Source organism: Pelodiscus sinensis, chromosome 5, assembly GCF_052426305.1.
Source record: "Pelodiscus sinensis isolate ZL-2025 chromosome 5, ASM5242630v1, whole genome shotgun sequence".
Classification (NCBI taxonomy): domain Eukaryota; kingdom Metazoa; phylum Chordata; order Testudines; family Trionychidae; genus Pelodiscus; species Pelodiscus sinensis.
Window position 1 is genome coordinate 125630947 of NC_143056.1, and position 142199 is coordinate 125773145.

General features: G+C 46.1%; 3 protein-coding genes and 1 long non-coding RNA gene across 10 annotated transcripts; 3 read left to right on the forward strand and 1 right to left on the reverse strand.

Annotated features, from left to right (window-relative positions):
- The first annotated feature begins 3233 nt into the window (after positions 1-3233).
- LOC102460779 (acyl-CoA (8-3)-desaturase) lies at positions 3234-32336 on the forward strand. Of its 4 annotated transcripts, XM_075928379.2 has the most exons (13): positions 3234-3966; positions 5239-5415; positions 18144-18254; positions 18777-18974; positions 20033-20134; positions 20332-20460; positions 25415-25475; positions 25568-25644; positions 27007-27104; positions 27437-27533; positions 28077-28156; positions 29175-29300; positions 30035-32336. In XM_075928379.2, the coding sequence occupies exons 1-13, from the start codon at positions 3829-3831 to the stop codon at positions 30084-30086; spliced, it is 1446 nt and encodes a 481-aa protein (XP_075784494.2). In that variant the 5' UTR covers positions 3234-3828; the 3' UTR covers positions 30087-32336. The 4 variants fall into 4 exon arrangements, with proteins under 4 accessions (XP_075784494.2, XP_075784495.1, XP_075784497.1 ...); XM_075928380.2 differs by lacking the exons at positions 3234-3966; positions 5239-5415 and adding an exon at positions 8731-9032; XM_075928382.2 differs by lacking the exons at positions 3234-3966; positions 5239-5415 and adding an exon at positions 12822-12957.
- Positions 32337-59967: 27631 nt separating this feature from the next.
- On the reverse strand, positions 59968-64333 carry LOC112546341 (uncharacterized). Its single transcript, XR_003090020.3, has 3 exons — positions 64120-64333; positions 62344-62443; positions 59968-60042 (listed from the first exon to the last, which is right to left on the reverse strand). It is a non-coding gene; the product is annotated as an uncharacterized LOC112546341 (long non-coding RNA).
- Positions 64334-78244: 13911 nt separating this feature from the next.
- On the forward strand, positions 78245-107074 carry LOC102461025 (acyl-CoA (8-3)-desaturase-like). 2 transcript variants are annotated; one of them, XM_075928384.2, is made up of 12 exons: positions 78248-78607; positions 88247-88357; positions 90581-90778; positions 93076-93177; positions 93410-93538; positions 96825-96885; positions 98406-98479; positions 99025-99122; positions 99673-99769; positions 100955-101034; positions 101244-101369; positions 104505-107074. In XM_075928384.2, the coding sequence occupies exons 1-12, from the start codon at positions 78383-78385 to the stop codon at positions 104554-104556; spliced, it is 1353 nt and encodes a 450-aa protein (XP_075784499.2). In that variant the 5' UTR covers positions 78248-78382; the 3' UTR covers positions 104557-107074. The 2 variants fall into 2 exon arrangements, with proteins under 2 accessions (XP_075784500.2, XP_075784499.2); XM_075928385.2 differs by lacking the exons at positions 100955-101034; positions 101244-101369; positions 104505-107074 and adding an exon at positions 100350-100929 and having other exon boundaries at positions 78245-78607.
- Positions 107075-117838: 10764 nt separating this feature from the next.
- LOC102461259 (membrane-spanning 4-domains subfamily A member 15-like) lies at positions 117839-141482 on the forward strand. Of its 3 annotated transcripts, XM_075928386.2 has the most exons (8): positions 117839-118134; positions 121947-122019; positions 124327-124609; positions 128979-129098; positions 131058-131114; positions 135481-135594; positions 137991-138104; positions 141079-141482. In XM_075928386.2, exons 3-8 carry the CDS (start codon positions 124340-124342, stop codon positions 141220-141222), a joined length of 819 nt encoding a protein of 272 aa, XP_075784501.1. In that variant the 5' UTR covers positions 117839-118134; positions 121947-122019; positions 124327-124339; the 3' UTR covers positions 141223-141482. The 3 variants fall into 3 exon arrangements, with proteins under 3 accessions (XP_075784501.1, XP_075784502.1, XP_006111810.2); XM_075928387.2 differs by lacking the exon at positions 121947-122019; XM_006111748.5 differs by lacking the exon at positions 117839-118134 and having other exon boundaries at positions 120006-122019.
- Positions 141483-142199: the final 717 nt, after the last annotated feature.

The window sequence follows — 142199 nt, forward strand, 5'->3', positions numbered from 1 at the left end:
AATCTCACAATGTCCAAATTATCCTGAAAGGAGAAGATTGGACATATTGACAGAGTTGTGCAAAGGCCACATGGGTGGAATAGCAAGAGATGCTACAGGACAGAATCAACGTTGATTGGCAGAGCGAGAGAGGCATGAGACACGGGCTGGTGATGAGGGCAGCCACTCAGGGTGATGTGCTGAGGGGAGCACATATGAATACTCTCACATGACCTTATGTAGGGCCAGTCAGCTAACCCAGGGGGGAAACACAGCAGCCAGCTCAGCCAAGGTCAGGGAGGAAAGAGACACTCACTCATTTTTTAACGAACGTAGAAGTTGAGATTCAAAGAGTTCAAGCTGTAAAGCTGTTAAAATACAAACAGAGGGACAAGGTGAGTAAGGTAATGTCTTTTTTCATTTTGGACCAACTTTGCTTGGTGAGAAATTAGCCATTTTGAGCTCCACAGACCTGCAGAAGAGCTCTCAGGAGTTCCAAAGGTTGTCTCTTTCACTAATCATATTTGGTCCAATTAAAGATACTCCTCCACTCACCTTGTGACTCTTATCTGGGTACCAATATGACTCCAACAAAACAGCAAAATCACTAAATGTCAATATTACATGTCAAGATCCACCTCATGACTGGCAATCAGACAAATAATTCTATGCAAATGGTGATTCAAATACAAAGGAAATGTGTATGCATTTGGATAGCCTCCTTGTCATGGCTACATTTATTCAGATGCATCTTGATAGCTTAACTATTGCAAAAAAAAAAAAAAAATTACTCAGGTTAGATTTTTGAGTTTGTTCAAGTTGAGAAGCCTGGGGTGAGGGCAGTGTAGGGCCTATAAAATATGCCAAGTTTTCATAACCAATGACACTAAAAATGTTGGAAAGGATATTCAACTTTGGACTTCAGGGTTGATACAATCTAATTATTTGCCAGTGGGAGAGCAGATTATCCAGCATCTGCCTATTGTTGCGTTCTCACACAATTCTCTGCCGCATCTGGATCTGGCTATTACTGGAGACAGGCTATTAGAGGAGATGCCCCTTTGTTCTGATAGGTATGGCAATCCCTGTAACAGACAGAGCTGAATCCATGATCTTTCTTTGTATTTTTCTGGTTTGCAGCATTTCCGTTTTTTGTATTTCCTTTCCTCTGACGATGTTTTAGAGGACATGTATGGACACTCTCAGGTAGCTCATTTGAGTGGGTCTTATCAGACTATTTAGAGCTGGATCAACCCCCTCTAATGGTGGGAGTGTCGAGAACCCAGATCTAGTGCCTCTTCCTCCAGTGCTATACACTGCACCACCTTCCCACAATGCCACAGAAGCCTCGCTGTTCTAAGCTACGTAGATCAAGTTCTCTCTTTCTGTAGGGACAGGCTAAGTGTGAGGGGATGGCCACTCCCACAACTTTATCCCGCTTTAGTGGGTGATCTGCTGAAATGGTTTGAGTGTTATTTCTTCCAGCTAGTGGACTTGGTGTTGGGGGGACGGCTGAAGGGGAATCACATTTCTACTGGTGAAAGCCTCATAGTTCAAACCTGCTGACAGCCCAGTTACATAACTAAACTCTGAGCCTCAGGCCTCTTCTGTGTGAACAAATCCTTTCTTGAAAGAAACACTCTGATGAGGAAGCAGGTGGGTTTGCATGGTCATTGACCTTTTGCTGCACATACCTGTCCATCTGTCATGCTAAATGGGTTTCCATCTGAGCTATTTAATTAGAAATAAATAACAGATACCTAGTTGCCTGGCAGTAACTGCCAGAAGAATAGCATTGTCACCATTTTACAGCTCCACCCTCTGAAACTGTCAGGAACCATTTGCATCCCTCTTCACCATCAAGGCTATGACATGTTGGTTTATTTCATCCAGCATAAAGGAATCAGAGGAGACGTGTAAATGAACTATTGATTCTGACGACAGTTTCAGCAGCCAAGTAGGTGAAAGGCTACTCTCATTGTTGCACAAGCTTGGGAACTGGGCACAGTTAACTGCACAAAAGCTCCTGTGTAATGCAGGGCAGGAGAAAGACAGAGAGATGGGGGAGGAGGGAAGACAACAGGAAGGACCTAGAGGGGAAAAAGGAAGAACTAGGGAGAGAGGTAAAAGAGGCAGCTGAAGAGGCTATTCGAGGGAGAGAGAGAGTAGGGTTGTATGTGTGAGAGAGATCCCGATGGAAAAGTCTTGTCAAATTTAATAGAAAACCTACATTCCCACAGGTTATGTTTACACCTTCTATAGAATTTTATATTCCTACTTTAGCATTTGCTAAGATTGTTTTAAAAATATCAGAAAGATTTCACTCTCTATTAAGGTTGGTAGGAGAATTTCTGCAGAATCCTATTCCATGTCAATAAAACCCCATTGATTTCATTCCTGTGAAATTGGATACAACTTTTTCAGATGTGTGAAAATGAAAGTGAGGAAGATTCAGAGATGATTCTCTGGGCTTCAAGATCACACCTTCTTGTGACTTCTCACTCAGCATGTCAGATTCGTAGACTTGTCCGTATGTAGGTGTCTTTTAGGCAATCCTACACATCACCTGTGAATATGGCTCAGGGAGTCTAGAGTAGTCTAAATTGGTGCATCACACATGCCACAGGGTCAGAAGAATGTGGCAAAACCACAACTGACAGGAGGAAGTAATCAGGTGTAAATTAAACAAGGGGTTGGGAAGGAAGTCCTATAGTCCTGGAGTGAAATATATCTAATGTTCCTCCTGCTGCCTCAGAGAATGTAAATGTGCTGTGCCCAAGAAGCGTGGGTTGGGGTCAGCAGGTGTGTGACATAAGTCTAACTGGACCAACTGGTGTTTCCTACAGAGCTGCGAAATAAGCAGCCCAGCTCAGAAAAGTTGGACTAGAGGAGCAATTATGCACATAGCCTGTGCATGTATCCATGGTTACTGGCTTTATTAAATCACATTCCTCACAGTCCATTACACCAAGGTGAAATCGCACACAGTATGTGTGTGAGAGTGTGAGATGTCCCCTTCCTCCAGCCTCTCAAACAGGTGGTGGCTTGTTCTGGGTGGTGCCCCATTAGCTGATGGTGGGGCAGAAGGTCGGGGCCAGATTCCATGGCAGTTGGGCCTGGCAGTTGGAGGGGGGAGGACTGGGGAGAGAGTGAAGGGAGAGCAGCAGGATGGAGAGCTGGAAATAGGCAGAGATATTGTGGGGGAGGGAGGGAGTGGCGGGGGTATAAGGAGATGGGGAGTGTAGACATGTGGGGGGACAGGGACGTGAATGAGGAGAAAGAACAAGAGAATCCACCAGCCCTAGGATGAAAAACAGGTTGAGGGCTAGATTTGTAAAGGTGTTTAGATGCCTGCAGATGCAGAGAGGCACCTGGTGGGATTTTCTCAATGCCAAGGTGCCTATTAGCCTCTTCAGCCCCCCTCCACCCCCAAACTCCAATCTAGCCTCAGGAAACCTGCCTGAGAAAGAAGTGATGCTGGGTTATTGCCCCTTTCCCTGAAATTGGAGGGGAGGAACTTTGAAAGGCTGATAACCCTGGGGCTATGAGGGGTTGAAGTGGTTAATTGGGCCAGGTTTGAGGTGGCTGGAATGGCTGCCTAACCTAGTAAGATTCAGGAGCAGGAATGGGCCTGATTCTGCATTGAGGTGGCTGGAATAGCTACATAAGCCAGAGGGGTTGAGGGCCAGAATGACGGCCCATTCCTGGGTGGAGGGGTTTTGAATGTTCGCCAAATCTGTCTTTGTGTTTTTTACCAGCATGTATATTATAAATGAAATGCAATATTCGCCTTCCCATGAATAAATTCCTGTCTCTCAGGCAGTGACTAGTGACTTGTGCTGAGGGGAAATGAGCTTGAGAGTCCATAATATACAGGGATATTGTATAGCATGGTGTGGGGGAATTCAGAGCCAGGGAGACATCAGGCTGTGTCACCCAGAAAAGCACCCAAGGTATTTGGGTGCAGGTGAGCGGTTTGTCCTGAAGGTAGGCAGTATCTACCATGCATTTTTCTTGTTTGCACCGGGTCATTGTTTCACTTGGGCTGCCAGAAATGATTTTTTTTTGTAGCCCAAGGAAAGGAAAATAATAATCTATGCTGGGATGATACTAGAACCTTTCAAAAAGGCAAGGGCAAGGCTTCACCTTCCAGGACTATTTTGTAACTGTATACAGAGCCAAAGGAGAGGTCCAGTTCTTCTTTGTCACCACAAGTACCACTGCTTGTACAGATAGAGGTTATGAAAACCAATCTCATAAAATAAAAAGGTTCTTCTGATCCCAACGGACCACCCACATTCCCAGGTCAATTTATAACTTAGAATCCTATCCTGAAAAGCATGCAATTGCCTGTCCTTTAGAGTCTACAATCTAAAGCTTTATTGAAAGAAAGAAAGAAAGAAAGAAAGAAAGAAAGAAAGAAAGAAAGAAAGAAAGAAAGAAAGAAAGAAAGAAAGAAAGAAAGAAAGAAAGAAAGAAAGAAAGAAAGAAAGAAAGAACTAGAACTGGTTAAAGGCATTAAATATATACAACAATTGCAAGTTCTTGATTCAGACTTGTAGCAGTCCTTTGTTTAGAGCAGGGGTGGGATTGGGGAACCTACAGCCTATAGGCCAGATCCAGCCTCTGGCTTACTTGGATGTGACCCATGGCAAATCTCCAGGTTTCAGCATTTCTCCTCCCACCTTATGGGGCTGGTGTGTGAGTGGCATCTCTGGCATGACAAGGCAACTCTATGTTACTATCAGATCAGACCAATGGTCCATCCCATCCAGTATCCTCTCTCTGACAGTTGCTAGTTTCAAAGTCTTCTTACAAAACTTGAATCCCTTCAAATTAGGAAATAATGTGCTAACAGTTCAAGGAGGAAGATTCTTCCTGCCCACAGGGATTTAATGGATGGGATTGAATGGCTAGACACATGAGGGTTAATAGCTAATCTTCATCCCAGCTAGAGGCTCAGACTGGGCAGTGGTAGTGCTTGGGAATGATATGGACTGATAATATACATAGCCCTCATCTGGATACTAGCTCTGATAGGATAGCTTACCTAGTGTACTGTCTCTGTATTGTTACCTAGCACTTACCTAGGTATCAGGCCTGACTCATCATTGGTCTCTGAAACAAAATATTGTTATATTTTTGTGTTGTTTGATTTGAAGACAAAACTAAATCCAATTTATGTGTGATGCCACCTAGTGAAATGTATCAGCCCTTGGAAGGCATTTAAAGCTGTTGAATTGACATTGCTTTCTGTAGCCATGGGATACTCGGCTGGAACTGAGCTGCTACACAAGCCCAACAAACAGAAGACAGAAAGTCCCTTTGTGTTTCCACTTCTGGCCTGAGTATTACATTCCAGAATGGGCACTGGATAAGCCATGTGGCTTAAGCAGCGTCGAAGTGCAGGCTGGCCTGGATGCCAAGGGAACAGAGGTTAGTTGCCTATTTCCCACACATCTATTTTATGCTTCTTTGTGCAGTATCTTTCCCCTCTTTGACCTTTAGAAGAGAGTCTGGGAATTGGGGTTTTATTTTGTTTTCCTGGATCCTTAATTGAATATTTAGAAGATGGAAACTAAAGGATGCACCAGATAAATATTTCACTGTAGAACTGTTATTGAAAATGACAGAAAATGTTTGTCCTGCCAACCCAAAACATAGATATTTTACAAAGCTGGGATCCCATTTTGTAACTACAGGATTTCCAAGCTCTGTGATAACCCAGCTTAGTCTGGTGAGACCAACCTTTGCTAAAATGTTGATACCAAAACATTCTAAACCCCAGTAAGGACAAAAGGTCTGACTGGAAATAGTCAACATAGCAAGAGCTCAGGAATCTTAAAAGATGGGTGGGATAAAAAACATCAATAAAATCCTCTTCTGTGTGGATCTTTAATGTGAACACCTGCTCCCTCTATTTTGTCTCAGATGAAAGCAAAATACTGAAGACTGCTGGGAAGTTTATGCATAGTATAAGACAAGTGCTACAAAGTGGTAAAGCTCTGATACAGGTTGAACCTCTCTAGTCTGGCATCCTGGAGACCTGACTGGTGCTGAACCAGAGAATTTGCTGGACCATGGGAGGTCAACACTGTCTAGCAGCATTGCTAATACTTCCACTACTTATTGGGGTCTGAGAAGACAGTTAGGGGTAAATTAGAGCTGAATTTCAGCACAGAGCACTGAGAGCCAGGACTGGTGGCTATAAACAAACTTGGCCACACCCATGATAATTGGACATACAGCTAACTAAAACCATGCCAGTTCAGGGATTGCTGGACCAGAGAGGTTCAACCTGTATTAATTTTTCAAAGATCAGGGAATGAATACTTACTATTTGAAGAGCCAAGGAAACTGGTCCAGTCACTAAGGAAGGACACTGTGTCCCAAACACTTTACTATCCTAGGGACTTCTCCCTCAGTTCAGTTGCATGACTAATACAGGCTAACCTCTGATCTCTCCAACTTTTTCTGTGTGGTTGTATCACTAGTCAGGAATGACCACTCTCTCTGAAGCCTGGGGAATGTATTCTTGCTGTTTAAAAAATTCTGACATTGAGATTATTTGGATTATTTTCCTTGGTAATGGAATTATGGACTATGTCATGATGATTTCTGTGACGAGAGGCCACAGTTACTGGCTATTGCAACAGATAAAGGTCAGTGCTGATGTAATTATAGAGTAATTTATTAATGAGAACTTCATCTTCCTTATGTTCTGTGAGCTTGAACAAATGGAACAGGTTTGCCTCTCATCTTTCAAACTTTGTTTTGAAATATGAAAGAAAAAAAAAAAAGCAAAATGGCTCCTGGCTGCTCAACTTGACAAAGTGTTAACATGGCACTTCAGGTTAACCCTTAGAACCCGTAAGGACATAAAGCACAGTGAAATATGATGCCCATCTTCCAAACTCTTTATCCCTCTCCCCCCCCCAACCTGTAGGATGGCTGCTTCTTGGCAGATGGTCCACTCCTCTTCTGTTCAAAGGACCTGACTCCCTCCAAACTCACTAACTTTCCCAAATATCCCACTCTCTAGGGCTTCGTCTACACTGCAGAGTTTTTGTGCAAGAAGCCTTTTGCGGAAGAGTTCTTACACAAAAACTTCTTGTGCAAAAGCGTGTCCAGATCTGTACTCTTGTGCAAGAGAGCGTCCTTACTGCATGGGCACTCTTGCGCAAGAATGCTCTGATGGCCATTTACAGAATGGCCATCAGAGCACCTGTGCTTTTTCGGATAGGGATTACATGCGCAAAAACCCCTGCTGAGCATCCACACTTGCCTTTTTGCATGAGAGCTCTTGCGCAAAAAGGACTTATTCCTCGTGGGGGAGAGGAATAACTGTACCGCCAAAAGCCTTCTCGTCTGCCGATTGACTTGCACAAAAGTGCGCTTGATGTGTGGATGCTCCGCCGGTTTTTGCGGTTTCAAAATTCATTTTGAAATAGCAGTTTGCCTGGGTAGACAAAAATGATTAGGGGGTTGGATCACATGATTTATGAGGCGAGACTGAGGAATTTGGGCTAATATAGTCTACAGAAGAGAAGAATGAGGGGGGATTTGATAGAAGCCCTGAACTACGTGAAGGGGGGGGTCCAAAGAGGATGGAGAGAAGCTGGTCTCTTTGGTGACAGATGACAGAATGAGGAGCAATGTACTCAAGTTGCAGTGGGGGAGGTCTAGGTTGGATACTAGGGAAAACTATTTCACTGGAGGGTGGTGAAGCACTGGAATGGGTTACCTGGGGAGGGGGGGATGGAATCTCTATCCTTAGAGGTTTTTAAGACCAGGCTTGACAAAGCTCTGGTTGGGATGATTTAGTTGGGATTAGTCCTGCTTTGAGCAGGGGTTTGGAATTGATGATCTCCTGAGGTCTCTTCCAAATTCCAGCCCTATGAACCGCAGCCTAGTGGAAAGCTCTCTGCTGCAGCACCAGGAGCCATCTCTATCTGAGAACCCTCAAGGGAACACCTGGAAAGATTGGGCACCGTCTACCTCATCACTCACAGGGAGAACTGGTGGACTGTGGGGTGTATTAAAGATATTCAGCCAAAAGCTGAGCAAATGCGTTCTTGCATCTGTAAATATAAATGGCTGGGATATGCTAAGGTTGCTCGCCTTACGTTATAGTGGTATACAGGCCGTGATAATATATATTCATGGTTACATTTAGTAACGAGATCTAGACCAGGTATTATCGTAGAGGTGCCAAGTACCCAGGTGACTACTATGGTGGGAGCAGCGTTCAGTTTTGGAATTCCCTGACTTTGGGGAACTCGAAAGCCAACCCGTGGGGGGCTGGAACTAACGCTGGGCTGATGCTTTCACGTTCCCTGGTTTTTAAAGGGGGCAGGAGAGAGGCGCGGGAGGGATGAAAAAGAGGAATCCCCAGAGCTGCGGGGGCTGGAACACTGCAGGAGCCAGAGAGAAGCCTGTAGAACAGGCAGACACGTTGCTCCCTGCTGGGGCTGGAAGCTCCCGCTTGCCCAGCCCCGGAGGAACATTGAAACCCGGGGCGCTCTCCAGCGCAGCGACTAGGCCAATCAAAGGGCAAGGACCCGCGGTGGCCGCCGAATGACTCAAGAACCAATGACATTCTGGGTCTCTGTAAGCGAGGGACGCAAAGTGCCGGGATTGAGCCAATGAGTTGTTGATGGACGGCTGAGGGGGCGGGATTAAGTAAGGCACCGCCCAATGCGCTCTTGAATGGGGGGGCGGCTAGCCAATGAACTCCGAGGGGCGTGTTCAGAGTCGGGAGCTCGCGCTCCGCCGGGCAGAGGGTGCTGAATGGGCAGAGCCGGCTGCCGCGCGCGCCGGTGGAGCGGGGCTGAGCGCGGAGGCAGCGGCGAGCGGGGATGGGGGAGCCGGAGCCGGGCGCCTCCCCGCGGCGCTTCACCTGGGAGGAGATCGGGCTGCGCACGGGCCGGGGGCAGCCGCAGCAGGAGCGGTGGCTGGTGATCAACAGGAAGGTCTATGACATCAGCCAGTTCTACCGGCGGCACCCGGGGGGCGCCCGAGTCATCAGCCACTACGCGGGGCAGGACGCCACGGTGAGGGGCCGAGGCTGGGGGAGCCCTTTGTCCCCTCCATGCGGAGCTGAGCCCCGCACTGAGGCGGGGGCAGGGGGCGCTGATCGAGTCCAGCCTCCTGCTCAAAGCAGGGCCAACCCCAACTCAATCATCCCAGCCAGGGCTTTGTCAGCCCCGGTGCACTGTGGCTGCGCCCGCTTTGGGGTGCGGGTGGCTTGGTGTGGCCCCAGAGGCAGGGTGGGAGGGTCGGTGTGCCAGGATGCTGGGAGCTTCGTGTGTGGCAGGAGTTGAAGGGTTGGGGAGATAAGCAGGGCCCTGGGGTGGGAAAGGATAGCGCTTGGGGGTGAGTTAAAGTGAGGCGCCTACGTGTTCTGTAAAGGGGAGAGGGCAAGAAGGGATTCAGTGGCAGGGATTTTATTCTCTCAAGAGGGGTGCAGAACTGTATGTTGGAGACGGGAAAGGGCTCATCTAGAAGCAAGTGCCAGGAAAGGAGAGGAATGGAGGGAGTAAATCAGGGGAGGAAGGAGCAGCATGGAGTGTATATGAGGCGCAGGAATGCCCGAGTTCGCCCTGGGTATCAGCAGCTAACCTCAAGGCCAGGTCTGTTTGCATGCCCTGGGCATTGCTTTTTAGTCCATTCCAAATATCTTGTGATTCGGCCAGTTCCAAATGGCCACCTGCTCTTCGAAGCATGTGATGATGATGATACCTCCACAGTTCAGTGAGCAGCACTAGTCTCCACACAGAAATGCCAGTAAAGACCAGCAGCATGACTGTATGGCCCAAGTTCTCCCATGTACCTGACAGAGTCTAGGGTAGGAGCTCTCTGGAGCAGCTGTAAGGTGATGGGAACCCTGAAAGCCCATAGTAAGACAGGGAGGGAGAGAAGAAAGGGCAAGGGCAAGTTCTATGGAACATGTGCCCTGCTGTTGGCAAGGGGATGCACTAATGAGGAAAGGGAGATGAGTATTTTTGCTGTAGTGGTGGCTTGGCTTATTTGTTTAATTCTGATTGTGTATCAGAGATTTTGAAGCAAAGGTAAAAAGCAGATCACGTTATGTTTACAACTGGACTTGTAAATTTACCACATATCTCCTAACTGGAGGGTAGTATGCAAGAATGGAAGGCCCCACCTGTGTGGTCCTGGTAAAGAGCTCTGGTAGCATGTTGCTGAACATCTAGATTCAACAGGGAAAGGCAATTTGTAGAGATGAGGTTTTCTGGTTTACTCCTTACAAGGATGTCGTCAACAGTGTTATCCTCAGCTCCTTCACTTAAGCCCAAGTCTAGCAAAGCATCTGAGCATATGCCTAACTTGAAGCAAGAAATCAACGGGATTACTCACACACTTCAAAGTAAGCACATGCAAATGCATCTGCTTTCCAGAATATTAGTTTTGATTTGTTTTATATATATAGGGCCCTACTAAATTCATGGCCATGAAAAATGACCATGAAATCTGGTCCCTCCCCTTCATTCACTGAGATCTCATCTTTTTGTACTTTCCCCCTATATTATACATATTTCATGGGAAGAGACCACTCTTCCCATACGGTGGATCCTGATCCAAAAAGGCAGGGGAGTCACAAGGTTATTGTAGGGGGTCACAATATTGCCACACTTATGTCTGGGTTGATGCCTTCAGAGCTGGGTGGCTGAGGGCCGAGCTCTAAAGGCAGAGCAGAAGTAAGGGTCACTTTACTGTCACCCCTCCCCCCCCACAGTAACCTTGCATCTCTCCCACCTCCCCTTTGTAGGTCAGGACCCCCAGTTTGGGAAATGCTGGTCTCCTCAGTGAAATATGTATATGATTGAATGAATGTGATTTTTGCAGATCCACACCCTACAAGGCTTATAAAGATTTTAGAAGACTTTTTTTTTGCAGTGAGATATAGGGATGTGAAGGTTTAACTGGTTAACCAATAGGGCTGAAGCAGCTCCCCACCTGCTGCGAGCAGGAGGCTGCTCCATCTCCATGGCGGCACCTGTTGCAGACAGGGGCTTCTCCAGCGCAGCTTCTACCTGTATTGGGTTCCAGGTGCCCTGCAGGCAGGGGCTAGTCTGACCGGGATGCTGCAGCAGCCCCTGCTTGAGGGCTGCCCTGGCCCGCTGCAGGCAGGGTCTGCTCTGGTGTCCCACTCTGCTCCCCTGCTTATCCCCCTTTAATCAATTAACTGGTTAAAAAAAAGTTTAATGAGATAGCCAATTAAACTAGATTTTACGTCCCTAGAGAGATGTGAGAAAACTAAAAAAGCAATTTTAATTACCTGCTCCATTCCTGATCCTGTAGTCTATCACATGCCCAGCCCAAATAATGCAATTTATCTCTCTGGGTCTGAGCTTCCTCATTTGTCAATTGGGAAGGTGGCAATGAAATGTCTACCAGAGAGAACCCTCCAAAAATACTGAATTTAAAATCTGCATGGTCGCATGTGGGTATTACATTTTACATGTTTAGAAACTGAGCCTTAGAAAAAGTGAAGGCCAACATTTTTGACTGTGGATGCCTAATGGTATCCTTCTGTTTAAATTGTCTACAAATGAGGCATACAAAATGAGTGATCAGTTGAAAATGATGACCCTGAACCTGTAAACATATCTGCACATTTCATTGTATTTATCTGAGTAGAGTATTCCTTTGAGGTAAATGTTTGCAGTCAGGACCATGGCTCTTAACATCTCTTAGCTGAAATTTCCTCATCTATAACAAGAGGATTTTGAAAAAAAATCTACATTTTTAGTTACTTCATAACTGTCAGAGCACTTCCTTTGCCGATTGTTTTAAATAAGATCAGTATTTGCAATGTTGCTAGGTACAGTAGAACCTCAGATTTACAAACTGATTAGTCATCCACACACCTTATTTGGAATCAGAAATACTCAAGAAGGCAGAAGTGGAGACAAAAGTCAAGCAAACAGCAAATACAGTACACTACTGTATTAAATGTAAATAACTAAAAAAAAAGGAGGTGGGAGTGGCATTTTTCTTTTACATAGTAAAGTTTCAAAGGTGTATTAAGTTCAGTTGTAAACTTTTGGAAGAATGACCATAACATTTTGTTCAGAATTACAAACATTTCCGTTACAAATAACCTGTATTCTCAAGGTGCTCATAACTCTGAGATTCTACTATATTTTCTGTACTAAGCATAAGATACTGTAGTGGGCATAAACAACTGTTCACAGGTGGTAAAACTGTCTAAGGCAACAGTGGAAGATTTTTCAAATGCAGTCTTCATTATGGGCCAGATTTTCAAGGTTAGGTGTCCACTCTTGCGCAGATGGATTGAGAGACAGACAGCCAGATCACATCTGCATACAAATACTGGACTTGTGTATGCAAGGCACTATACGTTTAACCAGTTAACTGGCCTGCCATGGTGCACCGCAGGTCGGGGCCACTGAGCCAGCCTCCGCCTGCAATGTAGTAAGCCCAGCTGGATTGCTCCCGCTGGGCTGGGTGCTGGTTAACTGGTTACTCCAGTAAGCGTGCCAGTAAGGCAGTGCTTATTGCATAACCAGTTACCCCTTTACATACCTGATAGCCAGTGGCCCAAGACAATGTGCTGACCTTTGCAACTTCCACAAGATCATGTCAGTTCCATCCATTTTAAGCAATGGTTCCAGTGAGGGGGGCCTCCTGGAACTGGGTGAGTCCTAAGGTTCACTGGTACCTAGTATTGGGTGTATGTGATATCAGGTATTAACAGAGCCAGGGAGCAAACTGCAACAGGTATGGTTCCCAAGAAACCTTATTGAACAGAGTTTAATATCTTTGGTGTCCATTGTATTAAATGAATGGTTTATGTATTCTTGTGGGCCAGGTATTGTATGTATTTCCAGGGGAAGTGTAATTAGAGCTCCTCCAGGAACTGAGAAAAGAGGCAAGGGGTGATTAGTGAAAGCTCTTCTGGTTGTAACCGCTGCAGAAAAGCACCTCTCCCTGGTGAGTTTTGCATTAACTGAATTCTCTGGAGACCAATAGATAAAGAAAGGATTTTTGGTTAAATGGCCTGAGTTAAAATTGACTTCTTTCTGATCCAGCAAATAGAGCAGACCCTTTATCCAAGGGGGGCCTGATCCTTAGAACAGGGTTGAGATATCTTTGGCCCATTGACCCCATAAAACTTGGGTTCTTGTTCTGAGCTAAGGCCATGTCTACACTAGAGGATTATTTCGAATTTACTAAATTCGACTTCTGGACACCTGATTTTACAAATTCTAATTTCTGTGTCCTCACTATGAGGAAGAATTGAATGTAGCCCGAGGCCTGCTCTGTTAACGTGGATGCGCTGCCTTGGATTCAGAGCCCCCGGATGCACTCTGGGGAGCTGCGGGAGGCCGCCAATTAGTTCGAATTAGCAGCACCAGAGGATCCACACTAATGTTATTTTGGACTTACAAGTTAGGGAATAGCTTTATTCCTCATGAAAAGTGGGAGTACAGGCAGTCCCCGGGTTACGTACAAGATAGGGACTGTAGGTTTGTTCTTAAGTTGAATTTGTATGTAAGTCAGAACTGGTACATATTGTAGGGGAAACTCTAGCCAAACATTTCTCCAGAGCTCAGTTTTATTCTCCCACACCTCAGTCCTTTATTCTCAAGCTGAGGTGTCTGCTGAGAAAAGCCGCTCCGCGTCTCCCTGGTCTGCTGGGGAGGGGCGCTAGCTTCACGTCTCCCTGGTCTGCTGGGGGGAAGCAGCTAGTGCGGGGTTGCCTCACCCCGTTTGTAAGTAGGGATCCGATGTAAGTCGGATCCATGTAACCCGGGGACTGCCTGTACAGAGTTCAAATTCTGCTGCCCCTTATTCTGGAATAATGGGCTTGGTAGTGTGAACGCATCACTTATAAATTCGACCGTGGGGGTGTTATTTCAGACTAACGTCCTAGTGTAGACCAGGCCAAAGAGTGTTATGAATCAGAAATAACTGGACAGTCCCTGGGTGGTGCCTTTCAGAGCTCATGTTGGAGTCGGGGTGATCTCTGGTAAGCATATTACCATGTCTGTAGGTTCTTTTATTGTTTTAAAATACGTTCTCTTGTAATGCTTTGCCCATAAGAATTAAAGTGCCTGTTTAAGACAGAGCTGTTTGGTAATCCATAACTATTGGCGTTTACCCTATTATTAGTCTTTGAAGAGAAAGCAAAGCACAGCTCCTGGCCTGTTGAGGCAGTCCAGCTCTCTGGGGAATAACAGAGAGCAGGCAGGGAAATGTTCAGCCTGGAAATACCTCATTCAGAAGGGAGAGAAATGCAAATCTCCACTCTACAGAGGCAATGGCTGGGAAGCCAAACACTTAAGAGTGGGATGCCCTTGCTGGACCATAAAGGCGGGAATATGGGAGCAGTTGCCCTGAACTGTGACATACGCTACAAACATTATGCTCTCTCAGGTACTCTCTGGGGCAGGGGGAGAAGGGAAGGGGGGAGGGGGAATACAAAAGGCTCCTGGCCACTGCTACTATGGCAGTGGCTGGAGTGCCATCCCCCAGACCCTCCCCTTCTGCCTGAGACCCCACCCCTTCCAGGAGCATGGAGCTGCCCCCTCACTCCTGCATCTTGCCCAAGGGCCCGGCATGTCTGTTGTCTCCACTACTCTGAAACCAAACTGCTGACCACTGAAGTGGCTGGAGATGGAGCAGTCCCAGCTTTTTGGATATTTTTCTAGTCTGGAGAGCAAAAATCAAGACTCTCAGAAGAAACAAAAGGAAAGGAAAAGCACTTCCCCTTTAACCGTGCGGCTTGCTGCCTCAGTATCATGATTTCCAGAAAGCTCATTAATGCCCCATCAGTCCCCTAAGTTCCCCCACCCCCACCTCCCTTGAGGTTTTACTGCCAGGTTGTACAACCACCGTTGTAATGATTGGTCTAAACTCATGGTACCACCGTCTCCTGGTCTGCCCATGTACCACCCCCTAATTCTCCCTCTTCCAATAGGAGAACAGAGATGAAAATGCCCCTCTCCCTCTCCCTGTTTAGATAAGCTAGAGCAGAAAGGATGCCCTCTCTCCTTCCTGATTAAATACAACAAGGCTGAGCTAGAATTGGCTGCATCAGCCACATTTGAAAGCTGTTTGTTTCCTGGCTAGGGACCAGTTAAAGGACCAGCACTTTGCAAAAGAACACAAAGCCATGTGGGCACAAGGCAGTGCTGAGCAGTGTGCTGGAAACAAAGAAACCCAGGAATGGGGGCAGGGATTCCCTTGAAAAGAGAAAACAAAGTCCTGGAAGAATGTGACTGCTGTGCTAAGACACATGCAGGGAGAGGAAATGTAACATGAGACGGAGAGACTTTCAACCAGAGCGAGGCACCAAAGTAACACGTGCACCCCCTCCAGTGGGTTTGGAATCTAAAGCAAGGAGGATTATGAATATAGTGATACAGGTTTATAAACCCTGACGTGCTTGGTTGGGGTCTCGTTTTTCCAGAGAGTGCACAGGCAACATGTTGCTGCTAAGTGCCTGACAATTTCCCAAGTGAAAAGAAGTGACTGATTCCCTTGCAGGGTTCTCCCAAGCAGCAGCATGCAGGTGGTGGGGAGTCAGGAGCTCTTTGCAGTGGAGGCAGTGGCAGATGGACCAATGGGGCATGTGCCCAGGACCTGCAGTCAACTGGGGGGCTCCGGAAAAATGGGTGTCCTGTCCTCTGACTTGCTCCTACTCCCTTGGCAGGAGCACCAGGCCGATTAAGGAAACTCCCATTTCACAACCCTAGTAACTGGCAGGAGAACCAGCCGGATGGCAGAAGCCCCAGATCCCAGTCCCACTCACTGGCAGGTGCGCTGGGTGAATGCGGGAAGCTCCCATGCCCCAACCTCACTCACTGGCAGGAGTGGTGGGTGGATGAGGAAACCCCTGGCATTCTAACTCAGCTTCCCAGCCTGCTGCCAGGGCTGCAGAGGAAGAGGTCAGGAGGGACCCCTGTTGCTCTGACCAAGGGCTCCAGAAACTCCTTAGCCGCCTTTGCGTGGAAGAACCATGCTGGCTAATCCAGTAGGGAGAGTACAGAGCACCCAAAATAGTCATGCCTGTTGGAGGTGCCATAGCAGTTCCTGTGGTCTGGTGGAGCAACTGCAGGGTGAGCTTTGCTGCCTGCCCTTAGCCTAGCTGGAAGTGTGGGAATTGGAGGGAATGGGAGTAAACCATTCCTTGAAATGTTTAGAGGTAAAGGAGAGTGGGAAATGAGGTGTTAGAGAATCAGGTGAAGTACAGAAGACGGTACATTTGCATATCTGAAAGAGTTTGTCTGTGTGTCTGTCTGTTCAAGAACTCTTACACAGAAAGAGCTAGGACCACCAAATTCCGTATACAGCTTCCTCTTATCACTTAGCGCAGTGTTTCCCAATTTTATTTGGCCACGGAACCCTTTTAAATTCAAAAGAATTTCCCAGAACCCCTAATAACTGTCTTATATATGGAGCAGGATGTCAGAGCAAGCTGGGAAAGTGGGGTCTCGGCAGGGGGAGGGAAGGGGGGTTGGGTGCGGGGTCTAGGCATGAGAGGGGACATTTACCTGGCTTGGCTCCCTGCTGCAGCAGGGAAGGCCTCCAAGCAGCATGCTCTTGTTCCTCCGGGGGGGCGGGAGATGGAGTTCAGTCCCCCACCCCCCATGCAGTGGGGATCTCAGCGCAGCTGCAGCACCAGGTCAGGCTTCCCGCTGGAGGCGGGGAGGTAGAAACCCCGACCTTCCCCGCCAGACCAGACTCTGCCACTTCCCCAGCAGTGTGGGATGGGATGTGGGGGAGAGAGAGCGGCAGTGCACGGGGGGCAGTGGGCCCTAGCGTGCCCCGGGGGGGGGGGGGGGTGGCAGAGCCCCAGCCAAGTTCCATGTGTCCTCTGCTGGGGCGCAAGCAGCAGTTTAAAAAAGCCGAGGTCCAGGAGTCGCTACTTGGCATCTCGGACCCAGCCACCTCTCCCCTCCCGGCTGTAAGAAGCCACCGCCTGCACACGAGGAGGAGGAAACTGTGTGGCGCCGGACGCCCCGTGGGACAGGGGCAGTTCTGCGGGGTGAGGAGGGGACTGCGCAGTGCATGGTGATGGGGCAGCCACAGTGTGTGGTGGAGCGGCCAGAGCCACGCGCCCCCAGAAGCCTGCCCCCGCTGGCAAAGCTCCAATGGGAGCTGCCTACAGGCTCTGCAGGGGGTGAGGGAGTAGAATTTTTTTGTGGAACCCCATTTGGGAAACACTGACAGAGCAAGGTCAGGGTTTGGTTGTGCCTGGAATGGAATTGCTTCTCATTAAACTATACAGAAAAGAAACAGGCAGGTGAAAGGGGCTGGCTGGGGGCACCTCCCCCACCGGGACTGACCCAGGCCCAAGTCTCCTACCCCCAGGTGCTCTTAAGGGAGGATGGCAGGGGGACGGGGGCTAGATCTACTCCCTAGATTCCTACAGGAACATTGCTGGCTGTTCCCCTTTTGGTCAGGGAGTAAGGGGAAAGTGTACAGTTTGCTGCATTCCTCACTCTGGCTGGGGAGTGCAGGGAGCAGACGATCCTGGACCTGCCCCAGCTGGGGGACATGCACCTCCCCTTTGGCTATGCCCGCTGTAGTTGCAGTGGCCATGGAGAGGTGTTCTCACCTGGCTCCAAGCTGCTGCAGTAAGATTGGGCTGAAATGGTCTTCTCTCCCTGGGGCAGCCTGTCTACTGACCCCCTCATCCACAGCACACAGAGCAATAATTTAAATAAAGAAAAACAAAAAGATTTGAGAAATACTGGGTACATCTTTGAGAAAGTGGAGGGACTGGAGCCAGAAGAGGGAATGGCTGGCATCAAAAGAAATGAGAGAAATGAGAGGAAACAGGAGGCAGAAGAGAATAGGGTCAAGGAGACTTGTTGGGTTGGCCAGGAAAAGAAAGGCTTCTGGTTTAGAGATAAAGAGGAAGAGAGCCCAGATACCATGTTGATGTGCATCAGAAATGTCTACCTAGATAGTGTCAGAGAGCTCCTACTGCAAGGTAATTGTTTTGGCTTTGAAGAGATCACTAAGGTGTTGGGCAGGGGAAGAAGAATGGCCCAGCAGCTCCGGCACTGGATTATTTTCATCTAGGCTGGGGATGTTCACATGGCATCTTGTCTGCTGTCTGCCCAAGGTGTGTTTTATCTCACCCCGTTCTCTTGTCTGTATTTCAGGATGCCTTCATGGCGTTTCACCTTGACAAGGCTCTGGTGAGAAAGTACATGAGCTCACTGCTGATTGGGGAACTGGCACCGGATCAACCCAGCTCTGAGCCCAGCAAAAATGTGAGTGTCGTAAAAGCTGGACATTGGGATGGGATTGTGGCAGCAAGGGGGATGTGTTGATATCTCTCCTTGGTGACCAGAACTCCCAGTAAATGGTAAAGCACATTGCATCTTGGACACATGCCTCTTTGAAACTTCCTGTTGGTGTCATGGCAGTACCAGCCTGGGAAAACAGGGCCTATTGGTCACAGGTTCCCTCACATGTTACTACAAAACTTGTGGGTTGGGGAGCTGAATGCGTTAGCTGCAGGCTCTCCTCAGTCATAGACTCAGACCTCAAAGTGTCAGGGGTCAGATCCCGTCAGCCATAGGCTCTCCCCGTGTCACAGAGACCCTTCACCCACCCAAGAATCACAGCAAGTCAGCTATACACTTCCCCGATGTCATAATTGCTTCCTCTGAGAGGACTCCAGCTTTCCACCACTGCAGCATTGACGCCCCTGGAGCTCCCAGGGCTCCTAAAGCTGCTGGCTGCTGTCCTGCACACCCAGGGCAGAGTGCTGGAGGTGCGTCTCTCTGCAGGAGTTGCTGGTTGAAGACTTCCGGGAGCTGCGCACCACTGTCGAGCGGATGGGACTTCTCCAGCCCAACCACCTCTTCTTCTTCCTGCTTCTCTTGCACATCCTGCTGCTGGATGCTGCCGCCTGGCTCACCATCTGGTACTTTGGGTCATCCTTGCTGCCTTTCCTCTTCTCTGCATTGCTGCTGGGCACCGTCCAGGTAAACTGCGCGGGGGCCATCTTATTCTACCACAAACTCAGGGCCAGTGTTGTATCCCCAGGTGCTTCTGTCAGTACCTGCGAGACTCTTTTACTCGATGATCCAAGATCATTTTGAAAATGATTCTGCAAGGCAGAGCGAGGGGAGCTGAAAACATTTGTAATCTCTCCCAGCAAGACGCACTGTGATGAACAGTGTCAGGTTCTTCATTCCTTGCCTCTCTTAACTGGAGGGTCTATAGAGGAGGAGCAGTGGTTGTGGGAGGCTCCCAGCTAGTTTAGACCCAGCCTCTCTTAGGAGGAGGTGCTTTTGGGAGTAAACCAGAAGCTCTGAATGTGGAAGGATCACAAGAATTCCTGTCCCCTCCCTTCCATTCAAAGGTGAGGTTGAAGTGTGTGTGTGTGTGTGGGGGGGGAGCAATGCAGTCCCTTGACACAGGCTTTTTGAGTGAGTAGTTAGAAGGGGTATCCCATGTATCTCGTCCCCATAGTCTGCTCGAGCACTTCCTTCGTCCTGGTCTTGCTGTAGGAACAACAAGGCTGTACTTCTCTGCTCTGGTTTGGATGAACTTTGAGAGACACTAACAGTGGCTACGCATTCCTGGTGTTCCCATGGGAACGCGGCCTACAGGACATAGCAGCTCTGAAAGCCCCAGCTGTTTCTCCTTTGCCCAGGTGGTCCCTCTGGAATTACAAAGGCTACTTTGTTACAGTGCTCTGACCAGCCTGTAGAGAATAAATGTCCCGATTCTTAGATCCATAGCCTTTTCTTCGTGTGCCCCCTTCCCCACGAAAACAACTCCCCAGTGCTCTGTAACTTCCCGCAGTCGAGAGGGGGTCTGGAGTTTTGTGGCTGTGCAGGGAGGGACTGATGTTTGGGGTTGTGTGGGCAGCATGGCCATGTCTCCTTGTGACCAGTACAGGGTGCTCTCACCTGCTTGAGGTGAACCCTCAGGAGAGCAGGAATGTTGTCCCTACTGCTGCGGGTGGAGAATGAACTCTGTGGCAGAAACTCACTGAGTTCAGGATGTTGTCTCTATGACCCCTTTTGTCTTCCAGGCCCAGGCTGGGTGGCTCCAGCATGACTTCGGGCACCTTTCAGTGTTCAGCAAATCCAAATGGAACCACTTGGTTCACAAGTTTGTGATTGGCCATCTGAAGGTAAGTGTTCAGTGCTTAGAGCCATGGTCAGAGTTTTCACATGGAGTCCTGCAGGTTCAAGAAGCACCTTGTTCCCAGAACATGACAGGGAGGGGAATGTGGTGCAGCTCTTGGAAAAGGCCAAAAGGTACATGAATAGTGGAGGAGTTGACTTGTATTTGGCAGCGTTAAAGGTTTGGTCTCATTTGTTCCTGCAGGGTGCACCAGCAAGCTGGTGGAATCATCTGCACTTCCAGCACCATGCCAAACCCAACTGCTTCCGCAAGGACCCTGATGTTAACATGCACCCCTTGTTTTTTGCTTTGGGAAAGACGCTGTCTGTGGAGGTGAGTCTGAAGGATGTCTGGGGCAGGTTGGGTCACTGGAAGGATACTTCAATAAAAGGATCCAAAATCAGGCAGCAGTATCAAGTAGGGGAGAACACTGACTATTAAGCACAGCTGCAGAACAGCTGGGTTGCCCCTGCATTTCAGGCATTCTGGGGCAGTGTTGGGAGAGACAGCCCTCTTGCTCAAAATCCAATTTCTTGTGAGAGATGATGGAGAGGCAGTAGCGTCCCTGTAACTAGGGTTGCAACCAGCTTCCATTATTTTTTTATTCTGATATAACCTTGATTTGAAATTTTCAGGCTAAATGTGTTTTCCCAGATTTACTCAGGAGACCAAAGAGAAAGTCCATTAAACTGCTTTTGAATCAGTATAAAAATTACTCTCCTTTGAAATGTTTTACTATATTTAACATTGCTTTGTCTCACCCTCCAAATAGCTTGTTATAATTCATTCAGCTTTCTATACAGTTACACTTCATTAAAAGTTGCTTTTTTTTTTGGCTGTGATTTAGAATGTGTTAAAGATTGCTCCATGATGATGAGTCAGTGATCATTTTCTCAGCTGGAGGAGGGCTGTGATGAGATATAGATCTGGATGCAAGTGGCTTGTTTTGCTAATTTCAGATTAGGGTGGCTAATTTTGGTGCTCCAACGAGTGAAGCACCTGCTAGCAAACATGAGTGATTCAAGCATCCTATGTTGTAGCTCAGCCAAAACATTAGCTAATTCAGTGCTGCACCCATAGGCCCACTGAAATCAGTGGGGATCTGTGAGTAGGTTTCTGTGAGATTTGGAATGGGTCCCAGCGGGAGTGCAGATGCATCCCTGGTGTAACATTTCTGGAAACAGTTTTGGCATTTGGGTTTTTAAAACATGAATATAGTTACTGGCTCAGACTTTTCCCTGGAACTGAGGAGTTGTTGATCTAGTCAGTGCAGGGAAACAGTAGATATGATATGTCTGGACTTTAGTAAAGTTTTTAACACAATTCCAGTATGATATATTTGTAAGAAAACTGAGGAAATATGGTCCTGATGAAGTTACTATAAAATAGATGCAGAGCTGATTAATAGAACAGTTTCAGAAATAGTTAGCAATGGGTCACTATCAACCTGATAGGGCATATCCAATAGGGTGCTGCAAGGGTCTTTATTGGCTGCAAGGGTCTATATTAGTGTCTGGGATAATGGAGTGGAGAGTATGCTTATACAATTTGTGGATGACACATGGCTGGGAGAAGTTGCAAGCTTTTTGGAGGACAGGGTTTGAATTCAAAGTGATCTATTGGAGAAATGAGCTGAAATCAGTAAGATGAAATTCAATAAAGACAAGTGCAAAGTAGTACACTTAGGAGGAAGAATTAAATGCACAAATTCAAAATGAGGAATAAGTTGATAGGCAGCAGTACTGGAGAGAAGGATCTGGAGATTATAATGGATCACAAATTGAATATGAGTCAACAGTGTAGCGCGATGGAGAAAAAAGGCAGATAACATTTTGGGATATATTAAGGAGAGTCATAGGCAAGACTTGGGAGATAATTCTTCCACTCTGCTTGGTGAGGCTTTAGTTGGAGTATTACAGTTTAAGAAATATGTAGACAAATTGGAGAGAATCCAGAAGAGAGCAACAAAAATTACATGAGGTTTAAAAAAAATCTTCCCAGTGAAGAAAGGTTAAAAATACCCTGTGCCTGTGAAGTATCAAGGCAACAAGGCTGAGGAAGAACATAACAGGCTTCAAATGTTAAGAGATGTAATAAAGAAGACAGTGATTAGTTCTCCTTGTCCTCCAAGAGTAGGAAAAAAAGGGTACATTTACACAGCAAGGTTAAAGTTGGAATAAGCTACACAACTTCAACTACTTCAATTGCATCGCTTAAGTCGAAATAGCTTATTTGGGCTTTGGGTGCTGTCTATTCAGCAGGAAGTTGAAGAACGAACACTCTTCATTCAACTCCCTTACTCCTCGTAAAATGAGGGTTACCATGAGTTAGAGTAAGAAGTCCTTCTGCTCAGCATTGTTTCAAAATAAAAGCTTGTAGTATAGACCTGCTCTTTGTTATTTCGGAATAATGTCCGTTATTCTGAAACAGTGCTGCTGGATAGACGTAACCGAAGTGATCAGCTTAGTTTGCAGCGAGGTGGAAAACCTTTATAGTTAGCATTGGAACAGATTACCTCAGGAGGCTGTGGAATCCCCATCGGGGAGATTTTTCAGAACAGGTTAGGCAACCCCCCATCAGGGGTATCAAGATACTATGTGGTCCTGCATTAGCAGGGGGTGCTGGACTAGATGACTTCTCCAAGTTACTTCCAGCCTTAGGTTTCTATGATTCTGTGATTCTGTGACTCTGTTTATGGGGAGCTAGCAGGGTAGTCTGAGGATGGCAGTAATATGGTCTCACTTATCTAAACTGAAAATCAAGTGTTTCCAAGACAGGAAAATCTATTTATCCTTGTTTCCATGGAGATAACCACCTATACTCCATGGAAGTATTTGTCTCTGCTTGGGTGGTTAATCTGATGTGGGTGGAGGTTCTAAACACTGCTACGTGTATTAATAGCATCATGTTTTATTTTAGTTTTTGTATTTTTGCATAGCATACACATTGTGCTTTGTACCATGTGCATTTTCCCAGTGCTAGGAACTGTATTAAACAGCTGGAAGGCAACCTTATGGGATATTGCCAGCTTCTGCTATCAATAGCAAGTTATAGTGTAGAGTAAAACCCCAGTCCAGCATGTACTTAACTTTAAGCACAAGACTAGTACCACTGGGCTTCAAAGAGACTACTGACATGAGTATTGTTGGTGATGAAGAAGAGTCCATCTCAGATCCAAGATCCTCCTGGTCCCTGGTTTATTCCAGAGCATTACAGAAGGCAAAATTCAGCTACAGGTCTGTCTGTTGGCCTATGTGTATCACCCAGGTGATAAGCACTCTCTCATGCACATGTGGTGGGACCTTTTGTGCATGCCAGAGTAGAGGGAGCTTTCTGGATTAGAATCATCCACATGGAGCCATTTTGCTGATCTTCATTCTTTCGGTAGAGGAAGGATGGAGCAGAGTAGGATCACCTGTTCCTTCTCTACAAAGGTGATGGCTCTAATCTGGGCTGGCTCGCAGATGTGCTTTATTAACTTAGAGAGACAAGGAAGCTGAGGTAATATCTTTTACTGGACCAACTTCTGTTATTGAAAGAGGAAAGCTTTTGAGCTACCCTAGAGCTCTTCTTCACGTCCCTCATGGTAGCTCAGAAACATGCCTTTTTCACCAACAGAAGCTAGTCCACTAAAAGATAGTATCTCACCCATCTTGTCTCTCTAACATTTTGGGACCGTCATGGCTGCAGCAACATCACAAACAATAACTGAGTACACATCAAAGCATTCCTATTTTCTGAGTCCCAGTGACTGAGTTGAAGGATATGGATTGGGTGGTGATCAAAACCCTAGAGAGGTTTGGGTGTGTGTTGTCTTCCATCTTCGCAATCTCCTTCCTTTGGTTAACAGGCTGGTGTGAGTTAATCCTGAGAGCACAGAGAAACCTGTGCACATGGCTTGCTGTTGGATGTATTACTTGCCAATGAGAAGCACTGTCAAGAAAGTAATTTCAAATACTTCTCTGATGGACTGTATTTTCTAATGGACAACGTACCCTAAATTCTCAGTTACTGAGGGTCAATCTTCATTCATTGATATATTTGCTTTCTGCAGCCAACTCTTTGTATGTCTTTTCACGAATAATGTAGCCAAATAGTTAGGTGTCAATATCCAAAGTGCATTATAAAGTTTATTCACCTATATTTGGCTTATTGATGATTATGTACTATAAGTATCATATGATTTTTTTAAAAACAAATTTGGTGGATACTATCTAAGCACAATACCAGATGTACCGATTCTCATTTCTTAAGCTGTGTATTATGTACCTTTCTAACATTAGCTTTGATAAAATTTGGTAGTGAATGCCATCATTTGTCTGTGTGGGTCTTATCAGCTCTTTAGTCTCTAGAGAACACTTTTGATAAGACAAAACCCTGGAATTGGTCAGAATAATAAATAGGATTACATTTGTGATGTGGCTTCAGTGCCCCCTGCTGGGGTAGAGCTTGTGGTGCATGCTAGCATTCACATTTCAAGGGCCTAGACCAGTGTTTCTCAACCAGTGGTACAATACCCTTAGGAGCAGGGGTGGCCCGTGAGCCTAGGCAGACTAGGCAGTTGCCTAGGGAGCCGCCGGCCCGGGTGCCCTATGCTGACGTCACGGCCACTGACGGCCGAGCAGACGGGGGCGCCAATCGCGCCTTCCTCCTAGGGCGCCAGCTGCTGCAGCCGGCTTCAGGCCACTCCTGCTTAGGAGTACTTGAGAGAAGTCTGGGAGGTACATCAACAGAATTGAAATTTGGAGAAAACTGAATTTTTGTTTTAAGTTTTACAGCACTTTATTATTTTTGTACTTTTTACACCCAAAAATTTCATCACCTGCCCAGCTATGATTACATTGATTAAACAAATGTGTTGCAATGGTAGAAAAAAATGTGTGACTGAAAACTGTAAGTACTGGGGGGCACTTATTTTTTTTTAAAAAGAGGGTACTTTTTTGGGGGGAGAGGGGGAAAGGGGTACTTTATAAAAAAAGGTTGAGAAACACTGACCTAGACTAGCCAGTTGTAAGTCAGAGGCAGGGTGGGGATTAGCCTCTCTAGAAAATATAACATAAATATAAAATAGGGTCATGTGGTGCTGAGAGAGATATTGGCATGAAGAGACAACTGATGGGACCTCATGTAGCTTCTCTCTGGGAGATCTTTACATGGTCATTTTTTCTGACAGAGTTGGTAGGGGATTTGTGAATCTCTCTCCCTCTTTCAGGGAGAGCAGTGGAAGTACTTGTATAAGTGTCTCTGTAGTCCAAATAACCTGCTGTATTCTCTTTTCCCTTCACAGCTAGGGATGAAGAAGAAGAAGTTTATGCCTTACAATCACCAGCACAAATATTTCTTTATAAGTGAGTATTTCCACTCCTGGGCAGTACCAGCCATCACCAGAATCCTCCAATTAATGCTTCATGTTTCCACATTCTTTTTTCCTCTCTCCTAGTTGGCCCCCCAGCCCTGGTGCCCCTCTATTTCCAGTGGTACATATTCTACTTCACAGTGCAGCGTAGACAGTGGGTGGTGAGTATCTCCCACTTTGCCAGACCTGGTGGTATCTCCCTCTAGTTTTCTGGATAATGTTTGGTGTGAGGAGTTGGCACTGAAATATCAGAGGGAAGGACCTGAGCCTCTAGTGGCTGGTCACCATGTTCCTCTGTGACACAGTGGCCAGGTGTTTGAGTGGTGCCAAATCCTTTGAGCTTGGGTGTCTGTCACCTAATGCATGTGTTGTTTGGTCTGTGCGGGACCAGCTCCTACTCTGGTAAGAAAGGCAGCTGTCAGGTCTCTGCTGCTGGGCAGGAATGGCGGTCAGTCAGCAAGGGTCTCTGAGTCTGTCTTCTCAAATTGTGGGGCTGGAGTAGGTCTGTGGTGCCTGATCATCAGATGGCACATGTTGCTGGCTTGGGCCAGGAAGGAGGACAGTGCTTACCCTTCTGTGGCTGCCTGAGGAGGAAAACCATTGAAAGTTGAGGGGAACGGGAAAGAACAGAGTAGAAATGAGAAGAGCTGATAATGGGATTCGGTGCCTTGTCTGCCTAGGACAAGTACATTACAAAAAAAGTAGATTTTCTCCTGGGGGGGGAGGCCCCTTTATCCTACTTCTCCCATTCAGTTTTGGTGGTGGAGCCTCCAAGCTCCTGCTCTACAGCCCAGCATGAGAGAGCACCCAGAGCAGTGTCAGGCTCCTGGGTGCCTCATGTGCCACTTCTCCCTGCCTGCAGAGGCTTTATTATCTCCCCTTTACACTGTTCTGCCTTCCCTATGGCCTAGAGCCCAGACCTCCAGAGTGGACTGGACAAGGGAGAATATGGGGGATTTAGGGGAGGAGCATGGTGGAGGGTATGCTGGGACAAAAGGGAGTTATGAGGGTTGGGAGGCAAATGCAGAAAAGGAAGAGCTCTATCCTGAGATTTAGGTGCCAGGTGGATCTGATTCTTGACTGAGCAGAAAAGTAGCTGAGAGAGGATGAAAGCAGGAAAGAGAATAAGTACCGGAGAAAAGCCTGCTGGAAAGGGAAGAGGAACAAGGAATGGTGGGAGGGAAATGAGGCAGAATAAGGCTGTCGCTAGCAGCTGCTGCTTTTCCCCTTCCACCTCCAGAGTCTCTCCTTTTTACCCTCACTGCCCATTCTGGCTTCAGAGGGGAACCAGATATGACTTTTCAGCATGTGCCGCCTTTTGGCCCATGACCCGATCAGGCTGATTATGTGCTGGAGAGTGGAGGGAAGCTAAATCCTATGGGCAGTAAGGACAGGGGGGCGGGTGTCTTCAGGGCTGTATTTCAGATGGCACGTGTTGTGGGGGGCAGAACGGGAAGACTGGGATTACAGTGCTGATTTCTGGGGCTGCCAGTGCAGGTTTCTCTTTGTCTCCTCTCTGGCAGGACCTGGCCTGGATGCTGACCTTCTACATCCGATTCTTCCTCACCTACATGCCATTACTGGGGGTGAAAGGGCTCCTGGGGCTCTTTCTTCTGGTCAGGTATCACTTTCCCTACAGCCCCCAGTGGCTGCTCCAGCTCATAGCTGTTATCAGTCCCTCTGCTCTGCCCTTCCTGTGTCCTCCTGTCACTTTTTCCGTCTCTCCTTTTTGTCTGCCCCATCTCTTCTGTCCATTGTGACTTCCTGGGGAGACCATTTTCCCTGTGGCGTCATCACCTGTGTGGGCCTATGGCTGTCCTTTTGGTTGGAGTCTATGGGAGGGGTTTTATCAAGCAGTGACTACTTTGGCCCAGTCCATGGGTTTGTTCCTGGGCTGTCACGGCTTAGTGGGGCATATGGGGAGTGACTGTTTTGTGTGGGTTTGTCACACAGGTTCATAGAGAGTAACTGGTTCGTGTGGGTGACGCAAATGAACCACATCCCCATGCACATCGATTACGATAAGAACGTGGACTGGTTATCTACCCAGGTATGATCCTTTCCTTCCCTGGGAGCTGAGAGTGTGTGAGTGTAAACTCCAGATTAGGTGGCACTTTGCCCTAGCTGTTAGGGGTCAGAAGGGAGCCATAGGGTATAATAAGGTTCAGTAGGGAAAGGCCTTGTGATCACCCTGGAATCTGTGGTAATGGGATGGGAGCCTGCACTCAGAAGGGCTGGCATGGTGACTGCAGGGTGATCTGGAGTGAAAGAGGCAGCTATGTCCTTCTTGCTTCTTGTGCCTGGCTCCTGTGTGAGGAGGTCTCTCAGAGGAGAATTGTGACAGATTTGGCCTAATCCTGCTGGTGAGACCAGTTCAGTATTGGTTCGGACTGTGATCCCATATCCCAGAATGCCGTTCTCACCCTGGCCTGGCCCCACTGTCCGCAGGAGCGAGAGCTCCCCATCCTCAGCTGAATCTGTTCCAATGAGAGCAGAGTGAGGATGAGGAGGAGGTACCAGGTTGTCCTACTGTTCAGGCAAATGAGAAAGGAGTATTCACAGAACCACACTCACTGCTCCCCTTTTTCCTCAGCTCCAGGCAACGTGTAATGTTCACCAGTCTCTGTTCAATGACTGGTTTAGCGGGCACCTGAACTTCCAGATCGAACATCAGTGAGTATAGGTACCGGGGTGAAGGAACATCGGTTACTATGGGGAGGGCAAAGGATCCTGTGGGGCATCAGTAAAGACAGGCACAAAGGACAGGAAATCTATGGGACACCAGGCATGGAGGAGGAGAGGGAACTGTACTGGGCACCAGATGGGCAGGAATATTCTTGGGGCCCCAGTGACTACATCCATTGAAGCAGACAGTCTGGGGGATCTGTGAGTACAGGCCCTGATTAGCGTGAGAAAGGAATGCTATAGAGCACGAGGGCTGTGTCTAGACTGGCAAGTTTTTCCGGAAAATCATCTGCTTTTCCGGAAAAACTTGCCAGCTGTCTACACTGGCTGCTTGAATTTCCGGAAAAGCACTGACGATCTCATGTAAAATCATCAGTGCTTTTCCGGAAAAACTATGCTGCTCCCATTTGGGCAAAAGTCTTTTTCCGAAAGACTTTTGTGCAAAAGGGCCAGTGTAGACAGCATAGTTCTGTTTTCCGCAAAAAAGCCCCGATTGTGAAAAAGGCGATCGGAGCTTTTTTGCGGAAAACCGCGTTTAGATTGGCCACGGACGCTTTTCTGCAAAAAGTGCTTTTTCGGAAAAGCGTCCTGCCAATCTAGACGCGCTTTTCCGAAAATGCTTTCAACGGAAAACTTTTCCGTTAAAAGCATTTTCGGAAATTCATGCCAGTGTAGACGTAGCCTAAGTGATCCCAGAGCCAAGGTGGGAATAATGCATCTGTGAGGTTTGCTCCTTGTGGAAAGGCAGGAAGCCTGTGAAGCACTGAGCGAGAGGCCAGCTCCCTTGCAATGTAAATGGTGGAGTCTCTGCAACTTGAACTCTTTAACCCCGATTTGAGGACTTCACTAACTGAGCCAGAAGTTAGGGGTCTACTACAGAGGTGGGTGGGTGAGGTTCTGTGACCTGCAGTGTACATGTAGGAGGTCAGACTAGATGATCCTGACGATCCTTTCTGCCTTAAAGTTTATGAGAGCTCACTAAGACTGCCCCCTTTTCTCCCCACAGCCTTTTCCCCACAATGCCTCGACACAACTACTGGAAGGTGGCCCCCCTGGTGAAGTCCCTGTGTGCCAAGCACGACATCGAATACCAGTCTAAGCCCCTCTTCACTGCCTTTGCAGACATTGTGCAGTATGTATCAGTCAATGTAAAAATGTTGGATAGTAGCCTTTGACAAGATGGGGACACTGAGCCTTGTGGGAAGACAATGGCCATTGTGGGAAAGCAAGTCTGCTAGTGATGTGGGGTGGAAGGGCTACCGGTGCACAGAAGAGAGGCAGTAGAAATAGAATTGAGTGGTTCAGGGGACTGAGAATGGGATATGGACCCATTTATATCTCACCACTGGTTTGAATCAGATGCAGATAGCTAGTGTGGACATTCTACTGGAGAACCCTCCACCAGCGGCCTCTTCTCCCAGCTAGTTGACTCCCCTCTCGTCACTCTGCTATTATGCCAGCATGGGGGTCTGCTAGACAGGTCTGTCCCAAGCCTCATTCATTCCTTCTTTCTCTTTTTGTAGTTCTTATTTGCAGCCTTGAAACCTTGCTTGACCATGTCTTCTCCTTTGCTTGCCTCCTTCTTTTATATCTCCTGGTGGGTTGTTTGCTTTAACCCTCGGCTCATACAGCAGTTCCTTATGACTCCATAGTGACTTGTCCTATGCCTGTCCCAGGATCTGTAGCCTGAAGTCGCTGTGTCTTTGAGGGCCTTCCTGATATGTTCCATGCGAGAGATTTAAATATTACGCTACATTTCATTCCCCCAGCCCTCAAATGTGCTGTCTTGATCTTTAATTTCACTGTGCTGCTATATTTCATCATTTTGTTGCTAAACTAATCAGACTCCCTCTCTTTGTCCTGCAGCTCTTTGAAGGATTCTGGGGAGCTCTGGTTGGATGCCTATCTACATAAATAAGCAGCAGCAGCTCCACATAGAGGTATTCCCCTCCCTTGCTGCCTCCCAGAAGACACAGCACCGAGGGCAGAGAGCTGGCTAAGCCAGAGGTGTGGAGCTGCAGAAGCTTAATTCCAGTAATGAGTGTGGGGTTTTTAAGATGTTTGTTCTTAGTCCTTCTCCTACTCCTCCTCTTTTGGCACTGAACAATAGAGAGGATGCGAAGGGAGGAGACCACCTGCCTGGAAAGAGGAGTCTGTGGGCCTGGGAATTAACACCCTTCTGTCTGGTGACATTTCATTTGCTGTGTCTGTAGGAAAGAAACCTTTTATCTAACATAGATATTTCTGAGATGCCTGGCACCTTGGTATCTAACCCCTGCCCTGCTCTGGCCCCATGTACGCGAATCAAGGAATCTGGCACAATCTGAGGTTGATGAAAATAGGAGTTGGGTGTGGGGAAGAGGGAGAAATGCAAGTGTGGGGAAGAGAACTATGCGAGGACTGTGTTGTTAAGCATCATTATGCATTTAAGAATGGCAGCCCCAGTGCAAACCTTGGAGAAGCAGGATAGAGAAGAGAGGTCAAACCACTGGGCAAGGGCTTAGACGGCTTTGTTGGGACAAATCTGAGAAGAGAGAGACCAAACCACAGCAGAGGCACAGATGGGATGCCAGAGCTGTTCCATAGATGCGGGGTACTTGGCATGCTGTGCCAAATGGGAGTGCTGGTATATACATGCCTTGTGTGGTTTTTTTTGTAAAGGTAGGAGGGTGGGCCCCTGGATTCCTGAGTAAATGATCATATTGCAACTTCCACTGGAGATGGCTTGAATAGCCTCCACAGCCATACTCCTAAAAGTGAAAGAGTTGATGGGCCAGTTACTGATGCTCTAAAAAGGTAGACATTAGTGCAAATGGAGCCTCTAGTCCCCCAGATGAGCCCTTAGCAGTTTAGGAAGAAAAAGACTGTATAACTAATCCATGGACCCGTGGGAGTGCACACTCGTTATACCCTGTGACTACTGAGGCGTTTGTGTATAGGGAGAGAACTCAGGGTTTTCTACATCTAAAGCACAGGATGCTCCCATGTGACCTACAGGCAAATCTTCCCCTGCTGAGGCATTAGTGTTCAGGATACCACTTGAACATGTCTAATATAGCAGCCAGCAGAGGGCAGTGGAGGCATGCATTACATGCACACAAACACAGGCCAAATATGTTGTTCCTCTGGTTGTCTCTGGGTATGTGTGTCTACACTGCAATAAAAAGCCCACAGCACTCAGTCAGCCGGCTTGGGTGTGGAGGGCTTGGGTTGTGGGGCTAAAAATAGCCATGTAGTTGTTTGGGCTCAGGCAAGATCCCAGGCTCCAAGACCCTCCAGTGCCCTGGCTCTTCGACTGCAGTATAGACACCCTGATAAGAAATGTGCCTCCGAGACATGCTCTGAAAGGGCATGGGCTTCACTGTAACACTGTCAAGATATGAATTAGCCTTAACAGTGTTTGCTGACACCACCTACAAGGCCTAACACCCCAACTGCCAAAGTACAAGTAGCACCTCACGTGACCTTTCCAACGGCTGCAGTTTGATCACTCACTCCCTCCCTGCCCCCATCACTTCTTTGTGTTTGCGTCACCCCTCTCCAGGGGTCCAACCTCTTTCCTTCTCTCTTTGAGGTTCTTAAATGGACAAGTGTGACTGAGGACACTCCTCATCTTTCCTGCCTTGCCCTCCCTCTGGTACCTACTGCAGCCAGCCAACAGATTTTCCCAGTGAAGGTAACAGGTGATTCAGTCTACTCCACAGACTTTGGCTGGCACAGCTGTGTCAGGGTGAGAAGGGGTGTGATCTCTGACCTGCACAACTGGGCCAGCAAAAGTCTCTAGTGCAGACACAGCTACACCAGTGAACTGGGCTTTCCTTGGCTAGCTGGTTTTTCCTGGGATAGATGAGAGGGGCTGGAATAAGCTATGCCATTACAAAGCACAGTTTTGTTGGTATAGCTGTATCTTCACATGGCAAGCTTTGCCAGGAGGGTATACCGCTGTGTGTCATGCCAGCAAAGAGCTCCTTGTGTAGACATGGCCCTAGTATCTAAAGGGGATTGGGAAAGAAATCTAACTTTCGCTCTCTGGCCTGGGAAGAAGGCAATGTCACCTCACCTTCGACAATGGCTCGGATGAGAATTCATTTTTGTTTAATGGAATTAATTAAATTGCCATTAAATCATAAATTTGAAGCATTGAATAAAGAGTGTAAATTAAATGAAATCGTCTGGGCTCTTATGGTTGTTTTCCTCTGTTCTGTCCCTTTTCTTTTCCATCATTGTCTTTCATGTGGGGGATTAGAAAGAAACCTCCCTGTTTTTCCCCCATACCTTCCAACATAAAGGTAAATCCAGTGGGATTGACAGTCACCATGGGCCCTGAGGCAAGGTGTAGGGGTGCCCTCAGGCAGTTAGCCCGTAGCGCCACCCAACCCGCGGTGCCCCCTCAGCGCCGCATGGAGCAGAGCTCTGGCAGCAATTCAAAGGGACCCAGGCTACGGCTGCTGCCACTGTGAGCTCTGGGCCCCTTCGATTCTCAGGGCTTCGGGGCAACTGCTCCCTTTGTCCCCCCCACCCCCATCGGTGGTCCTGGGTTAATCTCATCTGTGCAGCAGACGTGGCTTTCTTGGGACTGGTTTACAACTGTGGAGTGGACTCCTACAGGAGCTAAGGGTCGTCACCTGTTCCAAGTTTAAGTTGCACTTCTTCACTCTTGCCCTCACCAGCATAAACACAGAGCGGGACAGAATTCTGTTTCCAGGCTGGGTGCTGTCCAGAACTTCTCAGAACTCTGTATTTTCTCCCTCTGTCTCCCTGAAAGAGACATGCACAGTGACCCTGTGGTTCAACTCTGCAGGACACACAACATGTACTGAAGTAGCAGGCAGAGGTAGAAAAACTGAGGGGAAACTTTGAAGTGCAAAACTAAAAGGCAAACTGAGGCAAGGCAGGAAATGTTGCACGTGCTGACTCTGCTCCAGTTCACCCAGTTGTGGGATGATCTTAGAGCCGAAATAAAGTCTCATAATCTTAACTTTCTATAGCAGCTTTCATCATTCCAGGCTGTTCAGATACCACAAAAGCAAGTAATGTTGACACTTTCTGTATAACTTCCAACAGAGCCTCAGGCTTTGTCTACACTGAACAGTTCAAAGTGCAGCCACGGCAGCACTTAAAACTGAAAGTGTGGCCACCGCACAAGCGCTGAGAGAGAGCTCTGCTAGCGCTCTGTGTAAACCATCTCTACGAGGGGAGTAGCTAACAGTGCTGAGAGCCTGGTTCACATTTGTGGCTTTACAGCATTGTAACTTGCAGCGCATGGAGAGGGTGTTTTTTCACACCCTTGAACCAGAAAGATACGGTGCTGTAGAGCATCAGTGTAGACTTGGCCTCAGTTTCAAAAGATCTCATCTAAAATTTTTAACAAAGTATTTTCCTTTTTGTGACAATCCACTGGCTTTCATGTCTTTAAAGATGCCTGGGACGTGTTATCCTGGCATGCCATACATTCCAGAAGAGTCCTGGAATCATTGACCTCCCAGAATTATTGCATTGTTGCTGGTCTCCGGTTATAAGACACAGAGTGGGTGAGGTAATATCTTTTACTGGGCCAACATCTGTTGGGGAAAGAGACAAACTTTCAATATGCACTGAGCTCTTTTTCAGGTCACCCCAGCCTTCAAGAGGATCACTGTGTAGCTTGAAAGCATCTCTTTCACCAATAACAGATATTATTTTGCCTTGTCTGTTCCAGAATAAACTTAAAAAACAATGAGTAGTCTAGCAGCACCTTAAAGACTAACAAAACAGGTAGGTGCTGCTAGACGACAGGCAGTCCCCGAGTTACGTACAAGATAGGGACTGTAGGTTTGTTCTTAAGTTGAATTTGTATGTAAGTCGGAACTGGTACATATTGTAGGGGAAACTCTAGCCAAACATTTCTCCAGAGCTCAGTTTTATTCTCCCACACCTCACTTCCCTCAGTCCTTTATTCTCAAGCCTAGGTGTCTGCTGAGAAAAGCCGCTCCGCGTCTCCCTGGTCTGCTGGGGGAGGGGGGAAGGCGCTAGCTTCGCGTCTCCCTGGTCTGCGGGGGGGAAGCAGCTAGTGCGGGGTTGCCTCACCCCGTTTGTAAGTAGGGATCCGATGTAAGTCAGATCCATGTAATCCGGGGACTGCCTGTATTTGTTGTTTTTTTTAAGTTTTCCTATTTACAGACTAACTTGGCTACTCCTCTGAAGTTTTTGTTCCAGAATAATGCATTCTGGAACTTTTCTAGTGCATCCAGAAGAGCCACTAAATTTTCAAGGACAGAAATTTCCATTCATACAGAACTGCCACAAGATTTATTCTATACATACTGGAAATGGTTCAAAAATAAGTTAACATGTATTCACTTGATTGCCCAGACAGCACAAATGAGCATTTAGTACTCTTTTCAACTGTGTAGGTCATCTGTAACATAATTAATGTAGCCTTAAATGAATGACATGAAATAACCACAGAGTGGTAACAGAAAGGTGAGGAATCTGGAAGCCTTACAGGATATTTAAGGAACACTGATGGATGCTTAGAGGGTCAGAGCTTTGTTCAAAAAAGCAGCCATCAATGCCCAGTACAAAGCATGCTTTTGCAAATGTGAGAGAAGGCTTCCTAAAACGTTCTGACCATAATTAAGTGGGAGGGATCAGATCATGGATGAATGCCCTGAAACAACCCTTTACTGGAAGAGTGAATAGCTCAGGCGCCTTTCACATTTGCATCACCATGTATGATTCAGTTCAGATCAACAGGGAATGAAAGTTGTTACAAGGAAGTATTTTGTACTTAATGCATATTTGAGGTTCATACAAATCTATTCATTCTAAAAGGTGTCTTAAGTGCCAGCCTACGTTGCAAACATGTTAGTGGAACTACATCACTTGTGGGTGTGGAAAATCCACACTCCTGAGTGATGCAGTTATACTGACCTAAGGCCTCTTCTAGACAGCTTCTCCCATTGACATAGCTGACACCTGGGGATGTTGGGGTACCTATGCTGACAGAGAAGCTCTCCTTTCAGCATCGGCGGTGTCTTCACTCAGTGCTACAGCCTAGATGAGGGAGGGACGACTAAGAAGGCTAATGGAAAGTAGAGCGCATGGGGCGGGGGAGATGCTCCAAAAATGGATGTTAAGCAAGTCTATTTCTATTCAATTTCTCCTTGAGAAGGTTAATACAGATGACTCCTGCCACTCTTCAAATTAACACAGTTTCACTCTTAAGTGCTATGCCAGCTGCTGCTATGGAAAGGCAGGGAAAGATCAGTGCCTAAGAGGCATTCAAAAACCCCTGCACTTTCATCAATGTTCCTGTCTGCTTGTGGTGGAAATTTCTCAGCCTCCCACTGTAGACTAGTGTAGGCTAGACCAGGGCTCAGAGTCTAAACTTTCACGAAGGCTGGAAAGAACTTCAGTGATTGCAGCTTGATTGGGCGATTAGTTTTAAAGGAGATGTGAAATGCTTACACAGCAGTCAGGAAGGGGAAAGGTCTAGGAACCTGTATAATAACAGAGAAGCACTGTTCTGCAAATCACTATTGTTCATTTAAGAGAACAATTTTCTAGAAATAATACTAGACAGTTGATATGCTACTTCTTCTTTCTTCCTACCATGATCAATGCCTTCCTTGGTGTGTTATAAATTCTGCAAAGTTAGATCTGTATTTACCCTATGATAGTTACCGTTGGTGCCATCCATCTGTGATTTTTGGCAGTATCTTCCCTCTCATGTGCTTGGTGCTTTGGGGGTGTTTGTCTAATCCAGTAAGAACAATTACTGCCAGAGAGATATGAATGTAAATCCTCAAGGAGTGCAGACAGGGTTTTCTTGGTTGTTTTAGGAACTGGATATTTCTATTTGTTTTGGGGTTTTTTTTTTGGCAGTACTAGAAATGCAGAAATAGTGTGGGCTGCTTGAATCTGCTGGATTGGTTTGAGGAGAAGCAAAGGGTTTGCCGCAGTTTCCCATACATCAGGATAAACGAAACTGAGGTGAGCTGGAATCTGCCAAAGACAAGGCAAGGGAAATGGACTTTTTAGGGATGAGTTCTGTGAGCCCTGGTCCACACTAGGGAGTTATTTTGAAATAACCCCCCTTATTTCGAAATAATAAGCAGCGCGTCCACACTACCAAGCCTGTTATTTTGAAATAACGGGCTGGTTATTTGGAAATCTGTACTCCTGCTTTCCTCGGGGAATAATGCTTATTTTGAAATAGTGGTAGCGTGGACACTCTGCTGCTGCTATTTTGAAATAACTACTCCCCAGAGTCATTTAAAGTAATCACTCTCCAGTGCTCTCCAGTGCTTCCTGGGGCTCTAATTCAGGTAGTGCGTCCACATTAACAGAGCCTTCCTCAGACTAATTTCAAAGCTCCCCCCTAGTGTGGACATGCTATAGCAGGGGTGGCCAATCAGTTAGACACGAAGAACCAAAAGAGTTGTGGATAGTAGTGCAAAGAGCCACACATCCCTCCCGCAGAGTTACCCCCAGCTCCTCCCACTGTAACCCAAAGCCCTCCCCCTCCCCCAGAGCCCGGCACCCCCAGGCCCCTCCCATTCTAACCCAATGCCTGGATCTCACCGCCACCGCCACAGCCATGCACTTCTCCCTCCAGGAACTGGGGCATGTGTACAAAGTGGATGTCCGGCTGCAAACGAGCTGTAACCCTGAAAGCCACATTTCTGTGAGCAAAGAGCCACATGTGGCTCAAGAGCCACAGGTTGGCCACCCCTGTGCTATATCGATTTTTGTTATGTGGGGAGTTATTTTGAATGGAGTTATTTCAGAATCATTTCCTAGCGTAGACATGCCCGGAGAGGCTAGTTATAGCAAAACAGGGATGGTTGCAGTTTAATGGGTCAGAGCACCAGGCCCAGAGGGGCTGGAGAAGAGAAGGGAGATGAGAAGCAGGATTGGGGATGCTGGTGAGTACTAAGGGCAGGGCATGGTGATGAAAGTGAAGTGATATCTCCTCAAAGTTAAGAGAAAGCAAATAGAGGCTCCTTGTTAGAAGGCAGACAAGGAAGCCCCCTCCCCACTCCCATTTTTCCACGTGCATTTCCTGTTTGTTTCAGGTTGAATTTTCATCCTGAGACAGGCCCACAAGCAGGACTCAGTTAGAGTTCAGACAAGAGGTCAAAAATTAGGAACTGGAGACAAAAGAGCATTGTCACAATTGGATACATAGGTATTTGTATGCTTGAGAGAGAGTGGTATTTCTCAATTTTCAGAACTGGCAATGCTGTCATGTTGAGAAACTGCAAAGGGGTCTTACAAAATCCGCTCTTTCAGAACAGCACATTCTTCAGAACTACCTGATGTATGTGGCTGTATAACCCAGTATATCTGGTCCTGCTTCAGCACAGGGGTCTTGACTAGATAACATCTCAAGTTCCTTTGCAGCCCTACATGTCTATAATTCTGTAACTAACAACAAAGTGGCATGCTTACTGAAATAAAGATGAACACATTCATAGGCCTTGGTGGCCTAAATACCAAACCACAGATGTAATAAATAATGCCAAGAATAAACAAAGAGGGAAAAATTAACTAACTTACAGGAACACGCAGCATTGGCAAGTTACAGCCTGCTATCCCCACTGAGATCTTGCAAGCCCAACAGGGACATTAACGGATGGTATTGCTGCAGTCAAGAAAGTTAGGAGCACAATGCAAACTTTTAAGAAGCTGCCCACACAGAACATAGATGAAAGCAGATTTTTGGCATTCAACCTGTGCTAAAGTAATCAGCTTGAGTTTCTGCTGTGTCAGGGTAATTTTGAAAAAAAATAATTGTGCCATATAAGTCATAGGTTACCAAAAAAACCAAACCTTCTATAAAGTCCTCGTTTACTAGAGGGAAACTGAATTAGATCACAGAACGATAAAAAAACTTATTCCTTTAGTAGCTTATATGATAAATACAATTACTATTGTACAGAAAGAAGAGATGACTAATTGTGATGACTAAGTAAGCCTAAAAGCAAGATTGGACAATTTGGTATGAAATTATAATGTAATTTCCAGCAAAGAGGAAACAGTCAATTATACTGACTGGGATTTCAGAAGTGAAAATGAACCAATCTGGATGGTGGGTAGCCTGGTCAGTCCGTGCTGCATTTGCTTAATATGTTGAACTGAGTGTTTCTCATTTCCTATCTGATTACAGTGCTTTGCTCTTACTAATCAATGATCTCCTCCTGGCAATGGAGACAGTCCAGAATATCCAGTAATTAGTGCTAGGCACATTTTTCTCCCAGGAGGAGTCTCCTGTGGGATTTGGCAAATGTATTTTGTCTCTGTTTATTTTGCCCAAAGAAGTAATGGATTCTTCAGATCAAGACTGGCTGCCTTTCTGGAAAATATGCGTTAGCTAGACACAAATTATTGGATTCAGTATAAGGGTGTTTGGGTGAATGTTAATGGCCTGTTCTTCAGAGAAGGTCTGACTAGAGGCTCTAATGGTCCCTAAGCTGTATGAATAACGTGAGGTTGCTGAAGGAAACAACAACATAGTTTTGGCTGCAATAGGCTAATAAGTCTCAACTCTTCTTCTCTTTATGACCAAATTTGGAAGGACAGTCATTTTAGCTTACCCAGTGTCTTGCCAAGATTGGTATCTTGGTAGCTATCCAAGGCCATGTCTTCACTAAACGGCAGATCGACGCTGCCGTGATCGATCTTCTGGAGTTCGATTTAGCAACTCTAGTTAAGACTCACTAAATCAAACTCAGCAGACACCCATGCCACTCCTGCTCCTGCAAGGAGTAAGGGAAGCCTATGGAAGCATTTGCTCCCATCAGCCTCCCACTAAGGGGACGGTGGAGAAACTTGAAACAAGCTACATTGACTCCAGCTATGTAATTAATGTAGCTGGAGATACGTATATTGATTCAACCTAAAGCCACTGAACTAACTTGTGAAACCTGTGTGTGATGGAAACCACGTCAAGCCAGGGGGTGCAGCAGCCATCTAGCTCCAGCTCCTATAACTAATGAGAATGACCTGTAAAAAGGGGTGAATCACTATAGCAAAATTGACAGTGAACACAAAATTACGTAGAGAAGTCAAAATTGCATAAGACTATAGGGTATTACAAAAGGATCTAACCAAAGTAAAGGGGGATCTTTCCCATCTCCCGACCCTTATAAATTAGGGGTTGGCCTATACTCTGACAATTAAGGGTTCATGTTCCTGATGTATTTGGTTATTATACTGCCTAATATAAGTGAGACCTTTTAGTTAACCCTATAAATGTCTAATCTTCTTTTAAAGTTTACTAAGCTCTTAGCCTCAGTGGTGTGTGCTGGGTTCCACACATTTATTATATTGGGTATGGGATGGAAAGATTTCCTTTTATCAACTTTAAATCCATCAATTTAATTAAATGTTACCTTGTTCTCTTCTTTATAAGAATAAAGACCTGCCCGAAATTACTCTCTGCATACCATCAGTGGCAACTGCTGGGGAGGGACACAAAGGGGACACTGGCCATGTGACCATCCCCCCATGTGACTTTTACCCACACCATCCCTAGCCTATGGGAGGGCTAAACTTCTTCCTTCCTCCGTCCCACCGCCACTGCACCCCACACTCAGCCTTTTCCTTCCATTGTCCTTGTCTGCAATTAATGGATTTTAGAATAATCAACATTTCTATCATCAATAATTGCTACTGCTGGTCAGAAATCAAAGAGTGAACATTTTAAACCATTTTCATTCCATTCATTTTTGAAACAAGTCAGTTTTTAAAAGATATTTTGCAGAATTTGTATCAAAATGTTTATTTTAGGTCACTTTCAAAAAACGAAATGATCTATTTTTTCAAATAAAGGTTTTTTTAAATTGCTTTTGTAAAATAGTGCAGTCTAAATTATCTAAATTAGAAAGGTAAAAAACAAAACAAGACAAATGGACAGTAGAAAACAAGACAAACCCGAGCCAACTTCAGTCCCTCACCCAAAATCATGCCAATCCTTCTGGACAATTCATTACCCATAACCCACTTTGACTATATTGTCTTCATGAACCATAATGATTACCTAACAAAATAAAACGGATGACGACCAGTCATGAAGATTAGTGATGACTGAATATGGAGAACACCCATGACAACGATGACTAAACATGAACATGACCTAATCTGAAGAACTCCAGGGGTATCCGAGTCTACATCTTCATTATATGCCACTTTTTGCAACATATTGTGTATATATAGGGTACCTACAGCCAGACTCCAGGGTAGATTCAAACTGGTGTTTTGCAATGTGATGGAACCAAGCTAAGAAAGCGTGCAGTACAATGTCTGACAATTCACACATCATCCTGGAAGCTTACACTCAACTGACTAGCTCCTGTGACCTCAAAGTCCTTTTCAGAGTCATACATTTCCAGGACACAGTTCTCTGTCTTATAAGCGTGACCTACATTTTTCAGTCCCAGGCTGTGTCCAGACTCCATGCCTCCGTCGACGGAGGCATGTAGATTAGCCAGATCGGAAGAGGGAAATGAAGCCGCGATTAAAATAATCGCGGCTTCATTTAAATTTAAATGGCTGCCCCGATCTGCCGATCAGCTGTTTGTCGGCAGATCGGGGGAGTCTGGACGCAATACCCCGACAAAGAAGCCTTTCTTCATCGACACAGGTAAGCCTCGTGAAACCAGGTTTACCTGTGTCGATGAAGAAAGGCTTCTTTGTCGGGGCATCGCGTCCAGACTCTCCCGATCTGCCGACAAACAGCTGATCGGCAGATCGGGGCAGCCATTTAAATTTAAATGAAGCCGCGATTATTTTAATCGCGGCTTCATTTCCCTCTTCCGAGCTGGCTAATCTACATGCCTCCGTCGACGGAGGCATGGAGTCTGGACACAGCCCCAGATGCAATTAGAGTTCTTTGAAGGGTCAACAAACATGTGGACAAGAGGGATCCAGTAGATATAGTATACTTAGATTTCTAGAAAGCCTTTGACAAGGTCCCTCACCAAAGGCTCTTGTGTAAATAAGGTTATCATGGGACAAATTGGAAAATCCTTTCATGGATTGAGAACTGGTTAAAAGACAGGAAATAAAGGGTAGGAATAAATAGTAAACTTTCAGAATGGAGAGGGGTAAGAAATGGTGCTCCACAAGGGTCAGTCCTAGGATCAATCCTATTCAACTTATTCATAAATGATCTGGAGAAAGGGGTAAACAGTGAGGTGGCAAAGTTTGCAGACGATAATAAACTGTTCAAGGTAGTGAAGACCAAGGCAGACTGTGAGGAACTTCAAAAAGATCTAACAAAACTAAGTGATTGGGCAACAAAATGGAAAATGAAATTTAATGTGGCTAAATGTAAAGTAATACACACTGGAAAAAATAACCCCAACAATACATACAATATGATGGGGGCTAATTTAGCTACAACTAATCAGGAAAGAGATCTTGGAGTCGTTGTGGATAGTTCTCTGAAGATGTCCATGCAATGTGTAGTGGCAATCAAAAAAGCAAACCGGATATCAGGAATCATTAAAAAAGGGATAGAGAATAAGATGAACTATATCTTATTGCCCTTATATAAATTCACAGTACGCCCACATCTTGAATACTGTGTACAGATGTGGTCTCCTCATCTCCAAAAAGATATACTGGCATTAGAAAAGGTTCAGAAAAGGGCAACTACAATGATTAGGGGTTTGGAACGGGTCTCATATGAGGAGAGATTAAAGAGACTGGGACTTTTCAGTTTGGAAAAGAGGAGACTAAGGAGGGATATGATAGAGGTCTATAAAATCATGAGTAGTGTGGAGAAAGTGAATAAGGAAAAGTTATTTATTTGTTCATATAATATAAGAACTAGGGGCCACCAAATGAAATGAATGGGGAGCAGGTTTAAAACTAATAAAAGAAAGTTCTTCTTCACACAGCACATAGTCAATCTGTGGAACTCCTTGCCTGCGGAGGTTGTGAAGATTAAGACTATAACAGGGTTTAAAGAGGACTAGATAAATTCATGGAGGTTAAGTCCATTAATGGCTATTAGCCAGTATGGGTAAGGAATGGTGTCCCTAACTTCCGTTTGTCAGAGGGTGGAGATGGATGGCAGGAGAGAGATCGCTTGATCATTACCTGTTTGGTTCATTCCCTCTGGGACACCTGGCATTGGCCACTGTTAGCAGACAGGATACTGGGCTGGATGGACCTTTGATCTGACCCAGTATGGCCGTTCTTATGTTCTTAGCTGTGTTAAAATGCACATTGTTCAAGTGAACCCACTTTGCTAAGTGATCCAGGTCAGTTTGTATAACTGACTCCATTCCCATTGTTATTACCGTTCCACCAGTGTTTGTCACCTGCAAATTCTACTAGCAAGGATACTATATTTTCTTCCGCATCACTGATAAGACGAAGATATGTTTGATATCATACTGATGGGTGCTCAGGAGGGTACAAGACCACATCCTTGTGTAGAGATGGTCCCAAAGGAAGGCTGACTCCTACTTCTGATCCCCTCCCCCGACTGCAACACCATCTCCCTGAATGCTCTAGGACTGCAACACCTTCTGCGTATCTCTATAGTTGGTGCTTTATTGCTCCTTAATCATTTGACATCTACATTCTCCTTTTCATTGCTGCTTATTCCAAGTGATTGGTCCTATTACACTATGCAAGTATAATTCGGGTCTCAGAATATCACAGGAATGTCTGGTGCTGTAAGGTCAGTGAAGAACTTTTGTAGCATGTTTTGGGATTATCAAAAGACAGCTACTATATAGCGTAAGGAATAGCATTCCCTCTCCATCCTAAGCTAGTAGTGGGTTAGCAGGTGCTCACCCTTTGCTCACTGTTGTTGATAGAGAACAAACAGCTGACTAGGAGGCAGGTGGCGGCAGTACACCAGGACTGGAGTTGCTACCTTTTCCAGAGTTCTCTGCATCATCATCATTCTTTTCTGAGACCAAGCCTTATCATGCAAGCATGCGGACTCTGCTGGGGCATTAAACCACGTTATCAGCCCATTACAGGTCATCATATCAAGAATTTGCACCATAAGCTGGCAACCCAGCTGCAACATCAACATATCTGGAAAGGATATGATAACAACTTGAACATCGTGCTGTGAAGCTGCACATTGCCCAAACAGAAACTTTTAAATGAGTCAGCCAAATATGGGGACTGAGCACGGGATGATAAGCAAAGCGAGGAGGGAGAGTTTATAAATAGTCATGAAAACTTGAAGTGCCATTTCTGGAACATGCACCACAGACTGGGAATTATTGCTGGACATGGTTTGTTCACTCCATGAACTTATGCTGTAAACTGAGTTACTCAAATGGAATTGCAAACAGTGTGGGTGTGTGAAAATGGAATAGAAAAGTTCAGGAGCTTCCCAAACTCAGCATGGCAGATTAATATGGCCTGCCCTCACAAGCTGCAGAAGGGGAAAAAAGGTTCATAGAGCAGGGCTGGCCTTACCATGAGGCGAACTGAGGCAGCTGCCTCAGGTGCCAGACTGTCTGTGTGGTGGTGGTGGGGAGGCGCCACTAGGACCCAGAGTGTAGAAAATTGTGTCTGCTCCTGATGCATATGTAGGTAGCAGAGCGGTACCATGAGAGGAGTAGAACAGGAAGAAGGCAGAATTGAGACTTTTCAAAATTTTGGCCCAAGCAAGGGAGCATCATTTGAGCTCCCCACCTCAGGTTCCAAAATGTTGTGGGCCAGCCCTGTCAGAGAGATGCACCACAAGCAAGAAAGCAGCATCTTGTGGATGGCTAGGGAGAGTGGCAGTTTTCAAAATGTTAGGAGCACCCCCCTGGAAGTGAGGCACAATGAATTATTAGGGGGTCAGTGAGCACCACAAAACAGAGGAGCTTCCAAGTCAGCTACATCTGCATTTGAAAGGTCTCAATTCTGCCTTCTTCCTGTTCTACTCCTCCAATGGGACTGCTCTGCTACCTACATATGCACCAGCAGCAAACCCAACTGGAAATGTGGCCTCCGAGAGCAGGCTTCACTCCAGTTTGGATCAGGTAGACAGTTGAACCGCCCTGAGGTGCCTGCACATGTGCACTGCCAGGGCACTAGATTCAGCAGGACCAGGAGGAGTTACTGTAGCCCCATGCTGTGGGCAAGCAGCAGCACAGGGCAGATGGAGATAGGCAGCTGCAAATCATGGTCTTGCTGGGCTTAGCACAATAGCAAAGATGTTGGGTACTGTCACAGGATGAGCACTCTGCCCCAAGGCACCTCCTGCTGGTTGCTTTAGGAATTAGCTCTTTAGCCCTAGGGCACCCCTATCCGCTGTGTCACACACGCTGATACTGTCCTCGGTGCTCCTACAGTCTAGGTTCCTCCCCAATCCCCCTATACCCACCTTGCCTCAGTGACCCACTGCAAGTCTTTATCTAGCCCCTTATGTCAGGAGCAAACCACAGTCTGAAATGGTCACTCGACATAGGCAAGGGAGTATGGACCTGCTGCCTTTCCTTAGCTTGGCTGTTCCCCTGCAGCCCTAGTACCCTCAGGCCAGAGTCTGCTAGCTCTGCCTACAGCCTTATCCCAGGTCCTGCAGCTGTGGCATGAGGCCAGGCCAGGCCAGGCCAGGCCAGAGCTTGCCAGCTCTGCCTGCCTCTTCCCAGCACAGCCCTGTCTCAGGAAGCCTCTAACTTCCCTGGCAGTTAAGTCCTTCCTGCTCCCCAACTAGAGCAAGAATGTGGGTGTGTTCCAAGAGCTCCTATTTATGCAGCCCCAGATGGGCCCTAATTGGATATATATGCCTCAGCTGTGGGTTCCATAGCTCCCAGGGCTGGGTTTTAACCCTTAAAGGGCCAGTATGGGGCTAGTACCTTCTCCTGAGAGGGGGAAGGGAGCAATAGTGAATGGGGAACACCCCTGTCTTCCCACCTCCCTCAGGCTCACACCAACACTCTTCCAGGTACCCCCATTCCTTGCCTTTTGCTCTCTGACCTCAGCATTGCCAGTTCAGCTGACTGAGCTCTCTCTCCCTTGTCTTCCACAGTGGTGGGGGCAAATACGACATGAATATCTAAGTGGGGCACAGTAAATAAAGCCTGGGTACCTCTGGGCTGTGTCTAGACTGGCCAGTTTTTCCGGAAAATCAGCCACTTTTCCGGAAAAACTTGCCAGCTGTCTACACTGGCCGATTGAATTTCCGCAAAAGCACTGACGATCTCATGTAAGATTGTCAGTGTTCTTGCGGAAATACTGTGCTGCTCCCATTTGGGCAAAAGTCCTTTTGTGCAAAATTTTTGCGCAAAAGGGCCAGTGTAGACAGCTCAGATTTGTTTTCCGCAAAAAAGCCCTGATTGCGAAAATGGCGATCGGGGCTTTTTTCCGGAAAAGCGCATCTAGATTGGCACGGACGCTTTTCTGCAAAAAGTGCTTTTGCAGAAAAGCATCCGTGCCAATCTAGATGCTCTGTTCCAAAAATGCTTTTAACTGAAAACTTTTCCGTTAAAAGCATTTCTGGAAAATCATGCCAGTCTAGACGTAGCCCTGATGTAAAGGATAGCTGTAGCTGTCTTCCTGCTTCTTTTCCCTACCTTGTCCCTAAAGGGTCAGAGCCTATAGGAACCAAGAATAGGTAAAGCTGGCAACACAGAGAAATATCTGGATTCTATGAAGGGTAGGTGTGGTTCAAGATATGTATGAAACAAATCCAACACCTTTCCATTAGTAGTATTAAATTAACTTGAGGTTTGTTAACAAAAGATTGGCATGTATCAAGGAAGTTTTCATGGAACTGTGACTGTAGCACATTCCAAATGCTTTACAATGTTTTTTTGACTTTCTGGCTTTCCATTAGAGTTATTCATTTCCCGTTGGCTGCCATGAAAGTAGTTTGGTGTGATGATGGACTCTCAAGTGAAAAGCGCAATTCTATGCAATGGGTGAATCACAGAGCCAGTACAGAATGCCCCCACTTAGCTAACAGAAATGATGTTTGTATACTCAAGCATACTGCCCAGCCTTCAAAGCTGCCAACCTATGGCGCAAGCAATTCAAACAAGTGACAAACACTTGAAAAGTGATTGCATATTTTGTTGTGCATCACTCGAAAACTGACAGGCTGTAATTATTTTTTAAGTTTAAAACTATAGGGCTTAGTTCTGTAATATGTTACAGATGAGGGGCGAGGTCTTGTCCTTCCCTGCATTGTGTGCAGAGGATGCATTTTGGGGGAGGGAGAGAGGTCGTGTTTGGGTGACCACTCCTTTTTATACAATTAATTTTCTCCAGCTGTACTGCTGCAAGACTCCACAGTTGTGCTCCCTAAGGCTCAGTTAGTTCTGTAGCCCTATTTCCCCTCACCTTACAGAAGCAGAGTGGGACTCTAGGAACGAATTGCCGTTTTCCAGGGAGGGGAGTGTTGGAGGGAACAGCAGGGTCAGACTAAGAAAGGGGTTGTAGCCCAGGACCCTTGGTGCAAAAAGATCCCTGGGCTGCTAGAAGTCAGACACTCCCCTCTGTATCCCCTCAAAGTGCTGCTACGGTTCAATCAACATCCCCTCCCCCTGCAAATTCTAAGTATACAAGCACAGTTAGCAAAATTGCCCTATCTCAGGAGACTGTCTTGGTATGACAATCTTGTGCCCCACTGAGCTGAATGAGGGCCTCCTATGTGGCCCACTCACTAGCCCAGGTTGCCCATCACTGGTCTAGGGTTATGCTGCAGCCTGAAAGGTACAAGTTTGCTCTGTTTTCCCCCCCCAAGAAAACATATGGCTAAAGACTACAATTTACTCTCATGGGAAATTTCCTGATGCTTAAATTGGATTAAGATTGCAATTAATTATGGTTTAAGTAGCTGGATTTTAGTGGAAATCACAGGTTTCCAATTTTCATCAAAATCAACAGACTTAACACTTCAAACTGCTCCAAGCATCTGTAATACAGGAAAGGTGACTATTTCTTTTTAAATATAGTGTAAGTCATTTAAATGTGAAACTCATTGTCTTGGGAGGACTACAATACAACCCAGCTCACTCTTCAATAAATAATCCCCTCAATGTAATATTACTGCATTTTGAGCTCTTCTGGGCATGTGTGTAATGCTGAAATATTTTCACATTCATCCTTTAGCTTAATTCCTAAAACACCCCCCCAGAATTCAGCAGTATCCCTGCCTGTTGTATGTTACTGTTTAATGGGAAAACAGTCATGTAATCAGAGAATAGGACAACTATATAAGAAAAGTGTTGGGTTTTAAGACAAGAGAGGGCTTTTAAATCTATTATTTCAGTGACAGCCCTCTGCAGTAATGACACCCAGCAGAAAGCCTGTGAGTAAATGCACTGTGAATGTAATGATTCTGTCTTTTTATAGCTTATCCCCTTCTGGATCCTGACCTTTCACTCTATCTGGATGATTCTGTGCTTGTGTTTCCAAGTAAATTCTGGAGGCAGTTCAGACATGTTCTGAGGCTATAGGGCGTAGCCATATTCTCTCAGCCACACACTTATTATCTGCCTGCATGGGCAAACAGAGCAGAGGCTCTCTACTCTCACTTTATGTATTTCCAAACTTGCTTTCCAAGCTAATGTTGAGGTAGCAGCAAACAAAAAGCATGTTTCCCCTCTTCGCTGTACAAATTGTAATGGGGCTGTGCTCTGTAAAGGTTTTTCTCAGTTTGTTTCCCTCTCCCTAGCACAGTGGAGCAGATTCTAGAGTATGCCTTTGGCCAGAAGAGGCTCGCTGTGAGGAAGCCATCTCAGAAACCACAAAAGGTGGTTATTGGTAACTCCAAATCATGATCTCTCAGGCTGTCAGCATTCAGAACCTGGATGGTATATAGAGGTTCTGCATCCTCCCACAGCAGCCAAGAGTCCTCTGAAAACACTTCTGTAAAGACAGAAAAATCCTCTCCAATATCAGGGCTCTACAAACCAGAGTGTCATATTCATCCAGACATTCTCTGGAGTAAACTCCAAAGTTTTCTTTTAACCCCAGGGAGGCCAATTCATTTCTATGGGGAATACTAGAGAGTCCTGGTCTTGTGCTTAAATCACTTTCTATCAGACTCTCTTTCTTCCCAAGAGAAGTAACTGAGCCTGTAGAGAGACATACCCCTACCTCTTAAGTTATAAACCATCTTGTTAATCTTTAAAGTGCTACATAGTCCTGTATTTTGCTTCATGTGCAGCTAAGTGAGGTTTAAGGCCCTGGGATTAATGAAGGGAACCAGACCTCTGCCATTCCTCTCCTAAACAGCAAAGGAAATTAAAATTAGAGAGGCCTAGAACCTTAAAAAAAAAAAGTATCCCACCCCCTCTTCCTTAGATCCAGCTCTTCCTCTGAGGAAGAACACTCAAATCACAAAGATTCCTGTACTTCAATCCCACACTAACTTGGGTGTAGACTTTTGCCTCAGTTTCCCAATTAGACAAATGTCCTTTTAACATAATGTGGCAGAGCACTTGCTCCTGTTTCTAATTAAGCCCACAAAGAGCTCAAAGACCACACCCCCACTGCCTCCTTGTGCCTTTTTGTATACTCTTCCTACATTTAATTAACCTTCAAGCTCTTCTCTACCTACCAACGAGGCACCGTGCTTCTCAACAAGGTCTGTTGTGCAGTGCTTAATTGAGAGTTGCTTGAGACCAGAGTGCTGGTGTAATATTCACAGGTGGACTTATACCACATGAGCTAAAAGCCAGCTGGCTCTCAGCTCAAACCATAGAGCAGACTCATAATTCTATTAGTGGTCTCAGTGCCCTAGATGGGCCAGTGAACCACACCCAGCAGATGTGTGGGTTACACTGGTTCAAGTGTTGTTGCCCAGAACTCTGTCATGCACACCCCTTTCCCCTACTATACCCCCTCATGGTTTGTGGTTGGAGGCTATGGAAATCTCAGCTTACTGGGGTTTTCACTCCAGCATGAGATAGGGAGAGGAGTGCTGTCTGCCTTCCATGAAGAGAGGTCTCACCAGTACTGCCTCTAACTGTGCTGCTGTCTCTCCAGCTACCCAGCCTGACCATGCAGCATTGAGACCACTTAGCCCAGCTATTGATGACTGCAGCACTAGCATTGCTGGGCTAGGGGCAGCTTGCTGCTGGGCTGTCTCTCACCACCAGACTGGCTTCAGCTCTGAGGCTAAGGATGTGTTTTGAGGCTCCACCATTTCACCTAATTCTTTGAGAAAACAGCTCTAGGATTTTCACTGGGCTGGGGGGACGGTGGAGCCTTGCTGCCTGGCCAGTCTGCATGTGATGATAACGCCCTTTCAGGACAAGCCTCAGGTCCTGCTCTGCCTATTTAATCCTAATTAAATCATGGTGAATGACAACTAAGCAGAGCTTTTATATTAGATTTGGCACATCTTTTTGCTACCTAGGAAGGTATGCTATAATTATGTATTTTATAATTGTTGGAGTATTGTGTCCAGTTCTGGGCACCGCATTTCAAGAAGGATGTGGAGAAATTGGAGAGGGTCTAGAGAAGAGCAGCAAGAATGATTAAAGGTCTAGAGAACATGACCTATGAAGGAAGGCTGAAAGAATTGGGTTTGTTTAGTTTAGAAAAGAGAAGACTGAGAGGGGACATGATAGCAGTTTTCAGGTATCTAAAAGGGTGTCATAAGGAGGAGGGAGAAAACTTGTTTATCTTGGCCTCTGAGGATAGAACAAGAAGCAATGGGCTTAAACTGCAGCAAGGGAGGTTTAGGTTGGACATTAGGAAAAAGTTCCTAACTGTCAGGGTAGTCAAACACTGGAATAAATTTCCCAGGGAGGTTGTGGAATCTCCGCTATTCCAAAACATCCCTTACTCCTCATGGAATGAGGTTTACATGGACATCAGTACAGGCAGTCCCCGGGTTACGTACAAGATAAGGACTGTAGGTTTGTTCTTAAGTTGAATCTGTATGTAAGTCGGAACTGGCATCCAGATTCAGCCGCTGCTGAAACTGATCAGTTTCAACAGCGGCTGAATCTGGACACCGGTTCTGACTTACATACAGATTCAACTTAAGAACCCCAGGCGTCCCCAAGTCAGCTGCTGCTGAAACTGATCAGCAGCTGATTCCAGGAAGCCCGGGGCAGAGCAACTCTGCCTCGGGCTTCCTGTAGTCAGCCGCAGGTCAGTTTCAGCAGCGGCTAACTTGGGGACGCCTGGGGCAGAGCAGCTCAGGTGCTCTGCCCCAGGCGTCCTGATTCAGCCACTGCTGAAACTGATCAGCAGCGGCTGAATCAGGACTCCTGGGGCAGAGCAGCTGGGGTGCTGCCGGGTTGGTCCAGTAGCGCCAAGGAGCGGTGCTGCGGGACCAACCGGCAGCGCCCCACCTGCTCCACCACAGGCCCCGGGCTTTGCTCCATGTCTCCCTGGTCTGCTGGGGGGGGCACTAGCTGCGTCTCCCCCCAGCAGACAAGGGAGACGCTGAGCAAAGCCGCAGAGGACCTGGCTGGACCTGCGGCGCTTCCAGCTGATCTGGAAGCGGCCGCGGGTCTGGCCCCAGGTCCTCCGCCACTTTGCTCCCCGTCTCCCTGGTTTGCTGGCTCCCCCAGCAGACCAGGGAGACGGGGAGCAGCTTTTCTCGCCCTGGAGGAGGCGGGCGGCGGGACCAGGTGTCCCGCCGCTCCAGTCCTCTGGGGCGAGAAAATCCCCGTTCGTAACTGCGGATCCGACATAAGTCGGATCCACGTAACTCGGGGACTGCCTGTATACGGGCCTGTTATATTTTGAAATAACAGGCTTGCTGTGAAGATGTGGAATAACTATTTTGGGATCCCAAAATAGCATTGCGGTGTAGATGTAGTCTAAAGTGCTACAGGACTACTCTCTTTTTCTTTTTTTTTAAAGAAAGTGAGTGGAGCATAGGTTTCTACAAATCTAAGTCTTTTGACAAGTCAGTCTCCCAAATTACTTAGACAAATTTTTAAAACTTGCAGCTCTCATCTCCTACTTCCCTGTTTTTATTCATGGAGTGAAACAGAAGCAGGTTTTCCTACTTTCAATGACTTTGCCAGTTTCTTGCACCATTGCACTTGACCCTTGTGCTATTTTTATCAAGTTTGACCTCACGACTTATTCCCCTTTCCTTATCCATGGTTTTTTCTTTATGTAGTAAAACAGGCTTTAACTCAAACTTTTGGTAGAGGCTTATGGATTCAGCATATTTATTTTTTTACTGACATTTACATATTTTGTGTTAAATTCAGATTTCATTTTAAACAAGTTTTTTTAGAAAGAAAAACTTATAACTTAAATAACAAAATAAAAATTAAATAAGAATTTGTATTTTTCTCTTTTTAAATAAAATCAGTTTTACCAACTCAGTTTTGTTCCTTGCTGTTATGTCCCTATTTCCAGGTAATCGGGGAAAGAGCCAGGAAGCAGAAATTTCACCTCAGCTGTTTTATGTGGCAGTTGCAGAGTGAGGTTGTATGATGAAAGTGCATTTTCCCTTCTAGAATGCCTTGGACAGTTAACAGGACCTGAATTATTTGTATTTATCTATATCTGTGTGTGGCATGAAGATTCTGCATGCTATAGTTACATAGTGGCACTATATTTTGTCTGGACTTTTTCAGGCTGTACATATTTATGGTCTTAGTTACTTACCATTCCTCATTAGCCTGCTGATAGGTATCTAACTATAATGTATTTGCAGCATTTCTCCTCTGCAGGTTAGGAAAAAAAGTTATCTTGCTCTCCAAAATGTCCTTCCTGCTTGTACCTCGTTGGGAAATCTTTAATTCTTGAGTCACAAGCAGATGAAAACTTGCCAGCTCTTTTTTCCAACTTCCAGTAGAATTTATTACCCGCTGTCTGTGTATGTCTATACTTGGAGCTGAGGGCGTATATGTAGTCATAGGCATGTTAGCTCTCACCCAGCTAGTATGCTAAAAATAGTCATGTTGCTGAAGTAGCATAGTCTAGCCACCCTGAGTACAAACCTTCCTGGAGACTATGCTTCAAATGCAGCTGTAGCCTGAATCCTGAAACGACTTTCTGTAGGGTTCCCTTCTCACTCTTAAGAATTGAATGATGAAACAATAATACTTATTTTTGCAGTGGTAGCCTCTGCAACATATTCTCAGGGACTTCTTCCTTGAAGGGGGAGGGATTCCTTGAAGAATGTTTTATGGGATTCTTTTTGGTGATAGAAACATGCAGTCAGTGGTTAGTGTTATGTCTTCTGTGGTCCTTCTTGTTAGCCTTCGCTTCCAAGTTCTCTTTACTCTGTTTATGATCCAGCAAATCTTTACTGGATTCAAATAGCAGAGGTAAGTTCAATTCTGACAGGAGAAGAGGTAGAGCAGTGGTCCCTAACGTGGTGCCCATGGGTGCCACGTCGCCCTCTTGGGCATTTATATGTGCCTGCCAAATCATCTGGGCTGGCCCCGCCCCCGGCGCACGGCACATGCTTGGTGTCGCCCCGGGCCCGTGGCTCATGGGCGGCCCCTGCGCTGAGTGCGCAGCACATGCACGGTGCCGGCCCTGGGTGCGTGGGTGGCCCCGCCTCTGGGCATGTGGTGCATGCGTGGCCCCGCCCCCAGACACACGGCACATGGGCAGCCCCGCCCCCAGGCGCCCGGCAGCCTGGGAAGGTTGGGGACCACTGAGGTAGAGAATACTGAAAGGCTGGGGATGGGGGTAACATTTTAAAAAACCCAACTGTCACTGAAAGTCAATACCACATTTGAAAATACCACCTGGACTCTGCTTTCATAGCCACTTCCTGGTGAATGGCTACAAAACATTGAAGACAAACTGAAGCCCCCAGTAATGATTGATTCAAACCCTTCCACAGTGGTGGTGGTTTCAGAGCTGCTTGCTCGGTTTAGTCTGGGGTTTCTCATTAATGCTTTCCTGTTACCTGTACTTGTTTCCTCCAGTCAAGTTCCTACCCAGAATTTTATTGAAAATCAGAAGCACCAGGCTCAGGCCATACGTCTATCTCCAGCATGGCCCTGACAGCACTGTTTGGTTTTTTTCACTCTGCTGTTTCTCTTCATCAACACTCCACTCTCTTTTAAGACCCAGACTCAGACCTAATCCTGGGGATCCCAGTTGCTTCTTCCACCCCTACCTGCAGGTCTGCTATTTGACATCCTGAATGTTCTCTGGCCAGCAGTGTCTGAGCATTTTCCACATTGATAAAGGAAAAAGTAATAAATAAAACTCTCTCCGGGTATGTCTACACTACCCCGCTAGTTCGAACTAGCGGGGTAATGTATGCATACCGCACTTGCTAATGAAGCCCGGGATTTGAATTTCCCGGGCTTCATTAGCATAAGCGGGGAGCCGCCATTTTTAAATCCCCGCTGCTTCGAACCCCGTGTAGCGCGGCTACACGGGGCTCGAACTAGGTAGTTCGGACTAGGGTCCTATTCCGAACTACCGTTACTCCTCGTGAAACGAGGAGTACCGGTAGTTCGGAATAGGCACCCTAGTCCGAACTACCTAGTTCGAGCCCCGTGTAGCCGCGCTACACGGGGTTCGAAGCAGCGGGGATTTAAAAATGGCGGCTCCCCGCTTATGCTAATGAAGCCCGGGAAATTCAAATCCCGGGCTTCATTAGCAAGTGCGGTATGCATACATTACCCTCCTAGTTCGAACTAGGAGGGTAGTGTAGACATACCCTCCCTCTTCTACCTGCAGAAGCTTGAAAGGTAACCGATTTTTTCCCCTCCCCAATTCCCTCCTTCTGTGTGGGAGTACACTGAGAAAAGTGATTGTGAAAGAGCAAAGTCATAGAAATGGGTGTTTCAACATGGCCATATTGAAACAGATGCCAATAGCAGGCAGCCTTACCCAAGTAGTTATATATATATAGGTTGGCTTTTTCTAGTACAAGGAGCTGCCAGTGCAGTATCTCTATCTCTCAGGGCACGTCTAAATTACATGGCTCCGTCAACGGAGCCATGTAGATTTGTTTGTTCAGCAAAGGGAAATGAAGCTGCGATTTAAATGATCGCGGCTTCATTTAAATGTACATGGCTGCCACGCTGAGCCGACAAACAGCTGATCAGCTGTTTGTCGGCTCAGCACGCTAGTCTGGACGCTCCCCTGCCAACATGAAAGCCCTTTATCGACCTCCCCAGTAAACCTCATCCTACGAGGCATAACGGGGAGGTCGATAAAGGGCTTTCAGGTCGGCACGGGAGCGTCCAGATTAGCGTGCTGAGCCGACAAACAGCTGATCAGCTGTTTGTCGGCTCAGCGCGGCAGCCATGTAAATTTAAATGACGCCGCGATTATTTAAATCATGGCTTCATTTCCCTTTGCCGATCAGCCTAATCTGCATGGCTCCATTGATGGAGCCATGTAGTTTAGACACAGCCTCAGATATTCGTTGTGTAGCTGTGCTGCTTTCTTGAGTGAAATGGGATGCATTCATATGTTACAGACCCTGATGTACAAATTCATGGCTACTTAGCATTCATCCTGTGTCTTCTGTGGTTCAAGAATAGCTTTGGGCCTAGAAAACTGGGGTTCTAGTCCTGACTCTACCTGTCTTCTTTCCCTGTCTGGGATTATGATAGCTATGTTGCAATATCTGTGCAAGATATTGCTATAGACATGTGTTCTTTTGTGCACTGGAATGGGAGCAAATTATAGGTTCTAGAGATGCCTCATATTGTTGTCCCATCTTCTCAGCAGTCCTAGGTAGAGGTTGGGACTTTAAAATGTCTGTTTCTTATTGGAGGAGAATTAAGCCATGTAGCTCTTGAATCTCTCTCCATTGCTGCACTGAAACAAAATAAAAAATACACTGCATTGCTCCTTGTGACAAAGGATGCAGAATAATGTCACCGTCCAAGCAGCAAACCTAGGACTGACTCCTTCAGAGATGATTTTTGATAATCTTGTTGTCTGCAATTTAACTTGTCCGTCAATAAATGTCCCTATGGGTCAAGTGGAAGGGCACTGTAAAAATTTAGTCACTCCCTTAGATCATTGTTTCCTAACACAATGGCTGGAACCAAACATTCCATGCTTGTTGATCTAGAACAATACTAATATTTCACCGATGAACATGTGGAATAGTCAGCCCATGATTGAAACCAGAAAGAATTGAGGAGGCCATCTGAGGGTCTGCAGCCTACAGCTCTACAATAGCTTTATTTCCATAACATTTTGCTCCTAAGAAAGAACTGTTCTATTCATGTACCTGTAGTTTCAAGACTTAGTTTTTCCCTAGGCATGAATGTCACTGGATTCTCCATGCCTGACTCCCTACCTCCTTACAGGTCCTTCCAGGGGCTCTGCTCTGACCACACGCGAATAGGAAGGGCTACTACTTCCAATTCAAAAGCCTATACTCTGTTTTCATTGGCCCTTCTGACTTCCTGCCAACTTCTTTCCTGCTTCACTAAGAATTCCTGGGGACTATCTAGGACTCCCTGTCTATGATTTTAACAGTTAAAGGCAAGGCAATTTGGATTAGGTTGGAACATGCAGAAAATGGTGTTACCTCGCCCTCCCCCACCCCCTCATCATTCACCACAGCCTAAATTGAGCAATGTTCTGTGGGTGGATCTAAGGACTTGTCTAAATGGGAAAAAGACCTGAATTGATATTGTTGAATTAAGCTTTGGAAGTGGACTAAACTAAACTGCAAAAAGGCACAATAAAATTACCTACATAATACTGCAAAATAGCTATTGCAGGTTATATTCCCATCCTAGTTTATTTCAGATCACTTCCATGTACAGACAAAGACTTAAATCTTGATCATAGAAGTACTGGTCCAATAAAAGAGAAATGTAACATTATCCACTAATGTATAGTTGTTGCAGCTTTGTGCTGTTTGGAACCCTGAGCCCTCTTCAAAGAAGACCAAGACAAGTTTCTCAAAAATGGGTTACTAAATTTAGGCTGTCATGTTCATGTTTAAGCATCTAAATAAGAGTTCTGATCTGAGCAGTTAGTAGTTTCCACTGCCTTTCAAATAGAAGAGCCAAATAGCAAAGTGTTTTGCAAAACTCTGGCTCTAGGTACAGCACCTTCCACAGTATGCCAACATCACTATGTACAGTAATCAAAAAAGGGATTCCTAAAATAGGGAAATAGAAAAGTCCCTATCTGAAGATTTCTTGAGCCAGAACTTTTTGCGCAAGAGTTCTTATGCGAAAAGTTCTTGCACAAGAGCACGTCTATACTGCCATGTGCTTTTGCGCAAGGGATGTGCTTTTGTGCAAGAGTGTCCATGGCAGTGTGGATGCTCTCTTGTGCAAGAAAGCTCTGATGGCCATTTTAGCGCAAGAAACCCCGTTGCTCGTCCACACATGCCTTTTTGCTCAAGAGCTCTTGCGCAAAAAGGCTTCTTCCTCATAGAAAGAGGAATAACTCTTGCACCAAAAGCCCTGTGTTCTTACGATTTACTGTACTTTTTCTTGCACAAGAACGTGCTTGTAGTATGGACGCTTCACAAATTTTTGTGCAAAAACAGCCATTTTTGTGCAAAAGCTCTGCAGTGTAGACATAGCCTATGTGTATTTGCTCCTTATGTGTCTTTGAGTCACACCAGTTTGCTTCTCAGATACAACGTTGTTTTACTCCTGCTGGGTGACATTTTTGCTCAATTAACATAAGTTGCTCAATACTCATTGACTTCAGTCAGGCAAGGATTTCACTGTTGTCTTAGCAGTGTGAAGGTAGCTGTAGGGAAGCCAGCTGGAAATCGCTCTTATCTTTCAATGTCATTAAAAAACTGTTACTTAATTTCAGTTGCAAAATCCTGATTCTCAGTGATGTTGCAAGACATAAAGGATTTAGATAAACTCTTGGATGGAGTTTCAGTGATGTCAGCATCTAGCAAAATCAACTCTTGATATGTAAAGTAAATACATTTGATCTGGAATCTTGTATTACACCCAAGTATTGTAATTATATTCTTATGACTGGATTTGTTTCTATGCATAGATGTTTAAAATCAGAAATCCAAATACATCAGAATTCATGAAATCTTTTCAATCTAGTGCTATTCCCCCACTTCATCTACTTTTTCTATATAGTTTTTATGCTGATACTCTTCTAGGCCATCAACAGTTATCCCGTCACGTTTTACAAATTCCTGTTCTATCTTGGCCCTTTTTTATTTCCAGTCATGATAGTTAAAAATGTTCTAGAGAGTTATTCAGGGAGTTAGAAACAAGTAAAACTTGGTCTCTGAACTTGGCACTTTGGTCAAAATAATAATAAAAATAGAATTGAAAAACACCTAGGAAATCACACTTTAAGAGGTTCCAACTAGCATGGTTTCAGTTACAGAAACTTGTACTTCACTGATATATTAGAATTTTTTCAAATATGTAAACTAGTGGATAAAAGGATAATTACCGGTAGATGACATAGTTTAAAGTTCCAAAAGGTCACCCTAACAGACTATAACGCTAGTCCTGGAATGAAATGCAAAGTATTGCCATGGATCAGAAAAACATGGCACAGAAACCAAAGAGCGGTAATAAATGGTAAACTTTCATCATGATAAAAGGTTATCAGTGGCACAGAGCTCTGTACTAGAATTGACATTGCTTAAAATATTGTTACTTCTGTTTCTGATGCTAAAGTCCTGTTCTGACCTTAGTGTTACTCTACTTCCATGCAATAGTAGATTGGGCCTGGGGCCATTTGGATCTAGAGCCTTATGTGTGTCTGACTAATGGAGAAATCAGTGCTGGCAAGTGCGGATATAATCTAAGTGCAACTTTCCTTATTTGAATATATACACAGCAGTGCTGAAAATACGCCATCCCTTCTTCCAGGAATCTGAGTCCAGCAGTAATGTCTGGTTTCCAGACAGCAACTCTGCCTCAAGAATTGACTCCTATCAGAGCACAAGTCAGATAGCAAACTCTTCTACAGACTGCACCTCTGCCAGCAATCTTGCATAATCAAAACCTAACTGGGCATATCTTCCAGTGAAACAAAATTTGTTCACAAGCTAAGAAAAAACACTTGGAAGACTATCTTAAAGGGACATCTGGTGATATCTGCCATAACAATATTTAGTAGTGATGTGGAAAAGCAGGGGAGCTGTGAGGTGACATAATTTGCAAGTGACACAAAAAGTCAAGACTGGAGAAGAGCGTGAAGAACCACAAAGTTTGAATAGACAATGCAGATAAAATTCAGTGTCAATTATAGCATTGTAATCCACATCGGAAAGAACAACATGAGCTATTTATACAACTTGCTGAGTGTTACACTGTCTAGAATGTTTCACAACCATGAGCTCCAGCCTCAGGGCAGACTGTCAAGAAGCAGGGCAGAGACCTCAAATTAGTTGTGTGTATAATTAGACACCATCAACTGAGTAACAGGTGGGAATTCCATAGGCACTGTAAAAATCTTACCACGGAGTCACGGAATGGCCCTGTGTACACTCCAGTCCATCTTGCCACTGAGGCAGAGTGGAGTAAGTGATCAATGGCCTATTCGGGACTGGGAGAAACCTGAATACTAATCACTTACCCTAGATCAATTTGCCTCTTAGCTCTCACACTGAAGACACTTGTGGTCAATTCTGTAGTAAACTATCTAAGGATTTATCAACCAACTTATTTTTTTTACTTAATCACAAGGTTAAAGCAGGCAAGCGTACCTAACAAATGAGCTACGGTCTATGCTTTCAAAAGATGACAAGATTGTTGTAATCTGTCAGCTCTGAATGGCTTTTATGGCTACCTTAGGTTGACCCTTGGGAGCTCTGCTTCAGTTTTTTAACTCTGGCCCCAAGAACAGCAAAAGAGAGGAGGAATTTTCTTGTCAGCTATTTTTATTTCCTTTATTTCCTGAGTGTAATGCTACCTGATGCCGCCCCGGCCTATATGCTGCTATATCCTGCAATGATGCCAGCTGAATTAATCACTAAGTAGTGCGGGGAAGTGTCCTACTAGGGTAGAAGAAATATGGCAACCCTTCTCAGAAACCTTTGGCAGAGGATTGCAGAGTACTTGCATGAAAGTTTCATCAAGATCTCTACAGAGGATTCCCACGCCAACCTGGTTCACCTAAACAAACTGCTCTTCGTGGCTACCCCGCCTATTTCTAGAGGGTCATGAAAGGCAGATAGCAACTCTCTTGGTTGTTCCACTATCTCTTCTAACACAAGTGAAAATGAGTAAATCAAAAGATGCGTTCTGCTACTTTGGGAGTGCCATCGCTTAATTTCAAAGCAAACTGCATATGTACCAGAGATTCCTGCCCCCCTCCATCAGGTCTGCCCATGCTTGATTGGTGGGACTGTGGTGGAGTCAAAAACAGATCTTGGCTTGCTGTGGAGCTGGGTCGCCCCCTTGCCTGTCCTCAGACTCTTCTGAAGTGTATATGGTGGTATTGGAAGAGGTGGGGGTGTCTCTGCTGTGGATGTCATGCAGCTCTTTGTAAAAATGGCAGGTTTGCAGCTCTGCACCAGATCTATTGTGGACTTCCCTAGCCTTCTGATAGGCCTGCCATAACTCCAGGGCTTTCATGTGGCACTGCTGCTGGTCCCTGTCTTTTTTCTGCATCCCCCATGCAGTCTGTTTGTAGAAGTCTGTCTCTACAGCTGGATCAGAGCTATGCCTGCACAGCCTCTTCTCCCAACAGGTAGAGTAGATCCAATTACTACTGTTTACTCCAGGCAGGAGCCTGTAGCTGGCACAGTCAGCTGGGTATTGAAGAGCTGCTGTGTGGGTTTGCCAAGCCAGGCAACTAAGACCAAGAATTTTAAATATGTGTGAGGCTTTCAATGGGAGATGAGGCTTCTTGTCTACCTGACCCTTTGGGCAGTGGAGTTTTCAGTGGTGACCTAAGCAGTCAGTGGGACATTGTTGGACAGCTGCTGGAGGTAGTTTGCTAATTCTGGTTGGACATATTCCCAGAGGTTTCATCACACGACATAATCTTTAATTAGTCTTTAATGCCTGGAGACCTGAAGCCAATCCTGGAGAGCTGGTGACCTAAGATGGAGACGGTTAACAATCAGTGGAAGTAAAGTACGGTTGCCAAGTGTCCGGTATTGGCCTGGTATTTGCAGGCTCTGTCCGGTAAAAAAAAAAAAAAAGAGAAAATACCGGACATGTAAAATGTCCAGTATTTTCTGTTTTTCTTAGATGGATGGCTGCTTAGGACGTTCCTCCCCTGATGCATCTGGCGGGGGAGAGCGGGGAGTGTGGGATTTAAAGGCACAGTAACTCCTTTTTTTTTCTGTGTTTTTTTTTTCTCAGTAACTTTGGTCCTATTTTTTGCTCAACCAATTTTTTTCCCACCATATTTGGTTTTTTTTGTGCAAGTATCTGGCAACCCTAAAGTAAAGTCTACGCTCTCACTGTATCAACCAAATTGCACCAATTGTGATTCTACAGTTCTTGAGGAGAGGTGTTATTAATTTGGTGCAGGAGGGCACTTATGTTAGAAGCCAAACTTAAAATGAAAACACATCTACAGTTAGATCAACTTAAGTTGCCTTGTGTGGACTTGACCCTATAGTGTAAACCAGTGCTGACTCCAAGCAGCACTGGGCAAATTCCAGGTGTCTCTTTGTAACAGAGCTTTCACTGGATTTTAACTACATTTCTGTTTCTTCACTGGCTTTCAGGCTCTCCCTTCTCAAAACCACCAAACAAACAAACAAACAAACAAACAAACAAACAAACAAACAAACAAACAAACAAACAAACAAACAAACAAACAGAAAAGTCTTTATGAGGAAGGTTTGAAGGACAGCCCCTTTCCAATCAGGAATACAAGTCAGACAGCACAGGAACCCAGCTCCCAAGTGTCACGTGAGCGAAAGAGTCAACCAGCTGTCAGGGAAACCTGGCTGTTGGCAGCACATGGGTGAGATCCATGCCAAGAAAGTTGCACTGCCTACAGGGACACCTGTCTCTGAAGATGCCAAATGGAAGTTCCCTTTGCTGCGACCAGGCCAGAATCTGTGTTATTACTCCTTAGGGAATTCTGTGCCAACCCCTGCCCTCCACTATTCCATGCACAATATTTTAAAATGTTGCATATTTTATGTCAATAAATAAATGCGGAGGCACCCGTCTGGAAGATGGAAGCACAGGCAACTGGCTGCATGGAGGTCTGAGATCATGCTGCAGCTCCCCTGGGACAGACTTGGCAATGACACTGAACCCAAGCCTGACACAACTTAAGCGTTGGGTCTGCCCCAGAAACACCTTGGATGTCTGGAAAGGGGAAGGAGGGATGGAACGTTCCACACCTGGGGATGGGCCAGCCCTCCTTGCAGGGGAAAAGGAAGTCCTATCCTTCCCAGTTCTGCTGGGACTAGCAGCTGAGCCTGGCACAGAGTTGCAAACACCAGCTGAGCCACCTCTTTGTGGGGATGTATCCACCCAGACCCTGCCCTCTCCCCGCCCCAGCCTGCTCCTGCCCCCTCCTCCCTTCCAGACTCCACCCCCTAACTCCCAGCCCACTCTTCTACTCTTCCCAGCTGGGCACAGATGTGCACAGTAAAAGACAGCAGCTGATAACTGCCGGGAGGGTTGCGACTGCTCTGGAGGATAGGGTCATAATTCAAAATGATCTGGACGAATTGGAGAAATGGTCTGAGGTAAACAGGATGAAGTTTAATGAAGACAAATGCAAAGTGCTCCACTTAGGAAGGAACAATCAGTTTCACACATACAGAATGGGAAGCGACTGTCTAGGAAGGAGCACGGCAGAAAGGGATCTCGGGGTTATAGTGGACCACAAGCTAAATATGAGTCAGCAGTGTGATGCGATCCAGAACAAGGGGAACTCCCACCCAGGGTCTGTGCCAGGACCCCATCACTATCCCTAGTTCCTGTTCATTTCACACTGAGAACCCCTAGCAGGAGGAGAGAATAAAGATCAGAAAATGAAACTGTTCCCAGATCCCCTCCCAGGATTGTGTGGCCAGGGCCACAACCCTCCCTCTGTGGCTCAGCCTCCGTGGGTCAGATGGAGAGGCTCCTGGCCACCCCCATGGTGCTTGGGGAGGGGTTCATTCCTGGCTCCGCAGGTTTTGTTTTCTTGCTCCCAGGTCAGTCAAAGGGGATGGGCTGGCAGTGACTTTCAATGGCTGGGAGGTGAGTGGGCCTGGGGGTTGTGGATGGCCAGCAGCACCTGTCTGCAGGAAGGATCTTCTCTGGCCTGCAGAGACGCGCTCTCCAAAGACATAAAATCAACAGCGCCAGAGCCCGCTGTAAAGTGTAGGGACGGAACAAGGGCAGGACAGACTTGGCACCAGCAGAGCTGGGGAATTTTTGTACCTCGTCTCTGCCCGGGAGATGCTGCTGGAGGACCCTGCTGGCTGCATCCTCTGTCGACACGTCACCCTCCTCCTCCTCCTCTGGCTGGGCACTGAGGGTCCTGCAGCAAGGAGAGAAGATGGGAGAGTGACCCCAGCCGCTGAGGAGGGATGCTGTAGAGAGAGGTGTCATGTTGCTCCTCCTCTGTAAAGTCACAGCGCCCTTTGGTTTACACACCCATTGAAGGGGCACAGGACAGAAACCAGGCTTTGCTGTTGTTTCCCAACAGTCACCAAAATCAAGACGGTTCTTTCACTGATGCCTAGAAATTCCCTGAAATTTTGGATTCGATTGGCTGTCGTTTTCAGAAATGATCGTCCTACGGACAGACACAGACAGACACCCCATTGAACGGAGCGTGAGGCCTCACTGCGCTCCGCCAACAACACCCTGAGTCTCCTCCCTAAGAAGGTGGCCAATCAGGAGACTCCCAGGGCCTGGAGTCCTCTTGGGCATTCTCAAGAGGTGGGCAGCAGACTGCGCTCATCACCAGAGGAGATCACTGTCAGCCCATTCTTCCAGCCCCACCTGTGAGGGCCTCCTGTAACGACCGCGGGAGCACAGCCCTCCACTCCACTCCACCCCACCCCAGGTAGGAGAGGAATGGAACAAGAAAAAAGAGGAGAGAAAGGAGGGTAGCAGGAAGAAGGAGGCAGAAAACGACACATTCTAAGTTCCCCCAGCAAGTCACAGATTCGTAAATTCCAAGGCCAGAAGGAGCCACTCTGATCATGTAGACTGAGTTTCTGTTTAATACAAGCCAGAGAACTTCCCGCTAAAGAATTCCTATGAAAACGAGAGCCGATTTTTTAGAAACAACTCCTCCCCCATCTTGATTTTACAAAATGCCGGTTGCGGAGGCTGCATCACAACACTGGGTAAATTGCTCCAAACCCTGAGAGCTAAAAATGTTCCCTTATTTCCAGTGTGAATTGCTCAAACTTCAACTTGCAGCCACTCTCTGCTAACCTGCATCGGCTACTGTGAAGAGCCCGTCAGTTAAATATTTGTTCCCTTGTGCTCATCCCTTCACCTTCTCTCTGGTCAGCTAAATAGATTGAGCTGCTCGACTCTGTCACCACAAGGCATGTTTTCCAATCCTTTAGTGACTCATGTGGCTCTTTTCTGAGCCCTCCCCAGTTTATCAGCATCTGTCTCAAATTGTGGACCCCAGAAATGGACACAATATTCCACTCGTGCCCTGTACAGAGATCTAGAACCTCTCTACTTCTAACAACATTCTGGTATAGATGAGTCCCAGGGTCGCATTTGCCCCATTGTCCACAGTGTCCCGTTGGGAGCTCATAATCAGATGATTATGCTCCATGACCCCACCTTTTCAGGATCATGGCTTCCCGGGATAGAGTCCCCCACCTTGTACACAGAGCCTATATTTTTTGTCTCTGCACATATAGCTGTACATTAGGACATACTAAAAGGCCTGTTGCTTCCTGTGCTCAGTTTGCTAAGCAACCCACATAGCTCCGTGTGAGTGACACATCCTCTTCGTTATTTACCACTTCCCCAATCTTTCTGTCATGTGCAGTTTTTTTGGCATTATGATTTGTATTTGCTTCCAAGTCACTGTTTAAAAATGTTAAATAGCAGAGTGCCAAGAACCAACTGATCCCTGCAGGACCCATCTCGCCCGATAATGATTCCTCATGTACAAATCTATTTGGAGACCTATTAATTAGCCAGCTACTATTTCAATGGGACATTTTCCTGCCAACTTACCTTGTGTTTTCCAAGCCTAGAGCTCAGCTGGCAAGGCCTGGCCCAGACTGAAGAGGTTCCCAGCCTCGCTGAGAATCTTATCTTCTGCACACATGGTGTCTACTTTCAGCACAATCCACACAGCTTGGCAAAGACTCACAATGAAGCCCTCAAAGAGTGGCAGTGAGAAGGAGACTTGCTGCAGCAAGGCTACAAGGGTCTCCGAGGTTTCTTCTGCCCCACCCCTCTGATTTGCCTGGCTGATGTCAAGAGAGCTCTGTGAGGTCACAGGCTCCTCACCGCTTTTGACCAATAGGCTGAGCTTGCCGAAGGCCCTTGTGAAGTCCCTGCCACACCCACCTTTCCATTGCAGGGCTGATGCCTGCCCCAGACCAGCCCGGTTGGGTGTTTGAGCTGCTCCCCAGATAACCCCAACTGCTCATTATTGATTTGGGGGAGCAAGCGGGCTACCCAGTAAAGCACCAGAGTCTGTTCCTCGCCCCACGCTGAGCTGTTAGCTCTCCTAATCTGGCCTCTACTTCACAGGCCATGCAATTTCACACACTTACGCCAAAATTAAGCCAATATCAATTATAAAATTCACTTACACACACCTTCCAGAAAGACAACCAGTTGAGATGTGAGGACATCAGGAAACAGAGACTCCACATCTTCCCTGGGTAATTGGCTCCATTGGTTAGTCCCCCTCACTTTGTGCCTTATTTCTCATTTGAATTTCTCTGGCTTCAGGTGACAACTGTTTGCTCTGGAGGTGCCCTTCCTGGCTAGATTGAAGAGCACTTTGGTACCTGTTATTTTCCCTCCTCAAAGGTACTTCTACACCATCATCAAGCCACCTCTCAATCTACGTCTATAGCCGGGGCTCTTCCAATTTCACAGCAGTGAACTGTGTGTCACAGGCAGGGAAGTTAGCCATGCCCCCTGAAATCCAATCTCCATGTACTGCTGAGAATGCCCCAGCCAGGAGCGCCACAGCTGGGTCCTCCTAATTGACTTTCCCTGCACAGCAGCTCTTGGTGCGGAGATCAGACCCACCGCCAGAGGCAGCATGGAAGTGAGGGTAGTGCAGCTTCATTTCTTCTCTGCAGAAGCTGTGGCAGAAGCTGTGGCATTGGGCTCAGGGCTTTGGCACTGCAGCTTCTGCCCAGGCTCAGGCATTCTGCCTCTCCACAATGCTGCTGCTCCAGCCATGGGTCTGGATGCCCAGGCTCAAGTCTCATGGCCCTATGGCTACAGCTAGGGTTGGGGTCAGGGCTTCCATGGCCCTCCTTGCTCCTGCCAGGGCTCCGGGTACCTGGGATCAGGGCTTCTGCCTGATCTTTGCAGCTGTGGCTCAGAGCGTCCATGTCCCTCCCCGTTCTGCCAGGGGTCTGGGCACCTGGGTTTGGTGGTTAGTCCCCTTGCTGCTCCAGCTGAGTTTTAGGTGCTCATTTTCTGGCAGCCCTCCCACCAAAAGTTGGCCAGGGGACTAGCAGGTAGGAGCCCCCAGCTGAGGCATCCCCAACAGCAGGGAGCCACCTCTACATCCGGGATCCTCTTCTACCTTCAGAAAGGTGGCTGGCAGCTGCCTTCAGAGCCCAGCTCTGCAGGCAGCACAGACATGAGGGTGGCAAAGCTGTGACACCCCTTCTCCCCTCATTGTGCCATTTTGGTCGGGACTCCCATGGTCACAACACCATGAAATTTCTTATGTAAACATCTGAAATGGTGGAATTGACTAATTCAAACAAAATCTGGCCTTGAGATTAACCAAAATGATCCATAGATTTGGCAGGACCCAAGTTATTAGGGAGGCCCTAGCAGGTTTGCACTCCCCAGTCAGCTGAAAGTCCATCGAGAATTCATGCCGCATGAGAAATATCCTAGAATAAACTACCGGATTAGGGGGAGAAGAGGGAAGGGAGAGGAAATGAAGGAAATCAATCACACCTCAGCTGGGATGGAGAAGATTGATCCACGCAGTGCTAGAACCCCCCACCTGCCTGCCCCCCGTGAAACAGGAGATAGAGAGGAGTGCTGATTTGCACTGGTGAGCTTTCTGGGCTGCAGCATAAGCCATATGGCTCATGCTCTATATTTTTTGGGGGAAAAACCAGCACAGTTGGCTTTTCAGAATCCTTTCCCCTCAGGCTTGGCATCCATTTTGGACTGAGCCGAGCAGAGGCTGGCTGGAGGGGAGGGGAAGGTAGAGGAGGGAGCAGGAGGGGGAGGCTGCTCACAGGACTGTGGACATTAAGCTGCGGTGTGCTTTGGAGGCTGCAGCCATGCAATTTGTGGTGCACACGGGGGAGTGGGGAAGTGACAGAGGGTCATGAAGAAACGGGTACAGGGAACTGTGGGAATAGCCCTGGAGGACTATCCTGACTCAGGGATACACCCACACTGCAAAGTGGGCGGAGATGGGCCAGGCCACAGCTCACCTGCCCACATACCCACACTCCTCAGACAAGCCAGCCAGCCTGAGATCGACTTGCCTGGAGACGTGCGGAGCAGGGATCTGAGTTGGGCAAGAGGGAACTGGGGCCCACCGAGCCACGTGGAGCAGCTGCAGCACAAACATACCCTAAGAGGCAGAAAGCCTGACAACCAGTTCCATGGAGGGCCGGTGGCTAACAGCAGGCATATGATCGACGCCGTTAGCCTCCAGTTTGCACAGGCTGTAAGATGTGGCCTGGACAAACACGTTCACCCCAAGGACACTGCCTTGTTAAACCAGGATTCAAGAAAGTAACACAACCAACAACACAGGCAGTGAAGATTAGTTGTACAAGCCAAATAATTTCTGCTCCTGGAAGCTGCCAGCTCCTCTGGCATCAATGTTGGAATGACTGAATTACATAATCTCTGCTTTGCGGTCGTGGTACGTGTAGGTACGGCTGACATAGGGAAGGAGAGGAGAGAAGTTCTGGAGAGCAAATGTAGGCTGCTAGGGGTGTATCTAGACTACATGGCTCCGTCGATGGAGCCATGTAAAGTAGTTTACCCGACATAGTCAATGATTTAAATAATCCCAGCTTCATTAACATAAAAATGGCCGCCGCGCTGTGCCGACGACCAGCTGATCCGGCACAGTGCGACAGTCTAGACGGGGATCGGTCGACAAGGGAAGCCCTTGTCGACCGCTCCTGTAAACCTCATCCAGGATCCCCACGGTAGCGTTCTCTGAAATGCTTCAAGTTCCACACGCAGGGCCAGCTAGACAGGCAGAACTGCAGGGTCTCAATTTGTGGATGAGATGATGGTGTTCCCTCTAAGCTGTGTCGGCCAAGCAGCTGCCCATTAAGACCCACACAAGTGCTCAAAGCTACAGTGGGGAGAGATGCAGTAGGGAGAGATGTCTCCCTGCCAGCCTCTCCAAGGACCTGCCGCACTCGGGAGAGTGGCTCTCTCGGCCAGTTTGAACATGAACCTGCCACAGATGATGTCCCAGCTTTGATCCAGCCCTGGCATGGACCTGGAACTGCCAGGGCACATGTGTCCCTACCTTGGCTCCCACCCAACCTAGCCCAGACCTGCCATAGTCATACAATGGTGCCTCTCGTCCAGCCTGGCCTTGCTGCAGCTGCCACAGCTCTTGAGAGGCGCCTCTTAGCACTTTTACAGAAGAATTCCCCAGTGAATCAGGACCATGAGCCAAAACTCTGAAATGTTTCCTGGGACTAAGTTTCGTGACGGAGGCTGAATGAAGAAACGTTGCTTCACAACCCCATCTGTGTGTAGGTGGCGGGTGTGCCGGAGATTAGTTCTGGCTGGAGCCACCAGACTCTGAGGCCTCCGGGACTGCAATCAGATGGGCAGGGTGAACATGTAATGTTCAACCACACTTAGGGCCCAGTGTCTTGTGTGCCAGGAGCTGAGGGCTGCCTTACCTCCTGCTTACCTTCCTTTTCTCAAACAAATCCCTTCAAGAAGGTGCTCTCTGCTCACCCCAGGCCCTGAGAAACTTAGCTCCTGCCTGGCCATCCCAGACACGCTATCGGTGCCAGCTGCACCATATCCAGTCTGCCTCCAAACCACAACCAGAGAACATCTGTACATGCTCGTGCTTCATACCATTCACTTGCTTGCCTTTGTGTCCACCTTGACACCAAGGGGCAGGTCCTATTGCTACCAGAGGAGGGTGAGGAAATGCAGCTGGGTATCCTGTACTCCACTCTGGTCCCACAGCCTGCTGGAGATATTAACCGGTGGCTTCTCCATAGAACGTGAGCCCAGGTGTGTACCTGGCATATTTCACAAACCCTTCTGACACCTGCCCCCTTTTCAGTGATAAGACTACCCTGGCACACATCTCCGCAGGGAGTGTCAGATTGCAGCCCTCTTCTGATACCTTCCGAATCTCATCAACCACCTCCTGGTGCTGACCAAACTGGCCCTCCATCACGCCAGGAGGAGGAAGTTGTACTAGAGAAGGGGTGTGCTGCAACGGGAGGACCTATTTCTGGTCCCTCTTCCACTCACGTCTCTGGGAAAGTTCTTCTGGGCAATGCCCACTGACTCCTTGCATGCATTTGAAGAGCCGTGGGCACGGTCTTGGGTTCTCTGCTTAGCATCCGTCTGGTTCTTTGATTTTTTTTCAACCTTCGATCCCACTCCTGTTCCTGTTATCTCCTTTGTTGTCCTCCTATAATCAGTTGGAGCCAGGGCCGTTAACTGTGGGCATCTATTTCCAGGACTTTCATATAGTCCATAGTACTGACTGGGCTGCATGGAAAAGAGGATGAGTGCCAACAGCTATGACAAATAGAGCCGAGTCTTTTGGTTCAAGCAGTAGAGCTTGTGCATAAAGATCCAATCTCTACTGCTGCCAACTCTCCTCTCCCCAACAGGGGTATCACACTTACATCTGTAATAATAGAGGAAGTAGCTATTGCCATATGGCAGGGGGAGCCAAAACATAGGGTGAATGTTCTATAAGAGTCGAGTTCACAGGCAGCTGAGTCTGCCCTGTATTATCTGAACATAGAGATGGCTCCGGGGTGAGATTAAGATGTTGAATGCTCTTGTTGCATTTTCTTAGAGGTTCCCACATGCACAGTAAAGTGCCTTTGAAATAGTTGTGCCTAAGGCATGAGTAACTCAAAGGAGCATCATGTCACCTCCTACATGTTCCCTGCCAACTCATCCTCATGAAGGGCTTGGCCAAGAGTCCATGAATCAGAACTCATGGTGTAATGTCCCCCTCTCTCCAGGGTGCAACCTGTAATGGGGGAACCATGGATCTCTGTCTCCCTACCCTGGGCTTTCTCACACTGTGCTGCTATGACAAGCTGCAGATTGGTCCTGCACTCACAAAAAACTTTACACAGGCAGGGACACACTGCAGTTACATGAAGGCTTCTCTCTAGCTCTGTAGTCAAGGACTGTGCCATCTTGTCCGGGTCAAAATCCTGTCTAGCGTAGGTCTGGCCCTCCCTCAAAGTGTAGAGGACAATGCACCAGTCTTTGGTCCTGAGCAGATTCCCCGAGCATTTCTAGCAAAACACATTGTAGCTTAAAAAAAAAATTAACTACAGAAGATTTTAAGTGATTATAAATAGTGAGCATGCAGATCAAAGCGGATTACCTAAGAAATAAACAGAAATGCAATGTAAGCATTATAAACCAGAGAGGATTTGAATCAAGCAATTGTCTTACCCTGTTATATAGTACAAACAATCCACCAAGCTTTCATATACAGGCAGGCTCCCTTTTTCCCGCCTGAGATCCTTCCCTTCCTCCCCCCGTTCCCTGCCCCAGTTTTCCAGTGAAGTTTTTGTTCCTAAAGCCTTTCCAGGTGTTTTGTTATAGAGAAAGTGAGGCCTAGTGGTGATATCAGTTCCCTCTTTTATAGCTTCTTCCATGTGATGGGATCATCTTCATTTCAAGCCAAGCCCTCTGCACAGTCTGTGGATAAGTACAAAAGTAACATGGAGTCCAGTATCACAGGACCTAGTCACACGCCCTTGCACGCTTTAGTGAGCTCTAACAGCCATTACACACACCCCTGACTGATCATCAGGTGAGGCTAAGCTTCTTCCGGGGCCCACTGTTTTTGTTGATGGTCATTAGCACTGTTTATTTTCTTCATGGTTGTGCCTGAAAGGATAGGTGTGGGTGTTTCCAACTTCACAGCATTGTTCAGTAACAAACACATAGCAACACTTCAGAACTTCACATGCAACCCCCCAGGATATCAATGTTTAAAAGATCTAGACTTTTAGAATGACACCTCCCAAGCCATTTTACGGCAGTGGTGAATCTGGGGGTGCCAGGGTGTTGTTTTGGGGGCACAGAGTGTTATACGGGGTCTCAGCTAGGCCCTTCTCCACGCTTATCCACCTTTCCAAGCCACTGAAGGGACAGCATCTTCTAGATAGCAACATACACCTTCAGACAGCCCTGACTGTTGCTTCTACAGTCACCAACTGGGTTAGCAATTGACTGGCAGCAGTCAGGAGAGGCAAGCTTCCATGCACTTCTCCACACGAGGCCTAGTCCCACAGCTTCAGGGCAAGCTCTGCATTATGTTTTAAGAAAGTAGCTTTTAAGATCCTGAAGTTCTGCCCCCGCTACTGGTCTGCAGCAGTATCCTGACCTGCCAATTGCTTTGAGCTGACTGAGCCAAATGCAGGGCTCCACCATGTGAAAGCTGTTCCAGAAAAAGTCGTAAGCAAGAGAACAGTCTGTTATCAACCTCCTGCGGGGCTCTTATCACCCTATAGGCACTGTATGTCTTTGGACAGACTAGCTGTAATCTGTTTATATTGCTGAGGTTGCGGGTTACAGTGATGATCAGCATTTCCTCAAGATTACCTGAGAGTGCATTAGAGATAGCACTGGAGCATAGAAACAAGAACTTTGAGAGAACTGATGCTATCTCAGAATCCAGGGCACAGCCCTCCAGCTGTGTTGTTCAGGGTGTCTACAGCCTTGCAGGTAGAGATAAAAACAAACAAAAAAGTCAATATGCTTCTGCAGCTCACAAAACAAAAACCACCCCCCAAAAAACCCCAAAACAAAAAACTGTCCTACAGCTTCAGGAAGCCAAAAGGGAAAGTCCTAGAAGACAAGAAGCTATGGGCTTAAACTGTGGCAAGGGAGGTTTAAGTTGGATGTGAAAAACTTCCTAACTGTGCGGGTGGTGAAGCACTGGAATAAATCGCCTAGGGAGGCCGTGGAATCTCCATCACTGGAGATATTTAAGAGCAGGTTAGACAGACATCTATCAAAGATAATCTAGATGGTGCTTGGTCCTTCTGTTAGGGCACAGGACTGGGTTTGATGACCTCTCCAGGTCCCTTCCAGTTCTAAGCTATGTCTATACCAGCAGGTTCTTGCATGAGAAATATGCAAATGAGGCTAAGCGTGGAATATCCCCGAGCCTCATTTGCATACCTAATGAGCCGCCATTTTTGCATAAGAGGCTCTTGCGCCAGGAGGAGCGTCTACACTGCCCCTTCTTGCACAAGAAAAACCCTTTTGCGCAACGCCATTATTCCTGAAAATAATTAGCATAGCAGCATTGCGCAAGAGGGTTTTTCTTGCGCAAGAAGGGGCAGTGTAGACAGCTCCTTCTGGTGCAAGAGCCTCTTCTGCAAAAATGGTGGCTCATTAGGTATGCAAATGAGGCTTGGCGTTATTCCCCGCTTAGCCTCATTTGCATATTTCTCGCACAAGACCCCGCCACTGTAGACATAGCCCTAGTGTTCTGTGAGTCTATGATTCTTTTTTAGATGGACTGAACAATCAAGGGTCTTCAGCATTTCCCCAGTCAGCAATCCCTTCTTCCAGGAGCAAAGGAGCTCAGAGTTACATTCCTGCTTCGTCAGAGTGTCTCCCTGAACTGAGCAGGGATTTTTCCTTTTAAGGACCCACCCATCTCTGGATTACAAGTGCATGGGGTTGAGGTAAATTGTGCTCAGAGGTGCTCCAACTCTCTCCTGATTGGGATGGAATGGGGGAATCTGCCTTACCACATGGTGAAACAAGGAGTCATGGAGATTATTTTGTTTGACTACAAACTCCATTATTCCATTATTTTCCACTAAAAATACCAGACCTCAAAACATCTGACAAGGCATGCAGCAGAGTTGCAAAGCAATGCACCATGGGAAATCGGAACATAGCCGTACTGCATGGCCTCCTAGATACAAGGCAACATTAACTTGGTCACAGGGTAACACTGTGTATGAGCTGTTGTCGTTGCAGTTCACTTAACCCAAAAAACCAAAAATCATTGCCAAGTTAACACTGTTGACACGCACTGCATCTGAATGTGCTGTTCTGGAAACCCCCTGGATGTGAAATCATATTTTGGCATGCAAAACAAGACTACTCTTAGAAAACATACAGGCTGGGGATGCTAGTATTTGTGTATAGGGCAACTTTTCCTCTGTAGGCAGTTACTTATGCAGTCCTGTTGTATAAACAAATGTCAAGTGACTCAGTGTGTGTTCTCCTCTGGCTCCCAAACCGGGTATTTGCCCTCTATTTTATCTTCCTCTTGAGATAGGTTGTGTTCATGGCACTTAGATTGCGTATCATAGTGATCCATGTGTGTGAAATAAATAGAATCATGTTATTCAGATATAGTGGGTAGTCACCAGTAGAGTGCCCCAGGGGCTAGTCCTGGAGCCAGTTTTCTTCAACATCTTCATTAACGATCTGGATGATGGGATGGATTGCACTCTCAGCAGGTTTGCAGATGACACTGAGCAGGGGGAAGAGGGAGCAGTAGATGTGCTGGAGGGTGGGGATATGGGTGAGAGTGATTTAGACAAAGTGGAGGATTGGGCCAAACAAAATCTGATGAGGTTCAAAGAGGACAGGTATCCCATGCATGGCTACAGGCAGGGGACTGACTGGCGAGGCGGCAATTCTGCAATAAAGGATCTGAGGATTACAATATTGAAAAGCTGGATATGAGTCAACAGTGTGCCCTTGTTGCCAAGAAGGCTATAGGCATATTGGGCTGCATTAGTAGAATCATTGCCAGCAGGTCGAAGAAAGTGATTATACCCCTCTATTTGGCAATGGTGAAGCCACATCTGGAAGTCCTGCATCCAGTTTTGGGTCCCCCACTACAGCAAGAATATGGATAAATTGGAGACCGTCCAGTAGAGGGCAAAGAAAACGATTAGGAGACAAGGGCATGTGACTTATGAGGAGAGACTGAGGGAACTGGGCTTATTTGGTCTGCAGAAGAGTGAGGGGGTATTTCATAGCAATCTTCAACTACCTGAAAAGGGAGGGGGGTTCCAAAGAGGAAGGAGACAGGCTCTTCTAAGTGGTGACAGATGACAGAACAAGAGACAATGGTCTCAAGTTGCAGCGGGGGGGGGGGGGGAGGAAGGGGAGGGGAAAGGGGGGAGATGGGTCTAGGTTGCATAATAAGAAAAACTATTTCACTAGGAGGGTGGTGAAGTGCTGGAATCAGCTGCCTAGGGAGGAAGAGGAGTCTCCATCCTTAGATTTTTTTAAGGCCAGGCTTGACAAAGCCCTGACTAAAATGATTTAGTCAGGATTGGTCCTGCTTTGTGCTGGGGACTGGAGTCTCTTCCAACCTTACTCTTCTGTGATTCTATGACATTTTTTGCTATGGGGCTGGTATGCAAAGCACATCAGTGCACATTTGTTGGAAGGAGTACTTAGCAGAAAGCAGGAAGCATAATTTAAGTTCTAGTAAAACTTTCACATAAGTAAATAGACAATGTTATTGACTAAGCAGTTACCTCTGAATCTATGTTTTGGAACTAACTACAGTTCAGAAAAACAGAGTAGAGATGTGCATGACTCTGAACATAAGGAAGAAGGGTTAGAAAAGAAAAGGAAATGTTTAGTTTTCAATCAAAAATACGACGTGTCTTACGTTATGTATGGGTTTGTTGCAAGCGAGGGTGTAGAATGCCCAAAACCTCTGTTTTCTGTGGCACAACTCTAAGCAACAGTGCTATGAAATCTTCAAAAATGATTCAACACCCTGAAGCCAAACTTCTAAGTTTAATAGAAAATCTAGTGGAATTCTAGTGGAATACAGAAGCGAGATGAAGTGAAGGGGTGAAAGAAACTACCCTACACTGCTATAACATCAAATGAAGCTGTTAAAAGCATTATATCTCCTGTCTTCACACATTGGTAAAAGCATACTACCATTTAAGGTGTGTCTACCCCACTCTAAACTCAAAATAAGATACGCAATTTGCACTACTCAAATTGCATAGCTTATTTCAAGTCTATTTTGAAATAGGCTATTTCAAAATTTGGCGCTGTCTACACAGCACCAAATTTTGAAATAAAACACTATTTTGAGACGTCCCTTATCCCTCGTGCAATGAGGCTTATAGGGATGCCGAAATAGTGCGTCTGCCATATTTCAAAATAGTGGATGCATTCAAAAGACATGGGGTAGATTTGATGTGTAGACATACCCTTACATCTAAAGAACTAACCATACTTTCAGTAATAGATGCTTGTCATAAAATCTTAGGTGATACAGCTGCCAAAAACATGACTTGCATTCCTCTGTCAAATGATACTGTGTCATATCAAGTCATTAATATTGTGGAATATATCAATGCTCAGTTGATAGGAAGAGGGAAAGTGGAAGCCGGGTGCGATTCAGTTGCATAAGTCAATGGACATTTCTAACATAGCGGTTCTTCTTGTTTATGTGCACCATGCTCATGAACCTAGGTGCTGACTCTGTCAGTGCACTGGGGCTCAAGCAGCTATGATGGGGAAAGAAGGAATGCTCAGCATTCACAAATCTGAGCTTGCGTGTGACTGTGATGAGTTCTGTGCTGCTAACATCTTCTGCCTTGGGACAGAGAGTTTGTGTCCAAATGGAGTCAGGGAGCTCAAGGATGAAGATGATCCTAAAAGCATTACCAGGCTTTCCAGTTAGAAGATAAGAAACAAAGGGTAGGAATAAGTGGTCTGTTTTCAGAATGGAGAGAAGGAACCAGTGATATCATATCCCCCAGGGGCTTTTACCAAGACCAGTGCTGTTCAACATATTATAAATAATGATAGAAAAGTAGCTGTATTAGTTTGGTGCTACATAGTGCTACATAGTCCTGTATTTTGTTTCATATTATAAATAATGTGTGAAAAGTGATAGACAGTGAGAAAAATGTGTAGTTGAGACAAACGTACTTGAGATTAGGGTGACCATACATCCCATTTTGGCTGGGATGGCCTGCTTTTTAAGCCGTGTCCTGACCATCCCGACTAATCATCAGTTGGTGTGAGAAAACTGGACAAATGGACAGTGGGGTACCATGCAGTAAATGGGGTGACATTCACCTCTCATGAGCACCCCTCTGGCTGAGTGCATGAGTGCATGTGCCTACACTCTCTCTGCAGCCTCTTCAGTAACTCAGCTCTCCAGCTGAGTCACACACCCTGTGTGTGAATCACAAACCCCTTCCATGGTACACCTTTAACAGGGGCTCATCACAGTACCCTCTGCAGTGTCCCAAGTCTATTCCCCGCTCAGAGAGAGAGTGGGGCCCCCAGGGCTTTCCCTCCTGGAGGCAGCGTCCCACCCTTACCTCAGGGCTTTATTTCGGAGTCCTCACATAGTCCAGCAGTCTCCAATAGCTGTCCACACAGACATGTCCCCTGCCTCCCTTGATGTCTCCAGAGGCATTGACAGCTATCTGGTCCTTCAGCTCCTTTTATAGGGTCTTGTGGCTGCTTTCTCCACTGCCACTCTAGCCTGCTTGGAGGATTTCTCTATTGCCTTTTTGGGGCAAGGTGTGGCAGGATCACAAGCGGGGGCCTCAGGGTCTGGTTCACCCCGTCACACACCCCTAGCACAGGGGAGGGAGGGTTGAGTAGCAATGCCAGCTCTGCCTGGGAAGGAGGACTCAGGAGAGCAGCTGAGGCTGGGCCAATCCCATGCAGGAGGGTGTCAGGGATTTTGGTCTGGCCCTGCCAGCAGAGTTGAGATGGGGCTCAGACCAGGGCCTGGCAGGTGCTGCAGATCCAGGCTAGCCCTATATGTGGGTGTACTGTAACCAGAGGGGCTTGGGCTGGTCTTGCTTCTGCAACCCCTGTTTCTGTAACTTTCGCACCAATTCATCTGAAGTGGTTTTTCCCACAAAAGCTTATGCCCTGATAAATCTGTTAGTCTTTAAGGTGCTACGGGACCCCTTGTTGTCCTATAAGAGATGTTTCCAACCTTTTTTCATTTGTGGCCCCCTTTCGAAATTCAGCCTGTGGTCTGTGGACCCTTACCATCGAAGTCTTAGACTGAAACTGACGGAACAGAATTTAACTCTACACATGGGATATGCTTAGCAAAGCATATGACCCAGTGTGAGAGAGCGTGCTAAACTGGGCTATGGTACCAACATTTCTGGGGTTTGAACTGTAGATGGGAGTATTCACATACTTTTGATTGATAAGGAAAATGGAATGCCTTTTCTGGGATATGAAACTCTGTTTTCAAAATCATCTTTCGCAGATCCCTTAGACTTCATCTGCGGAACCCCAGTGTCTGCCGGCCGCAGGTGGAAAGCCACTGTCCTTTATAACATGGCACTCATCACTATAAAGTTTGTTGGCTGTGGTCCTTTCTCATTGCTGACACTCAATCAATACTCTCTTGTGTAAGGTCCTTTTTACGTTCTTCCCCCATTCTTGCATTGGCCCCATCTTCCATGGTACTCTTTATGTTTGAAGCACCCTTCCATTCCTCCAGTGCCAGCCAAGGGCTCTGTTCTCATATTTCTTCTGTGTGGACTTTCAATGTTAACTCTGATTAACCATATGAAAATGTCTATTACAATTTTTTAAAACACTTGTCCCTGCCTGGGTCTTGGAACTTGGACCTACAAATTATATAACTGTATATTATACAGAATGTCTATGCCTGATTGTACACGTGTGAGCCTGCCTGGGTTATCATTCACTGCAGGTCCAGTTCAAAGTGTTCATGACAATCTTTAAACCTTGGCACGGGGTGAAAGTCCTGTGAAGCGTAGCTCTCCCTGGAAAAGGGTCTGTAAAGAAGGCCTCCTGGGGTCCCATGCTGATTATCGTTCAATGACCTTTGTATCGAATGCACCGTTGGTTACATTGCATTATTAACTGCCAGCTTGCCAGCCCTCGCAGCTCAGTCTAGACACTTTCCTTGGCTAGGTGCATCAGCACCAGAAGTAAAAGTTTTGCAGACTCCTTAAATTATCCCTAAGAAGGAAGGCTGAAAGAACTGGGTTTGTTTAGTTTAGAAAAGAGAAGATTGAGGGAGGGACATGATAGCCGTTTTCAGGTATCTAAAAGGGTGTCATAAGGAGGAGGGAGAAAACTAGTTCATCTTGGCCTCTGAGGGTAGAACAAGAAGCAATGGGCTTAAACTGCAGCAAGGGAGGTTTAGGTTGGACATTAGGAAAAAGTTCCTAACTGTCAGGGTAATCAAACACTGGAATAAATTGCCCAGGGAGATTGTGGAATCCCCATCTCTGGAGATATTTAAGAGCAGGTTAGATAAATGTCTATCAGGGATGGTCTAGACAGTGCTGGGTCCTGCCATGAGGGCAGGGGCCTGGACTGATCGCCTCTCGAGGTCCCTTCCAGTCCTAGAATTCTATGATTCATTCCTTGCCCCTCTGCAGCCTACTTGTCACCAGCCAAAGGCCTCCGTGACTGCTGAATCCAGTGGGTTTACACAAACAGAGTGGAATTCCACAGAGGTAAGGGGCTGGCTAGGGTCCGTTATTGGACCCATTGCTGTGAAAGAAACAAGCTCAGAGCTTTGGCGCTTACGCAGCCCTGGAGAGATTGTGCTGCTGCCGGTAGCAGTATCTTACAGGAGCAGTTCCTTAGAGCCTACACATGTGAGACTGCTCCGGGTCGCACCTCGCCACAGGGCGCGGATCTGTACCAGCGCCCGGAGCGGATCTGTACCAGACTCCGGGGAAAGGCGAACGGGCGGGAGTTTCGCAACTCGGCCCCTTTGCCTCTGCAAGGCAACAGCCCAGCGGGGCTTGATCCGCTTTCAGGGATTGGTAGCGGGGCAGGCTGAAGCCGGGCCGCGGGGCAGCCAATGGGCTCCGGCAGCGAAGGCGGGAGGTCGCTCTCGGGGAGTGGAGCAGCGCGGAGCAGGGGCGAATCGGGGGCGGGTTTTCGCGGGCCAATGGCTTCCCCGCAGCGCTGCCAGGCGGAGCTGCCGGGGACGGGGCGCGGCAGAGCCGGGTCCTTTGGCTGCCCGGACGCTCGTGCGGGACAGAGCGGGCCCTGTGCGGCGGGGCGCAGCGCGGAGGCAGCGGGCAGGGGCATGGCTCCGCTGCAGGGTCCCCAGGCGGGGAGAGAGGAGCCGGGCGCGGGCGCCTCCCCGCGGCGCTTCACTTGGGAGGAGATCGGGCTGCGCACGGGCCGGGGGCAGCCGCAGCAGGAGCGGTGGCTGGTGATCAACAGGAAGGTCTATGACATCAGCCAGTTCTACCGGCGGCACCCGGGGGGCGCCCGAGTCATCAGCAGCTACGCCGGGCAGGACGCCACGGTGAGGGGCCGAGGAAGGGGCGTCCGGTTGACCAGCCCGGGCAGGCTCCCGAATTGGGACCCACGGAGGGGGAGTCGGGTTAGCAGCCAGCGGGGGAGCAGGAAGCCTCCCTGGGGGCGAGAGACGGGAGGGGCCCAACTCGGGACAGCTGCGCTGGAGAGCTGCAGCCCCGGGCTGATCTCAAGTCTGTGCAAGGGGAAGTGCTGCAGGCCGAGGCGAAAGGCACGTGCCATATTACAGAGACTTGTCCCCGCGGTCACCCTCGGCTGCTGCGCAGTTTATTTAACCTTTCCCCTCTGTCACGGGAGACTGGTGTTTTCAAGAAACTCTTCTAGCCCAAGGACTTGCCGTATTCAATCTGCCTGGGAGTGTGGGTCCCACAGACAGTTGTCACTGCCTGGGAGTTGTGACAGAGGGAAACTGCCTCCCCTAGTGTTTACAGGTAGAGACAGATGTTTTCACTCGCATCCCTCTTCAGTGATACTCTGCTGGGAGAAATAACTGGTAACATTCTCTGCTGTTTGGGAGAACAAGGAGTCAGGGGTTACGAAGAGCTGTTTCCTGTTTCTGTGGGTGGAAAAGAATCCAACTTTTGGCCCATTATCTAGATATGGTTTAAAAAAAAAAAACACTGGCAGGCAATCAAAGCAATGCCATAGGCAGAGTTTCCTGCTCTCAGTCCCTAGTGCCTAGCTGTGGCTTTCTTTTTAGAAGCCTCTTTAAGTCAGGGTTACACATTCAACTCCTATCAACTCCTATCGTCAGTGTATACTGGCAGCCCACAAACATCCGTGTTTCAGAGACTTCTTGTCTGATGCCGCCCTCTGTGACTGGGGCAGCTGGCTAGAGCCCAGCCTGAAACAAAGACAGTTTTTACTTGCAGAGGTCATTTTTCTAACTCGTTCCTGGTTCCGCTACCTTCTTCAGCTATTATGGGGGTTTGTGTGTGATTGAAAATGCAGCTGCATCTTACAACCTACAGTGTCATTGGGCTACATTGCTGGGATGCATTTAAATTTCTTCTTGGTTTTACTGCTCAGTTTTCTTTATATAAAAGTTATTGTAGCACATAAGAATATAAAAACAGCCACCCTGGGTCAGACCAATGGTCCATCTAGCCCAGTATCCTGTCTGCTGACAGTGGCCAATACCACATGCCCCAGAGGCAGGGAACACAGTAGGTAATCCACACACGATCCCTCTCCTGTCACCCATTTCCAGAAAAATAGAGGCTAGGGACACCATTCCTACCCATCCTGGCTAATAGCCATTGATGGACCTAACCTCCATGAATCTATCTAGCTCTTTTTTTAATTCTGTTAAAGTCCTAGTCTTCACAACATCCCCTGGCAAGGAGTTCCATGGGTGGACTGTGTGCTGAGTGAAGAAAAACTTCCTTTTGTTTATTTTGAACCTGCTGCCTATTAATTTCATTTGGTGACCTCTAGTTCTTATATTGTGGGAACAAGTACATAACTTTTTCTTATTCACTTTTTCCACACCAGTGATGATTTTATAGACCTCTATCATATCCCCCCTTAGTCTCCTCTTTTCTAAGATGAACAGTCCAAGTCATTTTAATCTCTCTTCATATGGGACCTGTTCCAAACCCCTGATCATTTTTGCTGCCCTTTTCTGAACCATTTCCAAGGCCAATATATCTTTTTTTGAGATGAAGCAACCACATCTGTAGGCAGTATTCTAGATGTGGGCGTACCATGGTTTTATATAGAGGCAATAAAATATTCTCTGTCTTATTCTCTATCCTTTTTCTTATTCTCTATCCCATTTTCCTGTTCATCTTTGTAGTGGATATTATTTCTTTTATTCACTGTCTCCTTTTGGCACTTCAATACAGAGAACTCGACTCCCACCCTTTCCTTAAATGGTTTAATCATTCATTTTTCTTGGTAAGTGAAGCAGTCCGAGATGCTGGGGAACTTGTGAGAGAAAAGGTGGCGTTTAGAAAGGTGACAGGTTAGAATATTTGCCATCTAATTGGCTCTTCTGCCTCTTAGGGTATGTTTACACTGCATTCCTCTTTCAAGAGAGGAATGCAAATGTAGCCGAGCGAAATTGCAGATGAAGCACAAATTTACAAATCTCGTGCTTCATTTGCATAATGGGGGAAAAAATACCTTCTTTCAAAATAACCCGTATTCCTTTAAAAATGAGGTTTTTTTTCTGAAATATCCCCATCTAGACGGCATTTTTTTTCCGAAATAGGGTATTTTGAAAAAGCACCTGGATGCCATTATGCAAATGAAGCGCGAGATTTGTAAATTCGCGCTTCATTTGCAATTTCACTTGGCTGCATTTGCATTCCTCTCTCAAAGGAGAAATGCAGTATAGACATACCCAGGGCTCGCTGAACCGCGGCAAGCCTCGCTCGCCAGCCGCGCTGTCCCGCGATCTGCGCATGCGCAGATCGTTCTGCACATGCGCAGATCGCCTGAACCCGGCTCTTCCGGGTTGCAATCTCCTCGCCACGGGCGAATAGACTGCATTATTTGTCGAGCCCTGGACATACCCTTAATTGTGTTTTGGGAACAAATCTCCAGGGAAACAAAACCAACAGGTAAAAATGGTGTTCTTCCTGCTTCCCTTTCCAGCCTTACTAAAAAAATAAATCACTGCATATTGAGGTCCCTCGTATAAGTCATTTCTGGTATTTGGGATGTACTAGCCACTCCATAGGGCTGGGATGTCATTTTTTGGTAGATGTCAGAATGTAAACTTTCCATTATGAAGCATTTTTGAACACCATTTTTACCTGCCTATCTTGAAAGCTGATCCATACACCTTGTTCTTTTCAGGTGTGCACTACACTTAGTTGGTTTCACAATAAAAAGCTGACAGGTTTGGTGGTAATCGTGCAAAGGTACTGGAACTAGGGATGGAGGAGGTGCTGCTGCACTCGCTGACTTGAGGTGGTTCCCATTGTATACAAGGTTTGCAGTTTGGTTAAATGCCTCTCAGCACACCCTCCCCCGTTAAAAATTGTTCCAGCACCCCTGAAATTGCATTGAGGGCATCATGAGACATGTAAGATGGAAAAGAAGCACTGTTGATTTGAAGAAATATTCCTTAGAAAAGGGGATGGAATAAAAATCAGGGCATATTCGTAAATCTCAGCATTATGTCAAAACTGGATGTCACCTCCTCACTCCTGAGAGAGAGTTTTTCCTCCAGGGAATAAAGACAGGAAAGAAAAGGAAGTGGAGCTTGCTGTAAAAGAGTGAGGGGATGAGAGGGTCACGTGTGTTTCTTTCCCTTGTCCTTCTCATACAAGCTCCTAAGCTTTCACCACAGAGGGAACTGTACAGGGAACTCCCTACCTATTCTCAGAGGAAAGAAGCAGTCAGCTAATCAGCTTGTGAGGAAGTTGAGTGGCCCTGTGATTTGCTGACTGCTTTGTTCTCAGAAAGTGAGTTTTCTCTAAAGGAGGTAGAGGAGCTAGGAATTTATGAGGGGGCTGTTTTTTCTCCTGTTGATTGGATGATTTGCTCATGGTGGTTTACAAAAGCGGATTGGGCTGATTGTACTTGCTTAATAGCACAATCACTTTCTCTACAGCAACACTAGTTCTTCTGGCCAGAGGTAATAAGGAAATGTAAAATCTATGTATTTCACACACATGCACACAAAGTCCATGGTCCTTTTAAGAACTGTCTCATTCTTCTTTGTTAATACTGTCATTTCCAAAATGTGCAGTTGAGACTTCGCCTTTGCCACTTTTCAGCCACCAGTTGAATGAAAGGAGATGCTCCAGGACTTAGGAACGCCTGGTTCATGTACCCGCTGTCTCAGACTCCCTGTGATATGCGGGGCAAGTCACTTAATCTCTCTGTGCTGAAGTTTCCCATCTTTTAAATGAGGATAATAGCACTTCCATAACATGTTGTGCAGATCCATATATATAAAGATTGAGCCAATCTGATATGATGGCCGTGGAAGCACCTTGACAGATACAATGGTTAGCCTAAAATTATAACATCATCATTCCTGCTTTGTCTATGTATCTTGGCCCTCCATCATGAACATACAGCTGGAAAAACTCTCCTTTAGTAGCCTTAGGCCTATTCAATATTCTCAGTTATGTAAGGTCTCTTGCTATCTCATGCCATAATGCCAAACAGCTGTCAGCTCCAGTAAGAGAACTGCATGTTCTTTCTGCTCCTTCTTAGCCTCTCTGTTCCTTTCCTGATCAGCCCATTGCCAAAAATTAGCTATCACCTCCTTTTACTTTTTATCCCTGCTTTGTTGTTTTCCTTGTAACCAGATGAGGTGTAGGTGGCATTAAAGTGTATTATTAGCTATTTGTAATGTGCCTATCAGCCTAGTATTTTATACACTGAAACAATTATTAAGAAATACACAATATGCCTAGTATATATCTTTAGGGTTAGATTGGTATCAGAACTGCAAACATCCGAAAGGGCGTAAGAAATTCCCATACACATATGAGTCAGCTACTTGGACTTTGGTTCATTTGCAAAAAAGTAAGGCTATGTCTACACAGCAACATTTTTTCGAAATAATATAGTCCACGTCTGTACAGCCGGCAGTTATTTCAACATAATGTTGAAATACTGTCAAGCGGGGGGACTTCTTACTCCGACTCCTGTAACCCTCATTTTAAGAGGAGTAAGGGAAGATGGAGGAAGAGTGCTTTATTTTGGAATAAGTGCTGCGCAGACAGCACCAACACTCCAAATAAGCTATTTCAAAATAAACTACGCAATTGATGTAGCTCAGTTTGTGTAGCTTATTTTGAGTTAAGTTCTGCTGTGTAGACATGCCCTAAGTGGAGTTACTTAGCTGCTTACTACCACCCAAGCAAGTGGATGGGGCAGTGTAGCTGCACCAGCACAAAGAGGTTAGTTTACTGTTGGGATAAGCCACGTGCGAATAAAAAAAAAGACTTGTGGCTCAGATAATGCATCTCAGCACTATGCCTGGGGCGGTGCAGCTTAGTCAAGGCTGTGCTTAAAACAAACATCTATCCACTAGGTAATAATAATTATAATTGTACTTTAGGTTAATGCTTTATTTTTCATCTGAAGAGCTCACAGCATTTCACAAGTTTGGGCAAGGGTTATTATAATGCATACTTTAACCCCAGCTCATAAATCAGTTGATCACTGTGAAACGAATGTTCTAAGGATGCAACATCTCACGTGGTCCTGTGTTCTTCAAGGTTCTTTGGATATCCACAGTTGGGATTAGTTAGCAGTTACCATCCAGTTTTTTTTTTTCTCTCTGGATTGTCTGGTGCAATGAAAAATATTGGAAGTAGATAAGAATCAGGAATGGGATCATTGCTCGAAGAGAGAATGAGGAGATATTAGTAATCACATCATTGCCTTCCTGATTTTGGTGCATGTTTATTTCTTGGCCCAAATAACTATATTGCTCAACTTCTGTTTATTCTCCCTTGACTATTATTTGGGCTTTTGCAAGACATTAGACCACATACTTTTTTTGGTGTGGTTCATTTTCAGTCCGACTTGGCTGCTTTTTGCGTCAAGTTCTTGCAGCATTTTATGTAGTTTGTGCAATCAAAACGATAGCTCGTCTGTGAATCTGAGATAGTGTCAGTGTAGATCAGTTTAAACTACTTCCACTCTTCCACTTTGACCCCTCGTTACCATTCTGAGTCAGGCTGTGGTCTCCTTGCTTCACATCTTTTATAACAAGGATGTGAAAGGGAGTGTCAAACAAAGTTATATCCATAGTGCAGCCAGAATTTGCTTCCTTTAGTAGCTTGATGTAGTTGGTGTCAGTGCTCTGCTCCATAAGAACTTTCAGCACTGCATTGATCTTGACTACAAAAAAAAAGTTTGACAATGTAGATGAAGGCAATGCATGAAGGGAATTTATATCTCTGTTCTATGGTGTCTGAAATTGCAGGGGCCAAATCATGTCAAACCAATCTGATAGCTTTCTTGGATAGGATAACAAGTCTTGTGGATAAGGAAGAAGCGGTGGATGTTGTTTACTTAGACTTTAGCAAGGCATTTGACACTGTCTCACATGACCACCTTATCAATAAACTAGGGAAATACAACCTAGATGGGGCTACTATAAGGTGAGTGCATAACTGGCTAGATAACCGTTTTCAGAGAGTAGTTATTAATGGTTCACAATCATGCTGGAAAGACATAGCAAGTGGGGTTCCTCAGGGGTCTGTCTTGGGGCCTGTTTTGTTCAGTATCTTCATCAATGATTTAGATGATGGCATAGAGAGTATGATTATTAAGTTTGCAGATAATACCAAGCTGGGAGGGGTTGCAACTGCTTTGGAGGATAGGGTCAAAATTCAAAATGATCTGAACAAACTGGAGAAATGGTCTGAGGTAAAAAGGATGAAGTTTAATAAGGACAAATGCAAAGTACTCCACTTAGGAAGGAACAATCCATTTCACACGTACAGAATAGGAAGCAACTATCTAGGAAGGAGTGCTGCTGAAAAGGATTTAGGGGTCATAGTGGATGACAAGTTAAACATGTGTCAACAGTGTGACACTGTTGCAAAAAAGCAAACATGATTCTGGGATACATTAACAGGAGTGTTGTAAGCAAGACAGGAGAAGTCATTCTTCCGCTCTACTTTGTGCTGATTAGGCCTCAGTTGGAGTAGTGTGTCCAGTTCTGGGCACCACATTTCAAGAAAGATGTGGAGAAATTGGAGAAGGTCCAGGAAAGAGCAACAAAATTGATTAAAATTCTAGAAAACATGACCGATGAGGGAAGACATCGGGAAAAACTTCCTGCCTGTCAGGGTGGTTAACACTGGAATAAATTGTGTAAGGGGGTTGTGGAATCTCCCTCACTGGAGATATTAAGAGCTGGTTAGACAGACACCTGTCAGGGATGGTCTAGAAGATAGTGCTTGGTTCTGCCGTGAGGGCAGGGGACTGGACTCGATGACCTCTCGAGGTCCCTTCCGGCTCTATGATTCTATGATGATGAGGATGGAGAAGAGGTCCATTAGAAATGGCTAAAGAGAGTAATTAGGGATATGAGTGACAGAGAATACTCTAAAGTGAGTATTCCTCTGAGAGAGAGAACTGGAGAAAAGGAAATGGAGTAAACTGCTCAGGTGAGGTTAGAGGTGAAGGAGAGAGGGGATATGGACATTAGACAGGTGGTGTTGAGAGGCTATTTTGGGAATGGAGATATAATTGTGTGAATGGAGGTAGAGGAGGCAAAATCAGGGGAGAGATTTAGGATAGTGAAAGAGAATGATGGGACTAGAAAAGGCTTATGACATATGTTATGGGATTGGATGATGGGGATGGATGGACAGAATAAAATAAATTAGATTCTAAGACAGCAATTCAGGATGGGGGGGAGAGAGGAAAATGAAGAAATGGAATTGACTTTGGCTTGAACGATGTTGGCAAAGTGAGATGACATGATTTTGGCTCTGAGCATGCTCTCTAAACAGCTGACTGCTTTGAGAGAATGTGCGGCCAAAAGTCCTGACTCCAGCATCACTAGTGAAACTTAGGTTTGATAAATGTGCTTATGCCCTGTAATGCTGATTGCACTTTTGGTTCCAAACAACACCCGCAGGTTCTAACTATCTCAGCATCTTCTGATGGTCATGCTACTTGTTGGCTTCCACCTAAGTGACACTAAGAATTTGACTCCTCTTTGGGGTGTCTTGTGTCAGTGGCTACATCAAGCTGGGCAGAATTTCAGTGTCTGGGGGCATTGACCCAAAGGGCCAGAAGGGAACAGCCTAGGTAAATATTGTTCCTGAACTTTGGTTTCATTCATTCATTCATTCATTCATTCATTCATTCATTCATTCATTCATGAGGTACAGGACAGGGGAAAGAGAATTCATTAATCCATTACTCTTTGCAGAAGAAAATATATCATATATATTATAAAATGTAACACAATATGGCATTGCCATTCAAATACGTTTTGTTTTCTTCATTTAAATCATTGATCTGGGTTGGGGCTGTGGATGAGGGGTTCGGAATGCAGGCTACCCCAGGGAGAGACGACAACCCCAGCCCCCTCTCACCGCAGCAGCTTGGAGCAGGTGAGAAGTGCCTGTCTATGGTTGCTGCAGTGGGCACAGCCGTGGGAGGAATGTATGTCCCCTGGCTAGAAAAACTCCCTGAAATATATAGTAAATAGCTGTCCCAGTCCCCATCTCTGTCCCCTTGCTGGCCCCCTTCTTACCCCCCCACCGTGATCATTCTGCAATATAACTGTCCCTCCTACCAGACCCCTCCCTTTCTATTTTATGAGAAACAATTGAATTCCAAGCACATCCCATTGTCCTGGTACAACCAAACCCTGACCTTGCTTTAAGTTATAAGAGGAAACTGGATATCAAACTTGGGGGTTATAGTTCTTATCATTTAGGAGTTCTTGAACAAATTGACTGACAGACGGACACACACACAGATGCACAAACTCTCTCAAATATATATGGAAAAAATGCAAAGTTTATCTTTTAAACTTTATATTCTTCTATCCTACTTCTTCGTTCCTCTTGATTTTGTGATGGATTCCAAAGCAAAATGTATCTAAGGTCAAAAAGCATGAGCTCTCTGCTGGTTTCAACTTGTTTGTCTGTAGTCAGAGGACTTGTAGAGCATATTGTCTCGCTAACAGCATTTTTCCAATTGAAATATTTTGAAATTGACAATTAACAAGATGTTTATAGTTGTAGCTTTATTGAGCCCAAGATATGAGAGACACAAGGTGGGTGAGATTTCTTTTATTGGATCAACTTCTTTTGGTAGAAGAGACAAGCATTTGAGCTATACAGAGCTCTTTTGATTTCCATGGAGCTTAAAAGCTTGTCAGAAGTTGGTCTAATAAAAACATCTTCTCTCTGTTATTTCAGTGAGTTGTAAGCTTTATCTTTAAGACAGTTGAGGCAAAAAAGCTTAATCCTTCACCATTCCATTGATTGGGAGTTATTCCACTGACTTAATTGGGAAGAGAATCAAACCTAATTAGAGCTTGCCTTTTTTTAACAAAAAACTTTCATTGAAAATATTGCCTTGTTTTGAAAATGAAATTTGTCCCAAAAAAGGTCACTTTTTTTGAAAATTTTCTTTTTTTGCTGAACGTTTTGTGATTTTTTTTTCAGTTTTTTTTTATTGAAAGGGTAAGCAGATTTTTTTTATTGAAGTCATTGTAAATTATTTAAGCTTTATTTATCAAATTTCTGAAATAATGATAAATATTATTAAAATGCTTTGAATACTTTTTTTATTAAAAAATTCACAAATAATTGAAAGAAGAAGGGAGGGAAAAGGAGCTTGTTTTGAACCATTGAAATGGGATATTTGATATTTTTTATAATTTTTGTCATGTTTCAAACAGATCTAAAATGATTTAGTATGTTGAAATAAATTGAGTATTAGATACTAGTGTACATTTGTAGCAGGCATACTCAGTTTACTGTATTTTTAATGCATTGTTTTCTGATACAGAATAGAATAGAATATATACAATATTATACCGAATTTTAGACCAGAATTGCTTACTGCTGCATTGGGACATAATCTTCTCCTGTTAGTTTTTTATCTTCTTAATTAGTTGTTAGCTTAATAACTCCTGGGATTTTTCTCACTCCATTTACTTGTTTTTTTTTTTCAGGATCCATTTGAGGCCTTTCATATTGATAAGGAGCTTGTGAGAAAGTACATGAGCTCACTGCTGATTGGGGAGCTGGAACTGGATCAGCCAAGTTTTGAGCCAGCCAAAAATGTGAGTCTGTCCGAAAGGACAGAAACCTAACTGGATCTGGGAAAATGCAAATTCAGATTTCTATTCATGTATTTGTGACCCCATTTCCTTCAGAGTAATATTACTGTGGTGTGATTATGCAGGGCTGTCCCTACACTTATGCAGAATATGCTACTGTTGAGGGCACCTGAAAATTTGGGGCACCACTGGATCTTACTGTCTACCCACCTATGTCTTCCTATCTCTGTTCTACCCCAGACTAACACGGCTACATTTCTATCACTATCTCTGTTCTGTGACTCTGCTTCCTCCAAAGAGGATCTCATTAACTTGTAAGTGAAAAAGCCTGCCAGACCTCTTAGCAGACATTAAACATATGAAAGAGCAATTCAAGTGGTAATGAAGCCATTTAAAAGGCATTTACCAACCCCAGGTATATACTGTCAATTTCTGAATTTACTGTGTTAGTCTACAGGATCTTAGTTTAAAAATTGCTTTACAAATATTTCATAAGTGTATTGCTGTAGATATTTTAAAGATGTGATTTTATAATCATGCCCCTTGCTGCCATCGGGCATAGGGGCAACAGATTAATAGTACTGCATAGGACCCCATAAATCCTAAGGACGGTCCTGTGATTATGACATAATTGTGAGGTATTTTATGCAAGATAGGTCATGTGAATGTCATAGAAAGGGTTATGATTTATTGAGTATGATTATTTTGGTTGTATGCATATTTTTTTTTGTATCAGAAGTTAGGAATATTGACTATGTATTACCAGTGAGTTTACACCTGGGGAATGCCACTAGGCAGAATGTAATCAGTCTAGATAGCTGGTTGGAAGGGCCAATGGAGAAAACAATAAACCTTAGAATATGGTAATGTGCCATTGGGGAGCCTTCCTGAGGGTGTCACAAACAGCCTCCAATTTATGGCTGCTGTGCTTCTACAGGGGCATGTGAGCAAGTCATCTGGTACAGGACTCCATCTTGGAATACCAGTGTTTTTTCACTGACTCGATGTGGAAACCAACAGGGGAGACAAAGGGTTCTGGCCATATGCAAAAGCTATTTATGGCAGGGGCGTGGCAATCACTGTGGTTCTTCACTGACCTCCTGCCCAAAGAGACTCCTGGGAACATCTGAGGAACAAGGATTGAACTGGGGAGAAGTGCTGGACCCAGGCTAGAGGGATCTCTAGCCTGTGAAAGGAACGCCTGAGGTTGTAAGCTGTATGTAAGTGAAGCTGGCCTCTCAAAAAATCTCTGCAGACTGCTTTAATCATCATTTAGGGTGACAATTTGCTATTCCTATCCAAATCTCTTTAGTATGTTAATCTTAGATTGTGTTTTTTGTTTATTTGCTAAGTAATCTGCTTTGATCTGTTGGCTATCCCTTATAATAGCTTGAAAATGATCTTTTGTAGTTAATAAACTTGTTTTTGTTTTGTCTAAAAGCAGGATGTGGAAGTCTCAAAGCTTCCTCTCCACATTGAGGGAGGGGGCAAATTTCATGAGCTTATGCTGTGCAGTTCTCCGTGCAGTGCAAGGCAGGATAATTTGGAGTTTACCCTCCAGAGGGAGTGCATGCTGTAAGAGCTGAGCGGTGCCTTAGCTGTACCTTCCCATGCAGGGGCTAGTTAAAGAATCTGTGTGAATATAGCTATGTCTGGGTGTGCCCCTACCAGTACATATGCTGGTGACAGTGCAGGCTGAAGCATGGAGGGCTTGGCAGCTTGTCACAGTAGTACAGTGTGAGTGGAACCCCAGGCTGGTGTCACCCAGTTCAGGTGTCACTGGGGGGTGGGTGGGATTGAAATTATAGAACTGTCTGTCAGAACCTCCAGTATAGTTCACATTGTGTCTTGGAACCACAGTGCCTGGAGGAGGAAGGCTGAAGAGACCTTGGTTAAGGGCTTCCCCAGGTGTCACCGTAATCCACACTGGGAATGGCAAGTCCAGCCTGCCACAGATTTCCCCTAATACACAATTTTCACAGTGAATCCCACAGAACTGTGACAGTTGGGAAGAACGTGTCAGCCACAGGATCTCCCCAGTGGTACAAATACACTCAGTGTGGTTAACAGAGCCTGGAGTTGCATTGTCCCCTTTCAGAGGGAACAGAACCTCGGGTTGACATGGTGACCCCTCTGCAGAACAGGAGTAGAGTAAACCTGCCAGCTCCTTAGGCTGCTATTGCCAACCCAGAGTGAGTAATGCTGTAATGTTGGGTTTCCCTACAGAAATTGCTGGTCGAAGACTTCCGAGAGCTGAACACCACTGTCGAGCGGATGGGACTCCTCAACTCCAGCCATCTCTTCTTCTTCCTGCTTCTCTTGCACATTGTGCTGCTGGAAGCTGCTGGCTGGTTTGTTCTTTGGTCTTTTGGGACATCCCCAGTGCCTTTCCTCATCTCTGCAGTGCTGCTGACCATGTCTCAGGTAAATTCCTCAACCCACAGAATGCAGTTTGGGACTCATCTACCCTTCCTCACGCTCAGGGCCAGTTACATATTCCTGAGAGGTCCCTTCCAGTCCTAGTATTCTATGATTCTATGATATACAGCTATTCCCCTTGTCTTTGCTGTGGCTTTTCACCTGACTATCAGGATACTATTTCTTTACCGGAGGCTGTCTGAATACCCAAGATTCAGGTTCAGGTAGAGGTACTCAGAGGACTGCAAATGCTACTGGAATAGTGGTTACGGGAATTCACAGTTACTGGAGTTCTTGTCTTTCTCAAGAACTTAGAAAATGTAGGCGTGATGAATGTGGACAGCTCAGAATTTCTCAAGTTTACAGTCTCGTCCAGCTGGAGGTACAATGGGCAATGATGTGGAAATGCTGGATCTAAGGGTTCACAGTAGCTCTAGTCACAGCCTATCCCAAGGTAGAGATGTTCCACGTCGTGCACTCTACCTCACGGTCTGTCTGACTTTTGTTTTTTTTATTCTGGCTGAGTGAAGTCAAACTGTCAGTACATGTCTCCTTCCCATAGTCTGCTAGACTCAGAGGTTCTCACAAGAAAAATTTTGATGGCCTCAGAGTGTGGCCACCAACCTTTCCTGGTGGCTACTCTGACAAATACTTTAAGAAAAACAAATATGTCCAAATCATTGTAATTTACTTATGTAGGTGGGTTTTTTTGCAGACTTAGTAATAAAAATAATGTACTTTTGTCTCTGTTCTTTATTAGACCTAAACAGATCTTTGATTTCTTTGTGTCAGAACTTTGAGACTTATTCCGTGTATCATAGAATCTAGAATACTAGGACTGGAAGGGAACTCGAAAGGTCATCGAGTCCAGCCCCCTGCCCTCATGGCAGGACCAAATACTGTCTAGACCATCCCTGATAGACGTTTATCTAACCTACTCTTAAATATCTCCAGAGATGGAGATTCCACAACCTCTCTGGGCAATTTATTCCAGTGTTTGACTACCCTGACTGTTAGGAATTTTTTTCCTAATGTCCAACCTAAACCTCCCTTGCTGCAGTTTAAGCCAATTGTATCTTGTTCTATCCTCAGAGGCCAAGATGAACAAGTTTTCTCCCTCCTCCTTATGACCCCCTTTTAGATACCTGAAAGCTGTTATCATATTCCCCCTCAATCTTCTCTTTTCTAAACTAAACAAACCCAATTCTTTCAGCCTTCCCTCATAAGTCATGTTCTCTAGACCTTTAATCATTCTTGTTGCTCTTCTCTGGACCCTCTCCAATTTCTCCATATCCTTCTTGAAATGCGATGCCCAGAACTGGACACAATACTCCAACTGAGGCCTAACCAGCGCAGAGTAGAGTGGAAGAATGACTTCTCGTGTCTTGCTCGCAGCACACCTGTTTATGCATCCCAGAATCATGTTTGCTTTTTTTGCAATAGCATCACACTGCTGACTCATATTTAGCTTGTGGTCCATTATAACCCCTAGATCCCTTTCTGCCGTACTCCTTCCTAGACAGTCGCTTCCCATTCTGTATGCGTGAAACCGATTGTTCCTTCCTAAGAGGAGCACTTTGCATTTGTCTTTATTAAGCTTCGTCCTGTTTTCTTCAGACCATTTCTCCAATTTGTCCAGATCATTTTGAATTATGACCCTATCCTCCAGAGCAGTCGCAACCTCTCCCAGCTTGGTAGCACTGAAAGATACATGTCTTTCCTGTGCCTGGTTGGTCCTGTGGCATTACTAATGCTCAGAGAAAATGCCAGATGGCTTCTTCTCAAAGGAATGGTGGTCTTCTACAGAGTTCAAATTACTTCTATAGAGTTAGCTCCAGTCCTTAGTTCCCTACCGTCCCTTCACCCACTACTCTTTTCCCACCAAAGTATCTGGTAATGTGGGGGAAAAAAGTGCTTTCCTGAGATCAGGAACACATGTTTTCACCAATCTGGTGTTGAATGCTTTAGAGTTTACTGAACATAGTCTTAACAAATTGTAGGCAGGAGACATGGCACACAGAGGAACACCTTAGGACAGAATATATTGAAAATACAAAAGTTTTCCTTCATACCTGCTGAAAGCACTCATCAGGTTGGTTTGCTTTGATGGTACCTTGGGAGAAGATCCTTCAAGAGAACGGAGATCCCCGTGGTACCAAGAAAAAAGTGTCAATGAGTTGGGGAGCATGGACATCCCAGTTTTCATAGAATTAGTAGGACTGAGCATATCACCCCCCAGGTCCTGATGCAGGCACGTACTAAAACTTGGCCCTGTTTACTGAATGACCCTTATTCTTCTTCAGTCCCAGGCTGGCTTTCTGCAGCACGATTTGGGCCACCTCTCCGTTTTCAGCAATACCAAATGGAACCACTTGTTCCACGAGTTTGTCATGAGCCATTTGAAGGTAAGTGCCTGATACTAGGCATGTTCACCCAACTTCGGCAGAATTGATGAAGCCTGTGAGGGCAGGGTGTTCCTTTTCAGCTCAGATAGCATCATGCTGACATTATGCGCTCTACATGTAATTAGAAGTATGTGGTGTGACAGTGGAAAGACTGTCAATACAGGATGGAGCAGGTGATTTTATATTTGGTAGTGTTGCAGTCTGATTCTTATGACGTCTTCCTTTATTGCAGGGACTTTCTGCATGCTGGTGGTCCCTCCACCACTCCCAGCATCATGCCAAGCCCAACTGCTTCCACAAAGACCCTGATATTTCAATGCATCCCTTCTTGTTTACTTTGGGAAAGACACTTTCTGTGGAGGTGAGTGCAGTGGTGCTGGTGTTCTAGGAATTATTTAGACCAGTGTTTCTCAACCTTTTTTGTATAAAGTACCCCCTTAAAAAACAAAGTACCCCTAGTGCCTACAGTTATCAGACACACATAATTTTTTTCTACCATTGCAACATGTTTGTTTAAACAACTTAATCATAGCTGGGCGGGCAAAATTTTGGGGTGTAAGAAGTACAAAAATAATAAAGCACTGCAAAACTTAAAACAAAAATTCATTTTTCTCCAAATTTCAGTTGTGTTGACATATCCCCCAGACTTCTCTCGTGTACCCCTAAGGGTATTCATATCACTGGTTGAGAAACACTGATTTTAGACCACTGAAAAGATATGATGCTAAAAGTATCTGAAGTCAGGAGGCTGTATGTTTGGGAACAAGCTACTACCTGGATCTGAAAAGGGGCAATGATGGGATGAAGATTTGTTGTCCAAAATCTCTTTGGATTCTATCAGAAACAGAGAATAGAAGATGAAAGGAAAACCATGAGAGCAAAAGGCAACAAGGAAATGAGGGAGTACTTTTGTTGTGGCCTGCATTTCCCAATTGCCTATATCAAATTCATCAGGATATGTCGAGTTGCATCCTGTCCCCTTAAAATACCAGATTATTTCCCTTTTCCACTTCCTCTCTGTGACATGCCTAAAGTACAATTTAGTCTGTTGAACAGCTGTGTCTCGTCAGCCCTCTTACCTGGGGTATCCTTTATGCCATTTTGCTGCTGTAGTTACTGTGACTCTGTGCCCCATATTCATCATAGTAATATTATAAATATGGCATCATTATGATGCATTTTTGTACAAGATGGGTCATGTAAGGTGTCACTGGAAAAATTATAATTTTGCTGGATATGATTATTTTATCTGTCGGCATGTTATTTCTGTATCTGAAGTTATAAATGCTGACTATGGATCTGTATTTCAAATGGAAACACCCACAGCCAGCCTTTCAGGTACAAAAAATGAAGAAGTCAGACGGTGTTAAAGACTCCTCAACAAAGACAACAGGCTATGGAATAGCTCAGCCACATGACTGTGGACTCTTGTATTCTTCCACAAACTGGTCTGGGAATCCAATGTAAAACCAAGGGTTCCCACCATATGAAAAAGTTACATAAGGCAGAGAGTGACACAATTGTTCTTCACTCCCCCCACGACAGCTCCTGGAAACACCTAAAGAACAAAGATTGAACTGGAGAAGTGCTGGAGCCAGGCTAGAGGGATTTCTAGCTTGTGTATGGAAAAGCTGGGAGTCCCAAGCGGCTAAGCAAGTGCAGCTTGCACTTTGAGGCTTTGCAAGCCTGCTTGTATCAGCAGTCAGGGTAAAGGTTGGATATGAATTAGCAGTTTATCTAGTTTGTTAAGATGAGTTTGTGTTTTTGTTTGTTTGCTAGATAATCTGCTTTGATCTGTTAGTTTTAAGCGATTATGAGTGATATCTATCTTTTGTAGTTACTGTGGTTTCATGCTTTATCTAAACCAGTAAGGTTGGAGTGAAGTGCTTGGAAATCTTAGATCAAGGGGAGGGGACTGTTACATTTTCTTCCTGCATTGAAGGGGAGGCAACTGGATAACAAATTCATACATCTCAGGGGTTTGACTAAGGCAGGACAGTAAAACCGTGGTCCTAGGCTGGTGATTTTGTCCGTAGCCTGTCTATGGTTGATTCATGCTGGTCAGCCTGCCTCTGCGTGTGTCTCTGCCTGTGTGAATGCTGGTGGAAGAGTGAAAAATAGCAGTGTAGTCAGGGCACTAATGCCCCTGAACTCCCTGGGTACTCCGACAACTACCCCTAGACACCGCTCAAGCTGCCCACAGCGATGTTGCTATTTTTAACCTGAGCACACAAGTGTGCACACACAATTCTGCTCACTTGCAGCTGCAGTGTAGAGGTACATTGATTAGCTCAAGAGAAGAACAAGAGTCAGATCTTAGCAGCAGGAGCAGAGATCTGCCAATACCCACTGTTCCCATTAATCATGATGAACCATCTGAGATCTGCATGAGGAGAATCCCCTTCACATCTGAGTCTCACCTAGATGGGTTTATGAAGGGGATGGTTTGATGAGATAACATGATAACTAATTGACCATTCACTATCAGTGGGAAATAGGTCAATGGAGGGATGATAGGAGTTACTATAGAGAACCTTCTGGGTGTCTGGCTGATGAGTCTTGCCCACATGCTCAGGGTTTAGCTGATCGCCATATTTGGGGTCGGGAAGGAATTTTCCTCCAGGGTAGATTGGCAGAGGCCCTGGAGGTTTTTCGCCTTCCTCTGTAGCATGGGGTACAGATCACAGCTAGAGGATTCTCTGCATCTTAGGGTCTTCAAAGTATTTGAAGGCTTCAATATCTGGGATATAGGTGAGGATTATTCTAGGAGGGGTGGGTGAGATTTTGTGGTCTGCACTATGCAGGGGGTCAGACTAGATGATCATAATGGTCCCTTCTGACCTTGAAGTCTATGAGTCTATGAGTTCACAAGGAAAAGTGGGGAAATCAGCTACCTCTGTGGCTGCATGTCCCTCCACATGGAGCCTGAGATCAGTAAGTAAAGTCAGGTACAGAATTGTGCCAGCCTGAGAGAGTGGTGGGTAGATAATGCATTAACTTATTCATGGAGCCTCCTCTGTGCAGGATCTGGTAGCCTTTCTTCTAGAAAACTTGGGTGGGGTTGGGGCAGCGGCCCCAGAGCCAGTATAAAGCACGGGTCCCTAGCACAGATGGTGCTGGCTGCCAGCAGATCTCCAATATTCACAATTTCTGAGCCTCTAGTTTCTTCTGGAGGTATGGTGAACCTTGCTCCACAAGGAAAGAATTTGGAGAAAACTCCTCAACTGGAATCTTATGGAAGTATTCCTCCTAGTTGGTGGTCCTCCTTCAGGTTTTTCCATCAGAGAGGCCATCTGGTTTTATATCTGGAAGCTCTTCTACCAGAATATGGTCCTTAGATAGCTGACCATTTTGGATATAAAGTTTCTGGACTGGTATCTCACTGACATTAAGTATGCAAGAATGAAAAAATTAAAAAGAATGTATGTATTTAAAGTTATAGGGAAAATGTTTATTATATTTCATTGAGGAATCGTATATGGTGATTTAATTAGGCCTCTTCTGATCTCCCTTCTGCTGTTGTAATTCAGTGGATTTAGATATCTAAGCAGGTGTGTCTCAAGGAGGAGGCAGTGGAATTTCTTTAAGAGGGCGTTTCTCTGCTTTGCTGACCTGTCATAACCCCCCTCCTTTTTTTTTTTTTATAGCTTGGGTTGAAGAAGAAGAAGTTTATGCCTTACAATTATCAGCACAAGTATTTCTTCATCAGTGAGTATCTGCCTTAGCCTGAGGGCCTTTATCTAATAATATCACCCACTCCTACACGGAATAATCTCAGGGGCAGAAAGGACGTCTTTTGTCCCGTGACTGTTTTATAGGAGATCATGGTGCGTGGAACATACAATCTAAGGCTGAAATTGTCACTTCATGAGACAAAGCAATGGTAAAACGGTGAAATGAAAGGGGAGAAATGAGATCAGATCAGAGGAAACAGAGTAGTCGTCATGGGTGAGAGGAGATGAGGGAGAATCCATATATTCAGTACTATCTGAGCACCTTATAGATGCTGATGTTAGAAATCAGAAGGGCCTTTGTTTCTCTCTCCGTCCCTCTCTTGCATGGAGTGAGTTCCTGAGCCAAAGAGGTGCTTCTGAGGTGCTTGACAATTTCACTATTATAGACAACTGTAGCGACAGTGCAAACTAGTGATTATGGAGAGTGAGGCAGTCTGTCAGGCAGATAAGTATCAGACAGGGAGCAGGCATACAGTGTAGTGCTCAGGTCATGTGGTGTCCATGGGCTGTGTTGATATATGTGTGAGCTGCTGCATTTTGAGCCATCTGGAACACTTTGCATTCATCTACTACGTATTTGAGAGAGTTTGTGCATCTGTCTGTCCATCCGTCCACCCATCTCTGAGTCCATTTGTTCAAGAACTCTTCCTAAGCGGTAAGAGCTGGTAGGCAGCATCCTTGTCTCATAACTTAGTGCAAGGTCAAAATTTGGTTGTGCCAGGACAATGGAATGTGTGTGGAATGTGATTGTTTCACATCAGACCAAGAGGGAGGGGTGTGATAGCAGGGATAGTTATACTGACGAATGACCAAAGGGGGGCAGCCGCTGGCCAGCAGCATGGTCCCAATACCCTGGGCTGCCCCTGAGGAGCATCCGCCCATTGTGCCATGCAGCCTCTCTTACTCAGGGCCAGCACTGGGGAGAAGCCAGTGAACATCCTGCATGCTCCCTCCCTGCCTTGGGCTGGCCCCAGTTCTGGCCTACACCGGATAAGTCTGCTAGTTTTAATGTATTGCATTGCAGGAGTCAAGCCTGGAGGTCATGAAAATGTGGATCATCATGGTCAAGTCCAAATCTGACAGTAAGGAGTGCACTCTCCAGGCCACCAGTGGGGAGAAGAGGGCAATTTCACTGCTGTAGCTCTTTGAGTAATCAGTAGTATTGATGAAAGATGGTCTGCAGCATCAGATTCACCTAGTGACTCTCAGGTGCAGGCAGATAGTATTGTTTTGCATTCAGTCAGAAACACGTACAGAGTTGAGAGTCCTCTACAGATTGCCTGTGTCTGAATCTCTGAAATGGAGGCAGGAAGGAAAGAAGGGGAGGAAGGAGTAGAGGACAGCAGAAAGATGAGGAGCGAAATCTCTTGGAAGCATAGTTTGCTGAGGAGCACTGGAAGTCCCTAAGCTGCACAGCTCGGTTCTTCATTCTGTTTTCCAGGGTGCTCACTAGACGGTGCGATTCATGTCCGTGCTCTCTGTTTTCTTCTCCAGCTATGCCCTTGCTTGTGGTTCCAGTGTTCCAGTTGTACTCCATATACTTCATAGTCCAGCGCAAACTGTGGCGGGTAAGCACATCCAGCATGTCTCTCACACCTGTAAACAAACCACTTGCTGAGCTCTTCTGATTGAGGAGGTTTTGGGACCAGGCCCTTGTTTGTCTAGAGAGGAGGAGGAGAATTACAGTGCGTGGATGCAAGGCATTTTCTGGGCTGGATTCACGTTGCTCTGAGGCGGTGAAAGGAAACTCTCCTGCAAGGGCAGCCAGTGGGGCTTACAGGATTGATGTCTGGAGCTGGATTCCTGCTACTCCAGCATAGTTGAAGGGAGTTACAGCACAGGAAGAGAGAGTGGGCCTTTCTGGGTGAGGTTTCTCAGGCAGGGCACGCTGCAGTGACATAATGGAGACAATCCACAATACGTGGACCATGTGGGAAAGTTACAAGGAAACTTCCCAGGCTGGATCCTCACTGATGTAGGAGGGTGGCAGGGAGCATGCCAGGGACAGACACTGATGAATTAGGGTCTTCGTTCCTCCCATTGTGGGATGGTGGAGGGAGGCTGTTCTGCTGGAAACGTCTCTCCTAATGAAAGTTTCTCTCTCTTCTCACAGGAACTAGCCTGGACTCTGACCTACTTCATCCGATTCTTTTTTTTCTTCGAGCCCCTACTGGGTGTGAAGGGTGTCCTGGGACTCCTCCTGCTACTCAAGTAATCCTCACCCTAGTCATGAGTCCCCCTGCCTGCTGGTACTCACAGCTGTCTGACCCATCCCCCTGCCCTTCCAGCTCCTTCCTTCCCATCCCTGGTTGCCTCCGGCCACTCTTCTGTTCTCCCTTTCCCCATCATTGCTTTCCTCTTCTATAAGTGCAGAAACTGTGTTTCCTATACGTTGCCCTCACTTCTGTGGGGGCCTTGTACTGACTATTTGCTGATTGGGTCATCAGAGGGAAGTTCTACTTGGAAGCCAATCGTTCTGGTGGGCTTAGCGGCCTTTTCCTAGCCAGAAGGCACGTCACAAGGCAGACGTTGGTTTGGGATTGCAGGCCAGTTACTAACCATTGCCAATTTGCCTGGGTATTTTCCTGAGCAATTATTGGTTAGATTGTGGTGGCCAGTTACCTATCAATTACAGGTTTGGACTGGGATCTTATCTGGGTTAGGTGCCAGTTACTGGGCACTTCTTAGACAGGTTTGATGTGTGGGTCTCCAACTGGTATGACTGTATGTGGCAATGACTCCTTTGTCTATATCTGCACAGTGTCGCGGAGAGTATATTGTTTACCTGGATTTCACAAATGAACCACATCCCTATGCACATTGATTACGATAGCAACATGGATTGGTTCTCTACACAGGTAAGACTCATCCCTTTGCCAAGGTCTCTGAGTGTCAATCCCAGGTCAGGGACATAGGGAGAATACAGGACATTTTTGCAGTAAAGATAAAGGTCAAACCTGAGCCCAGGGATGGTGAGATATTGGGTAGAGGAGGGCTTGTGATTATCAATGGGGGAGGTCTAGCTATTAGGAAAAACTATTTCCCTAGGACAGTGGTGAAGTACAGGGATGGGTTATCTAGGGAGGTGGTAGAATCTCACCCCTAGAAGTTTTTAAGTCCTGGCTTGACAAAGCCCTGGCTGGGATGATTTAGTTGGCGTTGGTCCTGCTTTGGGCAGGGGGTTGGACTCAATGATTTGCTGAGGTCTCATGCAACCCTATGATTCTATCTGTGTGGGGAGGCAGGGAATGAAGCATGCACTGATCGGAGGTTGCATGGAGACTAAATTGGGGTAAAAACCAGAATGAGAAGAATTGGATATGGAAACGGAGTGGCAGGCAGAAGCTGCCTCATCAGGGCATGCACCTACAGCTCTCCCTGCACAAGAGGCTCTGATACTCTTCTCCTTCCTTCCTGCCCATTTCTTCCCAATGGAAGGTATCAGATGACACCCTACAAGCAGTGGCACGGCAGATCTGTGCTGGTCCCACTGAGTGAGGAACTGAATGAATCCGTAACTGTTCTCACCCAGCCGTGGTCTCCTGCCCTACAGCGGAGGTTCTCAAACTTTGCCGTACCCCTCCAGAAGGTGCACATTGTATTCTGGGCTGTGTGAGAAGCTTTAGGAGAGCAGCGGCTGCTGGCTGGGCACCCAGCTCTGAGGGCAGCACCGCTCTCAGCAACAGCAGAGACGTAAGCATGGCCATGCCTTATCCTGCCACCTTTACTTCTGCATGGCCGCTGGCAGTCATGCTGCCTTCAGAACTGGCCACCCAGCCAACAGCTGCTGCTCTCAGCTCCGTCTTCAGGCAGTATATAGAGTTGAGTGGCGGGAGCTGGGGTGAGTGTGAATGACTGACACACACACAGGAGGGAGGTGTGATTAAATAGGTTTGAGAATCACTGTCTTAAAGAACAAGTCACTGTGATCCTAAGCTCTCTCACAGGCAACCTTGTTCAAGTGAAGAAAGTGGGGATCGGATGTTGCTACCAATTAATCCACCATCCACTGAGCCATGTTCCCTCTGTTTTTTTTCCTTTAGCTCCAGGCAACATGCAATGTGAATCAGTCGCTGTTCAATGACTGGTTTACTGGGCACCTTAACTTCCAAATCGAGCATCAGTGAGTATAGGCACCTCTGGAAACAAGGAAATTCCTGGTGGGGGGGGGGGCGGCAATGGGTTTCCCTGGGGCACCCCTGGGTAATGCGCCCAGCAGAAAGGGCAGAACAGAACACCAATGAGTATCCATTCCTGGGGGAGGGGAGAAGATTTCTACAGAGCATTGAAGAATGTACATCCTACTGAAACTGCCTCATTATCTCTTCACAGTCTTTTCCCCAGGATGCCACGACACAACTACTGGAAAGTGGCCCCCCTGGTGAAGTCACTGTGTGCCAAACATGGCATCGAGTACCAGAGCAAGCCTCTGCTGACTGGGTTTGCAGACATTTTGCGGTAAGTATCAACCGACTGGGTTGGTGCAGTAGCTGTTGGCAAGATAGGCACAGGTGTTGAGACGGAGGGATACAGGATGTAGGTGGACTAGGACTGGATGACTCAGGATTGTAAGTGACTCAGAGTAAAGATGGTCCAGTGATTGGGGTTAGCCTAAGACTTGGGAGACACAGATTCAATTTCTAATTTGCCAGATTTCCTGAGTGACCGTAGGCAAGTCCCTTGACCTTTGTGTGTCCCCATTTGTACAATAGGATAATAGGACTCCTCTGCCTCACAGGAATACTTTGAAAACAAATACATTAAGGATGGTGAGGTGCTCAGACCATCAGCAGACAGGGTTGTGGTAATCTGTGACGGGCCAGAGCCATAGATAAGTCCTCCAGGAGGTTAGAGAGACTCTGGAGGAACCAGCCAATCAGGGGCCAGGGAGGCCTACAAAAAAAGCTGCAGGACTAGAGGCAGAACAGTTGCAGCCCAGACCTGGAAGGGAGAAGGTCAGGCTGGCTGGCAGAACCAGGGATAACTCAGAGTGGAGAGCTGTTGAGAGACTGATGAATTGTGATAGAGCCCTGAGGTAAAGATGTGGACTTGTCTCCGGAAGGGGAAGCCCTGGAGGCACCGCTCTCGTTCAAAGTGAGGGAACGGCATCAAACTGAGGGATATTCTACAAAGGGCACCAGGATGGGCCCTTGTTAGAGGTCTACCCCAGACAGGGTTTGTGATCACAGAGTGTGACTCAGCCAAAAAGGCTGAAGACTGTGGGCAGTGCAGACACAGGTACTAGGCCAAATGGGGGTGCTCGTGTGAGATGAGGGCCACACCGTTACACGATGCTAGTGTGTGGAGGATGACATTTCGCTCCACAAAGGGTGACCTTGCATGCCCAATACGTATGGGGTCATGCTGTGTAAAAGATGCCATATTGTAGCATAAAATGGCATCCCCAGTGTGGTGTGACCTCACGCTTACTATGCATGCAAGGTCAAGCTGTGTGAAGGAAGCCTTTTGCTCTTCAAAATAGCATCCTCCATGCTGTCTGGGGTCCTATAAGGAAATAGTTAAAATGGGGTCATGCTGGCAAAAGCTTTTGGAACTGCTTCCTTAGAATGGGATACTGAATCTTTCCTTTCTAGATCGTAGCTTCCAGTCTAGGCCTAGGCCTGTATGATACAACTGGGCAGCTGTGCAAATGATGTTATGTATGTTTGTGTGTTTGCGCGTGCTATATGCATCGACAGAATGTCTCTTGTTTTACCCTCCTGTAGCTCTCTCCACCTGCTTTTGCACCTTTCTTCTCTGTTTCTTCTGCATTTCTCCACATGAGGAATTCAGTGGGATTCCTCTGCCGGATTCCATGCTGCTGCCCTTAAAAGAACAGTAAGAGATTGTGACTAGCGGGGACAAATACCACCTGTTAAAAACATTGTGTGTAAACGCTGTGTATGTTGCATGGGTGTTGATAGTGACCCTGTATTGCGTTGCCCAGTGTTCTCCATTACAAAGCCTGTATTCTCAAACGTATCTCTTTGTGCTCCTCTTCTTTGTGTCTGCGGTCATTTACCTCCTTTCTTTTTAAGAAAATCTAAGAAATCTCTCTCTCTCACCCACACCCTCTCCGTGAAAAGACTGTGTAATTTGCAAAGTCAAGAACTCAAAAGCTAGGAAATACCAAATTTGCTGTTGGATGTACAGGTTGAACCTCTAAAAACTGGAACTCTCTCGTCTGGCAATAGCAGTGTCTGACAGGAGCACAGATGTTGTTGGACCAGAGAGCCCCAGTTGACCAGGTTCAGAAGCACAGCCCCGTTGGTATACAGATCTTGCACAAAAGGGGCTTTTGCCTCATGTACACTGCATTTTGTGTGTGCAAAAACCTCTTCTGCAAAACAGATCGGAAGAGACTATGCAAATGAGAGCGCAAGAAATGCTAATGAGCGCTTCATTTGCATTGTCTCTGCTGACAAAGGCTGCAGTGTAGACGTAGCCTTAGTGCCCAAGATGGACAAAGAGACAGAGTTAAGGGGTCCTGCCACGTAATTTTGGTTTCATATGCTGCATGAGTACACAAGGCCTTGGTTTTAAACAAACCATTTAGATGCACAGTAAAGTGCTGCTATTGAGTAAGTTGTACTCAATTTATCATTGACTTTGTTTTTTGTATATGGCCTGCCTGTTACAATTCACCTAACACCGCCAAGGAGGAGTGTGCTTTCTCTTAATCTCGACATCAGCATCTATCCATTACTGTTGGGCTGTACCTTGGTCTGTGTGGCTATGCAAAGCAGCAGAGCTCCATCTCCTAGTGGGGACAACTGAGGTTCAGGCCTCTTCTGCCTGTATTGATTGCAACTTTATTTTACACGTTTGGGTTTGTTCCCTGTTTGTAGTAAAAACTTATTTTTTCTTCCTGCCCCATCTCTGTCTCACTGAAGAGCATCAGAGCATTGATTTGTTTCCTCTGGGCACCCTGGTGAATGTAACTCCCTGAGCAGAACCTTTCAATCCACACAGTAGCACAATGGCCTAGAAAACATTGTAGAAATCTCCAAAGGAGTCCATTTTGTGGGGCAGCATTCTCAGAGAGTCCAGAGGTGAGTGCTGTCATGCGTGCTCCCAGCCCATCACCTCTTGTCCTTCCAGCGTTGAACAGGGAGATGGAGGCTACATCTAGACTGCACGCCTTTTTCAACAGAGGCTTTTTTGACAGTATCTTTCGAAAAAGCCTCTGTTGAAAAAGAGCATCTAGGCAACAAGATTTTTTGAAAAGCGGCTCGCTTTTTTAAAAGAGCCTAGATAGATGCTCTCTTTCGAAAAAGCCCTGTTTTCATGCAGTAGCGCCTTTTTTCGAAAGACGACTTTTGAAAAAAGGCGTTATATCTCGTAGAATGAGGTTTACCGCCGTCGAGAAAACCACCGCGTCCTGTCGATTTACTGTCAACAGAACGCGGCGGTAGTCTAGATTCAGGTATAGTTTTTTTGAAAAAAGGCCATGTTAAAAAAAAAAAAAAATGTCGTCTAGACACACCCGGAGTGTCACACTAGATTTCTGTCTCATGACTCTATTTGTTTCCTCTGATTTATGTTCCGTCTCCTATACTGACTATCGGGGCTCAAATTCTCTCCCCTCTGCAGCTCTCTGAAGGATTCAGGAGAACTCTGGCTTGATGCCTATCTGCACGGATAAACAGCAACAGCTCCAGGACTGATTGCCGTGAAGATGTAGTGCACAGAAGTGGAGGGACATGAGTGGGCTTACCTGTTGGGGTGGGGGAGCTGGTGGGCCTACTTCCAGTGTGTGTATGGGGTTCTATAAGACAATTTTTCTCCTATTATAATGCTCTTGGTCTGGCATACGTGGGATGGTATATGTATATGGGAACCACTAGGGATTAATCTTGCTCTGGGGAAGGTGGCTTTAACCATGGGAACAGCAGCTGACATTTCCCTTGGTGCATACATGGCGGTGAATCCTATCCAGCTTTTTCCTAGTGGGAAAGAGTCAACATGAAAATGGAGATAGTGTAAAAATTTCTGGAGAGAGATCCATGGGTCAGGGAGAGGGCCACTGTGGTGACAAAGAAAAGGAAGAGCCATTTAAGGCTACAATATACTCTTACAACCGAAGTCTGTAAGCCACAAAGTGGATGTGAAACAATAGTGTGGACATGACACTAAAAGGACCAAAACTCAGGATGGGTGCAAGGTCAGAGGTGAAAACACCAAGCAGGATTAGCCATTGGACCAGAGGCACTGCACATGAGACTTGGCCTGATGTGTCGTGTTCAGTGACAATGTGCCCGCTAAACTTTTCGATCCATAGGCAGATTTTTTCTATTCATGTGTGGAATAATTTATGTGCGCCAAGGCATACATAGGTGCACCACCAGCAGTAATAAAAACCTAGCTGCGGATATTTGAATCTCTCCTGGGCAGTCACACAATCTCTCATCTTACAGAGAATACTGTTCACTGGACCCACTTCTGAGAGCAAGTAGTGAGAAGAGCCTTAATCTCTGATTAGTTGTCCATTTGCAATTTCAAATGTAATGCGTATGGGCAGCATCTCCCCTGCTTGGGCCAAATTTAGGTGATTAAGAGTTAATTGAGCAAATATATTGCATGCATGATAGGATATACATTAGTCCAGGGAAATCCCTATTCCATTGATTTAGCTGTTAAAATCTCCCTGAAGGTTTAGCGTATGAGAAAAAGCCAGGCAAGGCTCAGAGGCAGATCTATGGTAAAGCAATTTCATTTTTGTCTCGTCATATAAGGGATAAATAGATGTCACTGACACCTCAGTAGCACGGCTTTTAGTGCTGACTGATATGGTGCAGGCTGAAGCTTTAGGGGATTGCCAAGGTTGCAACTAAGTGATACAGTCCCTCCGGCTTCTCTTTGAAAGTTAAAAAGGGTTGCTAGTTCTAACATAGGCATTTAGCTAGGTAATTAGTGGGACAAGGAACCTTTTTTCTATCAAGAGCCACAGAAAAAAAAAATCAGTCGGGGGCCAAACACAGCCCCTGTGTGTGAAGAGGGTGTGGAGGCTCTGGGCTTTCCCTAGGCTCTGGGTTGGGGTCAAAAATGAGTTCCGGGTGCAGAAAGGGGCTCCAGGGTGGGACAGGGATGGGGGTGCAGCCTGTGGGGGTATGATCTCTGAAGTGCAGCCAGGGACGGGGCAAAGGTTGAGATGCAGGAGGAGGTTTGGGCTCTGTGTGGAAAGAGGCTCAGAGATGAGATGCAGGTGGGGATGTGGCTCTCAGAGGAAGTTGAAGTGCAAGAGGGGGTTCTACCCTGTGGCAAAGGGTTCAGGGTGTGGGCTCTGACTAGCCATCGTTTACCTCAGGAGGCTCCTGGCCAGTGGTGCAGCAAGGCTAAGGCAGGCTTCCTGCCTGCCCTGGCTCTGAGCCGCTCCTGGAAGCAGTTGCCAAGTCTGGTTCCTAGAAAGTCAAGGTGCTTCTCACCCACTGGCACTGACCCTGCAGCTCCCACTGATTGGGGTTCCGGCCAATCAGAGCTGCAGAGCTGGCGCTAGGGGCAGGAGCAGCATGTGGCACTTCCCTGATCACTCTTCTGCCCCAGGGACATGGCAGTGAGCCAGTGTTCCTGGCTACAGTTATATGTGAACGTACACTAAGGCTCAGGACTTTTGGCCCATGGTATAGAGACTTGCCCCAGGCTGGATGAAACGAAACAGTGGACCTGATCCACTCCATGAGCTGCAGGTGCCTTATCCCTGGTGTGACAGATCCAAGGCCTCCATACTTGACAGCTGTCAGCAAAGATGGAACTTGCATCAATCCACTCCACAACAACAAACCCCTACCACTTAGAGAATCTTCATTAACTCCAGCAGTATTAAGTCTTACAACACACACCTGACCCTCCATCAACTTGCGGTACTGATGCACGTACATTGTAGGCAATATATTGCACCTGGTTGTTTCTTATATTACATGCTTCTGAAGAGTGTCCTCATAAATAAAGTTGTCCGAGAATGAAAATTCTACCTCCACCTCCTTTTAATATTTAATTGCAATATACAGGGAAATACGCCACCCTTAAAGACATAGGATAGATCTAATGTGGTGCTTTGATTGTGGAGGATAAACATAAAATATATTTCATACAATTTTAATTCTTACTGTATGTCACTTTTAGTAGCAATAAATAACAGTTCTTTGCTGTGTGTAAGTTTTTAATCTTGTTGTTTTGAATCTTCTGTAGTGATTGCAGGGCATTTATGTTCTGAAAACAGTTCAGGAGGCTGCATAGTAGAGAAAAATGGACTGACAGCTTTTTATTTCAGAATTGTAAAGAACTACCCTCATCTGTTAAGATAAAACAAGGGTTAAGATTTCTGCTGGAGTAGAAGCAGGCTTTTATATTGCACCCCTATTAACTCGAGCAGAAACTGACATCTGCCAGAAGAGCAAAGATGCTAGCTGTATGCCACCAATACGTGCAAGCCGCCAGAGCCAGTGCTAGCCCACTGGGGCTCCTACTTGGGAATAATGGGGGAATAGCCCTTACCCACTCCCTAGGAATTCTGATTACATTATTTCTTGAGCTGCTTGGGGCCTTAAGCAAGTGCTTAGTCTGCTTATGCCTAACTGCCACTTAAGCCAGCAGCTTCATTTGTATAGATCAAACTCAGTGTCCTGCACACATCTGCCTCAAATTCTCCCCCAAAAAACCTAAGTTTATCCCCTGTTTTTCCAAGCCACCTCCAGCAAGGTGCTCCATGCTACCTTCACAAACTTCTGTGAGCTGACTCCCAGCTTCCCCTTGCTACCAACACAGCCTCCTAGCTTCTGTCTGCACAATCTCACACACTTAGCTTCTCCAGACATCAGCGGTGGATATAGGGCAGGACGAGCGGGGTGGCTGCCTCAGGCCCTGCACTTCAATAGGCCCTGCGCCAATGCTGGCGTGAATACGCAATGGCTGTCAGCGCGCATCAGCACACATGCGCGAAATTGTGCTGCCCAGGGCCCTGCAAAACTCTCATTAGCCCCTGCCAGACAGTTTTGAGCCTCCCCCTCCTCACCTACCACAGTTGCCAAGTTTTGTGTAGCCGCCTTTGGGCTGCATAATGGAATCGTCACTGTAGAATCTTTTAACAATCTTCCCTCCCCCAGAGACAGAGAACAGATCCTAACTTAAAGCCACAAAATTTTGAAAACATTCCTTTGCCCATGATATACCTGCCACAGGGAAAGACTTGTCTATTTGAGATTTACTTCAGTGTACAAGAAGCATCTGCTGGCCAACAGTGTGGAAAACCATTTGGGTATATTCATTTGAATTCCTTCCTCTCCCCTCAATTTCTCTCTCAACTATGTCTACACTGTGCTGGTTTTGTGCAAGAAATATGCAAATGAGGCTAAGCATGGAAAAACAGGTCCCATTGGCATAATTGAGTGGCCGCTCAATTGTGCAAGAGGCTCCTACTTGTGCAAAAAGCCCCTCTTGCGCAAGAGCTGTTCTTCCCCATTTTTTTTCAGGAAGAACGGCTCTTGTGCAAGAGGAGTTTTTGTGCAAGAAGGATCCATGTAGACGGCTCCTTTTTGCGCAAAAGCCTCTTGTGCAAAAAGCAGTCGCTCATTAATTATGCAAATGAGGCTCAGCAATTCCATGCTTAGCCTCATTTACATATTTCTTGCAGAAAACCAGCGCAGTGTATACATAGCCTCATACTCGCTACAGGCAGTGATTTGCATTTACGACATTATCCCAGCCAGGTAATCTTTAATCACCTAGCTGCAGGCATTTAACTACAAATACATCATATTCAACTAGCTAGCCATGCCTCACACACTGAAATTGTAACAGCTTTCAGTGACTTCAGTGCACATAACCATGGGTTGCTTTGCTCAGTTCTGCATCAGTGATCCTTTATTAAAACCTTCCAATGATGGGCAGACAGCAAGAAGTTCTTACTGATGTTTTTAGTTCAAAGCAAGCTGTTGTTCAAACCTTGACAGCTCATCTAAATGTGACTGAATTCCAGATTAAGGAAAACCCGACATTTTGAATTTACTGCTTTCACTTCTGACACAACCCCAAACTCAAGGTAGTGAAATAGATGCTGGACAAACAGAAACCTGCTGCATTATAAGTGTGCAGTATTGCTGGCAAAACCTCAGGTCATGAGAGGTTACATGGATGTAACCAGCCTCTTGGTGAATAAGTTTAGCAATGAAATAAATCTGTACTTCTGCCAGAAAATCACTGTGCAACAAGAGCTACAAAAAATAGTCCCCCCCAAGCCTCTGGGTTGAAAGTGCAATTAGGATGAAACAGAGAATTTATAGAGATGTGGCGCTGTAGTCTGAATTTGGTCTCTCAGCCCTGGCCTACACTAGGGAGTTATTTCAAAATAACAAGCAGAGCGTCCACATGATCAAGTCCGTGAGGGTATGTCTACACTACAGCGCTAATTCGAACTAACTTAGTTCCAATTAGTTAATTCGAACTAAGCTAATTCGAATTAGCGCAGCGAGACCTAAAAACTAGTTCGAATTAGCATTTTGCTCATTCGAACTAGCATGTCCACATTGAGTGGACCCTGAACAGGGCTTAAGGATGACCAGAAGCAGTGCCAGCAGGGCATCAGAGTAGGACTTAGAGCATGGAGCTGCTGTCTCAGGCTAGCCGAGGGCTGTGCTTAAAGGGACCCGACCCCCACCCCGGACAGACAGTTCTCAGGGGTGCCCCGCTTGCAAAGCAGTCCTGGCTTGGAGTGCCCTGAGTGCCCACACTGGGCACATCACAGCACTCGGCCATCAGACCGGATGCACTTGCCGCAGGCTGCCATCCGGGGGGAGGGGACAATCGGGGGGCTGCAGGAGAGCTTCCACCCCGAGCAGCCCGCAGAGCCAGCCCAGTCCTCCCCATAGGGGGCTCATACCCCATTCCTCCCTCACCTCCTTCCACTTACCCCTCCCTAGCCCCCCTTCCTGATGTACAAAATAAAGGACACGTGTGTTCAAAAATAGAATCTCTCTTTATTGAACAAAACTGAGGGAGACTGGGAAAAGGAGGTGGGAGAGGGGAAGAGAGAGGCTGGGAGAGGGGAGGGCAACTAAAATGATGAGGGGTTTGGAACAGGTCCCATATGAAGAGAGGCTAAAGAGACTGGGACCTTTCAGATTAGAGAAGAGGAGACGGAGGGGGGATATGATAGGGGTCTCTAAAAGTATGAGTGGTGTGGAGAGGGTGCATAAAGAAAAGTTCTCCATTAGTTCCCATAATAGAAGGACTAGAGGACACCAAAGGAAAGGAATGGGTAGCAGGCTTCAAACTAGTAACAGAAAGTTATTCTTCACAAAGCAAATAGTCAACCTGTGGAACTCCTTGCTGCAGGAGGCTGTGAAGGCTAGAACTAGAACAGAGTTTAAAGAGAAGTTAGATCAATTCATGGAGGTTGGGTCCATGGAGTGCTATTAGCCAGGGGGTAGAAATGGTGTCCCTGCCCAAAGTTTGTGGAAGGTTGGAGAGGGATGGCATGAGACAAATGGCTTGGTCACTGTCTTTGGTCCATCCCCTCCAGGGTACCTAGGGTTGGCTGCTGTCGGCAGACAGGCTACTGGAGTAGATGGACCTTTGGTCTGACCCAGGACGGCCATTGTAAGCTCAGGGCTCAGGGTCGGGGGTCTCAGTGGACCACCTTGATTTTCATGCACACCTGCTCCTGGGAGGCCAGGCTGGCAGCTCTCCTGCCCTAGCCGGCCACTTTCCTGTGCCTAGTGAGGAGATCGTGGACAAGGTCCACGATGTCTGCACTAGCCCAGGCGGGTGCCCGCCTCTTGCGGTCCCGGGCAAGCTCCCGGGAGTCGCCAGCCTGGTCCCGGGAAGAGGGGAAGGGCTGGGGGGCATCGGGTGGGTGGCTCGATCCGTGCCAGGTGCAGGGTCTGCTGGCTGGGTGCTGGCAGGCTTGCACCTGGCACGGGCACCTGTAGCCAGACACAAAAACCCCATCTTGTTTTTCCACGAGCCCCATCTTGTTTCTCCCCCCTCCCCCCCAGAGAGCAAGAGAAAGGCAGTCAGCCTTTGATGCCCTGGGAACACAGGTTTGCTGCCTGTCCCTGACTCTACCATAAACAGAAACCAGACAGTAAATGGGCTAGCTGACGACCCGGGGCCTCCCGTTGCCCTGATGGCTAGTACCAGTAATTGACACGCCTGCACTGTCCCAGGAGAGGAATCTTCGCCCATCACATACCAGAGGTGCCCATTGTCTGCATTTTCCCAGGTGTAAATTATGCTTTGCACCCTTCGTGGGAAACTTGGCATTCAAAGCCATTTTTCCTAATTGGCCACTTGAAACCAGGAAGAAGCCTACATGACCCAAGGGGTATAAAAGAGGTTCAGCAGCCCACCCCATTTGAGCTCCAATCATCTATACCTGCTGGCAGGTATTGATTGTCTCCCGAGGTCTGTGGGACGCCCAACCTCGCCCTACTTCTTCCCGAGGGATTGAGAGAAAGACGCTGGCCACGCCAAGTCTGGAACGCAGGGGTGAGAATATATACCTGCTATGTGTCTATTTTGCATGCATTTAATAAGAGCTCAGAGAACCAAAGGGTTTCATGGTACCTGTAAATGACTTATTAGTGTAATTTCTGTCCTGTCCTTTGTAGTGTCTGTGTTATCTGTAACACAGTAGTAGCATTTAACAGCTAAATTTACCCTGTAACAATAAAATAGTAACTGTTTAAGCTTTAACCTGACTCCTTCAGTTGCTGTAACAGAACCAAGCACAATTTAAAAGAACTTCAGCCGGTCATAAGGGACTCACTGCCCTGACCGTCGGCTGACAGAATTGGCGTAGTCGGCAGGATTGTGCTACTGGTTCACATACAGCAACATGAAGCCTGTCATGATAGACATGGATTTTAGTGGTATAGAGAAAGGGTTTGCCCAGGAAGGTTGGGGCAACCCAAAATGGGATAGAGAAATGTTAGGAAAGGATTGGGGAAATCCTGAGGAGTTGTGGGTTCAGTTCTGTAAGTATAGAACTGCCTGCAAGCTAAAGAATGGGACAAAGCCTGAGTCTGTGGAAAGGAGCCACTTTCCATTTAGCAAGGAAAACAGGATCAGGCCCAGACAAGCAGGCAGGTAACAGATAAGATTGAAAGCCTTGTGGTAGAACTAAGAAAAAGGCTGTAAGTACTGGAAATCTAAATCCTTAAAGCATACTTACAAGAGTAATATCTGAAACAAGGCCAGTTTTTATTTTAGAGATAAGAAAGTGTTTTAAGAAAAGAAAAAAACACAGAGAATTTAAACTCTGCAGAGAATGGAGAGAATTGACCAGTTGTGCAAATGCTAAAATGGTGTATAGAAAATTGTGGTTTCTTTACAGTCATTCTGAAGGAAAAATGGGCCCTTTTCCCAAAGGAATGTCTGTAAATAATCCAGGCAAATTTGATTCAAATTCGTACATTTGATTAGAGAGACTGCTAAAAGAACTCTAAAGGGAGGGTGTTCTATTGGAACTGAACTACCCCAATGAATAAAAGGGAATGTAACTGTTGTATAGCTATGTAGAAATAGTGTAAGAAAGGTTCAGAGAGAATGTATGTGTATCTGTGTGTAGATATATATATATATATATATAGTGTAAATAATATGAAGTTTTCAAGGTCCAGTAATCTTGTTTGTAGGTTTAAAACAAATTGGTTTGGTAAGACCATTTTAGTCCAAGTTGTTTAATGAAGGTACAGGAAAACTGTAAGCATAAAGAAAGAGTTACACTATATGCAAAGTTTAATGTGGCTAAGTAGTGTTGTAAACAAAGATTGCACATTTTCCTGTAAACTATAGAATGAGTAAAAACTGCAAACAAACTAAAATGCTGTGAAAGCTCCAGGAGCCACAACAGGTTGTGATTTCCTTTGTGGTGTAAATACCCTAGCTGGCAGCACAAAGAAGCTTTGCAGGTAATAGCTAAGTTTGATTAGCAAACTACCTAATATCAGAAAGTTCAAATTGTAGCCCTCCAGAAAGAAAGAAAGAAAGAAATAGGAGGTTGGGTATACTAGGAAAAGTTTAAATGTAAGCAGTCTTTTAAGAAAGCAGAGAGAAGACTGAGAAATTGGCATTTGTAAAAGATGTTACCCCTTTTAAACAAAATCTTGCAAAGGTTCGGGCATAGCCCTTGGTCTGATCAAGTGTTAACTGCTTGTCCATACAATTTCAGACCTACAAATTGGCTAACTACCTGTAAATATGTAAACCCTTGGCTCCAATGGAGAGGGAAACAGCTGCAGCTTTTGTCTTCTATGGAAAACCTGTAAAGAGGTGTTCTTCAAAATTGTCTGAATATAAGAATCCAGATATGAAACTGCAAAAATGTAAAAGCCTCTTCTGCAAAAGTGGAGAGGTAGAAATGCATGTCCCTCAATACCCAGACAGAGCTAGATTCCCTTAAGGATGGGTGCTGAGAGTTAAAGCACCTCTCAGATTTATTATTTTTTTCTCTTCCCTCAGGAATATGTTTAAGAAAAGAACCAGGAGGTATAAGGCTTAGTAAACAAGCTCACCCTCCTTACCAAATTAATAGTAGACAAACCTGTCTCATTGGGAAAAGTCATTTAGCATGTGAAAAAGGGAAGGCAAAAAGTTTGGAGCCCTATATGGGCATGGTTGAAGGAATAAGGAAAGTAAAGCAGACATTGGAAAGTTACTAGGAATGAGACATTTTCTTTGAAAGGACAAAGCAAGTGATTTGAGGGAATGTGAAGATAAAAGGTGGACTCCATGGGAGTGTGGAAGGAATTAAGTGATGGTTGTAATATGTGAAGGGAAATCTTGTTTTAAAAATGACACCTTGTTTCTTTGCAGCCTCTTCCTTAAGCACTGTGCAAACGATCTATGCAAAGAAACAATCTAATGTAAACATTTTGTCTATGGACCCCTTTGTTAAATCTGCAAAGGAAAATTAGGGATTCTACTGAAACTTAATTGGCTAACTGCATAAAAGAATGAGCTCTATATATTGTAACTATTTTGTGGATTTCAAATTGACTAGTTTTATTTTGTTTTGGATAATGTCCTCTTGCTTAAAATTGCAAACTGACAAGGCACAAATTGGTTAGTGCTTCTGTTGGGCATTCAACTCTTAAGGACATTTAACTTTCTAGAAACCAAATTATTAGTTTAGAAATTCAAGCTTTGAAACTTAACTGTCTCTTTCAAGGCTGAGTTGATAACACTTTTGGCTTGCTTTTAAATTCAACATTATATGTGAATACAGGCTGCCTGGTTATTTCAAAGGAAAGTGGACAGGGAAGGCTGTTGCTGTTTCAGCAGACACATCCACTGCACCCCTGACCACAAACATAGAAGGAACAGCTCAGCTTGCAGAGCTGGCAGCAATCAATTAGCTTGTGAGGCAGGGGCCAGTACCATCTACACTAACTCCTATGCTGTATGGGCTGGAGCCACCCAGTGGATAACTAATTGGAAGAATAATAACTGGGAAATAGGAAAGCCTGTTTGGAGATTGGAATATTGGAAATGGATATACCAGTATGCAACCCAAAATGCCTTAAGCATAAGTCATGTGTCCAAAAGAATAATACTCTAGCTGCATAGCTAAATAACCTAGCAAATGCAGCAGTACAAATTTTTGCTGCCCAGGTGGATTGGGAACGCCTGTACATTTGGCTACATAAAACCTTGGGACACACAGAGAGCTGGTGCGGCAGGCACATGCCAGGGGGTGGCCTATCACCCACAAACAAGCCAGAAATCTGGTACAAGCTTGCACCCTATGTGCTGAACTCAGAAAACATATAACAGAAAGGCAATGATTTGCCAGGCTAAGAGATGGAAAAATACTATGGGCAACCTGGCAAGTAAATTATATTGGTACACTACCCACCAGTAAGAAAGGGTGGAAGTATGTTTTAACTGAAGTAAAAATTGTTTCAAAGATTGGTTTTGCTTACCCAACCCGATGGACAACAGGGTTGTCTACGATCATGGGACTAAACCACTTAATAGACCTTGTCCCAACACCCCAGTTTGGGAACACAAACCCATGTACTGCACTCCTATAAGGGAAAAGGAGTCTGGACAACTGCAGATGCTGGGCTAACACCAATAACCATCACTGAGGCTTGGATTGTATCCAAGACCGGCGAACCTTATGTTTTATTACAGGAAACTGAGGCAATAGCCCTAAACAGTGCTCCAGTGGGATGAATCCCTCCCAATGCTGGTGTGGATCCGGGAAACCACCATGAACTTTTTGTATATATATATATATATATATATACACACCACTTGCTGTTGTAGTGCTTGCAACCACTGTTGTTAGTTACAGACTATTAAAATGAGACATGGTACTCCAACTCGCCATGGTCTTCTTCCTCATCCCAACTGCTACTGCTGTACCAGAACACCTTACTTGACTCCTCTACTGGACTGGGAATCGAGTTTGTCCCTCTCAGCCCAAATGACTGGTGAAACAAAGTGACATCTTCCGATGGGGACCGGTATGGTTCGATGACAGCGACTACCACAATCCTCTAAATAACTCTGGGGGGAGGTTAAGGGGGGAGGCAAGGGAAGTGGCAACAAACGGTATGGGATAAGACATGCTGTAACTAAAAATGTAAAGCCTCATGGCTAGATTGTCTAGCCCAACACCTAGGACTTTCGTTAACTCCTTCCTTCACTCTATTGTAAATACTATATTAACCATTTTACTTGTTGTAATTGCTTGCTGCATGTTTCTATGTATTGTTAGGCATTTTGTGTACACTGCTACCTCCTCTGCACAAATCTGGTATATGGCATTGGGAAGCGATCCTAATCAATCCCTTGATCCAAATTATCTGATCAGACCCTGCTGATAGGGCGATTTTAGCTTCCTCCAAGGAGGGCAAAGGGTGCTGGCATCACCGCCATCTTGCGTTCTGGGACATAGTGAGGCGTGTCAAGGGGGTGGAATGTAGCCAGACACAAAAACCCCATCTTGTTTTTCCACGAGCCCCATCTTGTTTCTCCCCCCCCCCCCCCCCCCCCCAGAGAGCAAGAGAAAGGCAGTCAGCCTTTGATGCCCTGGGAACACAGGTTTGCTGCCTGTCCCTGACTCTACCATAAACAGAAACCAGACAGTAAATGGGCTAGCTGACGACCCGGGGCCTCCCGTTGCCCTGATGGCTAGTACCAGTAATTGACACGCCTGCACTGTCCCAGGAGAGGAATCTTCGCCCATCACATACCAGAGGTGCCCATTGTCTGCATTTTCCCAGGTGTAAATTATGCTTTGCACCCTTCGTGGGAAACTTGGCATTCAAAGCCATTTTTCCTAATTGGCCACTTGAAACCAGGAAGAAGCCTACATGACCCAAGGGGTATAAAAGAGGTTCAGCAGCCCACCCCATTTGAGCTCCAATCATCTATACCTGCTGGCAGGTATTGATTGTCTCCCGAGGTCTGTGGGACGCCCAACCTCGCCCTACTTCTTCCCGAGGGATTGAGAGAAAGACGCTGGCCACGCCAAGTCTGGAACGCAGGGGTGAGAATATATACCTGCTATGTGTCTATTTTGCATGCATTTAATAAGAGCTCAGAGAACCAAAGGGTTTCATGGTACCTGTAAATGACTTATTAGTGTAATTTCTGTCCTGTCCTTTGTAGTGTCTGTGTTATCTGTAACACAGTAGTAGCATTTAACAGCTAAATTTACCCTGTAACAATAAAATAGTAACTGTTTAAGCTTTAACCTGACTCCTTCAGTTGCTGTAACAGAACCAAGCACAATTTAAAAGAACTTCAGCCGGTCATAAGGGACTCACTGCCCTGACCGTCGGCTGACAGCACCATAGCCAGCCCGTGCCCCTTTAAGGAGTCCGGGGCCGGGAGGGGGGCAGACGAGTTTCCCTGGTGTTGGCCAGAGTGGCTACCAGGGAAACCTGGGGAGGGCTAGCCTCCCACTAGTTTGAATTAAGGGTCTACACAGCCCTTAATTCGAACTAGTAAGTTCGAACTAGGCTTAATCCTCGTGGAATGAGGATTACCTAGTTCGAACTAAGCGCTCCGTTAGTTCGAATTAAATTCGAACTAACGGAGCGCTAGTGTAGCGCCTATCAAAGTTAATTCGAACTAATGTCCGTTAGTTCGAACTAACTTTGTAGTGTAGACATACCCTAAGGGTGTGTCTACACTGTACCATTATTCCAGAATAATGGCTGTTATTCTGGAAAATCAATACAAGCATCCACAGCAATTGCATTATTTTGAAAGAAAATCAAAATAATGGACAGCTTTTTCCAGCGTTGGTAAACCTCATTCCATGAGGAATAATGCCTCTTCTGAAAAAGCTCTTTCAGACAAGGGTGTGTGTGAACACTCCACTGCTGCTATGTCAAAATAGGTCCTCACCAGGGCCATTCTACATAATTCCTCCCCAGTGCCTTCTGGGGCTCTAAATCGAGGTAGCGTGTCCACATTAGGGGAGCCTGACTCGGACTAATTTTGAGGCTTCCTTGTAGTGTGAACGCTCTATTTTGAAATAAGCTATTCCAGAAGATCTCTTCCAGAATAGCTTTTTCTGAAATAAACTAGCAGTGCAGAGGTACCCTAAGGTGCTGCAGGACCATTCATTTTTATTTAAGTTTTCCTACCATAGCAGGACACTGTCTCCTGCCTGCCCTCTAGTCAGGAGTGGGAGCAATGCAGGCAGCTTTCCTTGTTTGCTCTCCTCCTCTTCCCTCACTGAAGGGAATGCAGGTGCGATCAAGCAGAACAAAAGTCCCAGCCCATGCAAAGTGCTGCTTGCCCTCTGACAGAAATCAGAGTTCCTGAGGTACCCGGGCTGCTCTTCCTCTCCACTCCACCCCACCCCACCCGCCACTCCCCTCATCCCCCTCCCCATCCAGGCTGGAAGCTTCTGCAGCACTTTTTAAAAAGTCAATGAAACAAAACAAACAAACATGCAGGCTGAGGGAGTGGTGGGTGGGGAAGGAAGTTCAGAAGGTGATTGCTGCAGATTTCATCATGGTCTGCCTTTGTCCTCACAGGTTGCTATGTTACAAAGGCAAGGAGGAATAAGTCCCCCGAGACCAGTAGATACAGGGTTGCTCAGGCAGGGGAGAGAGCACTGCCGGCCTTTGACCTGCGCGACCAGAGCTGCCTCCCACAGTGACCTTACCTGGGACCAGCTAGCTGGGTAGGCGGGGAAACCCAGCAGCCAGTTCAACCAAGGTCAGGGAGGACAGAGGCTCTCACACCTTTATTTCAGGTAACTTCTCTGGTCTGGTGGGGGAAGCAGCAGGGGTGGGTGCCCAGAGGGTTTCCCCTCACTTCTAGGACAGAGGGACCCATATAGCAGCCATGTGGGGAGTACGTGGGACAGGCTGTGCTGGAAGAGACTCGGGATGGGTGGCTGAGTTTGGTGGGGATTGAAGGGGTGTGTGTGTGTGAGGGCAGCTTCTCTCTGTATTGTGGCTGGCTGGGGTTTGGAGCAGCTCTGCTATCTGGCTGTGTGTTAGCCTAGAACAGATCTGGGTCCACACTCCCTTTTCTTCCTCTTCCCCCCTAAGAGCCACTTGTCCAGGAAAGGGCTTTCCCCTGGCTCTGCCGGCCGGTCTGGTGCACTGTGCACACCTTTCACTCTGCTAAGTGAGTTCCAGGCTAACCCAAGACTGTGTTGCAGCCTGCCTGCTATGCCATCCCTGCAAAGCAGTGACACATCAGGGTGGGGGGCAACATGCACTGAACTGGGTCACACTGTGCCCCATGCCCAGTTTCCTGCCAGCGTCTGCCTGCCCAGCTCTCTCCCCCTTCCCTCCCCTGCTTGCTGGAGGCAGCCTGGGACCAAGAAGGAGAGGTAAATACGTAGCACATGCATCAAATAGCGGGGAATAGTAGGGGAGAGGGAACAGCTGTTTTCCCCATAGGGGAACTATGAACAAGGAGGAGGGGCTGGGCTACAGCCTTGGGGAAGAGGGAGGATATGATACTTGAGTTGTTGGGGAGACCTTTAAATTGCCCCCCCCCCCCCCATCAGAAGCTGAAGGTCCTGTTCTCCCTGCTTCCCTGGCTCAGAAGCTTCATTGTGGTGCCAGGGGGCTGCCTCTGTTGCCCCAAAGTGAGGCAGGTGGGTGGAGGGGACAGGATGTAAGTGAGTGCTACTGAGGTTGGCTCTTCCCTGTGCCCCTTCCCAGCCAGAGTGGGAAATGGGGTCGCAGTGGGTGGTGTCTTCCTGGCTGGCTGAAACACAGTTATGTTTCTTTCAACTCCTGCTTCTGGAACCACATCTTCAAGCAGGAACCCTTTCTGTTTTCACTACACGTTGTACTTCACAGTACGCTGAAACGCCCTGGGGCAGGGGCCATGTCAAAGCTACTGGGCACAGTGCTGTGTCCTGTCTAGACGGCATCAAGATTAAGAATAAGGAAATTGTCTTTGCTTCCAACTTAATTGCTTAGCCTGCAAATCTTCTTTGTGCTCATTATGGGGGTTCCTACTGCTAGTGTGAGGAGCTGAGGATAATGCATGATTGCTATGACTTACAGTTTCAAGCAGGCCCTTTAAACTGAGAGAGAACTCTAATGGAAATAAAAGCTCTCCCTTCTCCCCCCCCGCCCGTCCCTTCCCCTGCAATGCTTCACCCCTGCTGTTATGGCTTATAAATAGGCGTGATAGACTGCACTTTTTTTTATAACTGTGTGTTTTATAACTTTTCATCCACGGTTCCATCTGTGCCTCATGTCTCAGGGTAAATATTTAACCTAAAATAATCCCTTCTCCATGCAGCTTTGAAAGAAAGGGCTTGGCCAAGAAGCACTGATAAGGACAATTCCCTTGGTAAGGGGCAGAGACAATAGCAGCCAGGGGAGCAAAGGACTGAACAGGTTCCTTCATGTGCCCCAAGGATATGCCTTGTCCCTTAATGTCATGGGACTTCATTGCCACCCCCAGTCTATGGAGAATGCTGTGGCTCACAATCTCACCCAGTCACAGGAAATGGCACATTTCACAGCAGCAAAGGCCCCATTTCACAGTGTTGCCTCAGAATCTGGGTGAACAACATTTTGCAGTTTAATTTTAGACTATTAGACACTTACGGTGCGTCTACTCTGCACCCGTAGCTCAAAATAAGCGATGCAATTTGCCCAATATAGCTGGACCATGGGTCAGGGTTTACCTTCAAGACCTGCCCCATGGAGATCATCTTGTCCTGCATCTGGCAAATTCTTGTGGGTGGCAGTGGCTCGTCAGTTGTTTCCCACTCAGCTGCTCCGTAACTAGAGACAGCTGGCATTTTGAGATCCCAGAGCTTCACAAGCTCTCTTATAAATGCAGAAGATCCAAGCAGCTTCTTTTCAGAACTGAAAATGCTGCGGCATCTATTTAGTGTGTCTAGCAAAGACGTACAATGTCAATAGGAGAGCAGAATTGCTCCACCTCAGTAAGAGGCAGATGCTAGGTTGGCTGCATTAAGTCGAGGGAACTGATACAACTCAGTGGTTGGTTTTCTCACTCCCCTGAGCAAAAGAATTAACATCAACATAAACAGTAGTGTTGCCAAGGCCTTATTATGTAAGATGCTTAGATGTTGCACCAGGGGATGCAATAGAAAGGAAAAGAGAATGAGCGAATACCTTGGAGATGGAAAGCACTAAGCACTGACTGCACTGATTAGAGCTGTTTAGAAAATGGGCTTTTTTTTATGCCACAGAAAATGTCACTTAAAAAATCATTTACATCAAAATTTTGGTGGAAAATTCCCAGTGATCTTTTAAAACATTGTAAATTTCAGCTTTCAGGCATTTTTCCCCCCTAGCTATTCAATTTTCTGATGAAATATTAACGAATGTTGAGGAAAGCTGGCATTAATTGGCAACAGTTGTGTAGTCAAAAAACAAAATTTCCACTGGTGAAAAGTTCTGATCAGAAAATATCCAACCCACCCTTGTTATTTTTGTGGCAGTTCACGCTAGGCAAACAGGAAAGGGAAGGAACAAAAGACAAGACTATGCAGCACTTTAAAGACTAACAAGAGGTTTATTAGGTGCTGAGCTTTCGTGGGCCAGACTCACTTCCTCAGAAGAAAATTGCATGACCATATATACCAAAGTGATACAGTCACAAAAAAGTGATCACATATAAAATTGACAAATCAGATTTTAGAACAGAGGGGGAGTGAGGGGAGGAAGGTTAGTGTCTGTGAGGTAATGATATTAGGGGTGATAATTGTAATGGGTGAGATAATTAGCATCTTTGTTAAGGCCCATACGTAAAGTGTCAAATTTAAGCATGAATGACAGTTCTGAGGCTTCTCTTTGAAGTCTGGAATTAAAATCTCTTTGAAGCAATATCCATGTTTTAAGGTCTTTGAGAGAATGGTCATTCTGGTTAAAATGGCAAGCAACAGTTTTCTCTCTGTGAAAGAGCCTGATGTCTTTTTTATGTGCATTGATTCTTTGGCGAAGTGTCTGAGAAGTTTGTCCAATGTACATAGCAGACGGACACTTTAGGCACATGATGGCATAAATTATATTTCTGGATGAACAGGAATATGTAACTGGCATAGTTAGATCCAATAATGGTGTCAGCAGAGTAAATATGTGGACAAAGCTGGCACCAGGGTTTGTTGCAAGGGAAAGTTCCAGGTTGGTATTAGTGTGGTATGACCTGTGGTTGTTGGTAAGAATCATCCTGAGGTTAGGTGGTTGTCTATAGGAGACTATGGGTCTGTCTCCCAGAGCCTCTCGGAGGGTGGTATCCTGTTCCAGTATAGGTTGTTCTTTACTGATAATGTGTTGGACGGATTTAAGTTGGGGGCTATAGGTGATGACAAGTGAAGGGGCTCTTAACAGTGCCCCTGGTGGCCAAAGGGCAGTGGTGATGTGCTCTTATGGGGAGTCCCATGTCTTCTGAGCTGGACAGGATGGTGATTAGATGGGGGGGGAAGCCTGTTAGGGAGGATTAGGGAGAGGAGCAGGACTTCGGAGTCCTGCAATAAAACAGGACAGAGAAGGAGGAGGGGCTGATTGTGACTGACAGGGAAGGATCCAAAGTCTGATGCTAATAAAACCACATTTGCAGAAGCCAGTGAGAATTTCCTGGTGAGGCTTGGTGTCTCCCCAGCTGGACGGAGAAGAGCAGCTGCGATAACAGAGTAAGTGCATCTGCAAGCCCTTTCCTTGGGTGACCATTAAAATTGGGAGTTGGTGGCCATACAAGGGAAGGTGTCCCTGGGGATGCCTTGAGACCCTTACAGCACTTTTCTGGGAAAACGAGGTTAGAATTCAAGGAAAAGCAGATCCAATTACCTGATAGATGGAGGAGAGTGGATGGGGGGAAATCTGTGTCTCAAAGCAGCATGCTCATTGTGACAGAGAGTAGGTGGCACCTGCCACCCCAAGTAAATGTCCATAGGGAGGGATGGAGTAGCAACACAACATGCTTGCATCAAACCAAGGATTTTCATACCCCAGCTGATCTCCTCTATGTGGCACTAGCCAGTGAGTAAAAGAGACAGGGTGCAGGAGCCCGAATGGTGTAGATAAACATCTTATTTTTCCTGACTAATAACAGGATTTGTCGATTTTTGGGTGAGCTCTTGGTGCTGCCAAAGGTCAGTGCCTCCAGCTGCTTTGAGAACGTAGACACCGTGCCACCGTCCCACTCCCACAACATCCCATGGTCCTTTAGCCTTTCCTTCCACCTTACCACCCATGTAGGTTAGACCAGCATGAAGATTGAAAGCTTTCAAGGCCATAATTGTAATCTAGTCTGACCTCGTTTGTAACAGAGGTCATAGAACTTCCCCATAAAACTCGGTCCTGCTTTGGGCATGAGGTTGGACTTGATGACCTCCTGAGGTCTCTTCCAGCCCTAGGATTTTATCATTCTATGATTCTATTATTCTAACTTCCCCTGCATCAAGCCTCTATATTCCTGCTTGCAGTAACCTAAATTCATGCTTCCAACACTGGATCTTGTTTTGTCTTGGTCTGCCAAAGGACCTAGTCTCCCCACTTACAGATCGTCACTGTAACCGGCTCGCCATTGCTTATTAACACTTAAAAATTATCTCAGAGTTGTAAGCACAGGTCCCCATAGGCACATCTATACTGCAGGGCAAAAGTCGAATTAAGATTTGCAACATCAGCTACGTCAATTGCGTAGCTGAAGTTGAAATAGCTTAATTCAGCTTTTGGCGCTGTCTACACAGCAAGAAGTCGAAGGAAGAACACGCTTCCTTCGACTTTCCTTACTCCTCGTGAAATGAGGGTTACACAAGTTGGAGTAAGAAGTCCGCCATCTTGCAATTATTTCAAAATAAAAGCTTGCTGTATAGACACACACTTGGTTATTTCAAAATAACGTCTGTTATTCCAAATAATGCCGCGGTGTACACATACCCTATGAGGTTAGTGCTGTACATTGCCATGTGCCAGGACCCATATATGTCTCACAAAATGGGACAGGCATGAGTGTTGGGAGATGGGTTTCAATTAGCTTCTGTGTTGTTAACTAGAACCAGATGACACATTCCGTTTTTTTCCACAGAAAAATTCAATTTTCAGGGGAAATCTAATGGCAAATACTTTGATTTGGAAATGTTGACTCATAGAAATCATCATTCCTGTGCCTCATTGCCCCCTTTTTCTCTGTAGGACAGGACACCTGGTCAGACTACATGTCTTATGGCGCACTGTGGTCCTTCCTCTTGGAAATGGAGGCAGTGCATCATGGGAGTTTCCAGCCCTTGAGCCTGATGGGAGATATAGTACACCCAAGGATCTCTGAGCTCACAGAGGAGAATTGGCATACATGGCAGCTGAGCTACAAATCCCATGAGGCACCACGGCAGCATAGCTGAATTACTATATGTCTGATTGAGTGCTTTCATGAATATCCATTTACGGGAAAACCCAGTTTTCCATCAAAAACCAGTTTGCGTGGAAAGTTTTTGTCCAGCTCTTTTATAAATGCTTTTGGATCTGATGCCAAGCCCCTCTGAAGTTAATGGGAATGTTTCCATCTCTTCCATGGGTGCAGGAGCAGGGATTTTGTGCAAAAGAACCTGAGTTAACTTCACCCTCCATCACTCCTGAGATAATTAATTACACAGTTCAGGAAATTTCCATCCCAGAAAGTGAAAGATACTAAAAGTTAAAAGCACCTGGAAAAGGAGAGGAGGAATGGAGACCCTAGAGCTCTTTAGTTGAGATTTTAAAAGCCAATGAGAAGCTTGAAATTAAGGGGAGTTGTGTGGCTGAATCCTTCACTCAGCTTTAGAAATCTCAGCCCTTAGCTTTAGGTGTTGCTAGAGCTCCCATTATAGCTCCATGAAAAGGATAAAATCATGGCAGAGACTCAGGGTTGAGCCACAGGTAATAAGGATTCTAACTCGGCTAATTTTGGAACTAGTGATATTACGCGAGGCTTAATCTGGGCTAATCGCTCTTTTCTGCAGCATCTTCGCCATCATGGCAGCACCAGGAAGCATGGCCAATGGGGTGCTTGTGTTCATACCCCCAAACAACACTGGTATCCTCCAACAAGGCCAGGGGGTCTCTGGAGCCATTTCCCAGACTTCTCAGATGGTGCAATACGGGCCTCAGCAGTTCAGAGTCATGGACCCTGGGAACCAACCTCTTGGGTCAACATATTCCGGGAGTGCAGGTGACCAGGTTGCGCATCTGAGGAAAGTGGGGATGATGGAGAGATTCCTCAAAGCACAGCCCAAGACCCTGGGGGTAAGTGTTGTCTTTGCTCTCAGTGCATAAGGGTGAGTCATTTCGATACCTAAGGCCCTACACAGGTGGGTGAATGTCTGAGCAGGAGTAAACTCCAGACACCACCTTTTCCTTTTTCCTTTGACCAACAGCTTTATGGGAAGGATGTCAGGAAGCTGGTACCATCAGGTGATTTGGCACCTCCGGAACCCAGGATAGATCTGACCTCTTCTTAAGACTTCATTGCTTTTGGGGGCAGTGGTAGAAAAATACACCCACAGTTCCAATGAATCCTCCTACTTGCCCAAAGAGGGAGAAATGAAGATTAATGAAACAAAGAGGAACAATGGGGGAAAAGGATTATAAACCAGCTTTTTCAGTGACTGTATGAATGAAACAGCCCCAAGGTGGCAGGGGCCATCTGAGGGAGGAAGGTGGTGAAACTCAGTATAGCTTTACTGTGGTAATTCACAATGGCTGAGGATCTGGTCTAAGAAGGAGCAGCTCAAACCAAGGCTCCTTCTTGAAGTTACTGTTGTGCAAAGTTGATTCCATTCAGCCTCAAACTACTAGTGAAAGTAACAACTTCTATCCGTCAGTTTAGAGGGACAAGCCAGTGGTTCTTTATTTATTTGCAATTATGTAAACAAATAGGCAAAAGTGTTCATAGATTAATAGATTTTAAGGCCCATGGGGACCACTGGAATGATTTATTTTAGCTACGTATGTATCACAGACCAGAGAACTGCCCTGAGTTATTTCCTATAACCCCACGGTAAGTTGTTCCAATAGATAGTTACACTCACTGTTCAACATTTACACCTTATTTCCAGTCCAAACATGTTTACCTTCTCCTTCCAGTAATTGGAGTTGCTAGAGTGTTGTCTGCTAGATTGAAGAGCCTATTGTTACATTTTATTCCCCCACAGAGATATTTATAAATTGTGATCTGGTGAAGCCTTAATATTTTTTTGTTTTGTTAAGATCCCGAGTCCTGAAAAGGTGCTTATTTGGATTGTCCGGTGAAGTTTGAGGTCATATGGCTCAAAAGGTCCAAAATTTCTGTTGGTGTATAGCCATAGACCTCTCCCTTTCAGTAGAGTTTCGTTTCCAAGCAGGGAATTTGTGCAGAGTTTTTACTGGTTCTGTGAAGGTGGGTGTGGTCATCCATAGGTTTTTTTGTGTGTAGCGGTCTTCAGGATTCCATTGTTGAAGCTGATTGTGGTGTCCAGGAAGTTGATGCTGGTGTGGGAGTGTTCCTGAGGGAATTTAACAGACAGGTGGAGGTTGATGAAGTTGTGGTGGAAACCTATGAAGGAGTTCAAGTCATCTGTTCAGAGGATGAAAATATCATTGATGCATCTCTGATACATTGTTGGGTTTATGATGCATTTGTCCATTCTCCTTCTAGGTGGTCCATGAAAAGGTTGGCACAGTGGAGAGCCATCCTAATACCCGAGGCTTGAACAAACTGTTGTTAAATGTAAAAATATTACATGTGAGGACATGGACAGTCGGTGTAGCTAGGGCTGGGGGAAGCAGGCCCCCAGCTCCACCTACAGCCCTGCCCCCTCTGCAGAGGCCCCACCCCCCACCACAGGAAGAGAGGGAAGGAGGCGCACACAGGCCTCCCCACTCCAAGCACCAGGGAGGGAGGAAGCCATGCGGCCCAAGCTTCCCCGTCCCAGAGCACTGGGGATGGAGGAGGTCGCATGGCTCCAGCGTCTCCAGCTCTGGTGCACAGGGAGGGCGGATGCTAGGGCATTCTGGGGGCGGAGTGTGGGCGGGGCCATGCCTGGTGGTTTGGGAAGTCAAAGCCTTCCCCTGCCTAGGTTACTGGATGCCCATGTGTGAGGATGAAATGGATGAATTTGGCAATGTGTTTGGGATAGGTAGCTGAGAGTTGTCAATTGTCTTGTAAATATTTAAGGCGGGCAGTTTTGGTGTCATTGTAGGGATGTTGGTGTATCAGGAGTGTCATGGATGGCATTCTGAGGAACTTTGTTGTGGTGGAGTTTGTGGAGGAAATCTCTTCGGTCCTGAAGGAAGCTATCCTTTTGTGTGGTAAGAGTGCTGTGCCCAGATATGATATGTCTGCTTTGGATCCCTTGTTTGTTTGTGTATCTTGGGAAGCATGTAGAAGGTTCCTCAGGTGATATCATGTGGGATGAGTTTGTACAGTTTCTTTTGGGGCTGTTTGGGGAAGGACTTGAGTATATCCTTAAATTCCTGGGTAAATTGTGGTGTGGGGGTCATCTCTGCACTCTTTATAGTAGGTGGTGTCAGACAGTTTTCCATTGATCTTGTTAACATAGTTATCATGGTTCAGCATTACAATGGCAACCCTTTTATCTTCTGGATTGATTGTTCTGATGGTTAAATTTCAGGGACTAAATGGTTGTCCTCTTAGCAGTGGAGAGATTGTGGTGGATGTGGTGACTGTTAAGTATTTCAGTCTGCTTTGAAAAAATTATCAGTGTACTTAAGTATTATTTTGTTTGCTCTGTGGTATCCAGTCAGGTTTCTTTTTTCTGATTGTCAGTGAAGAAGTGGTAATTACAAATGGTATTGTCAATTCCTTGAGGTAGAGACGGTGGAATAATTCTTCTAATTCTCTAACAGGTTCTGTTGTAAGGCAGAAGTGCCGTCCTTTAGAGTATAAATAATTCAGATGCATATAGGGATTGTCTTGGTGAAATTATGTTTAGCTGGTATCAATGTTGTGGGTACAGGTGCATTAGTTTCTCCCGGAGATGAGGTTCTTGGGGTTATGGATTAGTTGTAGTTGGTTCCACTTATTATTTTTGTGTTGGATGCCTGTCATCAGATTTCTTTGACAGTTGTTTTGGATTTCTTGCATGATTTCCAAGTAACTTTCCTGGGGGGAAGTGAAGGGGTTCTTTCAGTGTGTAGGAGGAGGCAGAGATTTCCTGTTTGAGCTAGTTCCTTCTGGAACATAAGAGGTGCTGCAATAAATGATTCTTTAGTTTTTCTGAAGTCCGTCTGCAGCACTGTTCAGCCTATTTGGAATTATATCTAGCGGCCAGAGGGTTATGATGGTGAGATGTCTGGGGATGTTTTCTGTCTTGCATTTGCTCAGGAAGTAGAAGTTTTGCTTCCTTTTTCTTCATTTTGTGATGTTTGTACTTCACACAGCAAAAGTAATTATTTTCCATTATTATATGCAGTGTTGTTGGTCTCAGGATATTAGAAGGATAAAGTGGGTGAGGTGATAACTTTTGTTGGTGAGGGACACAAGCTTTCGAACGGAGGCAGATTTGATTCTCTGATTCATTCTTTGGTGGTGATTCCCGACACTGCTGAGGGGGTTATTAGAAAGGAATCACTTTTTTTTTTTTCAATAGAAAAATGTAGCTTTCACAAAATCAAAGTTTTCCATTGGGAAAAATCAAAACAAAACACTTTGTTTTGGGTTCAGACTTCCAAAGTCATTGTCTTCAGTTTGTCAAGCTGAGCTGAAAGGTTTCAAGTCAGTTTGGCATCAAATTGCATTCACCTGAGCAGCTACACAGCCTCAAGAGAACTGTAGTTCAAGTGATAGACTCATTATTTCCAGCTGGCCTGAGTCCCTGTTCCAAACTACATCTTCCAAGATGCACTGTTCTCTTATCTTTCATTGAACCAGTATAGAAGTCCCATGATTTCACATGGGAAATGTAGTCTAGCCCATAGGAGAGAATGTGCACATGACCTATGAGGAGAGGCTGAGGGATTTGGGCTTATTTAGTCTACAGAAGAGAAGAGTGAGGGGGGATTCGATAGCAGCCTTCAACTACCTGAAGGGGGGATTCCAAAGAGGATGGAGAGAGGCTGTTCTCAGTGGTGACAGATGATAGAACAAGGAGCAATGATCTCAAGTTACAGTGCGGGAGGTCCAGGTTGGATATTAGGAAAAACTATTTTACTAGCAGGGTGTTAAAGTACTGCAATGGGTCACCTAGAAAGGTGGTGGAATCTCCATCCCTAGAGGTTTTTAAGTCCCAGCTTTACAAAGCCCTGGCTGGGCTGACTTAGTTGGGATTGGTCCTGCTTTTAGCCGGGGGCTGGATGCAATGACCTCCTGAGGTCTCTCCCAACTCTATGATTCTATGGGAGTACAGGGTACCCCAACTACAGTTCTTATGAGGCAACACACAGGTGGACTCAGCTCAGTGTTAACCAAGCTTAAACGAAACATTTAAAGTCAATTTGACAAACTGGAAACGATGTTTCAACATTTCCAACCTGAAATTCTTCAGATTTCAGATTAAACCAACTGTATAAAGATCAAAATTTCCCCCAGGATGGACGTTCTAATTTCCAATTAGCTCTTCTGAGACCATGGTGCTCTGCTTCTGGCTCCTCTTACTGTTCTATTCTTTTCCCACAGGCCATCCAGATCCTGACTGGGCTGATGCACATTGGCTTTAGTGCTGTCTGTGCAATTTTCATCGGATACTACATTCCCATCTCTTTTATTGGAGGGTACCCCTTCTGGGGAGGATTTTCCGTGAGTAGAATAATTACATGCATTTATGAAATGATGGCATGGCCACATGGATACATTTTCATTGTCTATCATTAATGACACCCATCTATAAGCTCTGTAGTGATATATATATGATAAATAGAGAGCAAGATGGATGCATTCAGGATCTTAATGAACTCTCTAAACAAGAGTGAACTAAGCCACATAAAATGCTAGTGAGTTAGGTATTCTTATCCCCATCTTACAGATGGGGAAACCTGAGGCAGCAAGGGGCTACTAGAGTCACCCAAGGTGATGCAAATGAATTGTGGCAGAAGTGAGCAAATAATCCAGCTCTCCTGATTCCTCCTTATTTACTTCAGACTTTCTTTGTGCCAGTGGTCAGTAAGTAAGCAGATACCTAGCACCTTGCTATCAAAAGCAACTCACACAGGGGAAGAGAAAGCATATGGTCACCGCAGGAAACTGCAGTGGATGTCTCTTCATGGGGACCTGGGAGAACATTGGTCCATTCAAACTGGCTCAACTCTTAGTCTGCTGCCACATTTGCTGCTGGTAGATCATCGGCCCATCTCATTTGCTCAGACATTTCCTCCCCTTGCTCAGCAGATCGTTAGTTTGCTGTCCTGCATCATGCAGTGCCCTGGACCCGGCTGCCAAAAACCTTCCCCACATGCCACTTCACTCCCCTATAAAACCCACCCCCGGGTGCTTGACAGACAGGTGCCTTCCACCAGCAATGTCCTCTCAAATCTTTTCCAGCCATGTGTGGATTGTTTCCATCCATGTGAAGAATAAATTTTATGTGCACCTAGGCATGTGTGAATGTGCACCACCAATCGAAACACAAAACCTCACTGTGGGTGCTCTGCTAATCAGATGGGTGGCATTTGAATGGTTTCTGAGCTGCACAAGTGCACTGCTTACCGGGAACACTGGCCACCAGCCACTCTCACTATCCCAGCTACCCCACATCACCTGTTCTACCTGTCGGGGGTGCTGGCTCCTCGTTTTGAAAATCTGCTCATCTTAGTCACCAAAACTGTTGTGTTGAGCTGATGTTACAGGTCAAGTTGCTGTGGGGTCCCTGCCTTCACCCCTCTGCTGGACCCAGGCTGGCTCTCTGGCATCCGTGAAGTCATTGGCTCAGCATCTCTGCCTACTGGGCTGATGTCAAGGCCTGGGCCTTAGTGAGGCCACTGTCTGAGCACCTCTAGCTTACAAGGCTGCAGTCAAAGCTCATGTCTCCATCCCTTTGCAACTCCCCTGGCTGAACTGGGCCATGTTAGAGTTTATCTACCTCAAATTGGGGGTGCGGTGTGTGTTGGGCGGGGGAGGAGAACAGCAAAAAGAGCAAAGGTTCCAAGCTAGGGACTATTCAAGTGTCCAGAGGAATTGACATCTGCTCCTCCACAGAAAGCAGAGTGTGGAGGTGACAGCAGGGGGCTCCGTAGGTCTGGACTGAGGCATGTTAGCACAGCTGGGAGGCCGGACTGACAGCACTGGAACAGCAGGGGGCTCTGCAGGTCAGCTTTAAGATGCACAGATGCTCGGATGCCATGGCGATGGGAGTACTGTACAGTCTCCGTAGGAAGGGGAAGGCACAGCTGCTCTGGGTGGAAGGTGAGGTGAGGAAACTGGTGACCTCCTGAGCTCTTCCCAGGACCTTCCAGTCCCTGCTCCTCTATTTCTGGAGAGAGGAGCAAGAGCTCAGTTGTCAGAAAGGAGCAGAACTCAGAAGGAGAAGAGCAGAGGAGGAGGAGGATCTGTGGGAAAGAGTTACAGCCTGGGTGTCACCTTAATTGAGAAGATTGAAGTGAACCTGGCTGGCAGCAGCATTATTAGATGGGAAGTGCTCTCTAAGCGCTGGGGGGAAGTGTTATTCTTTGCTCTTGTACCCCTCACCTACAGCTTGTCTCAGAGACCCAATCTTTCTCGTAAGCGCAAAGTGTGAATGATGGTTTTCTCTTTCCTGGGCAGTTCATCATTTCTGGATCCCTCTCGGTTGCAGCAGAGAAGCATCACAAATCCTGTCTGGTGAGTGTCTAGGGAGAGTTTTCTTTTCCTAATGTGGGGGATTTTTAGTTCAGCCCTGCTTCACCGAGGGCACTGTCCAGGAAAAGTGAATGACGGAAAAGAGCACAAAGCTTGTTCATCAAGAATACCGAGAAGGAACGTTGGAGAGGGAGAAGGTGGATGAGATAATATCGTCGACTAGACCAACTTCTCTTGGAACTTGTGTTGGAGAGGAAAACAGAAGAGACAAACAGGGATCTGGAGGAGAAATGGGGATACTTTAAACCACTCTTTGCTGTCTGTCCCGGTATCCATAGCAGCAGCTTGTGGCCCAACAACCACCTTCAATTAGCAGCCCAATAGAAAGTAGAGTTGCAAACAGCTGCTGAAAAAGCAGCCAGGTTACCAGGGAACAACAGAGACACAAAAGGTCTAGGGAGCTGAAAAAAGGGTGGAATTTAGAAGAATTAAAGTAGCCGGAAGTAATCCCAAAAGACTGAAGAGAAAGGGACTTCAAACTAAGCTCCCTATTGAGAGCAAAGCAGTAAGTATTTGTGAGACTTAAAGATGTGCTAAAAATAAGCATGCGCTTAAGTGCTTTTCTGAATTAGGAACTATAGCAGATAAAATAATAGGGAATAAATGACAAACATTTTCACTATTCCTGCCTCCACATACTTCACAAAATTTACAATTTCAGTGACATTTTGTAAATTTGAACCAGCTCCTCTTAACTTTTGCCAACTATTTTCTGAATAACAGGAACTGTCCTTTCCAAGTGGAAAGACACCTTGCATAATTCACTCCAGGAGCCATACTCCCTGATAATAATGAGTTACTATTATCTACCCATTGGTAGGCTTTGCAGTTGACTCAGGGCCACAATAGCCAATAGCTGTGACCTTCCAAAGTGTCATAGGCTTAGTCTATATGAAGCCCTAAAAATCAGGCAGTTCTTTGAATTCCCCAAAATTACATTAGCCCTGACATCTCATAGTTAAGTGACTGTAGTGCTTATAAGAGGAACCTAAGACACAAAAATCCAGTTACCTTGGAATATACACAGTATGTGTCATTGACTATTAAATGAGCCACTAGGCTTGAACATGAAAACTCTGAGCACTAGAAGCAAAAGAGAAAATTAGATTCTTGCCCAAATAGGAACTGAACTGAGATGTCCAGCATCCCTAGGAACAGTCTAACTTCTATATTTGGGAGAGGGGTGGTTCCAATCAAGCCAATATCGCTGTGTGTGAGTGAGGGGGAAACAAATTCTATGCCTGCCCACAGGGGGTGCCATTTCAGATTTTTGGGGTGGAGAGTGCAACTTTAAGAGTGATTCCAGGGGCTACTTAGACCATTTGAAAATTCTAGTGCTTTTGCAAATAAAATCTTAGAAATCTCTGACAGGAGCATTGTATCCCATTCCTATATCAAGAAAGAAGATTAAGTATATGAGAATCACTCAGCTCTAATAAAAAAAATGTTTTGATATCTTGCGGCTAGTCACTTATGGGACACAGCTGAGGTTTAAAATGCCAATGTCTTTTCTTACTCAGATACTCTTATTACAGTCAGAAGGGACCATCATGATCATCTAGTCTGATCTCCTGCACAGTGCAGCTCACACGACCTTTCCCACCCGCTCTAATAGCCTCCTAACCTCTGGCTGAGTTACTGAAGTCCACAGATCATGGTTTAAAGAATTCAAGTTACAGAGAATTCCCCATTTAGACTAGTTTAAACCTTCAAAGTGACCCCATGTTGCATAAGAGGATAAAAAATTCCCCATGGTCTCTGCCAATCTAAAAAGGGGGAAAATTCCTTCCTTACCTCCAGTATGATGCTCTTTTACACCCTGAGCATGTGGGCAAGACCCACCAGGCAGATACCCAGGAAAAAATTCTGTGTAGTAACTCAGCCCTGCTCTACACTAGGGGAGTTATTTTGAAATAACCCCCCTTATTTCGAAATAATAAGTGGAACATCCACACTACCAAACCCATTACTTTGAAGTAACTGGCTGCTTATTTTGAAATCCGTACTCCTGCTTTACTTGGGGAATAATGCTTACTTCAAAATAGTTATTTTGAAATAGCATTAGTGCGGACACTCTGCTGCTGCTATTTCGAAATAACTACTCAGAGTCATTTGAAGTAATCACTCCCCACTGTTTCCTGAGGCTCTGAGTTGAGGTAGCTTGTCCACAAAAACGGAGCCTGCCTCAGACTAATTTCAAGGCCCCCTGTAGTGGGGACACGCTATTTCAATTTTGTTATTTCAGGAGTTATTTCAAATTTAGTTATTTCAAAATTATCTCCTAGTGTAGACATGCCCTCAGAGTCTTCCTCATCTAGTTTCCTGTCCCCTCTCCAGCTGCTGTGGATATTTGCTACTGGACCATGTGTCATTATAGGTGGTTCTGTCAGACAATCTCCTCCATAAACTGATCAAGCTCAGGTTGGAAGCCAGGTAGGATTTTTTTTGCCCCCACTGCTCCCTTTGGGAGGCAGCTTCAGAACTTCACTCCTCTGATGGTTAGAAACCTTCCCCTGCTTTCAAGCCTAAAATTGTTGATGGTCAGTTTCTGTATTTGTCCTGGGACCCACAAATATGCTTAAGCATCAGTTGGTTAAGTTAAGCATCAGTTGTGTGCTGGCAGCTCACAATGTGGACACAGAACTGCAATTTCCCTGCAGCGCTCTGTGAGCAGCACTGTAACTGCCAGTGCTTTATCTACCCATGATGATCTGAGGAACGGAAAACCTCCCTTCTGAGAGGAGACTCAAAGAGCTTAACTTAACCAACTCCTCTTATTCCTCTGATGTATTTATACAGAGTAATCGTATCTCCCCTCAGCCTTCTATTGGTTAGATCAGTGTTTCCCAATTTTATTTGGCCACGGAACCCCTAGAGTTGCCTTAAAAAAAAAAAAAAAAAAAAGGCCCCTGCCGTGTTTTGTTGAGGAAAAAAAAAAAAGCCCTCGGCCACGACTCTATCTCTTTAACAGGGGGGCGGGGGAGTGCCGGCTCTTCACGGAACCCTTGCTTTCGCGGATCCCCAGGGTTCCCTGGAGCACCAATTGGGAAACACTGGGTTAGATAAACAAGTCAAGCTCTTTGAGTCTCCTCTCAGAAGGGAGGTTTTCCGTTCCTCAGATCATCATGGGTAGATAAAGCACTGGCAGTTACAGTGCTGCTCACAGAGCGCTGCAGGGAAATTGCAGTTCTGTGTCCACATTGTGAGCTGCCAGCACAATAGCATGACCACAGCTGTGACACTTGTTAAATTCCGAGCGGTGCATTCTGGGCAGCTATCCCACAAAGCATCTCTTCCGTTTCTGCTGCAAAGGCTTGTGGGAAGGTAGAAGCAGGGGGAGGGGGGTTGTGGGGCATTCTGGGTCTTGTCCCAATGCCCCATGGTTCTCCAGGCGCTTGTGGATCACTGTGGGCATTTTGGGGACTTTAACACAGGCTGCTCTGGAAAGGTGCATGACACACGCTTCTTTCAGAACACTGACCTGTTCGGGAAGCTACAAGTGGAGATTTTCATCCCAGAGCAGACGATCACAGTATGGGAAGTGGAAATGCCCCTTGTGATCCTGGGAAACCTCCTCTTACCCCTTAACGCCAGGGAACACAAAGCCATACACTGGGAGCCTCAACAGCACAAGGAGTGGTTCAACAAAAGGCAGAGCAGTTGCAGAATGACTGTCGAGTATGCTTTTGGCCATTCAAAAGCCCGCTGGCGATGTCTGTATGAGAAGCTGGACCTGGCTGATGACAACATCCCCATGCTTATAGCCTCATGCTGTACTCTCCATAATATTTGTGAAGGTAAAAGTGAAAGCTTCACTCAGGGATGGACCACTGAGGCTCACACCTTAAGGCTGAATTTGAGCAGGCTGAGACCAAGGCTATTAGAGGGGAACAGCGTGGGGCCATAAGAATTAGGGATGCCTTGAGGTAGCAATTTGATGCTGAAAGCCAGTAATACTTGTTGCCGGGAGTGCAGTGATTGTGCTGCTAGTAGGTGATGGTGATTGATTCATATTATGGGCTGACTTGAAAAATGCCTGTTGCTTGCTTACTTTCATGTAACCAAGTATAGATTGCTTCACACCCAAGAATTTCATTTTCATTGGTAAAAATTTTGTCATGAGGGCGGGGTTCACACCCCTGAATGACAAAAGTGTAGCCAGTGAACAACCAATGTAGACAAAGCTTGAGGCTTACAATTTGGGGGTGGGGGCTGGGCAACGGCCTCCCATTCCACCCACCTCAAACTTTGTCTAAGGTGCTGGAGCATTTCCAGAACCAATAGGTGAGCTAGTTCTTATTTTAAGGAAACCTGTTCTCTGCTGGACCCCTCTGCACTTCTGTTTCAGGTGAAAGGAAGCCTGGGAATGAATATCACTAGTGCCATCTTCTCAGCCATTGGGATCATTCTCTTGCTAACGGAGCTGATTATTAATGCATCTTTCGAGAGACATTCTTGGTTGGTAAGTGGCCAGAGTTTGCCATGGAATCCTATAGATTGAAAGCTGGAAGTGTCCTCAGGGGGGCACCCAGTCCACCGCCCTGTGCAGAGGTGAGATTATCATCCCTAACAGGTGTGTTTAAAATGCCACAGATGGCATCTATTGGTCAGATGGCTGTGTGTGTTTCCGTGTAGTGTGCTGTCCCAGCTCTGCACACGTAGCAGAAATAACAGATTTCAATTAAATCCAATAGACTTGGTTTTCGGCGAAGGCACCCAGACAGATTTCTTGTCTATGAAGCATCATAATAGTATCTGGCAGACTCTACAAGGATATTAAGACATGTATGCCTATGACAATGGATGCAACTCAGTCAGTGGCAACGCCTTCTATTGCTCCCTAGGCTGGCCAAAGAAACTCTCTCTCAGATACATCTTTGTACACAAACAACCTACGCTGTAGGCCTTGACGTATCATGGTGCCACCCTCTGATGTAGTAGTGTGCCACCCGGGGCCTTGTACATGTTGGTTTAATCAAAACATATCTATTTATCATGCTGTTGTCCTGGCCTTGTGTTTAGCATGAGTCAGGGTGTTCCTGTTATCTGTGGGGAATGTGCTGGTGTCAAGGTGTTCTGTTACCGCCTTGCTGGAATGTGCTTATGTAACCTACACACTTGCTGGGTGTGGTGCACTGTCCCATGTAGTGGCACTTAGACCACTTACAGCAGGGGTGGGGAACCTCAAGCCCGGGGGCCACATCCATCTCCTGGCTTGCCTAGATCTATCCCCAGAGGCTCAGAGCTCCCCCTCTAGCATTGGGGATCCCGTGCTGGTGCTCCAGCCCCTCCCCCATCCTGCCAGGCTGGAGCACACAAAATCCACTAGTCCAGGCCCCGCTAGGCTCTAGTGTGTGAGGGGAATGTAGGGACAGTCTTTCTCCTTCTTTGTCAGTGAAGGGTTTTTTTTTTCACTTGTGTGTGGTCCCCAACTGATTTTTCCAAGGGTTAGCAGCCCCTGACCCATAAAAAGTTCCCCACCCTTCACTTACACAGAGAGAGAATGAGTTTGATCTATGGCCTTAGCTGGGAGCCAACTGGCTTTTAGCGCAAGAGGAAGAGGCTCACGCACTAAGCTTCCGAGGTTGCAGGTTCAGTTCTGCCTGTCCGCATTACACTTGCATGAGTGCTCTGTGCCTAACCCCTATTAGGCCAGGTCTACACTAGACCCAGAAGCTCAGTATAAGGTACTCAATTCCAGCTACATAGAATACATAGCTAGAGCTGGCTTACCTTAAACTGAGCTTGGTGGTGTCTCCATAGTGGGAGGTGGACAGGAGCAAATGAGCCTGTTGGCTTCCCTTACTCCTGAAAAAAGAAGGAGTATCAGACACTGGCAGGGGCACCCTCTGAGTTTGATTTAGCAAGTCTTAACTAGACTCGCTAAATTGAACTCCAGAAGATCAATCACGGCAGTGGTGATCTTCCATGTAGTGAAGACATGCCCTTAAGAATATATGTTTCAGCAATACCAGCCATATACACGCCAAATTTTGTGAGTAGGGCCTGCCTCTTGCTCACAGCCTGACTTTGCTTCATATCAGCAAAGTTTTTAGCCATTTTAGTCCAGGCCTCCTATTAGGCTTCTAATACATGGATTTATATTTCAGGCCCTCTTTCTGCAACAACCAGGTACCTGAAATTGTCCCAAGCCTTTGACCCCTGGGAAGAAACAATCCATGTGTTCAGATCCAGAATTTCGGATTTGGTTTTGTTTGATATAGCCCATGTCAAAACTCCTTCCAATGTGAAAAATCAGGCAGGAGTTTTAACACTGGTTTATGCAACACCTAGCACAATAGCATCCTAGTTCGCAACTGAAGCTTCCAGGTGTTATCAAAACAGAAATGAATAACTCCTCTTGATTTTACCAGCACTGGACCCAAATGTCTGTTTAACTTTGTTTAACCCCACTTTGCACAGATGGGGACACTGAGGCAGAGGGGAGTAAAGCCACAGGCCCAAAATCACATGCACACCAGTGGCAGAACTTGGAACTGAACGCAGTTCCTCTGAGTTGGAGTCCTATAGTCCACAGTACCTCCCCTAGACCTGGCTGTACGATCTTCCCTATTAACAAATGGCTGCATCTCAGGGGAGCAGGTCCCTGTAGACGCAGGAGAAAAAAGAACCCTGTGATCTCCTGGAAGAGGTGTGGCTCCATGCCTCACAATTACCTGGGCTGCTAAATAGTTTGAGGAGGAGAATTCTGTGTGCTCGGGAGGAGGGAAGAAGGACTGGATTTCTGCACCCCCCAGAACTGGAGTCTCCAGTAAGTCATCTCACAGCAGCCCTGTTCAGTGTGTTACCTCCAGCACTCAGGACTGATTGGCATCCTCTTGGTTTTGTGCTCTCCAGGGTGGCGCAAAGGGGATCACAGCCATGCTGTTCTTGTTGACCGTCCTGGAGTTCTGCATCGCTGTCTCGACCTCACACTTTGCGTCGGAAGCCCTCTGCTACACCCCCAGTGACGTGAGTCTCAAACAGGACTTGAGTCTGAGCATGCATTCAGATGAGGGGAAGCTGTTTGCCTGAATGAAGTGCCCTCCCTAGTGGGAAGAATGTCCCTGATGTACGGCCTCAATGAGTACCGAGGGAAAGGGATGTGGACAGCCCCTGATTTTTGGCTAGTTGAATATTTGGTCAAATTCCTTTTTGATGGAAAACTGGGGTTTTAAATATATGAGAATTTTAGCAGAAAGCCCCTGGTTTGTGCAGAACATCTTGCTGGTTTGCCACAACACGGAGCACCTGAAAACAAACTATTTAGACTCCAGGGAGCACAATGGTGCGTGATGGCAGTTATAACCCAACTGCCACAGGCTCCCATTTTCCTCTGTAGGCCATGTTCTCTAGTGAGACAATATCTCCCATGATGCACCCTGGCTGGGGACTCTGTGACACATCCCTCCCTTCCTACCCCACAACAAACCAACAAGGGAAAAGTGGTAAATCACAGGAGAAATAGTCCTGCCCATGAATGCAGCCTGTAGATGACAATGGAAGTATAAGGCACCCAAAATACAACTTCCAGGAAGCACCAGGGTTCCATGTTGAATCAAAATATTGTGGCAGTTGATAAATATTTGTTGACATTTTTAGCAGAGGAAATAGACCTATGTTCTGGCCCTTTTTATGCTTGATTCCTAAGTAGGTTGCTGACACTATGAATCAAGTGAATGATTCTTTTTTTATACAAGGGGAAAGTAATCCCAGTTTTCACTGCCACCACCTTGACCTTCATTGTCAGTGTTTTCATTTCCATGGGGATGAATTTCATCTCACTGCGCCAGATGGAGGGTGAAGGCAACAGGAAACTGTAACTGGGCCAGATCCTGAGCTGCAATCCTGCCCTTTTGGAGCCACTGAAAGTCAATGGATCTTTCCAGCAGAGAATTCCCTTGACACGGAATTCCCACGTGGCCCAGCCAATCCCTCAATGGACGGAATATAGTGAGGGCACAGCCGGAGGGACAATGGCTTTGGGATAATCTCCAGCTTCTATGCTGTACTGGGGCTAGCATAGAACCAGCCCTGGAATTGTGATGCTGCAAACTGCTGATGAAGGGGTGTCTGCCCTGCACTGGCCCAACAATGGTTAAAACCAATGTAGGAAGGCTGAGAGGTGGGCAGCCATAGGTGGGCCTGCAGATAATTAGGGCAGAGCCAACCCTGATAAAAGGGGAACTTCAGACCAGGGAAGAGGGAGCTGCTGTAACGAGCCTGGGGAGGAATTCTGGCTTCCTAGAGGACTGCACAGCTAGTCTCAGGAAAGGCCTCGTTATGTCTGGCAGGCTCATGGCCCTAGGAGGAGAGAGCTTGAGGCAGGAGCCAGAGGTGCTGGGGCTGTGAGGAAATGGCCCAGGGAAGCAGGAAGCATTAAAGTTGGAGGAGGGGCAGTGAGAGGCAACTGTAAAGGATCCCTGGTTTGGGGCCTGGGGCCATAAGTGGATCTTGGGCTCCTTTCCTTTCCCCATCCTTGTCAGTGCTGAAGGTGGCCAGGCTAGCCTGCAATTTGCCTCTGGAGTGAGAGGCTAGGTAGAGGCCTGCAGTGGGCTGCTGAGGTGAGACACAAGATAGTGGGTTGCTGCTCCCCTAGAGAGGGCAATAGCGCTGGGACTCAGCCATAGGGCTGCGCCCCAAGATGGATGCCGTGGGTCAAGGCCAATGTGGGTCCGAACAGGGAATGGAACAGAAGTGAGGGTGGTGAGACACCACTTGCAGAGGGTGCTCTGAGGAGTCGATAGAGCTAATCCCCAGCATGAACAGCAGGAGGCACTGTGGATCGGGGACGGACCCCGTGACACGGCTGTTGGTGCTGCAAATCTCATTGCAGAAGGAATAACAGGTAGTTCAAAATAGGGCTTTATTTCAAACGCCCGTTTCACTGCCACATGTAGATGCAGGCAGTTATTTCGGGCTTGTAAATTTCAAAAATGGCGCCAGGCCGGGAAGATGCAAATCAAGCGCAGGATATTTAAATCCCAGGCTTGATTTGCAATTCCGAATGCCTACATTTGCAGCCCTATTCCGAAATAGGCTGCAAGTGTAGACATACCCTTACATAGGCCAGGGGCTCCATGACCTGACTCTCTCTTTTGATGCAACACTGCTGAGGAGAAGTTCTTGGATCTTGGGAGTCCCTTGGACATGGTGTGTCATGGGAAATGTAGTTTAAGCTGTGAGCCTGCCCTGGGACACCTGGCAACCAAACTGCATCTGCCATGCAGCCCTGCAGCAGCATCTCCAAACTGAAATTTTTGGGGTTTGGGTCATTCACCTCTTTTGATGAAAATTTTAGTTTTTCTCATGGAACCTGGATACTTTACATGAAACAACTGAGTAAGACAGAAGAGTTTTGATGGGCGAGGGGTGGTTTGTTTGTTTGTTTGTAATCAGCTTTTTTAACAGGAAATTTCCAAGCAGCCCTGGCCAAGAGCACAGACAGATGCTCTGTGGTGTAGTGAGAACTACCACGTTAATCCTTTAAGTACCTCACAGCAAATCTGCTGCAGTCAGGAACCTATAGAACTCCAAGTTTCCATATCCAAAATGTCAGCACTACATCAAGAGCCCAGGGTCATGTTCTGTGACACCTGGGATCTATGCACCTCCACGGGGAGAATCCTACCAAGAGCAAGTAGGGGGTTGATAGTGATGGTGGCACAGATTCATCCTTGGTGTAATGCCAGTCGCTGCAGGAGCCGTACACCACAGATGTACCTGCCCTGGTTATAAGAACTAGAGGGATGAGGAAGATGTAGGTGGAGTGCTGAACAATGTGTGGCTGAATGGGAGTGTAAGGGTGAGGAAGGTGATGGGGGTGAGGAGCGTGAGGAAGATGATGGAGCGAGACTGGAGGAGTGAGGGAGGCAATGGGTGTGGGAGTGGGAATAGAGATGATGATGATGATGTTACCAGCAAGGGCTGATCTCTTGTTTTGCAGAGCATGTTGTACGTGCCCTATGTTGTCAATGCGAACGTGGTGGTTCCTGCTCCACAAATAACTTCTCCACAAATGGCCGCTCCACCACCCTACAGCAACGTGGCTTATGACCCGAAGGAAGAGATGGAGCATAGGGCCGCATGAGACTGGGCCAGCAGCGTCTTCTCTGAGAAGTAAAACCCAGCCCCGTCCTGCATGACCGATCTCATTCCATTGTTGAGTGCAGCTCTAGAACCCAGCTCTTGTCACTCGTCACACAGGGAACTCGTTTGTTGGTTCCACACCATGCGTTACGTTTTCACTACACACAATGAAATGAGATGACTCCCCTGCACTAGCCAGTTCCCCAGGGGTTTGCCAAATGGTTGCCTCTGGTGGCTTCTTTAATAAAGCTTCAAAATAGATTCTGAGTCAGTTGTTTTAACCCCCTTGTTCCTAGATGCGTGTGTGCATGTGGCATATGGGCTGTGTGTCTGTGAGTGATGGGGGTTTGTTTGGTGTATGCATACCCACGTGTAACCTTTACCATACATATGTTGTAAAGTAGAGGGTCTCCTTTTACTAGTTTCAGACACCACAAAGATGGCTTTTACAACTAGCACTAATTTGCTTGGGTGGGGCCCAATGTTCTCTCAAATCTTTTCCACTCATGTGGGCTACGTCTAGACTGGCCCCTAATTCCGGAAAAGTCATGCAAAGCAGGTAAGTCAGAATAGGGAAATCCTATTAAATAAACATGTCCGCCGCTTTTTTTCTGGCTTGGGGAAAAGCCGGAAAAAAGCGTCTAGACTGGCGCGATCCTCCGGAATAAAGCCCTTTTCCGGAGGATCTCTTATTCCTACTTGAAAGAGTGATCCCCGTGTGACTACATTCAATATGCCCTTACAGCTTGACTCTAAACTACTGATGACTACTTTCTGGGAATGACTTTCCTACCTTATAGCAGCTGCATCTAGGTTGCATTTCCTTAGCTTGTTTATGAGACAGTTATGCTAGACAATTTCAAAAGCCTTACTAATGTCAAAATATACCACATCTACCCCTTCCCCTCCTCCACAAGGCTTGTTGCTTTGTCAAAGAAAGGTGTTCAGTTGGTTCGACACAATGGCTGCGTCTAGACT

Excerpts from the sequence above, each read along its gene's own strand:
- LOC102461025 (XM_075928384.2), top strand. The coding sequence starts at position 78,383 with ATGGCTCCGCTGCAGGGTCCCCAGGCGGGGAGAGAGGAGCCGGGCGCG. Across the intron at positions 78,608-88,246 it reads ACGCCGGGCAGGACGCCACG|GATCCATTTGAGGCCTTTCA; the intron begins GTGAGGGGCCGA and ends TTTTTTTTTCAG. Across the intron at positions 101,035-101,243 it reads AACTTCCAAATCGAGCATCA|TCTTTTCCCCAGGATGCCAC; the intron begins GTGAGTATAGGC and ends ATCTCTTCACAG.
- LOC102460779 (XM_075928379.2), top strand. The coding sequence starts at position 3,829 with ATGAGCTTGAGAGTCCATAATATACAGGGATATTGTATAGCATGGTGT. Across the intron at positions 20,461-25,414 it reads GAAAGACGCTGTCTGTGGAG|CTAGGGATGAAGAAGAAGAA; the intron begins GTGAGTCTGAAG and ends TTCCCTTCACAG. Across the intron at positions 27,534-28,076 it reads TGGACTGGTTATCTACCCAG|CTCCAGGCAACGTGTAATGT; the intron begins GTATGATCCTTT and ends CTTTTTCCTCAG.
- LOC102461259 (XM_075928386.2), top strand. The coding sequence starts at position 124,340 with ATGGCAGCACCAGGAAGCATGGCCAATGGGGTGCTTGTGTTCATACCC. Across the intron at positions 124,610-128,978 it reads CACAGCCCAAGACCCTGGGG|GCCATCCAGATCCTGACTGG; the intron begins GTAAGTGTTGTC and ends CTTTTCCCACAG. Across the intron at positions 129,099-131,057 it reads CCTTCTGGGGAGGATTTTCC|TTCATCATTTCTGGATCCCT; the intron begins GTGAGTAGAATA and ends TTTCCTGGGCAG.